The sequence below is a fragment of the Pristis pectinata genome, chromosome 22 (genome assembly GCF_009764475.1).
Source record: "Pristis pectinata isolate sPriPec2 chromosome 22, sPriPec2.1.pri, whole genome shotgun sequence".
Taxonomy (NCBI): domain Eukaryota; kingdom Metazoa; phylum Chordata; class Chondrichthyes; order Rhinopristiformes; family Pristidae; genus Pristis; species Pristis pectinata.
In genome coordinates this window covers 1,393,318-1,507,536 of record NC_067426.1, presented here as the reverse complement: position 1 = coordinate 1,507,536, position 114,219 = coordinate 1,393,318, and the positions used below count along the sequence as shown (strand labels likewise).

The 114,219-nt window shown below is 44.7% G+C and overlaps 1 protein-coding gene across 1 annotated transcript; it reads left to right on the top strand.

Moving 5' to 3' along the window:
• The first annotated feature begins 12,546 nt into the window (after window positions 1-12,546).
• LOC127581586 (proto-oncogene tyrosine-protein kinase LCK-like) lies at window positions 12,547-104,776 on the top strand. Its single transcript, XM_052036071.1, has 13 exons — window positions 12,547-12,708; window positions 49,183-49,295; window positions 52,365-52,434; window positions 54,912-55,005; window positions 59,423-59,521; window positions 60,837-60,940; window positions 64,625-64,774; window positions 67,142-67,294; window positions 71,663-71,842; window positions 82,238-82,314; window positions 89,709-89,862; window positions 100,545-100,676; window positions 102,473-104,776. Exons 2-13 carry the CDS (start codon window positions 49,188-49,190, stop codon window positions 102,673-102,675), a joined length of 1,524 nt encoding a protein of 507 aa, XP_051892031.1. The 5' UTR covers window positions 12,547-12,708; window positions 49,183-49,187; the 3' UTR covers window positions 102,676-104,776.
• Window positions 104,777-114,219: the final 9,443 nt, after the last annotated feature.

The window sequence follows — 114,219 nt, the reverse complement described above, 5'->3', positions numbered from 1 at the left end:
GGAGCAAGTTCCCACAAAGAGCAATGAGGTAAACAACCCAATTAATTCACTTCTAATGTTGGAGGTGGAACAATGACCAGTGATCACCCCCACCCCCACCCCCTCCTTGCTCTTTGTTACACAGTGCCAGTGGTTATGTGTCTGCAACCTCCAGAAGTATGTCAAACCTGAGTTGTGAATAGTCGATCACCTTTTCTATTCGGTCCCACAGGATCGAGGGTGACTTGTTTCCACTCCGGTTCTGTAGGTCAATGGATTTCACGACGCATTAACTGACCAGAAACTAACGTCTGTTCTCTGCAAAGAACAGTCTCTAACAGAGAGACTTCAGCACCATCCTATGTGATTGACAGCAGGTAATAATCCCAGCCTATCATTTGTCAACAGTCTCATAAACAATGGTCAAATTGAACAAGATCAGGTGTGGGGTTAATCCAGTAACTACACTCTGTTGTATGAACTGATGCATCTCAACAATACGAGGTTGGATTTGTAATCTGGGGGTTAACACACTGCGTTAGCTGGTACAGTGTAAAACATGCAGCCATAGGCAGTGACACCCATATCCATGTCATGGAGAAGGTGCAGAATGTACCCGACTGTATCGACACTACAACGCTCAGGATTCGATAATCATTCAGCAACACCAGCAAAAGGTCTTTGGATTGCTCTTAAGGTCTGTTTTAAAAGCAAATTGCCTCCAATAACCAGACTAAGTATAACATTAAATGATTATCTATAACTTTGAATATTTCCTATTGGCAAATTGTGTGACCAGTCAGCTGTGACCTACGCTGGAACATTTACCGGGGCAGTGTTTTGGCAGATATGTTGTTTGTCTTCACATGAAACTCAAATGACCTCAATCAGAAACCTTATCAAAATAACATAAAATCCAGTTCTGGTGAGAGAGTAAAGAGAACTGCAAACAGTACTCAGTGCTTAAAGGGATCTCTGCAAGTTGCTAGTTGCTCTTCAGTGGGACTTCTGTGTTTAATCCTGGTCACCACGCATGAGGAAGGATGCCAAGGCCAGAGAAGTGCGGAGGATAAACTGGACTGAGTTTCCTTCCAGGAGGAGGGTTTAAGGATGAGATTTCATTGAGTTGCTCAGGAATAGTTTTCAGAGTCACAGAGTCAAACAGCACAGGAGCAGGCCCTTTGGCCCACCACGTCCCTACCGAGGATCAAGCTCCCATCTGTACAATGCCACTTACTGGCATTGGCCTGTAGGCTTGGTGATTCAGTGCCTGTCTAGATACTTCTGAGACGTTATGAAAATCTCTACCTCCACCATCACCCTTGGTTGGAAAAAATTCTTGCTCCAACCCCCTCTAGACTTTTCCCTCCTTACTTTACATCTGTACTCTCTGGTTCTAGACACCTCTGCTCTGGGTAAAAGTTTTGTACTATCTATCCTATCTATGCCCCTCATCATTTTCTGCACCTCTTTCAGGTCCCCCTCAGCCTCCTTCACTCAGGAGAAAATAAGCCCACCCTGTCCAGTCTCTCCTCATAACTGAAGCGCTCCATCTCAGGCAATATCCTGGTGTATCTCCTCTGCACCCTCCCCTGTGCAGGCATGTGGTGACCAGAACTGCACACAGGATTCCAGCTGTGTCCTTACTAGTGTATTTCTGTGAAGGTCTTATCCTTGTTGGTCCTCCCAAAGAGCATCATCTCAGCTTACCAGGCCCAAACTCCATCTGCCGTTACTCCACCGGCAGTGTAAGACCACTCCTCACTGTTAACAGCACCACCAATTTCCATGTTATCTGTGAATTTACTATCCAACCCTCCTGCGTTCACATCCTCACTGTTGACTAGGTAACAAACAGTAAGGGTCCATCACCAGTCCCTGTGGGTCACCAATGGTCACAGGCTTCTGCTCACAGAAGCAATCGTCCAACATCACTTTCCGTCTCATGTCACCAAGCCGGAGCCGGAGCTGCATCAGTTCACACTCCTCTGTTTAGCACCTTGACCCAGAGGAAAGGGCAGCTCAGTGGCTTCCCAGCTTTTGAAAGTGCTTTGATATTTATTGCTATTGTATAATTGTCCTCATTTTGTTATGTTGAAAAATATAATTTAATGTTATAGAACTAAATCAACCTGAAAGGGTGGACCTCGTAACCCTGTCGCTTCTACATTTCCTGCCTGGAAGGAAATCTTTGTGACTCAACCTGATTCAAGTTACATATCCGAATCAGTCCTTGTTGATGCAAGATAAAGTGTTAGACCATTGGATCTCTCTCTCTCTCTCTCTCTCTCTCTCTTTCTCAGAGGAATAATAGATTCTACTTTCTACTTTTGAAAATCAAACATTTTGAAATTTTTAAGGCCCAGACTGTACAATCACACTTTGAAACACAATCAAAGCACAACAAATGAGATTTCACAGAATTAGAGCAAAGCTGAGAGATACCAGTGACGTGGATGCACTCTGAAAACTGAAGTCATTCTCCTCAAGGTAGAAAAATTCATGAGAAATTTAATTAAAATATTCAAAACGATAAGAGGCTTTAGTAAATGAGGTAAGACCGTTCCCAGTGACAGGTAGCCAGAGGGCACAGGGTTAAAGTGATGAGCAAAAGAACCAGAGTGGCGATGGGCGGGGATTTTGCAGGGTGAGTTGAAATGTGCTGTGAAATGTAGATTTAGGTCAGTTCATTGGGTTTATGCTTGGAAGGAAAGTATTTGCGAGATAATAGAACAAGACAGAGGGTTAAATTGGAGAGCTATTTCAAAGAGTAACAGATACATGATGGGTTGAATGGCCTCTTTGTATACCTCTGTGATTCTAGTCCCGCTTAATTAAACAAAGATGATTCCCCCATTAGGAAACAGTGTTCAATGCTCAATATTAAATGCATGTAGTAACTTGTACAAGAGTGAGGCAAAGAAAGAGACAATATCTAATCAGAGCAGCACATCAGAACGTGTAGCGAATGAAGTCATTCAGTAAATAGTACACTGTCTTACCTTGTGTGGAACATTTTAGATCATGTTTCCTTTGAAAATTGCTAAACATCTCACAAAAAAATTAGGTGACACCCCTGCTAAGCTCAGTTTTTTTTAAGACTGTGGATAACATTTGAACAAAGTAAAAACCTCAGCTGAAAAGCCCAAGACTGAAAGGGCATCTTTCTGCGATACTTCCTCTGGGCTGTGGTCTCCTCAGTGAACTTTCTGTATTTGGTCTCAGTTTAGCTCTTGTCTCTTTGCAGCAAACCTTGAATTTCAAGGGCTAGAGTTCCCATTCGATTGGATGGACTCTCTGCTCTACAACACAGTAAGTTCAAATATATCACATCCATCACAAATCTACTTTCCAAAATCACTTGCACTCTCTTAAAAAACATCATTCCGGAGACTGGACATATCTCCTCGGCAAGTTTCAGTTAATTTCACCTGCTCGGGAACCTTTAGCAAGTTCTTAAAAGTGAGTTAATTTTAGGTAGAATTCCAACATTCTGTCAATCAGCATCCTTCTAATTGCCACACCTTGAGATTTGGGGTATTTACTGACTGTACTCGTAGAGCTGTGACCTGCAGACTGGGAAACGAGTGCATGTTGGGTAACTCTTCCAAACAGCACAGACAACAAGATCTAAAGTTTTCCACACAAGGTAAGACAGTGTGCAGTTCACTGAATGGCTTCATTCACCACAAGTTCTGATGTTCTGCTCTGATTAGATGCTGTCTCATTTTATTCAGTAATGTGAAGATTAACGTGCCCAGTGTCTTCGTTCTGGGTGGTACATTTTCTATGAGTTTAACTCAATAACATACAAGAAATAAAACAGTATCTGATTAATAGCCAGGTTACTCAAGCTCTCATATTAGTTCCCATATATCCTTATAATACAGAAGGGGGCTATTTGGCCCATCAATCTATCCCAGCTTTAGAGCCCAGGCATCAGTTCCATTCCTTCCGGCAGCCCGTTTCTCTCATATGCCCAACTGCTCCCGACTCTTTGACCACCATCCTACAATACGGCCAATTATCCTACCAGCAGGTCATTGGGACGTAGGAGGAAACCGGAGCACCCGGGGGACCTACACGTCACACGGAGAACATGCAAACTCCACACAGACAGCACCCGAGGTCAGGATCGAACCCAGGTCTCTGGTGCTGTGAAGCAGCTGTCTTAACTGCCACAGTTGTATGAAAAAAACTGTACCAAATTATCAATATTAAAATATGTCAGGAAATATTGGAGGCACAGAGACTGCAGATGTTGGAATCTGAAGCAACAAGCAATCTGCTGGAGGAACTCAGCAGGTCGAGCAGCATCTGTGGAGGGAAAGGAATCGTCAGTGTTTTGGGTCGAAACCCTGCACCGGTCCTGACTCAGGGTTTTCACCGTCGACAATTCCTTTCCCCCCACAGATGCTGCTCCATCTGCTGAGTTCCTGCAGCAGACTGTTGGTTGCTCTCAGAAATTATAAACTTTTTTGAGGGTATAAATCAAATTTTTCCACTATGAAATGTTGCCCGCCTATACTAATTCACAAAAGATTCCATCTACGGTTATATAAATAAATTGAGGGGAAATTCAGTCAATGACTGTGCTTGGAAACCTTCATCAGTTTCTGCCCAATTGGCCACGGAGTTGAGCCTGTGTCCCGGCGTGAGTTGGACTGTCCACCTTCCTCAGGATGTTCAACCTGAGCCACTGTATAGATACCACAAAATACTTACCTGAGCACTGCCCACTGCTCATAGCAGATTGCTGCCTGTGCATTGGAAAGGATTACATTTATTTTAAACCTTTCAGAACATTTTTTTCCACAAGGGGGTTTTGGTATTTTGGTTTAGATCCACTGGTGATGAAAGTTACATTAACCTGTAACTTTAACTCTGTATCTCTGTCCCCACATACATTCCCTGCACCACAGGCACACCATGGCGGCAGTAGGTAGCTTCTCTTCCAACCCGTGACCTCTACCATCAAGAAAGACAAGGGCAGCAGGTTCATGGAAACGCCTCCACCTGCACTTCCCCTCCAAGTCACACACCATTCTGACTTGGAAATAAATTGCCATTCCTTCATCATTGTGGGGTCTAAATTCTGGAACTCCCTCCCCAGTAGCACTGTGGGAGCAAGGAGACAACGCATTCTCAAGTGAAGTTATAAATGCTCAATAAATGCTGGCCTTGTCAACTAAGTCCAGATTCCAAAAAAATGAATAAATAAAAAACGCTGAATGACCTGCTGAGTGTTTCCAGCAATATTGATTTTATTGGCGATGTTACAATTCCTGCTCTTGAAAATGTGCACAAAATTAAGCCAGCAAAAAAGTATTTGCGTATTTTTGGAAGGATTATAAGATCATATTCTCCAGGATGCTAGATACTTTCTGTTGTATTAGTTAATATTTTTCTAAAATATCTGATGATGTTTTAAACCTACACTGAACCTTCTCTGTAACGTAACACTATATTCTGCATTGTGTTTTTTTTACTACCTCAATGGAATGATCTGTCTGGACAGCATTCCATTCACTGTATCTCGGTATATGTGACAATAGTAAACCAATAATAACCCCTGGGTCTTTTGCTGCTTCGCCCATTAGATGGAGGTACTTTCAGACTGCATGAGGTGCTGCAGCAAAAGTTATGAAAGCTGATATCAGACGGGCTGGGCTACAGGAATAGAGTGGATGATTTAATGGTTCTTTCTCCAGTTGCTGAATCTAATGAGTGGTGTGGCTACAGGGGTCGGTGTGGGGACTCAGCTTTTTACAATTTATATAACTGCCTTGGATGAAAGCAACACAGGTATGGTGGCTAACAAGAGCTATGGTGCAATGGCACACAGAGAAGTGGAAAGGAAGTAGTGGAGAGGATATAAGAAGGTGAAATAGGAACATCGAGAGATAAAGAAAGTTGACAGAGATCTGAAATCGAGTATAACGTGGGAAATGTGAAATTGTCCATTTTGGGAGGAACAATCGTGAAGAAACCTATTGTGTAAACGGTGAAAGATTACCGAGCTGTGAGACACAGAGGGATCTGGGTGGCCTCATGCACCTACTGTGGGTAACCAGGAAAGCTCACAGAATGTTAGTGTTTCTTGCGAGGAAACTGCTGCTGCCACTCTCTGAGGAAGAGATTTCCAAAGATTTGCAACAGTCTGAGAGAAAACATTTTGCTCCATCTCTATTTTAAATGGTCATTCTCTTAATTTGAAGTAATGAACCTCAGATACTCCCACAAGAGGAATCATCCTCTTTACATCCAACCTCAGGAACTGAAGTTTCACTCATCTAAGTTCCAGCAGATACAAGCCTAGCCTGAATAATCTATGCTCATAAATCAGCCTGCCTATTCCAGAAAACAAACAAAAAAAATGCTGGAGGAACTCAGTGACTCAGCGGGTCAGGCAGCATCTGTGGAGGGAAATGGAGAGTCGACATTTCAGGTCAAGACCCTTCATCTGGACTGAAAGATAAGGGGGGGTACCAGTGTAAATGTGCAGGGAAGGGGTGGAACAGAGCTGGCAAGTGATAGGTGGATCCAGGTGAGGGCAGGGGGTGGGGGGAGGGGGGTGAGAGGCAGATGGGGGAGGGGAGCATGGAAGCTGGGAGGTGATAGTTGGAAGTGACAAAGGACTGTAGATAATGGAATCTGATAGGATAGGAAGGTGGAGCCTGGAATCGAGGGAGGGAGGTGGGGAGGGGAACCAGTGGGAGGAGTGTGTGGGTGATGGGCAGATTGAGTGGGTGGGGGTGGGGAAAGATACATGGTGATGGGGGCCGTGTGGATCAGGAGGAGGAGGAAAGGGACAGAGGGGGAGCAGTTACTGGAAGTTGGAGAATTCAATGTTCATGTCACCAGATTGTAGGCTGCCCAGGCAGAACGTGAGGGGCTGTTCCTCTAGATTGCACATAGTTTGCACATGTTCGGCACAACTTTGTGGGCTGAAGGGCCTGTATTGTGCTATAGGTTTTCTATGTTTCTCTAACTGTATTCTGATGTGGTCTAACCAATGCCCTCCAGAACTGAGGCTTCACCTTCCTACTTCTGTATTGAAATGTGTTTGCCTGCAGAAATACATTGCCTCCACAAGACCTTTGTTTTGCAGATGATAGGTCTTCTGGTATGCTCAGAAAATGAGTCGATGGTGAGTTGGAGCTTAGCCTCCCACCATGTGCATTCATACTGCAGGTCAATGACTAAAGTTGATTTTGGTGTGGAGGTATTGATGAATGGGTTGAATGGTTTCCCATTTGTCCTGTACCCTGACCTCATTGCAGCAGGAAGCTTGGAGATGAGGTGCAGCATTTCAGTGCGAAACATTGAGACAAGTGTTGGGACAGTGACACAGCCTTGTTTGGCACAGTATATTCTGAGAGTGGGTCTGTTGTGGGCCCATTGGTTAACATCACAGCTCTTGTGCCATCAAGAAGCAGTTATAAGATGGGGACAAAGCTCTGCAGGCAGACAACTTTGGGAAGGTGCTCCAAAGTCTCTCCCAACTGACAACCTCAAATGTTTTAGAACCATAGAACCATAGAAAACTACAGCACAGAAAACAGGCCATTTGGCCCTTCTAGTCTGTGCCGAAACATTATTCTGCTGGTCCCATTTACCTGCCCCCAGCCCATACCCCTTCAGACCTCTCTCGTCCATGTATCTATCCAATTTACTCTTAAAAGTTAAGAGCGAGCCCGCATTTACCACATCAGACGGCAGCCCGTTCCACACTCCCACCACTCTTTGAGTGAAGAAGTTCCCTCTAATGTTCCCCCAAACCTTTCCCCTTTCACCCTAAAGCCATGTCCTCTCCTACTTATCTCTCCTAATCTAGGTGGAAAGAGCCTACTTGCATTAACCCTGTCTATGCCCCTCATCATTTTATAAACCTCTATCATATCTCCCCTCATTCTTCTCCGCTCCAAGGAATAAAGTCCTAACATGCTCAATCTTTCCTTATAACTCAACTCCTGAAGACCCGGCAACATTCTTGTAAATCTCCTCTGCACTCTTTCAATCTTACTGACATCCTTCCTGTAGTTCGGCGACCAGAACTGCACACAATATTCTAAATTTGGTCTCACCAATGACTTATACAACCTCACCAAAACATTCCAACTCCTATACTCAATACTTTGATTTATGAATGCCAGGATGCCAAAAACCTTTTTTACAACCCTGTCTACCTGTGACTCTACTTTCAGGGAATGATGTATCTGAACTCCCGGATCCCTTTGTTCCTCCGCACTCCTCAGTGCCCTACCATTTACTGTGTATGTCCTACCTTGATTTGTCCTTCCAAAATGCAACACCTCACACTTGTCTGCATTAAATTCCATCTGTTATTTTCTGGCCCATTTTTCCATTTGGTCCAGATCCCTCTGCAAGCTTTGAAAGCCTTCCTCACTGTCCACAACGCCTCCAATCTTAGTGTCATCCGCTAATTTACTAATCCAATTTACCACATTATCTTCTAGATCATTGATATATACAACAAACAACAATGACCCCAACACAGATCCCTGAGGCACACCACTAGTCACAGGCCTCCAGTCTGAGAAACAACCATCCACAACCACTCTCTGTCTTCTCCCACTCAGCCAATTTGGAATCCAGTTTACAACCTTTCCATGGATACCCATTGACTGAACCTTCTGAACTAATCTCCCATGTGGTACCTTGTCAAAGGCCTTACTAAAGTCCATGTAGACAACATCCACAGCCTTACCTTCATCTACTTTCTTAGTGACCTCCTCAAAAAACTCCACAAGATTCGTTAAACACGATCTACCACGCACAAAGCCATGCTGACTATCCTTAATCAACCCTTGGCTGTCCAAATACTTATATGTCCTATCTCTCAGAACACCTTCCAATAATCTACCCACTACTGACGTCAGGCTCACTGGCCTGTAATTACCTGGTTTACTCTTCGAGCCTTTCTTAAACAATGGAACAACATGAGCTACCCTCCAGTCCTCTGGCACTACACCCGTGGCTAAGGACATTTTAAATATATCTGCCAGGGCCCCTGCAATTTCTACACTAGTCTCTCTCAAGGTCCGAGGAAATATCTTGTCAGGCCCTGGGGATTTATCTACCTTTATTCGCTGTAAAGTACCTCCTCCTTTTTAATCTCTATATGTTCCATGACACTAGTACTTGTTTCCCTTCCTTCCATTTCCATGATGCCAGTTTCCTGAGTAAATACTGATGCAAAAAAACTGTTTAAGACCTCCCCCATCTCCTGAAGTCAAAGAGGCTTTCTTGCTTTATTTTAGAAACAGTTTGTGTTTGACGATCACATTAACACTCTCCTGGACCTAAAACATTAACTCTGCTTCTCTTCCAACAGACACTGCCTGACCTGCTAAGTGTCTCCAGCATTTTCTGGTTTTATTTTTTATTTCTAGCATCTGCATTTCTTTTTCTAGTTTTCTTTGTTTTTCAGTTGACTTAAGGACTTTTTGACTTCTGGTTGGTCTGGGTAGCTCCAGATAATTTGCAGTGAGATCGCTTCCCTACAGCCTTGTTCCATGGGCCGGTTTTTCTGAGTGTAGTTCATGTGGTACTGCCCTTGAATAATTAAATATTGGAATGGGAATCTCAAACGAGTGAAAGGGCTTCTTGTTGGGAATGCAACAAGAGCCCCAGGAATGGTCAGCAGGTAACCCATGTTGGTCTTTTTCCATTGCATAGCAGCAGTTCCAATGGGAAATATGCTCATGGCCCAGTTTCTCAGCTCCCCCATTTTTGGGACCACTGCCTATTTTTTTAAACTAATTGTCAGCTTTTGCCTATGACCTAGTTCAACAATATGAACATCAATGTTTCATATTGTCTTAAAAAGGGGGTCTCTACAATCAGATTTAACAATGTAAACAACATTGAACCAGCCTCCTTATACTGATGTGCTGCTTTAAAGTGAATGATTGAGTCTGAAAAGAATTCCAAGTGTGAGACTGTGCACCAAACATCAGTACATATTCCAGTAACCAGAGGTGGTACACTTTCATTGTTTAAGCTTTGATACAGAAGCTTATCTTTTAGCTAAAAGCCTGAAGCCTGTTGCGTGGCTGTTGAAAGCTGGGTTGTGATACTGGCTGGGTGAGGTAGGCTGAGCTGTAACAGAGGATGAAAGATCAGCTGGTCGAAGAAAGTGCTTGAAAATAATGACAACATATGATAGCAGGGAAATGCTGCTGACCCTGTTGTCTGCCACACTGTTTAGCTTTTCTCCTCGGCAGTCATGTCAATTCCAACAGCACCTGTAATCTGTGAAGGTACTTGTCCTCCCAAAGGTTTCACAACTGCAGAAATGGCACTCTTGAAACATGGAGTAAATATCCTCCTCCTTACATCCTGTACCAGCTAAACCTCAACCATGCAAATGCACAATGTAACTGCAAAATTACTCAGAAAGAAACCACAAGAATTAAATTGTGGTCAAACATATACTCAAGCTAGCAGAGGAACAATTGAATTGTTACAGGCTATGAAGTGGGGACATGTGTTTCAGCACAGCTTCTAGGTGGAAATAAGGAAGGAACATTTGGAGGGCCAACTTCTCGAGTAAATGATTATTCTGAATTCTGTAAATCTGCTAAAATGCTCAGGATTTTGTCAGTGATCACTTTATACCAGTCCATGCCCTGAACACAGATGTCTTCTCAAGGTAAATGTTCCAGATGCATGCAAAGCAAGATCAATAATACTGCAGAATGTTCAAGAACAGCTATTTCACTTCAACCATTTGGTTCTTGAACCAACCTGAACATCCCTAATCAGTACTTCGGTATAGCAGCACTACGATCACTTTGCACTAAAATAGACTTTGTTTTTTTTGTTCTAATTGTGTTCTCCCTTGTGCAAACTGTGTATAATTTATATATAATTTATGCTTTTCTTGTCAATATTGCATGTATAATGCTATATGGCTATGATGTTGCTGCAAGTAAGTTTGTCATTGCACCTGTGCACACACGTACTTGTGCAGATGACAATGAACTCGACTTTGACTTTGACTTAATATTTTCTAGAGTGATCCATTGGTAATTTGCCCATTTTTATCAAAGTATCTTTGGACAACTGAGTTAATTGAAGAAAGGAAGTAAGTTTCTCTATCAACGCAAAACACTTGTTAACCTTTTGAAGGCTGGAATCTTTATTTTCCAAGAACCAAAAGCATATTAGAATCTTTGTTTTTCTGGTAAAGCCTACTGAGGCCACATGTAGGAGGCATTGGCAGTACCCTCCTGTAAGCATTCTACACCAACACTCTGCACTTTCTATTACCTTGAAAGCTGTGTCTCTGTATTCTTGAGAAAAGATAGCTGAGGGGTGATCAAGGGAGAATTTTGAAATTGCAAATGCTTTTGTGTTTAGTGGATACAGAAAGAAAGTCCTCTGCGGGAGGGAAAAGTATAACTAGAGACCATCAATACAAGATAGTCACCAAAATAATCCAATGGGAAGTTCTGAATAAAAATCCATATCCCAAATACTGATGAGAATGTGGAACTTGCTCCCAAAGGAAGTGATTGGGGCAAATAATGTAGATTAATTTAAGGGGAGGTTGGACGGCGGGGAGGGGGGGGCGGGGGGAGGTGGTGGTGGGGAGGGGAGAGAGGGTCACACTATTGGTTTAGATGATGAAGGAGAGGAAGCTGCTTGAGTGGAACGTAAACACTGGCATGGAGGATGGGCCATCTGGCCTGTTTCCATGCTGCTGCGTACCTTGAGTAAACTTACATAAAAATATGGTGTATGGACCACATAAACCACACGTTAGTTAATGTGATTTGTACATTTGTACTTCACCCAGGTTGATGCCAGGCTGCCCAGAACCTCCAGATGCTGAGATCAATAACAGGTAGGCTGGCACCTGGCCAAGACTGGGTCACCTGAAGCCCAAGGAGCAGGTTGAAAATGGAAGAGTTGGGTTGGATTTGTAGGCTTCCGAAACTGGGCCATGTGTTTCAGTAAATAATTTGTTACCAAGTCATTGTTCGATCTCTGAACCAGAAAATTTGGCAATTAGGGACAGGAACCTTTTCTATTTCAGGTGTTCATTTTCCACAGGAAAAGGCTCCCCTGCAGTTCTGAAATAGTTGGTGGCTGCCTCGGTCAATACACCTGGGCAGCACCCTCCATTACCCTTCTCACATTCTGAGTGGCAGTGCCACACCCAAACTTCCAAGGAGCTTTGCAATGTGGGCCGTTGGTGCCTGGATAGTGACTGAAAGTCTCACAGCCTCATGCATTCTTCTACAAGGAACTCACTGGTCCTCCCAAGTGTGAGTCATATATTTTTTGGTGCCCGTTCTATGATCTAGGCTTCCGTGGCCCTTTATTGTGGAGTTGAAACAAATGCACCTGCAAGAGGGACCCCACAGATTAGGCTTCACAGCCTTGTCTATCTTTCTGGTATTGTTCACTTCAACAGGAAGTGGTTGATTGCCACATGCTACTTGTGCAGATGAGTTAATCAGTAGGAGAAGACAAAGCATCTCCTTCTGAGGTAAACGCGACGCATGGTGAAATAGTGTCAAGCTGAGAGGCGGCTGCAGCTTGTGGGAAAGAGTGCGATGAATTCAATGGCGTTCCTTCAATGAGACTGTACTTGTTTAATTCCATAGCCCTCACTGGGGAAAGAGAACCGACACTTTTCCACCTCGTGTGAACAGTACAATGTAGAGGAGATATCGTTCACAAGGAAATAAAAAGGTACGTCGAATGTTCTTATGGACCTGTGGTGTATCCTACATTTGGCCTAGTGTCCACTGCTCTGAGGAATGTTACAACCAAAGTCGCCTTATTTAGGCAGGGTTCTTCTCTGTTTTTGAAATGCATAGAGTTAGTAGGATCATTTGAATTAAATTTGTATCTAGATGGATGGTGCCATTTATACCACTTCATTGAAGACAACTAATGTTGTTTTGGGAGGTAGTAACTTGTTCTGTCCCTCAGTGAAACTGGAAAATGTTTCTCCTCCATTAGTTTGCTTGATTCTAATTCCTTTGCTCTACCGAGTCTCTCCACCATGTTATCGAATGCACTCCCGTCAACAACACAAGTGACATGGGTGTATCCTGAAAGCCAAAACGTTGGCTTTTATTTTACTATCCATCCACTTAATCTCACCTATTTATATGTAAAACTCCCCTTCTGCTGGAATCCAGAGGTTTAAACTCTTTGAATTGGCCTGAATTGATTCAGGATATTTATTACACATTTTGAAGAATGTGGTGATCAGGGATGATGATAACATATTACCTGAAGATACTATAACCATATTTAATCATCCTGTGATTTTTAACAATGCTTCCTTTAATGACAATACTGTAAAATGACAATACTGTACATTGATATTTCAAGGACTGCAGATATTAAAATCTGAATGCTATCTATGTAATTCATACAATCATCAAGTAAAATGGGCCCCCAGAGAAAACATAAAGAATAATCTAAAGAGTACAGGAAATGAATGAGGGTAATTTAAATTAAATTTTAAATTAAATCTAAATTAAATTTAAATTTAAATTTTATTTACAACGTGGTAACAGGCCCTTCCGGCCCAACGAGTCCATGCCGTCCATTTTTTAAACCCATATTAACCTACCTGTACGTCTTTGGAATGTGGGAGGAAACCGGAGCACCCGGTGGAAACCCACGCAGACACGGGAGAACGTACAAACTCCTTACAGACAGCGACGGGAATCGAACCCTGATTGCTGGCGCTGTAATAGCGTCGCGCTAACTGCTACGCTACCATGCCGTTCCTCTCAATTCATGCTGATAATGTTAAAGTTCCCAAGTGGTTGACCATAAGAATCTATGATCAATATTTTGATGCTGGCGTCCAGTGCTTTAGTACAACCTTCACTCTATAACTGGGCAGCTACATATAACACAGGACATGGATATAAAATAAAATGTTTAGTTCTGATCCAAAAATGCAAGAGAAGGTTATTCTCGTAAAGCTATAGGTAACAACATGGTTAATTTGTTCCATTATGTCATTAATATTCTTGTTATTTGCAAAGATTCCAAATATGATATTTGTTTGCGATTCCACAGAACACAGCAGATCCAGGGTTCTCTGGCCTTTCCTGGCCCTGGTCCATTCCTGGTTCACACTATCTCCAGAGACTGTCTGGTGCAATCCAAAACTGAGTTTGGCTGTGTAGTGACCTTGACTCCTGAGGCACTTGTCCATTGCATTTATTCATACATTACAAAGTTCATTGAGGACTATTTTTTGCATTAAAAATGTATAACTACCTTCAATTGCAGTTTCAACAAACCGATTTGGTTTTAGAAGCTGTATCAGAATTTTAAATCAGGATTTTAAACTCCCACTTTAGAGGGTTTTTTTAGGACGGATTTTACTGTGTACTATCTGAACAATGTTCATTTACATAGTGCCAGGAATAGGCATCTCTTGGCCCTTTGCAAAAGACAAAAAAATTGACAAAGGACAAAAGGAAAATTGACTTCAAGCTTGGACAAGGCGTTGGTTCAGGAGAGAGAGGTTAAGGCAGAGAAAATGGTGGAGGGAGTCACAGAGCTTGGAACCCAGACACTTACCAAGCATGGGATGAAAGAACTGTATAAGGAAGAAGCACCCAGATTTGGAGGAAGACTGAGTTATTGGCATTGACCAGGTTAGAGAAGGAATGGATGGTACCATAGATGGATTAGAACAGGAGAAGGATCCTTTAAAGAGTGAGGTGTTAGTGGACTAGGAGGCAATGCAGGTCAGTGAATACAGTGGTGATCTGTGAGTGGGGCTTGGTGCTGTAAGTGGACAGAAAATGGATGACTATAGGAAGTTAATGCAGAAGATTTGAATCTACCCAGGAAAACCCTGGGACTGTTGAGTCAGGAGGTAGCCATGTCTGAATGAGGATTTCAGTGTCAATAAATGAGACTGAGGTAGAGGCAGCAAAATTCTATTAAGTGGCATATAGTGAAGTCTGTAAACTACACTGAACCGTAAATACATTGCTCCAGTCTTTGTAAACCAAGCGTCAGTAATTCAGAAAATGTTTAATCGTTACAAATCTTAAGATTATTTTAACCCAAGTTATATTATGGATATGTCATTGAAATGATTATACAATTTGACATTTTCAGCAATGAAGAGAGGAAGATTTTTTTCCTGTAAAACATGCAATAAAGTGTAACGATAATTTAGCACAAATATTTCTGAGGCACTAAGGTTCAACTTTCAGGGGCAGATGTGGGAGCCATGTAACCAGGGGTCACTGTCTCAAGGTGGGGCCAGTGGTCCGTGACAACATGAGAGGAAATGTCTTTACCCAGTGGGTGAACCTCTGGAATTCTCTGCCGTAGAGGGCTGCGGAGGATCGGGTGCTGAGTATAGTTAAGCCAGAAATTGATTTTTAAATATTAAGGGAGTCAATGCGTATGCAGGAGAGCGCCGCCAAGATAAAAGATCGGCCATGTTCTTATTGAATGGCAGTGCAGGCTTGAGGGCCAAGTGACCTCCTCAGAATCAGAACCAGGTTTATTATCACTGACATATGTCGTGAAATTTGTTGTTTTGTGGCAGCAGTGCAGTGCAGGACATAAATATTACTATAAGTTTAAAAATAAATAAATAATGCAAAAGAGGAATATCGAGGTAGTGTTCACGGGTTCATGAATCGTTCAGAAATCTGATGGCAGAGGGGAAGAAGTTGTTCCTGAATCGTTGAGTGTGGGTCTTCAGGCTCCTGTACCTCCTCCCCAGTGGTAGTAACGTGAAGGAGGCATGTCCTGGATGGTGAGGGTCCTTAATGGGTGCAGTCTTCTTGCGGAACCGCCTCTTGAAGATGTCCTCGATGGTGATGAGGGTTGTGCCCGTGATGGAACTGGCTGAGTCTACAACCCTCTGCAGCCTCTTGATCCTATGCATTGGAGCTTCCATGTCAGGTGGTGATGCAACCAGTCAGAATGCTCTCCACCGTACATCTGTAGAAATTTGTAAGAGCCTTTGGTGACATACTGAATCTCCTCTAACTCCTAATGAAGCAAAGCTGCTGGCGTGCCTTCTTCGTGATTGCGTCAATATGTTGGGCCCTGGATAGATCCTCTGAGATGTTGGTGCCCAGGAACTTGAAGCTGCTCACCCTTTCCACTGCTGCTCTTAATTCTTATCCTCTTATTTAAATATCCAACATTATTTTCACTGTGTTCTCAGCTCAGTTATAAAAGCAAAATTGTTTAACACTTAATTTACCCTCTCTGCTGTAACAATTGCAAATTATATGCATTTAACCAGAGCAATCATTGACTGCTTTAACCATACAGGCACTAATTTCAACATTGCAAGTTTGAAAGCTAAGGACAACCTACTGATCATTGCGATTTAGCGAATGCCAGAATACGATTGGCGTTATTCAACATTGCCTAAATTTCTTCTAAACTAAAATAATTAACCATCAGTTATCGTGTACAATCATACACATCATACAAGTGGATAATGACTCCATCCGGATAGGGGGACACAGTGGCACAGCAAGTGGAGCCACTGCCCCACAGCGCCAGAGACCCAGGTTCAATCCTGACCTTGGGTGCTGTCTGTGTGGAGTTTGCACATTCTCCCTGTGACTGTGTGGGTTTCCTCTGGGCGCTACAACTTCCTCCCATGTCTCAAAGACGTGCGGGTTGGTGAGTTAATTGTCTGCTGTACATGGCCCCTGGTGTGTGGGTGAAGGGTAGAATCTGGGGAAAGTTGATGGGAATGTGAGGAGAATAAAAAATGTAAGATTAGTGCAAATAGGTGGTTGATGGTTGGCATAGACTCAGTGGGCCGAAGGGCCTGTTTCCATGCTGTATCTGTCTATGACTCTCTGATTCATTCTGATGGCTGAGGCATGTTATGGAAACACAGTAGTGGATATCATGCTATAATTTTCATTTTAAAATGTAAGGTTTTGCCTGTGCCACTATATTCTATATCAGGTGAAGTTTATTAATGGCAAATGTTAATCAGAAAGCCATGGTGCAGAATGTAGATCTCCAGTGCAGAGAGGTGTGATGTCGGAATCTGGAGCTGATGGAAGCCAAGGCTTGCCAACCAAAGGATTTACACACATCAAAATGTGGACAGTCTTCCCTTTTCAATTACAACCAGAGATAAGATGGTGCGAAGTTTCTCCTTTGTTAATAGAGATGAGCATTTCTGTCTCATTAATCCTGACATTAATTGGAAAACATTCTATGACAATTGGAATATTCTAAGCTCATAGCCCTTTTGATAAATAACAGTGAAAACTATAGACTTTCTATGGCTTCTGAGCTCTTAGTATTTATTTACAGTGAGAAGGGTTGTTTCAAATGAATTCCACATTACAGAAACTAATTTGTTTGGAAAGATGAAGTTTAATTTGATTCTGATAAGAGTTGGACTGTTTTCAAAACATATTATATAGACTCTGGACATACGGCACCTATGCTGAATAGCTAGGGGTAATTTTACTGCTCAACACTGGCTGTCAGGTTATCAAAAATTCACAGTCACCTCAGTATGGTTAATGATGATCCCAGAGCATGAATTCTAAAATCATTTTGATACTGAAACCAAGAGGATTTCCCCAGTCGATGGCGAAACTAGAATTTTGTAAAGCACACCCTGCTCCGTTTAAAATGAGTAATGATTTCCCAAAGTGGCTTCTGACCAGTTTTAAATGCCCAAACCTTCCCAGCATACGGTAGTTTCAACTGTAAACTGGCTGAATTTACTTTACTTTAAGGATCAAAACAGAAAATAGTTTAAGAACATCAACAGTTGTTTTTATATTAGGCATTATTTTGGAATGTTATACTTCTGTTTTAATTTTTGATTTAATCACGTCGGTTTTCATTTGGTCATTTTTTCACAAAAATGCCAGTTTTAACTAACAGCAAAAATTCAGCTGTCGGCTTTTGTCCTAACTTGCATAGTCCAAGTTGGCAGCAAAGAATTGTTTTCATGAGAGACAGAAGAATCCCAGGGACTGTGAGTGTTCTCTAATGAAGCCTGAGACAGACCCAGGCAATGGCCAGAAAGGAATCACTACATTTAAAGCTTGCTCCATTGAACTGAGGGAAAGTACAACAAATCGTGACACAAATCTTGGTTGGTGAGACCTCTTCTGGAATACTGCATGCTGTAACTGGCCACCAAAGGAAGGATTTTATTGGGAGTAGTTCAGGGAAAGTTTTGTAGACTGCTACCTGGAACGGGCGTGTTGTCTTCTGAGGAAAAGTTGGACAGGCTGCATTTGTGTCTGCTGCAACAGAAGCGTGAGAGGAGACAACTGAAATGTGTAAAATCCAGAAGGGGTCTTCACAGGGTGGGTGTGAAAAGGGTGTTATTCTTGACTGGGAGAATCTAGAATTAGAGTCAGTAGTTAAAAATAAGGGGTCATCTCTTAACACAGGGATGAGATGATTTTTTTTCTCGGACAATCATGAGTCTTGGGAACCTTCTTCATCAAGCTGAGGTGGATCAATCCCCAGGGGAAAGGTTGCCATGTGTAGACTGGAACGCAGAATTGATGTTGTGATCTTAGAACCGAACATAGAACAGTACAGCCCAGTACAGGCCCTTCAGCCCACAATGTCTGTGCCAAACGTGATGCCAAATAAAACTCAACCTATCTGCCTCACATGATCCATATTCCTCCATTCCCTGCATGTTCACATGTCTGTCTAAATGCCTCTTAAGCGTCACTATCATACCACCACTCCTGGCAGCCCGTGCCAGGCACCTACCACCCTCTGTGTAAAAAACCCACTCCGTACATTTCCTTTAAACATTCCCCCTCTCACCTTAAAGCTATGTCTTCTAATATTTGACATTTCTACCCTGGATAAAAGACTCTATCTCCCTTATCTATGCCTCTCATAATTTTATAAACCTCTATCAGGTCTCCTCTCAGCCTCCGACGCGCCAGAGAAGACAATTTATGTTTCTTCATCCTCTCCTTAGAGCTAACATTTGTTAATCCAGTCACCATCATGATAAACCTCTTCTGCACCCTTTCTAAAGCTTCTGTATCCTTCCTGTAATGAGGTGACCAGAAATTGCCTAAAATACTCCAAATGCAGCCTAACCAAAGATTTAAACAGCTGCAACATAACTTTCAATGTCCTGACCGATGAAGGCCAGCAAGCCATACACCTTCTTTACCACCCTATCTACTGGTGAAGCCTCTTTCACAGACCTATGGACTTGGACCCCAAGGTCTTATTAAGTGGAGCAGACGTGAGGGTCTGAGTGACCTGATCCTAATTTCCATGTTCCTATCTTCTCTGTGTTGAGAAATGGGAGTGGTTCCATCTCTGCAATTTGAAAAGCCTGGACTTTTCCTCTGGATGCAACCTGATCATTTCTGAAATTGGGATTTGTTGATTGGAATTGAACAGCATTAAACTGTGTTCCCTAGAACTGGGCACATCAGCTCTGTTCAGTCTCATTATATGAGCAACATAGGTATCAATTATGGAAAACACAACAGGTTGGTACATGTACAGATAATGGACTTCTCCTCCTCCTCCTCCCAAAAATGTACTTATAAAGATATGCCTGAACCAGTTTAACAATATTTTTTAAAGAAAACAACCACTTTAATCAGAGGACACAACATCTGACAAGTTGAAAGATACCCCTTCTATAAAGTGTGCTCTTAAAGATGTACACTTAAAATGTTGACGGTTACCTGAGTTATACTCATCTATTGATTGAATTTCATTTTGTATTGGTTGTAACTGAATTCTCTTTGATGTTGTTTCACAAACCAGAGATCTACATGGAAGTAATTAGCCCCAAATAAGCAGAACTATAGAATGTAATTATCAGCAGACATTAAGTGGAATCCTGTTGAAATGTCAAAATGGCCATACTAGATCACCCCTCAAGTGATTGGTATAAATCAAAGACATTCTCCTTACTATTGAATTTAATTCCTGGGTCTGTTTAAAGCAATGATTTTAACCCATATTTAGATGCTGTGGTTCTTCGCCGTAGTGTGTTGTCAGCTAATGTGTAAAACAAAGTGGTCAAATCTCTGTGGATTCCAATAAACTGGGGATGATTTAAAATGCTAGGAATCCTAGGCACAGCGAGGTTGATGGCCCCACTACACCCAGGAACAACTACCCAAACAGAAACAAGATGCTTCCAAAATTAAGCATAAAATGTGTACACACTGCGATAACGTTATGAAGACCTCAATACAACATATTTAATTGAAATTGGCTGGGCACAATATTCAGTTGAGGTCCCTGATTAAGGGCATCCTTCTCCTAATCCCCTGTTCACAAACAGAGATGGATCCCTAATGTGCTAAGGCCACAGCAAGTGATCACTAAGAACGTTTTAACAACACAAGGGTATTGTTACTGAGCTATAAGGTCTGGCTCCATCCATTGGAGTGGCTTCCCTTTGATGCCTATTGGGATTCCTGATACCACAGTCAAATACTGCCTTGATGTTCATGGCAATCACTCTCACCTCGCCTCTGGAATTCATCTCTTTGGGCCATGTTCAGACCAAAGCTGGGATCAGTTCTGGACCCCAAACAGTCCTGGTGACACCCAAACTGAGCTTCAGTGAGCAGGTTAATTGCAAGTTAGTGCCACTTAACAATGATGGGGTCTAGTATTTTCTCTCTGCTCCATATTCCCACTGAATTTCTTCTTAAGAGAATAAAGTGTGTTACTTTTTACCAACTTGAATGTCACTTTCCAACACTTGCAATATGTCCTTGTGATTATCTACAGTATAACATGATAAGGTTGCACATATCCACATTTAACCATGTCTGTGTGAGGAAGTGCTGGACAACAGAGGAACTGAGCATTTGAACTATCCACAGATGGTTTTAATTTTGTCATTGTTTTCTTGATTATTTTAATGTGTGAATTAGTTATTTAATTAGTAATATCACTTATTATTCAAATGGATGAAAAAAACAAGTCAATGACTTGTTAATGGATCCAGAAATTCAGAGAAAATGACTGGCTTCCATAGAACCATACAGCACAAAACAGGCCCTTCGGCCCACCATGTTGTGCTGTCCATCAAACCACCCTCACACTACCTAACCTTTTCCTCCCGCATATCCCTCTATCTCACACTCCTCCATATGCCTATCCAACAAGCTCTTGAACCTGTCCAATGTATCTGCCTCCACCACCACCCCAGGCAGTGCATTCCATGCACCAACCACTCCCTGGGTGAAAAATCTCCCCTGACATCTCCCCTGAACCTCCCACCCATAACCTTAAAGCCATGCCCTCTCGTCTTGAGCATTGGTGCCCTGGGAAGGAGGCGCTGACTGCCTACTCTATCTATTCCTCTCAATATTTTATATACCTCTATCATGTCTCCTCTCATCCTCCTCCTTTCCAGTGAACAAAGCCCTAGCACCTTAAGCTTCTCTTTATATTCAATACGCTCTAATCCAGGCAGCATCCTGGTAAATCTCCTCTGCACCCTCTCCAACGCCTCCACATCCTTCCTATAATGAGGTGACCAGAACTGAACACAGTACTCCAAGTGTGGCCTAACTAGAGTTTTGCAAAGCTGCATCATCACTTCGCGGCTCTTAAACTCAATCCCACGATTTATGAAAGCCAACATCCCATTGGCCTTCTTAACTGCTCTTTCCACCTGTGAGGCAACTTTCAATGAACTGTGAATGTGAACCCCCAGATCCCTCTGCTCCTCCACACTGCCAAGTACCTTGCCATTCACCCAGTACTCTGCCCTGGAGTTTGTCCTTCCAAAGTGTACACCTCACACTTCTCCGGATTGAACTCCATCTGCCACTTGTCAGCCCAGCTCTGCATCCTATCAATATCCCTCTGTAAGCTCCGACAGCCCCCCACACTATCCACAACCACCGCCGATCTTAGTGTCATCCGCAAAACTTACTAACCCAGCCCTCCACCCCCTCATCTAAGTCATCTATAAATATCACAAAAAGTAGAGGTCCCAGAACCGATCCCTGCGGGACACCACTAGTCACTGCCTTCCAATCCGAGGGCACTCCTTCCACCACAACCCTCTGCTTTCTACATGCAAGCCAATTCCTAATCCATACAGCCAAGCTTCCCTGGATCCCTTGTCCTCTGACCTTCTGAAGAAGCCTACCATGAGGAACCTTTTCAAATGCCTTACTAAAATCCATGTAGACCACATCCACTGCACTACCCTCATCAATCTTCCTAGTCACCTCCTCAAAGAACTCCATCAGGCTTGTGAGGCAAGATCTTCCCTTCACAAAGCCATGCTGGCTGTCCCTAATCAGTCCATGATTCTCTAGGTGTTCATAAATCCTATCCCTTAGAATCCTTTCTAACAGCTTACCCACCACAGACGTAAGGCTCACCAGTCTATAATTCCCTCGACTGTTCCTATTACCTCTTTTGAACAAGGGGACAACATTCACCACCCTCCAATCCTCCGGCACCATCCCCGTGGACAACGAGGACTCAAAGATCCTTACCAGCGGCTCAACAATCTCCTCCCTAGCCTCTTGAAGCAGCCTGGGGAAAATCCCATCAGGCCCCGGAGACTTATCTGTCTTAATATTATTTAACAACTTCAACACATCCTCTCTCTTGATATTTACAACCTCGAGAACATTACCCCTACCAGCACTCCCTTCCGCGTCATCAAGACCCCTCTCCTCGGTGAATACCGAAGAGGTATTCATTGAGAACTTCTCCCACTTCCGCCGCCTCCAGGCACATTCTCCCACCTTTGTCTTTAATCGGACCTACCTTCACCCTAGCCATCCTCCTACCCTTCACGTACGTGAAAAAGGCCTTGGGATTTTTCTTAACCCTACTAGCCAATGCCTTTCATGTCCCCTTCTAGCTCTCCTCAGCCCTTTCTTAAGTTCCTTCCTCGCTACCCTATATTCCTCACGGGCCCCTGTCTGAACCTTGCTGCTTATACCTCACATATGCTACCTTCTTCTCCCTAACAAGTCGTTCCACCTCTCTCGTCACCCACGGTTCCTTCACCCTGCCATTCCTTCTCTGCCTCACCGGGACATATTTATCCCTAACATCCTGCATAAGATCCCTGAACATCGACCACATCTCCATGGTACATTTTCCTTCAAAAAGGATATCCCAATTTACACTCCCAAGTTCTCTCCTTATAGCCTCATAGTTCGCCCTTCCCCAATTAAAAAACCTCTTGTCCTCTCTGCACCTGCCCCTGTCCATGACAATTTTAAAGGTTATGGAGTTTATCTTTTCAATAATGAAAAGATAAAAACTGTGGCGAGTATTTTTTAACTGGCAGGTTTTGTGCTTTCCCTGAAATGTTAAAAACCTACAGGAGAATCATCTGATTTTGTACCATTATCTATGGGGTTAATCACAATCTAATGAATAATTGTGAGTGGCCACAGGTACCTTTCTGTGTTTATGACTTCCCGAAATGGTGATGTCTCAATTATATTCGGGGAACCACGAGTCCACTACTTATGACGAAGGCACTTCGAATGGCACAGTGGTGCAGCGAGTAGAGCTTTGGCCTCATAGCATCTGAGACCCAGGTTTGATTCTGACCTTTGATGCCGTCTGTGTGGAGGTTGCACATTCTCCTTGTGACTGCTCCAGTTTCCTCCCGTCCCAAAGGTGTGCTGGTTGGTGGGATAACTGGTTGCTGTAAATTTCTCGCAGTGTGTGGCTGAGGGGTAGAATCTGGGGGAGTTGATGGGAATGTGGGGAGAATAAAAAGTGGGATTGGTGTGAATGGGTGGTTGATGGTTGGTGCGGTCTCGGTGGACTGTATCTCTCCATGACTCTGTCTACCAGTGATGTCATTTCATTGTCTGATGTCATTCTGGTACACCACATGAAATGTGAGTCAACCAGCTGAATGTAATGTCACTTCTGGTGGGAAATTCCAGGAGTGGAGATCAAGGAGTCTGATGAATGATGCTTGAAGAACTTTCAACCAATGGGAGATGTTATGGTGCCGGGATCAGAAGGGTTGTGCCCCTCTTCATCAGGTATTTACAAAACTAAAAGCCCATGGGATTCAGGATAGAGAGGCACATTGGATCCAAATTTAGCCCAGTGGCAGGAAGCAAAGAGCACTGACTGCCATGTGTTTCTGTGACTGGAAGGCTGCCTCCTCTGGGGTTCACAGGGCTCCGCCTTTCATCGCCTGCCTTTTGTAATATTTATGAAACTTGCTGAATGACTGAAAAATTGGCCATGTGGTCAGCGGTGAGGATTCAAGCTTTCATATTGTCAGTGGAATCTGTGCCATCTCTCAGAGCACACGCATCCGTCCCACTCTCACAGCAGTCCAGATGCAGGGTCTCAATCCGAAACATTGATAGTCCATTTCTCTCCACAGATACTGCCTGAGCTGCTGAGTTCCTCCAGCACCTTGTGTGTTAGTCCCATTCCCCTGCTTATCTCCCTGCAGTCTCCTCCCTTTCACATACCAATCAACTCCCCTCAGTTCTCCTGACACCCACCTGCACTAGGGCTGGTTTACAACAGCCAATTCACCTCCCCACCTGCACGTTCTTGTGATATGGGGAGAAAACCAGAGCTCCCGCGGGAAACCCAAATGGTCACCCAAACAGAAACGGAGGTTGGGACTGAACCCAGGTCACCAGTGTTCTACCTTTAGACTGCAAGAAGGTAACGATGGTCATTGGGAGGAAAAGTGGCAAATGGAATTTAATCCAGAGAGGTGTGAGGTGATGCACTTGACGTGATGCCGCATGGCAAGATGTTATACAATTCATGGGAGGATACTGAGAGGCATGGAGGAACAGGGGGACCCTGGAGTGTATGTGCATGGAAGCGTAAGTGTAGCAGGACCAGTCAATAAGGTGACTAAATCGACAAATGGATTGCCTTCCTTCCTTAGCCGAGGCACAGAATATAAAAACATGGAGGTTGTGCTGGAAGTGTGCATGATAACAGGGAGGCCATGTACAGTCCTGTCCACCACCTTACAGCAAAGGTGTGACTTCACTGCAGAGGGTGCAGAGGAGACGTACAATGACGGGCCCAGGGCTGGAGAGCTCCAGCTCTGGAGAGGCTGAGGTTGTTTCCTTGGAAGAGAGGAATCTGAAGTGTAAACAATTATGAGAGTAAATCTCATATTGTAGTGCAGTGTTGACGGAGTAATAGTGGTAATGTGTTCCCTGTTACAGAGGGATCAAAAACCAGGAGGAACTGACATAGAGTAATTGGTATGAGGACTGGCGAAGTGGGGAGAGTATTTCCCCTGGGGGTCTGGGGTCTGGAGCTCACTGCCTGAGAGGATGGTGGAGGCAGAAACCCCCGTCACATTCAAACAGAACATGTACCTCTGGGGCTATAGAAGGTGGGATTAGGCCCTTTTTTGACTGGCACAGAGATGATGGACCGAATGGCCTCCTATGTCATAAATGTTCTATGATTCTACTTACGCTGAAGAACAACACTGTAGGGGCAACTCAACATCTCCTCCCTGAATCTGATCCCATCAACTCTTCTGACCACAATCTAACTAGCACCCTGTGCCCGCCATTCCCGTGCTCACAAGTTCACAGGGCTCCCAGTCTGGTGGTGTCTCCACTTTAAACTTCTGTCAACATTGCACTGCTCTGACCCTCTCACAATTTCTGTAGCTTCCTCCAGCATCCAAAATCTTTCCACTTCTGGCTTCCTGTACATCCCTGATATAATTGTCATAGAGTCATAGAGCAATACAGCATGGATACAGGCCCTTCGGCTCAACCAGTCCATGCCAACCATGGTGCCCATGCAGCTAGTCCCAATTTCCTGCGTTTGGGCCATAGTGTCTCTGTGCCCCGCCCCTCCATGTGTACCTATCCGAGTGCATCTTAAATGATATTATTGTATCTGCCTCAACCACTTCCTCTGGCAGCTCATTCCATATACTCACCGCCCTCTGTGTGAGAAAGTTGCCCTCATGTCCCCTTTAAATCGTTCCCCTCTCACCCTAAATCTATACCCCCTAATCCTGGACTCTCCTACTCTGGGGAACACACTGCTCCCATCCACCTTATCTATGCCCTATCTCTGGTACCTAGATTCTTAAAGGACTTGAGAGACTAGATACAGGTGAGATGTTTCACCAGTCACTGAGTTCATTCTAACAGACCAATGGATTTCTGGACCTGAGCGAATCGAGGGATATGTGGGTAGTGCGTGAAATGGTGCTAAGGTGGAAGATGGTGGGGCATGCTTGAAGGGTCAAATGATCGACACTTGCCCCTAGTTCTTGTGTCCTTATGTTAGACAGCCAGCTCTGGAATTCCTTTCCTCTTGTTCTACAAAGCACTCTTTAAGTCATGTACATAGGGATCTGGGCACCTGTCCTGCCCTTGTATCTCCTTCTGTGGCTGGGAATCAGGGTTTACTGATAGCACTAATACTAGAGAAACAAAGGACTGTAGATGCTGGAATCCAGATGAAAACCACAATGATGCTGGAGGAACTCAGCAGGCCAGGCAGCATCCGTGGAGAAAAGCAGGCTGTCAATGTTTCGGGTCAGGACACTTCAGGACTGAAGATAGGGAAAGGGGAAGCCCAATATATAGGAGGGAAAAGCAGAGCAGTAATAGGTGGACAAATGAGGGGAGGTGGGGTGGGCACAGGGTGGTGATAGGTAGATGCAGGTAAGAGATAGTGATGGGCAGGTGCGGGGAGGAGGGGAGAGCAGATCCACCGGGGGAGGGGTCACAGGTAAGGAGAAAAATAAAAGGGGGGTAGAAAAAAGAGAAAAAGTCTAGGAAAGGGAAGAAAAGAAGAAGCGTGGTGGGGGTGGGGACAGAGTGTGGCGTTACTTAAAGTGGGAAAATTCAATGTCTATGCTGAATGTTTACTAATACCACTCCTGTGAAGCACCCTGTAATGTTCACCACATGAAAGGGCTGTAAGAAATACAAACTGTGGGAGGAAATTGTTTGTTCTCCTAATGATTTACGTAAATATGACTTTGATTTCCAAAATTCGTGAACTTTCAATTACTGTGAACTGCAGGTATTTCCCTCATAGAATAAAGAACTGGCTGGTGAATTGTTTCCAGGGAGGAGCTGGTGTTTCACACAGACCTGGACTCAGGGCGTTCTGTTCTCACACACCTGCCCAAGTCTTTCAAATTCAAGTCAGTACAAGTTCTTCTGTCTCTGGCTCAAATATCAGCCTGTGATAAGAAGTGCCACGTGCAGTACGATTTTACTTTCACCCATGGTCATGAATCAATATCCTCTTCTTCAGAAATTCATCAGCCAATGGAAACAATCATTCACTTTAAACCACAAAACCTTTTGTCCTTACTCAGGGTCTGGGGGTTTGCTTTGAGGGGGTGTTCCCTGCTTCACCCATCACTCCCGTTTCTGGAACAGGACTGTTGTGTTTGCAACTCTCCAGCTCCTAGGCTGAATTCCCACTTCTCAAGAGTTTTGAAATCGGATCCTCTGCCAGTTCTGTGTGGAAGGGTAAAGCATTAATCCCTGCTGTGAGGTGCTCTGGACTGCCCTGTGATCCATCCACCCTGACTCCAAATCTGGTAACTTGGTCATTTGGTTTATTATTGTCACATATACCAAGATGCAGTGAAACACTTTTGTCTGCATGCCATCCAGACAGACCATTCCATACATGAGTACATCAAGGTAGTACCGAAGGAAAACAACGACAGAATGCAGAATGTTGTGTTCCAGCTACAGAGAAAGGGCAGTGCAGGTAGAGAAACAAAGTGCAAGGGCCATGATGAGGTAGATTGGGAGATCAAGAGTCCATCTTTAGCTTATATGAAGTCTGTTCAAGAGTTTTATAACAGCCGGATAGAAGCTGTCCTTGAGCATGGTGGTGCGTGCTCTCAGGGTTTTGTATCTTCCGTCCGATGGGAGAAGAGAGAAAGTCCAAGGTGGTAGGGTCTTTGATATTATGTTGACTGCTTTCCTGAGGCAGTGAGAAGTGTAGACAGAGCCTATGGAGGGGAGGTTGGTTTCCGTGATGTGCTGAGCTGTGTCCACAACTCTCTGCAGTTTCTTGCAGTCTCGGGCAGAGCAGTTGCTGTACCAAGCTGTGATGCATCCGGATAGGAAGCTTTCTATAGTGCATCTGTAAAAATTGGTGAGAGTCATCAAGGGCATGCTGAATTTTTTAGCCTTCTGAGGAAGTAAAGGTGCTGGTGTGCTTTATTGGCCATAGTGTCCAGGTGGTTAGGCCAGGACAAATTGTTGGTGATACTTACACCTAGGAACTTGAAGCTCTCAACCATCTCCACCTCAGTACCATTGATACAGACAGGGACTTATGCTCTGCCCGTTTCCTGAAGTCAATGATTCACTTTTTTGTTTTGCTGACATTGATGGAAAGGCTGTTGTCTTGATACCACGACACTAGGCTCTCTATTTCCTTCCTGTACTTCGTCTCATCGTTGTTTGTGATCTGGCCTACTACGGTGGTGTCATCTGCAAACTTGTAAAGGGAGTTAGACCAGAATTTAGTCACAGGAGTAAATTGGCCCATCCAGTCCATGCAAGCTCTATGTAAGAGTAATGTGGCTATACATACTTCTCTGCCCTCTGGCGCTGATTCCAGATTCCAATCTCCCAACCCCAGGTCACATGTGCTTCCTTCTGATCCCTGGTTCCAGATCTTTCTGCCGATGGGAACAGCTTCTGTCTGTCTACTCAGACAATTCTCTTCATTATTTTAAATCCTGTCTTGGATTCCCTACCCTGTTGCAAGCAGAACTATCCCACTCTCTCTACGGTGCTGAAGTTCCTCATCCCTGGAATCTTCCCAGTGAATCTCCGCTGTGTGCTCTCTCAGGTCTTCATCTCTTTCTGAAAATGTGGTGCCCAGAATGGGAGACCATCCTCCAGTTGTTGCCAGACCAGTTCTTTATGTTGGCCGGTTATGATTTCCTTGTTCATGTGATCCCCGCCTCTGTTTATGAAGCCTGGAATGCCTTGTGCCCTTCTAACTGCGTCATTGGCTGGCCTTCAATGAACCATGCACATATATCCCAGCACACTGTCCTTGGGCACCTTTTGGAATTGTTCCCTCCAGCTTAGTTCACTCTTCTCACACAGCAGTACTGTCCGCCTCACGGTTCACTGCTTCTCCAAGTATCGTGCCATCCGCAGATTTGAAAACGTTGCTTTGTGCACTCAAGGCTGAGTCATTTATTACAGCGAGCAATGATCCACACTTTTCCCCAATCTGTGAAAAAACCTCTCACTGCTACTGAGCCAGTTTTCACTGTATCTGCTACTGCCCCTTTCTCTTTGTGACTTTCAAACATAACGATGCCTGTTACAGACCATACTTAATACCATTTATGAATCCATGCCTACCACATCAACATTTGGAATTGGAACTGGAATTGGGATTGCTTTATTATTGTCACATGTACCGAGGTACAGTGAAAAACTTAGTTTTGCATGCCGTCCATACAGATGATTTCATCACATCAGTGCATTGAGGTCGTACAAGGAAGAACAGTAACGGAATGCAGCTACAGAGGAAGTGCAGTGCAGGCAGACAATAAAGTGCAAGGTCATGACGAGGCAGATTGTGAGGTCAAGAGTCCATCTTATCATACTAGGGGACCGTTCAATTAGTCTTATAACAGCGGGACAGAAGCTGTCCTTGAGCCTGGTGGTACTTGCTTTCAGGCTTTTGTATCTCCTGCCCAATGGCCTGTGTTACTTCATCAAAAAAACTGTCAAGTTAGTTAGACAGAAATTTCTTTAACGAACCAACTGGCTTTCTCCAATCAATCTGCATGTGTCTAATTGACTCCTAATTTCTGTGGCAGATTATCATTTTTAGTTTTATCACAAGCAGGGTTAAGTTGACTAGCCTGCAGTTGCTGGGTGTATCCTTGCATCCTTTTTTGAGTAAGGTTAGAACATTGTCAGTCCCCCAGTCCTCAGCCACCAGGATCGATAGATTTTTTGACATCTGTGGCCAATCCCTCCACAATCTGTATCAGTAATTCCTTCAGTGAACAAAGATCCACCTGTCTGGACCAGGTGAGTTATTCACTTTAAGTGCAGCCAACCTTTCAGGTACCTTCACTTTATCAATTTTTAGCTCACTGGGAATCTGTTACATCTGCCTTTGCTGAGAATCCAGCAGCAGTTTCTTCCATGATAAAGACCCACTGTACTTCAAAACATTTCTTGGACTTTATTCCTTGGAGTGTAGGAGACTGAGAGGTGACCTTATAGAGGTGTATAAAATTATGAGGGGCACAGGTAGGGTGAATGCACTCAGTCTTTTTCCCAGGGTTGGGGAATCAAGAACTAGAGGGCATGGGTTTAAGGTGAGAGGGGAGAGATTTAATAGGAACTTGAGGGGCAAGTTTTTTACACAAAGGGTGGTATGTATGTGGAACGAGCTGCCAGACGAAGTGGTTGAGGCAGGTACAATAACAACTTTTAAGAGACAGTTGGACAGGTACATGGACAGGAAAGGTTTAGAAGGTTATGGGCCAAACACTGGCAAATGGGACTAGCTAAAATGGGCATCTTGGTCGGCATGGACCAGTTGGGCCGAAGGGCCTGTTTCCATGCTATATGACTCTATGGTGTGTGTCAGAGTGAGTATGCTGTGACCATGAGAGTGTAACGTACCTGTGGACTGGACAGCCTAGATGTGGGATGTCCGGAGAGTCCAGCACCAGCAGGTATGGGGGAAACCATTCAGAACCACGATCGGGAGAAACTTCTTCACCAGTGGGTGGTGAACCTGTGGGATTCTCCACCAGTGAAAAGGGCTGGAGGCCAAGTCATCCAATATATCCAAGAAGGTAAATCTGTTGCTTAACACCAAAGGGATGATGGGAGATGGGGGGAAGCTGGGAAATGGGAGATCAGCCATGAACAGTGGAGCAGGACTGAGGGGCCGAGTGGCCTCTTCCTGCTCTGTTGACGACACTTCTGGTCTCATTGGGACTCACTCAGCACCAGTGGCTCCCCATCCCGGCCTGAGTGCAATAGTTCTGCTGAATATTCCCTCGAAATGGGATTCTTACCCTACTCCCTGTCCCCAGGATGCAGCCCAGCAGGAAGCACTTCACCACAACAGGTCTCCCAACCCCTTTGTCCATCACCCTTCCACCGAAGGGGCAGTTGGAACGAAGAATGCCGGGTGTAACAGGTACCTCCTGGCCTGCAATCTCAGGAGGTATGGGACCGGGGGCACGAAGCAGTCAGCTCTTGCCCAGCCCTGGCCCACTGGGTGTGGCAGCACTGAGGGTGGCCAGAACTGAGGCTGAGCTCAAAACAAGTCGTGGGCTCTCCAGAGAACTATCTGATCTGCACCCTGTGTGGGAGAAGATTTCAGCTCAGACACAATTGCTGATGGAGATGTTTCCACTGGTGGGGGCGGGACTTTCTGAGGCGGTAGGAGGAACCTGGGCCATTCTGCACGCAGTTTTTTCCTCTTGTGCTTCCTCTGTCTACTGGGGGTGTGTGTGGGGGGGGGGGTGATGTGTGTGGTACATGTGGCAACAGTAAACCAATTACAGATGGAAATAAGCGGCCTGGCGGGGATAACATGGGGGCAGCACGGAGCGTGGACCGAATGGCCACCTGCAGGAGGGCATCATCCAGAGATAAAGGCCGTTCGGCCCAGCGAATCTGTGCTATCATTCCCCCCCCCCCCTCCCGTTCGTGGTTTGCCGGCGGGAGGGGTTCCCTGTGAGCGGCGGGGTCACCCGGTGCCCCCGGTCGGCAGCTGGTGGGTGCGGTGGTTGGGTCTCACCCCCACCCGGGACAGAGGCACGGTGGGTGGGCTGGCCCGAGGGGGGAGAGGTCCAGTCGTGCGCCAATTCCCCGCACTGTCCCGGTACCGGAGAACGCAAACACCCGCACCGCACCTCCCCCTCCACCCCACCCCGCGGGACCGACCTCACCCCGCGGGTCCGCACCCGCTCCCACACAGGGCTCTCCTCTGCAGGAACCGCACCATCTCCCGCAGCCCAATGTCCTTGCGGAGACTCCCGCACCGCGCTATCCTCGGCCGGTCTCCCGCTCGGTGTGCAGGACCCGGGACCGAGACTCTCCCCGCACTCCGGGATCCCGCAGCAACCGCTTTCGGTCCAAAGTGCATTTATTGAACCGCCCCTGGATCTGCTGCCGGGGGAGCTCGGGGACGTGGCTCAGGCCGATCCCACCACAGTCAGCAGCTGAAGTGGTGATGTACAAGGCTGTCTCCGTCTCCACCTTCACACAGGGCGGGGTTTCCAATCGGGGATGCCATGGTTGCCTCTTACCGGGGCAGCTTGCAGTTCAGACACCAGAGGCTGCAGACGTTAGAATCTGGAGCACCGGAGCAACACACAACCTGCTGGAGGAACTCAGCGGGTCGAGCAGCGTCTGTGGGGGAAAGGAATAGTCCACGTTGCAGGTTCTGATGCAGGTCCCCCCCCCCCTCCCCCCCCCCCCCCACCACACACACACACAGATGCTGCTCACCCGGCTGGAGGCCAGGTGCGGGGTCCTAGAACCACATAATGTCTACCAGTTCTTCTGATGGTTCATTGGAACACATCGGAAGATGGGTCATTGTGAACTGAAGCCTTTTATGAGGGACTGCACCAATTTACGACTCTAATCAATACCCCCGGTGACTGACTGATCCGGACTGGGCATATAGTGAGATCTGTGGGTGACTTCCTCTTGTTTCCACTGTCCTTGTGGCTTCTGAAATGGCTGATGGGCCAAAGGTTGTGATTGGTTGACAGTTTGCCCCCTGCATTAGTGCCGCTTGCACTATTTTTGCAGTAAAGTGGTTTTTTCCAAATGACTGAACATCTTTGGGAAGATCAACAGAGAGTGCTTCCAGGTGAACACATTAAATGTGTTGTCCTTCCCTCTCTCCACCAGGAGTTTAAAATCTTACACTGGTGCCCAGAAGTTATCAAGGGGTGGCATGGTGGCTGTGAATAGGCTTTCAGATTAATTTGATATTAAAAAACTGGTGAATGAATTGCCTTAAACTGGATTAGATTCACTGAGCACTTCAATTTTGCAGCTTTGTGGCTTTGCTAAAAATGCCGAGTTGTTGTATCTGAAGAAAACAGATTCAAGCACTGTAACCAACGGAAGTGCCCGATACGTGGAATTAGAGTGAGGAGATGGTCACAAACCTGAACTAAAAGAACCCGGAACAGTATTTTGTTGGCCATGGGGATCGCAGAGTGGTACAGTGCAGAAACAGGCCCTTCGGCCCACCACATCCATCGACACCAGTCCCATCTGGACGTTATCCTCCTGTGCCTTGCCTATTAAGTGCCTGTCCAAATGTCTCCAAACACTGTGTTGTATCTGACTGCACTGTCCCCTCTGGCGGGGGGTTCCAGATAGAATTGCTCCATGACATGAAGGGCTGTGGCTCCTTCCAAGGTTTTCAAAGTGGAATCAGGAATAAGTTTAGTTGCAAAAATTGGCAAAGAAACAGTGAAACATTAGAAGGAATATTTCTCATGGTTTTAGACTATAACAAATGCTTATGCAGTTAAATTATATTTTTGATATTTCCAACTACCTTGAACTGCTCGACATTGCATTGCATCTGCTAACAAAGGCACAAACAGTAAAACTCAGGGTGTACGTTTAATCTGGGCAAGTGTAAGGTGATGCATTTTGGGAGGTCAAATGAAGGAGGAATGTGTACAGGACTCTTAGGAGCATTGATGTACGGAGGGACCTTGGGCCCCTGAAGTGGCAATACAAATGGATAGGGTGTTAAAGAAGGTGTACAACATACTTCATTGGCTGAGGCATTGAGTATAAAAGTTGGAGAGTCACGTTGCAGCTGTATAAAACTTTGGTTAGGCCACATTTGGAGTATTGTGTGCAGTTCTAGTCACCATACTCTGGGAAGGATGTGGTGGCTTTGAAGAGGGTGTAGAAGGGGTTCACCAGAATGTTGCCGGGATTGGATTGTACTAGCTGTAAGGAGAGGTTGGACAAACTTGGATGGTTTTCTCTGGAGCATTGGAAGCTGAGGGACAATCTGAAGTATATAAAGTTATGAGAAGCATAGATAGAGTAGATAGTCAGAGTCTTTCCCAGGGTGGAGATGTTAAATACAAGAGGCCATGTGGGCAGAGAAATGGCAGATGGAGTTTAACCCGGATAAATGTGAGGTGTTGCACCTTGGTAAGACTAATGTCAAGAGGCAGTACACTCTGAAGGGCAAGACCCTTAACAGTGTTGAAGAGCAGAGAGACCTTGGGGTGCAAGTCCATGCCTCATTGAAAGTGGCTACACAGGTAGACAGGGTGGTTAAGAAGGCTTATGGAATGCTTGCTTTCTTTAATCGAGGTATTGAGTACAGAAGTCAAGAAATTATGATGCATCTCTATAGAGCTATGGTTAGGTCGCATTTAGAGTATTGCATGCAGTTCTGGTCACCTCACTATAAGAAGGATGTCGAGGCTTTAGAGAGGGTGCAGAGGAGGTGTACTAGGATGCTGCCTGGATTAGAGGGCATGTGCTATCAGGAAAGGCTGGACAAACTTGGGCTCTTCTCTCTGGAGCGGCGGAGGCTGAGGGGTGATCTGTTGGAAGTGTATAAAATTATGAGGGGCATAGATAGGGTGGACAAACAATATCTTTTTCCCATTATTGAGCGATCCAATACCAGAGGGCATGCATTTAAGGTGAGAGTGGGTAGGTTCAGAACAGACGTGAGGGGTACTTTTTTTTCACTGAGAGAGTGGTGGATGCCTGGAATGTGTTGCCTGATAGGGTGGTGGAGGCAAATTCACTGGGGGCTTTTAAGAGGGGCTTGGATGGGCACATGAATGAGAGGAAGATGGAGGGATAGGGGCATTCTGTAGGTAGGAGGGATTAGCTATGTCGGTACAACATTGTGGGCCGAAGGGTCTGTTCTGTGCTGTACTGTTCTATGTTCTATAACTTTAAGGTGAAAGGGGGAAAGTTTAAAGGAGATTTGTGTGCCAGGATTTTTACACAGAGTGTGGTGGGTGCCTGGAACATGCTGCCTGGGGAGGTGGTGGGAGCAGATACAACAGCAATGTTTAAGGGGCATTTAGACAGGCACATGAACAGGCAGGGAATGGAGGGATACAGACATTGTGCAGACAGATGGGACTAGTTTACGTTGTTATTACAGTCGGTGTAGATATGGTGGGCTGAAGGGCCTGTTCCTGTGCTGTACTGCTGAATTGTTCTATATTGTTTATCTGTAGAGACATTCCCACTTTCTGCTCATAATATCTCATCCCCTTGCCCATAGTAATACCTCCCACAAAGCAGAAATATCCCTTTGTAACAGGTTGTCTGATTTAATCAGATAGAATCTCTTTGTAGAAATCGTAGTCATGAAATGTGCAATACCTTGACATCCTCAAGATACTGGACAGTTGAAGTACCTGCTGTGTTTAAATGGCATTACTTTTTTTTGCTTAAGATCACCTGCAAGACACATCACACAATCAAACCTTCCTGCCTCTGGGAATTTGACATTGGAATAATAAGTTTTGAATTGGCATCTATAAGTCCAAAATAAGATTCAGGTGTTCACCATCTTTTTCTTTATAACTCCACTGTCGGGCTTTGGGGGCCTTTTTGCAGAACTTTTAGTTAATGAGACGATTGCTTTCAGCTTCTGGACGGGCTGGTCTGATAACAAGCCTACAGGAAGTAGCTCACCCACCGTGCTGCAGTTGTTTAGGTGATGGGACAGTTCGACGCTCTGGAGATCCACACACGTTCAGTGCTGTTGTAGCGTGGACTTGTTCAGGTTTGATGTTGGAACAAAGACCTGCCTGCTCTGAATGCCCACATCACTAACCCCGCTCTATGCTTCACCTACAAATGCTTTCAACATCTAAGTGTTCAGCCCTGAGTCCAGAAGCATGCTTAGAAATTTAAACCTGACCTTTTTGGACAGAAGCAAATTATGCCTGAATGTGTATGCATGTTGTTGATGTGCTGCAGTTTATGGGAGGGTGCGGGGGGTGTAGGTGGTGGTGTGGGGCAGAAGCTGTGGTCCTACCCCTCCTCCCTACTGCATACACACTGCTGACACCACCCCACCCTGCTGAGAGCACATGTACTGCCCATCGAATTGTTCACTCTCCCTTGTAGGTCTGTCATTTGTCTGAGTAAACATGGGCGAAGAAGGCTGGAAATTGAATGAATTTTCCTTTTCAATTCAAACTGTGTCAATTTATTTTTGTGTGTTGTGTTATTAGTCCCTAATTTCAAACTCTGATGGAAGGATTCTAAAAGCAAACATTTCAGTCCGAATGCTTGAGCAATGGCTGTGTTGGCTTCAGATGTACAAGGTCACAGCTTTACCGACTGTGCTGCCGAGCTCTATCCACATCTCCATTTGTGCCCTTTCTTGTCCAGTGTGGCGGTGGATAAACCGTCTGGCACAGTGACATGGCCAGTAGAGCCACTGCCTCACAACACCAGAGACCTGGGTTCGATCCTGACCCCTGGTGCTGTGCGAGTGGAGTCTGCACGCTCCCCTGTGACTGCGTAGGATTCCCCCGGGTGCTCCGTTTCCCCCCCCCCATCCCAAAGGTGTGAGAGGTGGGAAGTTAATTGGAAGGTCACTCCCCCTCTCCTCCTCACACCGGCCATCTCCCCTCTGCACTCTCAGTCCTGACACAGGGTTCTGACCCGCAGTGTCGACAGTTCCTCTCCCCCCACAGCTGCTGCTCGACCCGCTGATCTCCTCCAGCAGATCGTTGGTTGGAAGGTTAATTAGCCGCTGTAAATCGCCCTCATTATGTAGGTGAGGGGTAGAATCTGAGGGAATTGATGAGAATGTGGGGAGAATAAAATGGGACGAGTGTAGAGTTGGTGTAAATATCTGGTTGATGGTCAGTGCGGACTGGGCGGGCCAAAGGGCCTGTTACCCTGCTGTACCTCACTCGGAGTTATGAAATCGGTATTTTAAAGGGTCCAGGAGCGAAGTCGTCTCTGCTGATTGTGTGAATGAACTCCAGCACCACCAGCTTCCAATTGAATACTGACAGAGCCGGGATCCCTGTCCAGGTAGAGAATACATGAATGAAAGTGCCCCTCCCTATCAGCCACAATACGTCGGCTTATGTCATCATCCAGAGTGCTAACGTGGGGGTTTGGAGGCCTACGTTGCTGCATGGATCAAGCACCGCATGGAAGTTAAAAAACTACAGATGCTAGATACCTGAGAAAAATGGAAATGCTGGAAACTCTCAGCAGCTCAAGCAGAGAAGAGAGAGAAACCGATTTAAAGCTTCCGATCAAAGAGCCTTCATCAGATAGAGGAACACACTGATCTTATTCATGAGCTACATGTTTTTCTTTACCCTGTCTTTACAAGTTCTTTATGATTGGGATACAAGTTACATAGATTCCATGTCAATAAGCACGATAAAAGTTAAGGGGTCTTGCTTAGGACTGTAGTCAACAAGAAAAGAATTGTCTCTGGAAGGGTGTAGAGGCAGCAGTTGATCCACAGTGGTCAAGGTACATGACCAGAGTGTTAAATCACTATATTAACATTCAGATGGGTTAGTTCTCAGCCAACCACAGCATCTGAGAGATTCAACATCAAGTAAACAAATCCATGTAGAATCAAGATTGCACCTGTCAGTTATTCCAATAGTGCATTAAATCACAGTATTGTTGTAGTAAAATCACTAATTTAGCCCTTGGAAATTAAATTATCAAGTAATGTCAAGTAACAGTTTTGGATTAAATAATGAGAATATTTCAGCAAAAGTGTTGGGCATGGGTGGATTTTTCAAAATTATAGACTCCTCTGATTTGAATTGTCCTCCATGCCAAAGGCAAATAACAAAACTGCTCCAGTTACATCACAATGGAAAATCTTTACGTAACAGCAAGAAACATCGAATAAAAAGTCCAGGATCATTGCTGCCATTCACCCTTGGGGCATCTTGAAGTGTATCTTTATTTAGAAATAAAGGAGATGGTGGCTTCACAGGTTAGATCTCATCACCTCTTCAACAATCAGATCAGACATGGTGATCCAAGAAAATTCTTATGATTGGCTTCAATGTTGAACAATACTGGAGTTAGGTCTTATTAACTGTACCAGCAGGAGGTCTGTGGGAGTCTTCCTTTGCGTGGAATCTAGGGGAAGTGGTGGATTCACTTCCACCTGATTCTGGGGGAGTTTCGGGTAACCCAGTGGAAATTCTAACCTGCTCTGAATGCAGGCTGTGGTCACCTGTTCTTCAGTGAACACAGCAAGTGGAGCCCGCAGCAAAAATTAATGTGCAGATCTGAAAGTAAAACACCAGTTAACTTGTTTTAAATTAGTGCATTCCTTACAACACAAATCACATATGCTCCTTAAAATGTGTTTTCCTTGCAAACACAACACTTTGGTAACTACTGTGTCCTTCAACAACCCACAGCTGCCCAATAACACAAGGCCCAGTAAAATATTGTCACCTTCAAAAAAACAAGCAAACAATATGAATTTTAAAGGGTCAATGTATTTGTTTTCTATTGTTTTCAGTGTAAGGAGGCTGTCTGTGCATTACAACTGAGAACAGAATCAGTTCAGATACGGTGACAGTGTGAGGCCACTTTGTGGAAGCCTCCCATCTGCATCAGCAGTCATCCGACACAAGCAAACTCTTTTAAATTCAGGGTGGTCTCAGACTATCTCCTTCGCCTTCTCAATGTTAAAACATTTGGCAGCCTTTATGTGTTGGTTAGCTGTGGACTTCATAGATCTGCAATCTAGGTAGAGCGATAATGGTAAACCAGTTCTTGCATTGCAAAGCTTTCACAACCATCAACATTGTGGTGAAGCATTTGTGAACAGTTTTATGCAATACTTTCTGGAGCTATAAAAAGCTCAGAGAATGGACAAGTATGGAAAATTTTTCAATGCATACTGACCACACCTGCAAGACATAAACCAAGCTGCACGCTGCTTACGAAACGTTTTCTTTACTCATAACTTGCCAGCTCTGCATCTTACGTATAACAACACAAGAGGCCTTTGGGTCCAACAGAACAGTCCCATCAGTCCCATCCCCTCTCCTTATTTCCCTGTAGCCCAGCAACTTTCTCTCACACATGCCTATCAACCTGACACCTTTTTCACCTACCTGCACTAAGGGGAAATCTACAGCAACTGTTTAACCGATCTGCACGATGGAGACACAAGCGATTCTGCAGATGTTGGAATCTGGAGCAACACACACAAAATGCTGGAGGAACTCAGCAGGTCAGGCAGCATCTATCGAGGGAAATAAACTGTTGACGTTTCGGGTCAAGAGTCCTGATGAAGGGTGTCAACCCGAAACGTCAACTGTTTATTTCCCTCCATAGATGCTGCCTGACCTGCTGAGTTCCTCCAGCATTTTGCATGTGTTGTAACCCATCAGCACATCTTGGGGATGTGGGAAGAAACTGGAGTAGCCAGGGAAACACATGCGGTCATAGGGAGAACATGCAAACTCCACACAGACAGCACCGGAGGTCAGGATTGAACCTGTGAGGCAGTAGTTCCATTTTGCCATCCAGCTCTGCTCACTTCTGAGCAGAATTCAAATTCATAAAAAATACTGAACAAAATTACCGAGGAGATTGTGCTGTTGTTTAAATAGCCCATGACAGCCATCCAGTCACCATGTGGGCATGGACATTGTCCACTTACGTTTCCAGTAGATTTGGAAAATTCTGGAAGTTAATGTCAGTCAGCTCCACTGAGCACATTCCCAACATCAGACCCCCAAAGTGGGCACTGGTCCAGTTCAGCGAGACGAGGTTTCCAGCAGACTGAGAAATGGATTCAGGATGTGTCGAAAGCTTCCCTTGAAGAAATGCACCATCCTCACCAGGTCCTGGGAATCCCAGTGGAGAAGCAGCACTCAGGTTGGCATTGAGAACTGTGGTCCGTGTACTGGGAGCACACTGAAGCTCGGTGTGAAAGGTGGAAGGATACACACCAACCCACCCCGAAGGTGGAAGGATACACACCAACCCACCCCGATAGCTACCTCCTGCCCCATCTGTGGAGGGGTCTGTAGTTCCACAATGGCCTCAGTAGCCACAAAACCAGAGTGGAAACAAGTCATCCTTGATCCTACGGGACTGCTTAAGGAGAAGTAAATACCAACATCATTACGTTCACATGACCATGGTATTGTACACTCTGCAAAAGGCATTTTCCATAGCTGATATTTATACTTTTCTTCTTGATATGCTTATTACACATATACCTAAAGCTGGTGAAATGTGGCCAATGTTACCAGTGGCTGGACTACGATGGAGTGGATGTTGGTTCTGTAGATCCAGTGGAGAGCCCATTGAGGACACTGAGTACCCACCTATCACTGCATCCCAGGCTAGATATGTTGGCTTTGAGGGAGTGCAAAATAGTTTCATCTAAGCAGTTAATGTTTGGTATGAACACAGGTCACATGGACCAGTTTCATGTTCTCAGGATTACAGAAGATTAAAGAGGCTCTAATTGAAGTGTTTTAAAATGATTGAACAAGTTGACAGGGTTGAAAGAGAGACATGTTCCTCTGCCGTGGAGTCCAGATGGGGAGCAGACCTATGTAATTATGTTTCTACATTTCACACTGACAAACTTTCAAAAAAATAGACTTTAATGGGATAATCTGATGTTGGAAAGGTGCTGTAGAAATGAAAGTCCTTTTTCAAATCAGAGGCTTGTTTATTTGGGAGCAGTTTCCAAAGCACCTCCTCATTCTAAGGACCAATGCACACCTACACTTCTGTCTCCCAGAGAGCCGTTGGCTGGGGGCACTTAAACAGCTCAAAATAAGGCTGATAATATTTTTGTTGGGCAGTAACTTGGCTTGGTTTATAAGTCATGATCACCAAGTCATAATGCTCAGGAAACAGAGAATCAAGAGACTGCAGATGCTGGAATCTGGAGCACACACAAAACGTTGGAGGAACTCAGCAGGTCAGGCAGCATCTGTGGAGGGAAATAGGAGAGTCGACGTTTCAGACTGAAGTAACCCACTGAGTTCCTCCAAGCTCAGAAAGGAGGCCTTTTGGCCCACCATGTCTATGCTTATATATACCAATCCCATTTTACCAGCCCTTAGTCCATAGTCTTCTATCCCTTAGTGATTCAAGTGCGTTCCAGATTCCAACCCCCCTCTGGGGGAATAAAAATTCTTCCACATATGTCCTCTAAACCTCTTACTCCGCACCTTATATCTCTACCTTCTGGTCTTGACAGCTCTGTCCTGGGGACAAGTTTCTTACTATCTCCCGTGGTAAATTGAGTTAAAATGGCAGATCAGCCATGGTGGAACAGATTGGAGGGGCAGAGTGGCCTTCTCCTATCCTCCTCCATTCCCACACCTTAGTTTTAGTACCTGGAGTTCACTGTGTTCCAGAACAGCACAGTCCTCTTGGCCATAATTGTTCCACTACAGTTCGAGAGGATGTTTCCTCCTGTGGAGAATCTGGAACTAGGTGCCTCTGTTTCAAATAAAGGGCCACTGAAGGTGGAGCTGAAGCAATTATCTTTCTCTCCGAGGGTTGTCAGTGTTTGGGAATCTCTTCCTCAATGGACTGCAGAATATTTGCAAGGCAGAGGAAGATAGATTCTTGATAGGATTTCAGAGAGTAAAGCTTTGAATTACAACCATATCAGCCATGATCCTATGGCAGTGCAGGTTCGAGGGACTGCGTGGCCGATTCCTGCTCCTAATTCATACATTCACAAGGAAACAATTGAAAGCATTTTCAATTCAATCGCATTCATTTAAAGTTTATCGGCAAAGGGGCTGTTGCTTTCCTCTTCAAAACATCAAACCATGCATCCTTTCTCTTTATAACTGCTCGTCCATCAAGGTCAAGCCACAAGAGGAGCACTATGCAGGTTCAGGTGAAGACAAGTGGTATCGTTACACACCCGAATCTCCTGCATGCTTTGTGTAAACAGCAAGTTCTGTAACTATGGCACAATGCAGATGGTGCACTGCTACACAAACCTACCTACACAAGCCACGCATCTGCGATGAATTCTAACTGCGTGGTCTATGTCCTGTGTTTTGAAATGCCTCTCTAGGTAACAGGAGGAAAGTTCTGGAACATCCACTGGTATTTATTAAGATCACAATCTTTCACAGATTGCCAATATACAGGTCTGCCAATCAAACTTCCTGCCAGTTATTTAAATCCTTGCATTAAGCAATATAAAATACAGGCAAGTGTATTTTATAACATAAAGTTTTATTTAATAGAATTAATCTGATATGTTGCTATTTAATTATGTTTCAAGAGTGATTAGAAGAGGACAGTATTTTTTAGGGAGTGTTGTACCACAAATATCGCTTCCTCTTCCCTTTGAACAAACATGCTGGGGGGGAGAGTTTCCAGGATCTCGTTGGTGGAAACTGAAGGGCTGCATCACGAGCAGCTGAGACATCGAAGCAAAAGTAACCCTCAGGTTCGTTGTTTCTTCTCCCTCCTTAAGAAATAATCAAAAGCTTCTCCAAAAGAGAAACATTGAACCGTTAGTAATTTAACAGGAAAACTGATGTTAATTTCCAATATTTGAACTGAGACACAGACAGCACTTACACAGCTGGTGTTCCTCTCAGTTAACTAGAACCAGGTTTCCTTTGCAGTGTCGAATGGAAGAGGACAGTTTTACTTTGAGCATTCTGGTGTCAGAAATAAATGTTGATATTATTGTCCGAAGCCTCTTTATTCACAGGGCATTTGACCAAACTGTTCTTACCTCTGGCCAGTGGTCAAGGGGAGAATTACTGTAATGTCCTTCCTGGCAGTCAGCTGGTTTCTGACTTCAGCTGTACACCTGGAGGTGTGGGAAGAGATCAAGGTCAGAACCCAGTGCACCTGAATCCCTGCCCCACCACTGGGTCTATGGTGAGACACAAACATACTGAGCTGGGGTGATGAAGAAAGTTTGATGAAGAAAGTACATGTGGGTAAGAAATGTGTTTATTGTTCTTCAGTTTCCTGTGGTCAGGATCTCAGAATCCACCCTTGGGGTCTGGTCACTGCTCACTCCAACCTTGTGTTACACACCATGGTATTCAGGTCAATCAACTCACAAAGTACGTAATTGAGGGAGTGGGTGACTGTGGGAAATGGGCTGTATCAAACTTATGTATTGTCTTGTTATTCAGTAAATCCAGTTAACAAGGAAACCTTATCTGTGTTTGAAATACCTTCCTACATTAGTATAACACATTACCCCCTCTGCTACTTCAGTTGGGCATAAAATCCTCCCAACATCTGGGAAGATCTGCTGCGGATGTAACTTCATGATGTGAACCATGGGCTTTCATCAGAATTAAAGTTGTTCACTAAGTGTTCATATTAAGATGTAACACTTCACTGTGTCACAATAGACAAGACTTGGCCGAACTACTTCAGTCGCCACTGAAGTCAACTGAGCAAACCTAATGAAACTGTACGACATTCTCTACATGATCAGGAATAAAAGTGAACACTGGAAATAGAGCAAGGTTAGAGCAATAGGTTAGGATGAGGACAGTAGTTGTGTGTAGCACGCTTGATTAAAGGGAACAGGAATAAGTCAATACACATCAAAGTCCTGCAGATGCTGGAAATCTGAAATAAAATTTCTGGAAATTCTCAGCAGGTCAGGCAGCATCTGCAGAGAGAAAAACAGCTAATATTTTAGGGCATAACACTTTATCAGTACTTTCATCAGAAGAGAGCAAGAACTAAATTTTGGAAGGCTGTGTAATTCAAATCACGCTAGGGCCATCAGTGGTTTACTGGTTTATTTGTCACTTGTACTGAGGTACAGTGAAAAACTTGTCTTACACACCAATCATACAGGTCAATTCATTACACAGTGCAGTTACATTGAGTAGTACAGAGTGCATTGAGGTATTACAGGTAAAACAATAACAGTACAGAGTAAAGTGTCACAGCTACAGAGAAAGTGCAGTGCAATAAGGCGCAAGGGTCACAACAAGGCAGATTGTGAGGTTGTAGTCATCTCATGGTATAGGGACCGTTTCAATAGTCTTATCACAGTGGTGTAGAAGCTGGTCCTTAAGTCTTGTGGTACGTGCCCTCAAGCTCCTGTATCTTTTACCCAATGGAAGAGGCGAGAAGAGAGAATGTCCTGGGTGGGTGGGGTCTTGATTATGCTGGCTGCTACACCAAGACAACGAGAGGTAAAGACAGAGTCCAAGGAGGGGGAGGCTGTGTCCCTGATGCAACTGGGCTGTGTCCACAACTCTCTGCAGCTTCGTGCGGTCCCGGGTAGAGCAGTTGCCGTACCAAACCCGTGATGCATCCAGATAGCGATTGCTTTCTATGGTGCATCGGTAAAGTTGGTGAGAGTCAAAGGGGACAAACCAAATTTCTTTAGCCTCCTGAGCAAGTAGAGGTGCTGGTGAGCTTTCTTGGCTGTGGCATCTACGTGATTTGACCAGGACAGGCTGTTGGTGATGTTCACGTCCCAGGAACTTGAAGCTCTCACCCTCTCGACCCTCAGCCATTGATGCAGACAGGTGCATGTACACAGCCCCCTGTTCTGTTGGATCCATGATGAAGTCAGCACATTGAACTCTTCCGCTCCCTACAGCCCCTGCTGTCTGGCAGGCACTGGAACACCAATGTGAATGGACAATCAGTGATATTACATCCCCACTTACACTGACAGGTCACAGCTGAAATCAGCCTACACCTATAGTTCACCAGTTGTTCAAACCATAATCCAAGCTTAAGGAAGGAGTTGCATTGCTGTAGTGTCTCCATTGGTTGAATAATTTCTGCCTTTTACTATCCAGGGTCATTTCCCAAGACTGGTCTGTTTGAAGCCAGTGATGACCTCACTGAAAACTTCTCATCTCTCAGTCAGAACTGTTTTGGGTTCGAGCTGGCCCCTTTAAAAACCTGAGCACAACATCCAGGACGGGACTTGGACACAGTAATGAGGGAGTGCTACACTGTAGGTGATGCAGGCACAACATTAAGCCAAAGCCATGCCTGGCCTCCTGTGTGGAGTTCATCATGAGCAAAAGGGCCTGAGTACTGCGAGGGCTGTGTAATGGTGATGACTGACCAAGATAAACTTCTCCTAGTCTGACTCTTCACTGTTGGAAAAGGGGACTTTTCTTTGGTAGCCAGGAACACCACTTGGCTCTCCGACAGATTGTGACGCTGTTTCTAATCATACAGTATGGATATTAGTCAATGCTTCCAATCTCAGGGAAAGGAGGACACAAGCAACTAATAAATTTCATTTCCATGTAGTATCAACAGGAAATGGGTAGGAAACACTAACCACTGACCAGTATACTTTGGCTCTGAAATAAACATATTTCAGAAAATCAAAAGTTAAAAATATAGGAAGGATTTTGTTCTGGAAGAACAGTTTAAAAAATATTCATGATTTCATTATACAAAATAGCTGGAGGAAATTTTCTGACTTTGTGGCTTTTGAGTTCATCTCACTTCGTTAAGGAGCTTTTGTGTTGTGAAGGGTATTCTCGGGTTGGCCGCACACCTTCTGATGGCCTCGCTTTCTGCTGTACCTTTTTTGTGACTTTGTTTTTAAAACAATGAGTGAAAGTCAGGCTCTTTTTAATTAGGTTAGCGACACGAACTAGCTTGCAGAATGGTAAGACAGCAAAGCAATCCAAACCCTACTGTAATGAATTAGGTTACGATTAAAATTCAATTTACAGCATCATGAGGGTTTGTTCAGTTTTTAAACAGCTGGCTTTGTACTAAAAAAAACAAGCTTCTAATTCTGTTAGAAGCTTGACAGAGCATTAATTTCAAAAATGTTGCATTCAGATAAATAGAAAATAGTTGTTAAGCTAAAATATATATCCATCTTTTTATCACGGTAGCAGTAGCAGTTAGCGTGACACTATTACAGCGCCAGTGATCGGGATTCGATTCCCGTCGCTTGTCTGTAAGGAGTTTGTACGATTCTCCCGTGTCTGCGTTGGGTTTCCTCCGGGTGCTCCGGTTTTCTCCCACATATCCAAAGACGTACGGGTATGGTTAATTTTGGTTTAAAATGGGCAGCGCGGACTTGTTGGGCCGGAAGGGCCTGTTACCACGCTGTAAATAAAATTTTAAATAAATTCTGTTACTTTATCGTAAAAGCATTATTTGTAGTTTGAAAGCTCAACAATAAGGTTGGACTCAAAGTCACGAGCCAGGAAGAAGTGTTTCTGTTGTGTCAGGTATTGGCTTTCAAGTGTACCAGCCCCAAACGTGGAGAGTGGCTGACATTTTGTGACAGGACTTTACACTGGCGCTGTGCAAAATGTAAAGCTACAACTTTGTTCAAGATAAACTAAATCACAAAAAATTGTAGCATGGAAAATGAGAGTGAGCTTGTGAACTGGTACAGGAGTGTGTAATGATTTTAAACAGGATCATACATTTACCATAACGAAGGGAGCACAAAACCCATCATCATCTATGAGTAAGTTGGAAAGTACACAGATACTTGGCACAGTTCCTGAATCCACCTTCACTCTGTTGTTTAGGCCAACGCTCTTGATGATCACAGACCTCACTGTAAAATCCTCTCCCCTCACCTCCAAACTTAACATGCTCACTTCTAAATCATGCAGATGATAGTTATGATAGGAAGCCACTGAAATTTCAAAGCACTTCAGCTGTTAAGCTCACCATCTGTGCCTGCTCCTGCTGATGACTGTAGGATTGTAAGTAATTTCTTTTCTGTCTTCTCAATGCTGCTTGTCAATCTGTGTGTCCTTTACTGAGAAGTTATTAACGGTCTTAAACTTTTGGATGTGGCTAGCAAAGGCAGCTCAAAGGATTTAAATGTTAAGATTTACTGGAAATGTGTTTCAAATGGAAAAACATTTTTAACTGTGAGCTTTAACTTTCTCTAATTATATCAGCTTTGGCAGATGTAGCCTTGCAGCCTTGTAGAGCAAGAAGGGAAGGGAAGGGAAGATTTGTGATGGGAAGATCTTTCTCACTAGCTTAATAGGGTTCTTTGGGAGGTGACCAGAAGATTGATGAGGGTGGTGCAGGTGGACGTGGTCTACATGGATTTTAGTATAGGCATTTGACAAGGTTCCGCATGGTAGGGCTTCTTCAGAAGGTCATAGGCCAAGGGATCCAGGGAGGCTCGGCTGTGTGGATTCAGAATTGGCTTGCCTGTAGAAAGCAGAGGGTTGCGGTGCAGGGAGTGCATTCGGATTAGAGGGCTGTGACTAGTGGTGTCCCACAGGAATCGGTTCTGGGACCTTTACCTTTTGTGATATTTATTAATGACTTAGATGAGGGGGTGGAAGGGTGGGTTAGCAAGTTTGCAGATGACACAAAGATCGGTGGTATTGTGGATAGTGTGGAGAGCTGTCGAAGTTTACAGAGGGATATTGATAGGATGTAGAGCTGGGCTGACAAGTGGCAGATGGAGTTCAATCGGAGAAGTATGAGGTGGTACACTTTAGAAGGACAAACTCCAAGGTGAAGTACAAGGTAAATGGCAGGATTCTGGGCAGTGTAGAGGAGCAGAGGGATCTGGGGCTTCATATCCGCAGATCACTGAAAGTTGCCTCACAGGTGGATAGGGTAGTTAAGAAAGTTTATGGGATGTTAACTTTCATAAGTCGTGGGATCAAGTTTAAGAGCCGCAAGGTGATGATGCAGCTTTACAAAACTCTGGTTAGACCACATTTAGAGTATAGTGTCCAGTTCTGGTCGCCTCATTATAGGAAGGATGTGGAGGCGTTGGAGAGGGTGCAGAGGAGATTTACCAGGATGCTGCCTGGATTAGAGAGTATGGATTATGAGGAGAGACTAAAGGAGCTAGGGCTTTACTCATTGGAAAGAAGGAGGATGAGGGGAGACATGATAGAGGTGTACAAAATATTAAGAGGAATAGATAGAGTGGACAGCCAGCCCCTCTTTCCCAGGGCACCAATGCTCATGGCTTTAAGGTAATGGGTGGGAAGTTCAAGGGAGACGTCAGAGGGAGGTTTTTCACCCAGAAAGTGGTTGGTGCATGGAATGCGCTGCCTGGGGTGGTGGTGGAGGCTGATACATTGGTCAAGTTCAAGAGATTGCTAGATAAGCATATGGAGGAATTTAAGATGGGGGATATGTGAGAGGAAGGGGTTAGATAGTCTTAGGAGTGGTTTGTAGGTCGGCACAACATGGTGGGCCGAAGGGCCTGTATTGTGCTGTATTGTTCTATGGTTCTATGGTTCTATATTCATCTTGGCTTCTGTAATGGAATATCTCACTGAAATTCATCAAGTGGTATTATCTGAAAAGATTATGAGTTGAATTGTGGACAGGATGAATGGCCCTGTTGATATAATGGAGTATCCTGTTCTGATTTTTGTAAAGGTGTTTGTGAATGTACCTTTAGTTCTCTAAATTACTTGTCTTTTAAAATGTCTTAAGATTTATATTGCTCACCACGCAATTCATGAAATATCACACAGTCGTTAAACACAAAAGCAAAAGGCAAGTGCAGCTGAGAGAAGAGGTGACTGCTATCTGCACTGCAGACTGATCACAGCTGAGGAGTTTGTGAGAGGTTAACTACCACACCAGGATCAGAGACATATACTTAACGTGCACTTCACAGGAACAGGCACATTTGAACCACGTCTCGTTATTCTTAAATGTTTCGGCTTTAGTTGACCAAAGGTGTAATTTCAAATGAGTAAAGTAGCTTATCTATTAAATTCTTTCCATCAACAAACTTGTTTTTACATTTGTACATTGTACAACTTGCTTGTTTCAGTTTTGAGTTTATAAATGGACCACACAGTGTCTTATTTGCCTATCCAACTATATCTGCACACAGGGTGCACCAGGTTATTTGTAAATGCTAATGTAATAATCCTTAAAATAAAAATCATTTAACCCTCAGAGCAAATGGTACCTGTTCTGAATGAAGAACTGTGAGTAATGGCTAGAACCTGATGTCTTCAGTTCCTGACAAGGCAAAGTTCCTAGCCTGGAAAAGGAAGATGCCAAATGAGAGGCAATGATAATCGTTCAACGCTGAGAGGTGGAACTAAGGGGTGGATGTAAATTATTGTTTTTAAATGTAGCAAGAAGTGGGTGAAAAGAATACTTGGTGCACACCTGCTTGAGTGCATAACCCCAAAGAAGACGTTACTCTCTGTGGTTTAAGGTGAATGCTGTGTTTGTTTTCCAGTAACAATGGGCTGTAACTGCAGCACAGACTATGATGACGACAACTGGATCGAAGACATGTGTGAGCAATGCAAACTGGAATATGAACGAGAGCAGAAGCAGTATCAGCAACAAGTGAGTCGTTTTATCAGTTAATGTGCAAGGTGTTGCTCTGGAGAATTGAATTGAAATCAAGATTTATTATTTTAAAATAAATGACCAATTAACAAAGAGGTCATTAATGGGAGGAAGAATCGAGCTTCAAATCAAGCATCAAGGAACTAGGGAAGATTGTCCAAGTGAGACTATTTGAGGATCTATTGTAGCATCACGGTCTGAAAACCTAGTGAAGAGTTCCATTCCTTTTGTTGATCAAAGTACCTTGCACAATAGCCTCACGAGCGTCCCCCACCCCCTCTGCTCCCCCAAACTTGTGCTTTCCAAACACAAAACACTTTCTTCTTAGAGGCTGCAGGTCACTGGATCCTAGAACCAGGTACCTCAGCAACAGCCAACCAGGGTTATACGTGGTGCTGCTCACACGGGGAAGAGGACAGGAAGCACTTTACAACAAAATGGCCCATTGAGTGCTGAGCTCACTGAAAGGAGAAGGGGACGTTGAAATGGGAAACCAGCAGCAAAATGTGTGGCAAAGCTGGTGGGTAGAAGGAGCTTGCTGGAGAAAGTGTGCACCAACTCACCCTTGTTTGGGGCTGGCATGAATTTAGCCACACAGCAAGAGTTTCTGATTTCCACACTCAGTTCAGTAATAATCTCCTAACAAAATGGGGCCTCTCATTCAGCCCAGGGATGCATGATGTGGTCACTGTGGGTGATGGAGGTGGACCACTCCAATTGTCCTTGAGCCTTCAGGCAGAGTCTAGGACTGAGAGAAGAAAATTGGCCGCAAGAGGAGTAATTGGTCTTCAGGTCCATCAGGAAGCCATCAACTCCTGCTTAATATAGAAGGCCAAAGCTCATATTTTTCAAACGGTCCCCATTGTACCAATGAATCTGTAATCAATACCAGTAAATTATTAAATTAGTTATTAGCTCCACAAAATGTCTGGTACTGAGAATAAAAGTCTAATATTACCTTTGATAAGCTATCAGGGGAACTAAGTAATGGTCACACTCATGCAGTGATCCGTGAGTGAGGGGCGATAACCACCTGGACCTGATGTGTACATCTGTCGAACCTGTGCTGTCTTCAGTTAACCTTTAACTTCCTTTTTATCATACCCAAAGGGACAATATTTACTCGAGCTAAACCTCTGTTTATTGAAGCCAAACTCTCTAAAAGTATTACACAAGTGTATTACCCAGTATTACACAGTGTCTAACAGTATTACACAAGCATATAACACAGTATCTAACAGTATATAACAGTATTACACAAGCGTATTACACAGTATCTATCAGTATATAACAGTTTTACACAAGCGTATTACACAGTATCTAACAGTACTACACAAGTGTATTACACAGTATTACACAGAATCTAACAGTATTATACATGTGTATTACACAGTATTACACAGTGTCTAACAGTATATAACAGTATTACATAAGCGTATTACACAGTATCTAACAGTACTACACAAGTGTATTACACAGTATTACGCAGTGTCTAACAGTAATACCTCTCGCTGCCTTGGTGAAGCAGCCAGCATAATCAAAGACCCCACCCACCCAGGTCATTCTCTCTTCTCTCCTCTCCCATCAGGCAGGAGCCTGAGGGCACGTACCAACAGGCTCAATGACAGCTTCTATCCCACGGTGATAAGACTATTGAATGGTTCCCTTATATGATGAGATGGACTCTTGACCTCACAATCTACCTTTTTATGACCTTGCACCTTATTGTCTACCTGCAATGCACTTCCCTGTAGCTGTGACATTTTACTCTGTGTTCTGTTATTGTTTTACCCTGTACTATCTCAATGCACTGTGTAATGAATTGATCTGTATGAACGGTATGCAAGACAGGTTTTTCACTATACGTTGGTACAAATGACAATAATAAACCAATCCCCATACATAAGTGTATTACACAACATTAGCCAGTGTCTAAAGGTATTACATAAGTGCTTGACTGAGTACTTGAAAAACGGTGACCTACAGCGCTGTGCAACTGATGCTCAGAGCTGGGATAAAGGTTGGCTCATTGTCTTCTAGACAGTACAAAAACAATGGACCGAATGGTTACCTTCTGCAATATTAATTTCCTACAATAAGTGAGCCTCATGTATAAAGTGCAACAGCAAAACATGATGGACAGTTAACATCATAGAACTGATGTCAGGTTTGGACTTTGAATCATTTTAACGTGATTAAAAATGAAATAAAGATTGGTTTTGCAATGCTTATGTGGTTTCAGTTTTGACACCTACTGTCACTGAAACCAACCTCAAGGTGACCTCACTGCAGGTCTTCAATGTCGTGAAGACAATCCTATAAACTGAGCCAAACTGTTGGCTCGAAGGAAAGGTTGTAATACAAGGGCAATTAACGAATATTACCATGGCCAACTGCTAGAGTCAGGAATAAAACTGGTCATCAGGCTGATGAAAATAAAGCCCTGAATTGTCAGCGGGAAGAGCCTGTGAATCAGACATCATCACAAGGCATGAAATAAGAAGTACCATTTCAAACTATGAATAGGGCACAGATCGGAAGGTGTAAACAATACAAGTGGTCCGTGACAAAGTATAGGAAAACATCAGTGAACAGGAGAAAAGTTGATTGATCAATGAGGTTCAGTTTGAAACAATCACAGGGGCTGCATTTGGGTCGGAAGGTCACAGTGTTGGGACAATGAGTCAGGTAAGGTAGAAGAACAAATGGTAGAACCGAAATTTAGTACGTTCACTTAGAAGATTGTGCAGTTCTTGGCACCATTGGAAAAGCTCTACAGGCACTGGAGAGGTTAAGAATAAGTTGTGAAGGTAAAACCAGCGCTGGAAGATTACACCATCAGGAAAGACTCAAAAAGACCTGGCCTTTTCTTTAGAATGGCAGATCTGTGTGCGTTCAATGGAAGGGCTTGGAAGAGTGGAGATTAAAGGATGTTTCCACTCACTGGGGGAACCAAAGCTGGAGGCTGGAAAATCTACCACACCTCCGCTTGTTTCCTTCGGCAGCTCCTGGTTTAGGACAACTTAACACCACTGACATTACCATTGTCTTCCATTTGCACTGTAGAACTACCCAGAGATACGAGATCCCTTGGTGTCCTATGATCAACGATCTCCACCATCTTCTCCCTTTCCGGGTAAGTTACCACCAATACAAGGCTGTTTGTTGTTATTAATCAGGACAGCCATGGATATCTGCTGTGAATGGTTTACCTTGGTGTGTGATGTCAGAATCTTCCTTCCACTCAACCTCCAGAGTATTACCGCCCATTGCAACACAGAAATAAGGATAAGGGAATCTCGACTCCAAATACCTTCAATTCCTGAGGGGACAGAAACATTTGTATTTTAATTTACAGTATATGTGCAGTGGACATGGACTGACTTCAAATCTGCAAAACATGTTTTTAACATGTTAATTAAGACAATGAACCTACAAATTATCTGAGAAGCAGATTGTTCACCTACCTTCATCTTCCTTGAAAAGCCCTAAAATCTCCACATCTCCACAACTGGTCTTAATTTAAACCTCTCTGGGTCTTCACCTTCATCACTCTATCCAGAAGCCCATCCTAGACTCCTGATGAAGAAGAATGATTTGCCATTTGATTACCTTATTCATGTTTGTTTGTTGAAATGCACGTTCATTAAGTAGTACTCTGCATGAAACCTATTGCATGCAATTGCCAGCTTGCATATTGTACAAGACTCCCCCCCCACAAATCCCTCCTTCCCCAGTTGAACAGCTCCTCCTCCTCTCATCCTTCCTTCAAACTCTGATCCCTGACACCTGAGATGAGCCTTTTTCATCACTTGCTTCTCAGTGACCAGTGCACGTTGGACCCACCCAACGCAATGTACAGTTTAATCACTTCTTCCAGGATATTCTACTTTTTGATGATGTCCAGTGTTCTATTGGCCTTGTTAGTTGTTGCTGTGCATTGGTTGAATATGCCTACATCGAGCTCTCTCAGTATTCCCCCCTTTTCATCATTGCCCTTCCGATGTTTTTCACAGAGTGTGAGTCATTTGGTGTTACTGAGATTCATCGGAATCTTGAATTACAGAATTCAGCCAGGCTCCTAGCAGAACAATCCCATCAGTCCTGTTCCCTCACTGCTCCCCACTGCCCTCAAGTGCATATCCAGCTCCCCTCTGAAGGCCAGGTTGCTTCCCTCCTCCTTACAGCAGTGAGTTCCAGATCCCAACAACTGGCTGAGAATATTTACATCCCCTTTGTATCTTTTGCACAAAACTTTAACTATTGCCCTCCACCCCTGGCCTTTGGTGAACCATCCACTAATGGGAACAGTTTTCCTCTGTCGAACCACCCTGTCATCTCTATCAAACCTCCTCCCAAGGACCTCTGCCCCAAGGAAACAACCCCAGGTTCCCAGTCCCAGCAACCCTGCATCCGAAACCTCCCACCCCAAGCTCATGCCAACCAATCTGTTCTGCACCCTCCAGAATCTTCACATCCTTCCAAAAGTGAAGTGCCACAATTTGAGGCGACAGTCCTGTTGGGGCCAGATCTGTGTTTTACAAAGGTCCAGCACACCTTCCTGACTTTTATATTTTACTCCTATGTTTGTAAAGCTCAAGATCACAGAAGTTTAGTTTAAATAGATACTTTGCTGTACTGTTCGATAATTCTCCCAAACTGCATGTCTTGTTTTCCCCACCACGTGTTCACACATTCTATTAGCACATCCAGATTGCACTGCACTCTGCCACAATCTCCCTCCCTGTTCACCACACTTCCAAACTTTCTGTCATCTGCAGACTTTGAAACAGTGTTGTGCCCTCCCAAGTCCCAATCAGCAAAGTTCAGAAAACGCTCCCTTTGTATAGGCTGGGCAGGATAAAATGACCAAATTGTATGGGAGGCATGTGCTCTTGGTGCAGGCTGTATGCACACACCTCCATCTGTCTAAGATTGTAGGTGGAGACACAAATATGGCCTAGCAGCCACCTTGGATCAGCCAATGGAAGGGGCCTCGATATTGGAGTGTGCTCCAGGCCCAAAGCACAGTGTGGAGTAGGAACGGGCCCTTCCTGCCTGATCTCCAGCCACTGCACAGCTCATGCAGAAAGTGAGCTGGGGAAAGCCAGGGGTGTGTTGGAGGGTCAGACAGGGGGATCAGGGTCAGGCAGATGATGGTGGGACTAATCCATTGAGAGTGAGGTTCTGAGAGTAGCAGTGAGGCCTCATCTGGCCCTCCAGGCACAAATCTGTTGGTGAGTGAGTAATAGTGCTGTCCTGATCTCAACCACTGCCTGTCCTTTCTCTGTCAAAACACCTCGCCCAATTGTTGGGTTGGATCACCCAACCAACTGACTGACAACAACTCCCGGATCCCATCTCCCTTTCAGTTATCGCCCCCCCTCCCCCACCACTCAGTCTCTCCGTACCAAACTCTCACTTTGTTTTGCAACTTAAGGTTCTTTCTGTAATTTAACATTTGTATTGTTTTAGAGCACTAAGCGTCTTTGGTTCTCAAGAACAAGCTGTACAGACAGGCAGTGAATGCCTGGAAAGTATATTGCAATAAATGAACAACCTTGTTCATGATCCAAGATGATTGTTAAAAACAAATGATCTGATCCTTTTCAGCTGATGATATATTTGTTGCCTTGTACAACTATGAGCGAACTCATCATGATGACCTGGAGTTCAAGAAAGGCGACCAGATAAAGGTGATTCAACGGTGAGTGGAGTGAGAGACAGGTTACCGAGCAGCTGACGAATTGATAAAGAGGGAGAAGGTGGATTATGTGAATAAGTTAGGAAGAAATAAAAGAGGAGGTTTTAAACACTTCTATAGTATTGTAAAACAGAAGAGAAGAGCAAAAATAACAGATTTACATGCAACGAACACACAAACCGGGAGCAGGTTCTCTCAGAATCTTCTCTCCTGTTCCACCATTTCATAAAACCACGGCTCATCCGATTGTAAACTCAACTCCACATTCCCACCTACCCCCAGTAATCTTTCACTCTTTGTTTATCAAGAGTCTTCAAATATTAAAAATGTTCAAAGACTCTGCTTCCACTGCCCTTTGAGGAAGAGACTCCAAAGAAACTCACCACCCCCTTGTGAGAAAATAATTGTTCCGTCTACGCTATGCCGTAGTGGATGACCTCTCATTTCTAAACCGTGGGCTCCTCGGTGACAACGGCAAGAGAAATTCTAATGAGGAATAAAGGAATGGATGAGATATTAAACAACTATTTTGCATCTGTTCTTGCTGCGGCAGAGGTGGGAGAGATACAGTAAAGGTGGGAGAGGTGTGTAGTCAGGAGGCAAGTGACAGCGAGGAACATAAGGTCCGTAAAGAGGCACCACTGGAAAATTAAAGGGATTGACACCGGACAGCTGCCCTGGATCTTGGAATCAGAGAAAGGAAAGGGAGTTGACTGAAGGCATTTTGACAGGACGGATGTGGAGAGATATTTCTTCTTGTGGGAGAATTTGGAACTAGGTCGCTGTTTAAAAATAAAGGGTTGTCATTTTAGACAGAGAGGAGACAGTTTTTTTATCTCACATGGGGATAGAAATCTGCCTCAAAGAGCAGTGGAAGTAGATGGATTCTTGGTAGGTGAGGGGTGAGAGGTTACTGGGGTGGGCAGGGACATGGAGCTGAGAGTACAATTACTCTGGCCAGTGGCCTACTCCTGCTCTTAATCCATATTTACTTGTGACCTGACAATCTGCATCCCAGGGTTCTGAGAAAGGCAACTACAAAGATTTATTTGTGGTGATCCTCAAATCTCCGGACTTGAAGTACTGCGGCAGATCGGAAGGTAGCAGAGGTACGTGTTCTTTAAGAAGGGAGGGGAGAAGGAATAGGGAACTCTGCTTCAGTCAGTGTGGCATCAATCGTCAGCAAAGGACGTGGTAACATGGCAGCTAGACATCCAATGGATACAATGCATAGAAACCACTGTAAACAATGGATAGAAGACTGGCTGACTGGCAGAAGGCAGAGAGTGCGAATAAAGGGGGCCTTTGCTGGTTGGCTGCCCGTGACTAGTGGTGTTCCGCAGGGGTCAGTGCTGGGTCCGCTACTTTTCACGCTATGTGTTAATGATCTGGATGACGGAATTGATGGCTTTGTGGCCAGATTTGTGGATGATACAAAAATAGGTGGAGGGGCAGGTAGTGTTGAGGAAGCAGGGAGTCTGCAGAAGGACTTGGACAGGTTGGGGGAATGGATAAAGAAGTGACAGATGGAATACAGCGTAGGGAAGTGTACGGTCATGCACTTTGGTAGAAGGAACAAAAGTGTAGACTATTTTCAAAACGGGGAGTGAATTCAGAAATCAGGGGGGCAAAGGGACTTGGGAGTCCCAGTGCAGGATTCCCTAAAGGTTAACTTGCAGGTTGAGTCAGTAGTAAGGAAGGCAAATACAATGTTAGCATTCATTTCGAGAGAACCAGAATATAAAAGCTAGGATGTAATGCTGAGGCTTTACAAGGTGTTGGTCAGACCACATTTGGAGTATTGTGAACAGTTTTGGCCCCATATATAAGGAAGGATGTGCTGACATTGGAGAGGATCCAGAGGAGGTTTACAAGAATGATCCCTGGAATGAAAGGGTTAATGTATGAGGAGCGTTTGATGGCTCTGGGCCTGTACTTGCTGGAGGTTAGAAGGATGAGGGGGGATCTCATTGAAACCTACCGAATATTGAAAGGCCTGGATAAAGTGGACGTGGAGAGGATGTTTCCAGTAGTGGGAGAGTCTAGGACACAGCCTCAGAATAAAAGGACGTCCCTTTAGAACAGAGATGAGGAGGAATTTCTTTAGCCAGAGGGTGGTGAATCTGTGGAATTCATTGCCACAGGTGGCTGTGGAAGCCAAGTCATTGAGTCTATTTAAAGTGGAGATTGATAGGCTTTTGATTAGTAAGAGGGTCAAAGGTTACAGGGAGAAGGCAGGAGAACGGGGTTGAGAGGGAAAAATAAATCAGCCATGATCGAATGGCACAGCAGACTCGATGAGCCAAGTGGTCTAATTCTGCTCCTATGTCATAGTCTTACGGACAATTATACCACGAATGATGCAATAGGCAAACAGGCCCTTCAGACCATTGAGCCCTTGAGGACCATCAACACCCACTTCCTCCAATCCTACAGTAAACCCAGTTTATTCTCCCCATGTTCCCATCAACTTCCCCCCCAGATTCAACCCATCTATACACGGGGGGCAATTTACTGTGGCAGTGACAGGGAGAATGTACAAACTCCACACAGACAGCACCTGAGGTCAGGCAGTGGCTCTACCCACTGTGCTGCCTGGGCAGAGTCAGCTTCATAACGTGAAGGGAAAATCAGAATATCAAATTTAATCGAGTTTTTGAGGGTGTAAATAGCAGGGTAGATAAGGGGAAACCAGTGGCGGAGAATATCTGGATTTGATAAGATAAAAAATTGCTATATAAAATACAGACCCATGGGGTTTGGGTAAAACACCAACACTGAAAATTCTTAGGTTAAAGGACAGTAAATACATAGCAGGAATAAAAGATATTTCTCTGGACTGGTGCTGGGGGGTTGCAACTGGGATCCGTACTGGGACTTCTGTTGTTCACAACTTACACTATTGCCTTATTCAAGTTTGCTTCTGATACAAAACAAGGTGTGGAAGTGAAGTAGTGATGGGGTTCAGTATCTACAAAGGGTACATGAGTGGGCAAGTAGGTGGCAGACAGAGTTTCATGTGGGAAAATGTCATGTTGTGATTCTGGTAGGAGGGACAGAGAGGAGAAGATTTTCTTAAGTTAAGAACATGGTAAATGTTGGTGTACAGAGGGATCTGGGAGCTGGTTCAGGAGATGCAGAACATTATCATGGAGCTACAGCAAAGGGTTTTGGGTACCAGAGTAAGGAACCTTGCTGGGACTGTTCAAGGCTTTGTGTGGCTACAGCTGGAGCACTGGTTGTTTGGTCTCTGTACCCGGCCTTGAAATTGGTGGATTCACTGGCAACAGAAGGTTGTCCAATACAGAGTGGCTGGGAAGCTTGGCCGACAATGGAGTTTAGAAGAATGAGAGGTGACCTCAGTGAGACAGGGATTTAAAGAGAAGATGCTGAGAGATTGTTTCATCTTGGTGGAGAGACCCTAACCTGGTGCACATTATTGGAATAAAGGGTTGGCCATTTGGGTCTGAGATGTGGTGACACATCCTTATACAAGAGAGGCGTAGCTCATTGGAACTCTGGGTTGCACATTCAAGGCTGGGGAAGGAGATTTTTGGACACCGAGAGGATCAGGGGATATGGCAGGCAGGAAAGTGAAAGGATCAGCAATGACTTCAGTGAAGAGAGGAGCAGACTCAGGAGGCCACCTGCTCTGTGGCTGCTTCTAGTTCTTATTCTCATGAGATAAGTTGTGAGGGTGAGCCATTTGTAATCAAAAAGAACACATTTTAGAACATGAACCCAGGCTAGAAGAAGGCAGCAGTACCTGTGTTTACTACTGAGCACTGTACTATGCCTAGAATCACCCTGCAAGATGTACATGTAACAACAATACTTTGCGATGTGAATTTTGTATTTTTATTGTCAGAAACGCTAAACACTATTATAACTTATTAATAGAATTTATCAGTAAACCTTTTATTCTAAACTCACTGCTAGAAAACCAAAATGTTTTGACTAATATTTACCTGAAAAAGCATTCCAAACTCATGGATTTTTCCACCTTTCTGACAGGAGGTGAGTTATTGGTTCACATGGTTTCAGAGGCTGATGGCCACTCTGAGGATATTCCAGGAGGGCCTTGTGAGACCTCAGCTCCACAGCCCGCTGACCAGACCTCTGACATCAGGGGCACTGGGCCGGCAGGTGGAGATCCGGAGAATGGAGACCTCACAACCCCTGCTGCTCTTGGTCCCCATCCTGTGCCTTACACCCACTGACAGGAGGGGGCAGAAGGCGAGGTTTGTTGGGGTGTTTTGTTTGATTTCCTTTGGAGATGAACAGTCTTGTACAGAGATTGTTCTGAGGGAATTATGTGTTTGGGGATAGTATCAGGTTGATGAGTGGAGTAACCTCTTATGTTATCATTTCACTGTCTGATCCAAGGTAAAGTAACTGACTTCACTCTCGTCCTTTGCAGGGAGGGGGAATGGTGGAAAGCCCAGTCTCTGGTTACTGGACAGGAAGGATACATCCCGTACAACTTTGTGGCTCAAGCACACACACTGGAGGTTGAATCGTAAGGCTCCCACTCTGTTCCTCTTTATTTAATGAGGTAATCTGTCCCTGCGCGTGTTTCCCAGCGGTCGACTGATGAAACTGGAATCTTTCCCTGGATCAGACAGCCGTCCACAATGTGCTGCTGGTCCAGGGACCTCGGTGCCCAAGGGGCGCTCTGACTGGATACATTCCGTCCGCTCATGATGCTGAATCACGTTCTGCTGTGTTCCCATCCAATGATCATTGGATAATTCAACCCCCTTGCATCAACTTCAATACAATCTCAAAGAGCTCCTTCATTTCTCAATGCTTGGCTCACACACTGCTCTCTGCATGGCCTATATCCTCCTCTCCCATCCCACTGGTGAGCTCTTTCTTATTATTTCATCTTTTTCTTTCATATTTCAACATCCTTACAATATAGAAGGGGGCCATTTGGACCATCAAATCCATGCTAACTCTCAGAGCAATCCCATTCCCCCTCTTATTTCCCAGTAATCTATTCCCTGTCACATGTCCATCAACTCCCCCTGGAGTTTCCCATCACCCACCCACACTCGGGACAGTTTACAGCGGCCAATTAACCCACTGACCCGTGTGTCTTTGGGATGTGGGAGGAAACCGGAGCACCAGGTGGAAATCCACAGGGACACAGGGAGAACATGCAAACCCCACACAGGCGGCACCCGAGGTCAGGATCAAACCTGGGTCACTGGAGCTGTGAAACAGCAGAACCTGCAGCACCACTGTGCTGGGCTCTACAACACGCCGAACACGGTGGTGTTTCGTGTTCTGTGTGTTAGTTGCAATCTCCATTAACTGGTATTCTGCTGAAAATTCCTTGACATTTTAAAATGCATAAAGCCAATGAATCGACGTAAACTGCTCCAATACCAGGGTTATCAGGGTGCAGACAACACTGGAGACACAAGAGGATCCTGATGCAGGGTTTTAACCCAAAATGTTGACAGTTCCTTTCCCCCCACAGATGCTGGCTAACCTGCTGAGTTCCTCCAGCAGATTGCTGCATTATACTGCATGGGTCCCTGTGATGGGTAATCACGTGCTTTACTCTCAGAACAACCTTGTTCCTGAAGCCACTGAATGAATGAAATCCACAGAACGCCAATCACGTTCCCTGTACATTTCTGACTTTTGGTAACGTCCAGTCCCCTCCCTGTGTTATAACGTGTACTTCTTGTGTCATGTGTGTGTTCCCATGTGCTGATTTACATGCCAGAGCTGACTCCTCCCACCAGGAGTTCAGCGTGTCAGGGGTGGATCTGCCCACTGCCACACCTCACCTCTAACAGCCACTATTCTCCTTCTTCCAGATGGTTCTTCCAGGGTCTGGGCCGGAAGGAGGCTGAACGACAGCTTCTGGCCGTTGGCAACACACAAGGCTCCTATCTGATCAGAGAGAGTGAAACCACAAAGGGTATGTCCCATACTGACTAGGAGATGACCAGTCAAGCCTGAGAGTTGTGCTCACTGCTGGATTACACCTTCGGCAGCCTGACCGTGGAGCACTGCAGAGGATGCAAACAAAGTGACGCAGTGAGCTTGGGTCTGCCTCAGGCATTAACTGATGCCCATATAACATCAAATGCCCCTGCCATAGAATCATAGCAGAGAGAGAGGCCTTTTACCCACCGACCTTGCTGGCCAAAGCTATGTAATCCATTCTAATCCCACTCCATGGTTCATTATGACATCTGTGTGGTGAGACACAGGTGTCCAGGTTTGTGACAAGAAGGAATAACTCTGTCTTAACTTGTTTTCAAATTCCACTGTCATTGATGTGACTGACGCTCCAATGAGCGTTGTTAACTAATGTTGTACATTGTCGGATACACGCTGGAAAATGCCGAGGAAGCAATAGTGGGACGGTAAGACAATTGAACAAAGACAACATGAAAGGAAAATTAAGTTTGACAAATTTATCAGAGCTTCTTGAAGATGTGATAAACATGGTAGATAAGGGGAACTGGAGCACCCAGGGGAAACCCACGTGGTCACAGGGAGAACATGCAAACCCCACACAGACAGCAGCCGAGCTCAGGATCAAACCTGGGTCACTGGAGCTGTGAAACAGCAGAACCTGCAGCACCACTGTGCCGGGCTCTACACCACAGGGAACACGGTGGTGTTTCGTGTTCTGTGTGTTAGTTGCAATCTCTGTTTACTGGTATTCTGCTGAAAATTCCTCAACATTTTAAAATCCATCAAGTAGACATAAACCGCTCCAGCACCATGGTTTACCAGCATGCAGCCGACATTGGATTGCTCTGGTTCCTCTGATGGGTCAGCACACGACTTACAGTGAGGACAACTCTGCTCCCAAGGCTACTGAACAACCTCTTTATTTGGACTTCAAGAAACGGGCAGTAAGGCAGCACAGAAAGACTTCCAGCACATGACAAGTGTGCGTGATATATCAGCACAGATAACGGACTGACTGACTAACAGAATGCAGTGCACCGGGTAAATGGGTTACTTTCAGATCAGCAATTAGTGGGGTGCCATCGGCTAACAATCTGTCTTAATGACCTGGATGAAGGGACTGAGTGCACTGCAGACAATTTTGCTGATGATACAAAGACAAGTGGGTCGTGAGGAGAATGCACAGATCCTGTGAAGGGATATAGATAGGTGAAGGGAGCAGACAAGGAGGTGCCGGGTGGTGCCGTGTGTGGGAAATGTGAGATTACCTGCTTTGGAATGAAGAATGAAAAAGCAAAGTATGATTTAAATGGAGTAAGAGTGAGGAATGTTGAGTAGAAGGCATCTGGGGGTCCCAGTATGTGAAGCACAAAATGTCAGCATGCAGGTACAACAAGTAATGGGAAAGCTGAAGGACCGCTGGCCTTTACTGCAAGGGATGCAGAGTGTCAGAGTAGGGAGGTTTGGATGCAAACTTGCAGGGTGCTGGTGAAACTCCACAAGGCCATACTTAAGGTATGATACACTTACATTGGAGGCAGAGCAGACAAGGTCTGCTGTTTTAATTCCTGGGATGAAGAAGTTGAGTAGGTTTGGCCTGTACTCACTGGAGTTTAGAAACATGGGAGGTGATCCTATTGAAACAAGATTCTGAGGGGGATGGACAGGGTTAATCCTGAGATGTTTCCCCTGGTGGAGGTATTTAGACCAAGGTGTATTGTTTCAGAATAAGGTTTCAGGCAGCATTGACGAGGAATTTCTTCTCTCAGAAGGTCATGAATCTCTGGAATTCTCTCTGCCAGAGAACTGTGGAGAGTCAGTGAATAGATTCAGGGATGACAGACATTTAAACTGCAAGAGAGTCAAGGAGATTAATGAGAGGGGGAGAAAATGGTGTTGAAGCCAAAGTTGGATCAGACGTGATGTTATCGAATGGCGGAGCAGAGTGGGAGGGTTAGGGACTCCTGCTCCTCTTCGGTACTTTTCAATGCAGATTAACTAAGTGCAGTAACAGAAACGAAAGCATTTCTTCTAACTTTTTTTTACATTTAACGAACATCTTCAGTTGACTATTTTTTATTGAATGTAATTAAACAAACAGTTTGGGGACAGTTTTCAAGTCAAGATCTTGTGACTGATGGGCACAGGATGGCCCCGGTACGTTGTGCAGGGTTGCTGGGGCTTCCTCTGGGCAGCAGACCCTCCCTGGTCTTAGACCAGCTGGGAGGCACAAGTCAGGAGTGTGGTAGAACATCTCCCACTTGCCTGGATGAGTGCAGCTTCAGGAACCGTGAAGAAGCTCAGTACTGTCCAGGACAAAGTAGCTCGATTGATTGGTACTCCATCCACCCTCAACATTCATTCCCCCCACTGCCAGCGCACACTGGCTACTGCATGTACCATCAGAAAAATGCACTGGCTTGGGTACTCTGAGCCCCTCCCAACCCACATTCTCCACCCCCAAGAAGGACAAGGGCAGAAGGCGCTTGGGAACAAACTGCCTCAAGTCACACACCATCCTGATCCGGAAATATATTACTGAACCTTCATCGTGACTGCAGCCAAGTCCTGGAACAGTGGGAACACCTTCAGCAGAAGAACGGCAGTGATCGATGAGGCAGCCCACAGTGAGGGATGGGCAATAAATGCTCTCGCCAGCAGAGCACAGGTTGGGGAGATATGCCAACAGTATGTGCATCAACTGCACAACAGAGAAACAAGTGCAAATTGTATTCTGCTTCTGAAATTCAGATCTATCAACTTCAATAGAACCAAATTTCAGAAGAAAAGTACAAAGAGCATTTGCTGTGATATGTGTGTGTATCACAGGCGACTGTGGACAAAAGGAAAGATCTCTCTGCCCAAGAACATACCTTCCCTCTGATTTTTGTGAATCCTTTCCACTTAACAAGTAACCATAGTCTCCACCGTCACTTCCTCCCTCAAGAAAAATTGTCATTTAACAGATTGAAGACCATTTTGTGCTGAGGCTTATACTCACCAAACACTGAGCTGAATCTATCCAAAAGCATGCAGGACCCTAACAGGGAGACATCACAGGGGTACATGGAACATAGAACAGTACAGTGCAGAAAAAGGCCCTTCGGCCCACCACGTCTGTACCAAACATGATGTTAAATTAAACTAAATCCTTTCTGCTTATACGTGATCCATATCCCTCCATTCTCTGCAAACTCATGCACCTGTCTAAAGCCTTATAAACACCACTATCATATCTGCTTCCACCTCCATCCCATTCCAGGAACCCCCCACTCTGTGTAGAAAACACTTGCCCCGCACATCTTCAAACTTTTCCCCTCTCTCCTTAAATGCATGACTTCTGGTGTTTGACATTTCTACCCTGGGAAAAAGACTCCGATTGCCCACCCTATCAATGCCCCTCATAACTTTATAAACCTCTATCAGGTATCCCCTCAGCCTCTGCCGCTCCAGAGAAAACAACTCAAGTTTGTCCACCCTCTCCTCATTGTACATGCCCTCTGATCCAGGCAGCATCCTGGTGAACCTCTTCTGCACCCTCTCCAAAGCATCTACTTTTTTCCTGTAATGGGGTGACCAGAACTGCACACAATACTATTATAACTGATACTGTTATATTATTAATATTTAAGCTGTAGTAAGAAAACCAATTTCACACATTGTACCTTAAAATACACAGGTTCTTATTCGCTGTCTGTGAGGGACTTGGACCCACAGCAAGGAGATGTGGTGAAGCACTACAAGATCCGCTCTTTGGATAATGGAGGATATTACATCTCCCCTCGGATAACCTTCAATACCCTGCACGAGCTGGTCGATCATTACTCCTGTAAGTCTATCCTTACTCCAAGCACCTCTATTATCAATAATCATTCTCAGAAGCATTACTGTTCAAAAGATACCTCTTAATGCATTCAGATTGGAGGGCTGTGACTAGCGGTTTCCCACAAGGATTGGTTCTGGGACCTCTACTTTTCGTGATTTTTATTACTGACCCAGATGAGGGGGTAGAAGGGTGGGTTGGCAAGTTTGCAGACGACACAAAGGTTGGTGGTGTTGTGGATAGTGTGGAGGACTGTAGAAGATTGCAGAGGGATATTGATAGGATGCAGAGCTGGGCTGAGAAGTGGCAGATGGAGTTCAACCCGGAGTAGTGTGAGGTGGTACACTTTGGAAGGACAAACTCCAAGGCGGAGTACAAAGTTAATGGCAGGATTCTGGGCAATGTGGAGGAGCAGAGGGATCTGGGGGTTCATATCCACAGATCACTGAAAGTTGCCTCACAGGTGGATAGGGTAGTTAAGTAAGCTAATGAATTCATAAGTCATAGGATTGAGTTTAAGAGCTGCGAGGTAATGATGCAGTTCTACAAAACTCTGGTTAGACCACACTTGGAGTACTGTGCCCAGTTCTGGTCGCCTCATTAGAGGAAGGATGTGGAGGCGTTGGAGAGGGTGCAGAGGAGATGTATCAGGATGCTGCCTGGTTTAGAGAGTATGCATTATGAGGAGAGACTAAGGGAGCTAGGGTTTTACTCTTTGGAGAGAAGGAGGATGAGAGGAGCCATGATAGAGGTATACAAAATATTAAGAGGAATAGATAGAGTAGACAGCCAGCGCCTCTTTCCCAGGGCACCAATGCATGGATTTAAGGTAATGGGTGGGAAGTTCAAGGGGACATCAGAGGGAGGTTTTTCACCCAAAGAGTGGTTGGTGCATGGAATGCGCTGCCTGGGGTGGTGGTGGAGGCTGATACGTTGGTCAAGTCCAAGAGATTGTTAGATAAGCATATGGAGGAATTTAAGATAGAAGGATATGTGGGAGGAAGGGGTTAGATAGTCTTAGGAGTGGTTTGAAGGTCGGCACAACATGGTGGGCCGAAGGGCCTGTATTGTGCTGTATTGTTCTATGGTTCTATGGTTCTATGGAGATATCAGAGGGAGGTTTTTTACCCAGAGAGTGGTTGGGGCATGGAATGCGCTGCCTGGGGTCATGGTGGAGGCAGGTACATTGGTCAAATTCAAGAGATTATTAGATAAGCATATTGAGGAATTTAAAATAGAGGGATATGTGGGAGGAAGGGGTTAGATAGTTTTTAGACAAAGTTTAAAGGTTGGCACAACATTGTGGGCCGAAGGGCCTGTATTGTGCTGTACTTTCTATGATTCTATGATTTTAAAGTTTTCCTGTTTGTTGTGATGGGGTCACTGATGGTCTCAAGCACATGGCAAAGGTGTTCCCTGGTTATTCCTCTCCTCACAAGAGATGGGAAAGTTGATAAGAGGAATAATCCTCGAGAAAACCCAGGAATAGCGATCCACTAAATCTGGGTCAACCCAACCCCCTTTCCACCCCGATCCGGTGAGTGGCTGCAATATTCCAGCTCACCTCGGGGACTCTGGCAGCACTATTCAGTATCTTTAATCTTCATCAGCCTGGCACTGGACAATGTTTGTGGTATTGCATCCACTCTAAGAGCACTGTGTAAATGTTGTAAACATCTGCACAGAGAGGGCAACGGAATAAAGAAGTAAGTGTGATCTTTCAATTTACTGAGCAGCAATGTGGATGCTTCTCTTTGGAGCTAAATGATTGGACATTGCAGACTGGGCATAGTCTGTAGGGAGAAGGGAGTACAATTTGAAACTAAAATTCAGGTCCCAGTCCCCTCATTGGGAGCACGACACCGGGCAGACTCAGGAGGCTTGCAGGGGTCAATCCCAGCTGCTCTGGGGTGTGGTAACTTCAGCTAATCCTTTGACATGGAATCCTTGCCACCATATCCTAGTGTCCCCCTTCCATAACTGGCAACAACTCTGCCCCCTCCTCTCCAACCCAGCCCAGCACAGCCCAGCCCAGCCCTGCACAGCACTGCCCAGGCCAGCACAGCTTAGCACAGCCCAGCCCAGCACAGCTCAACGCAGCCCCGCCCAGCACAGCCCAGCCCACACAAACCACATGGCTGGGGCCACTCACTCAGCTTACCCTGATATCCTCCCTAGGTCCTGCTCACTCTGCTGCCATGGCCACCAGACTCCAGCCTGAGACAGACGTAAAGGATTGAGAGGCTGTTGATATTGTGTGAGGTTATCCCACTACCAGTGTCACCTGAAGCAGGGATCACCCAGCAGTGTGGTGGTGGGACTGTCCGCGCATGGACTGCTTGTCAGCTGACTGAGCTCCCTCTGTCTCTGCAGATAACATTGATGGTCTATGCCAGCTCCTGAAGAAACCCTGTCAGACTCACAAACCACAGAAGCCGTGGTGGCAGGATGAATGGGAGGTTTCCCGGGAGTCTCTGAAGCTGGTGCAGAAGCTGGGAGCAGGGCAGTTCGGAGAGGTATGGATGGGTAAGTGAAGCCCCAGTGGCAGATTACTCCACTTCCTGAAGCTGTGCTGATCACTCTTGCTCCTCTGCTGACAATTGAAGATATAAGCCAGAGTGTGTCGTTAGCATGGAGTCAAGGCAGGCAGCTTATGGACGGACGCAGTTGCAGTGTTACAGTTCTGGGTGGAGATAGGATGTGAATACCATGCAATGTATGCATTACTGCTCCCCCAATGCAGACTGCAGTGGTTCAGGAAGGCAGCTCACCCTCACCATACCAATGCACCATAGAAAGCATCCTATCTGAATGCATCACAGCTTGGTATGGCAACTGCTCTGCCCAGGACCGCAAGAAGCTGCAGAGAGTTGTGGACACAGCCCAGTGCATCACGGACACCAGTCTCCCCTCCTTGGACTCTGTCTTTACCTCTCGTTGTCTTGGTGAAGCAGCCAACATAATCAAAGACCCCACCCACCAGGGACATTCTCTCTTCTCTCCTCTTCCATCGGGTAGAAGATACAGGAGCCTGAGGTCACATACCACCAGACTTAAGGACAGCTTCTACCCCACTGTGATAAGACTATTGAACGGTTGCTTTATACAATGAGATGGACTATGACCACACGATCTGCCTTGTTGTGACCTTGCACCTTATTACATTGCACTTTCTCTGTAGCTGTGACACTTTACTCTGTACTGTTATTGTTTACCTGTACTACCTCAATGCTCTCTGTACTGACTCAACGTAACTGCGCTGTGTAATGAATTGACCTGTACGATCGGTTTGTAAGACAAGCTTTTCACTGTACCTCGGTACAAGTGACAATAATAAACCAATACTAATACCAATAGCAATACCTTCCCAAGGGCAAACAGTGATGGAAATAAATGCTGGTCTTGCCAGTGATACCCACACCCCCTGTAAAGGAATTAGAACCACTGGACAAGTTCTGTTGGGTGCTGCTGACCATTGAATGTCACCTGGGTGAAGGGACCCTCTGTCAGACTGCCTGTGGGCACAACTTGATGTCTTCCATCAACATCAACATTTCTCTGTTTTGGTGTGAAGTTGCTTGAAATGCAGAACAAAAACCAAGGTCCCATGAAATGCAGACACTATGTAAAACCTGAATAACAGGAGTCTGACGTCTGATCTACCTGCTGGTCATAGAATCACACACAGCACAAAACCAGGCCCTTCGGCCCAACTCATCCATGCTGTCACAGGTGCTTACCTGAGCTTGTCCATTTGCCCATGTTTTGCTATATTCCTCTCAACCTTTCCTGTTCATGTCCCTGTCTAAATTTCTTTTTAGCATTATAATGGTACCTGCCTCTACCACTTCCTCTGGCAGCTCGTTCCATACACCCACCACCCTCTGTGTGAAAAACTTGCCCCTCATGTCCCCTTTAAATCTTTCCTCTCTTACCTTAAGCCTGTGCCCCCTAGACTCCCCTACGCTGGGAAAATGACTGTGACCATTCACCTTATCTCTGCTCCTCATGATTTTATAAACCTCAATCAGATCACCTCTCAGCCTCCTTCGCTCGAGGGAAAACAGTCCCAGCCAGTCCAGTCTCTCTTTATAACTCAAGCCCTCCAGTCCCAGCAACATCCTTGTGAATTTTTTCTGCACCCTCTCTAGCTTAATCACATCCTTCCCATAGCATGGTGACCAGAACTGCACGCAGTGCTCCAAGTGCAGTCTCACCAATGTCTTGTACAGCTGTCACATGACATCCCAACTCTTGTGCTCAGTGACGTGACTGGTGAAGGCCAGCGTGCCAAACGCCTTCTTCACCACCCTGTCTACCTGTGTCACCACTTTAAGGAACTGTGTACCTGTACCCCTCGGTCTCGCTGTTCTACAACACTCCCCAGGGCCCTGCCGTTCACCGTGTAAGTTCTGCCCTGATTTAACTTCCCAAAATGCCTCACTTTGTGCTGGTCCAGGTTAATTTCCACCCAATTCCTCGCCCACTTTCCCAGTTGATCCAGATCCTGTTGTAACCTTCGACAACTTTCTTCACTGCCTACCACACCACCAATTGTGGCGCCTCCACAAACTTACTAATCGCGCCACCTACATTCTCATCCAAATCATTAATATATATATGACAAACAAAGATGGTAAATTAGGGTAATGTGTTGCAGTATGATGAACTAGAAGAAGTAAAACCACCTGGCTGCAATGCAGATGCACTTTTCATTGTGGTAACAGATGTCTGATTTTTATCTCTACATCCTGCTTCATTCCTTCACACCTTGAAACTGGAAAAGGTGGTGAGAAGTAAAGATGGTGATTCCTCTCTTCTCTGCTTTCTCCTCTGAGGATATTGGCCAGGAATCATTAACTTCTGATTGCTCTCATGGATGCAATCATCAATTAACTCCAAATAGGATGATGCTTTGATCTAATATTACTACTCTAATACTCACACTGTGTAATCTCAAGGTTCTTTTCTCTTTCTGTCCCTGTCTGCCACCTACCTGTGGGCTCTGCCAATGTTCTGCGCTGCTTTTCCCAAGTGAAAGAAGATGTTGGAGACAATTCTCGGGATTGGATATCCTGACATTCATAACAGAAGTAAAAGGTGCCTTTTAAAGTCAGGTTGTAGGGGAATCCCAGAACATATCATACATGTCAGCCTTGGCGGTCTGCAAGTGGGAGCGGTGGGTGTTGTGTTGTTGAAAGCAGCCGATGTACTAAATGTGATGGATTTGGAAAGCTTTAAAGGAACTGATGGGATGATGGCCATTCCCATCCCGTTCCACATGGTGGGAAGTTAACGACACACACGACTTTTGATTTCCCTGATTCTACAATGATGGAATATTTACAAACATTCTGCCATCATCCAGGTGCCAACAGGTCAACTAAAATTCATGAAGTAGTTTGGTATTTGATCTCTTTAGGAGTGGAGTGAACATGCAGATGGCGTCATTGAAGAGTGACTTTGTCAAACTCACTTCCTTCGGCATCGAAGAATAGCTCAGGCACTAAAGGTCAAAACTGCGGCTAATGTTATAAGGTAGAAAGTCTGCTGTAGTTAGACTTCATTCTCAAACTGTGAGAAGTGGGTGTCAGTCTTGCCTGAAGTGACCCTATAAAGTTGAGGTGAGGGGCGTTGGTCAGCTGGCAGAGCACAATACTGGCGGAATTCACAATCTGTTTATGGTTGAAATTTAAAACAGACCCAGTTAATGATTAACAGTGCCAGGGATTAATTTGTCACTGGCAATGCCAGCATTTATTGTTTATCCATAATTGCTTCCATGGAGGTAATGAAGAATCAACCACATTACCAGGCCTGGAGTCACATAGAGGACAAACCAGGTTAGGATGGTTCACTTCCTTCTCTGAACGACATTTGTGAACAGATTTTTATGACAATATGACTGTTTCATGATTACATTTCCAGACTGAGTTCCCGATTTATTTAAATACTTGACTTAAGTTCTCTGAACTCATGGTTTAGTTGCTTAGCCAAGTGCTATCAGAGACTTGCAGAAAAAGCCTTAATGCATTTGGAGCCATTGGTTGTCCCTATCCCTAACCACACGAAAAAGGAACAGTGTTATGAAAAAACTGTTAAAAATTAAAATGAAAGCAAGCCCAATGTGCACTCTTATATCTCCACACAGAACCAGAGGTCACAGCCTCAAAATAAGGAAAAAAAGCAGACATGAGAAGAAATTTCTTCACCCAGAGGGAGGTGAATCTGTGGAATTCTCTCCCTGGGACGGCTGTGGAGGCTGGGTCACTGAGCATAGTCAAGTGTTGTGGGTGTGGAGAGAACCCCACAAGGAGGGGAACAGGTTCAAGGGGCTGAAGATCCCAATCGTGCTGCTGTTTCTAACATGTTTATGCTCTGGTACTCTGCTGTTGATGTCACTGAGGAACGGTGCCTGTGGTGAGGACCACTATCGTCTCCCACCCTCAGCCTGTGTAACAGAGGCTGGACTGAAGCTTGGCGGGTTTAAAGCACTGACTGGTGGCTCTGTCACCCACTGCATCAATCCTATACTACGTGTTTGTGTAGCCGGACTTGGTGTAGGTGCCGCACCTGTACGGTTGGCTCTGTCTGGGTGAAGCTCATGGTCTCATATCTTACAGTTTGCTGGGATTTCCAGTTACAGCATTTGTTGAGCCTTGAAGAACCAAGGGCTAATGAAATGATTGTTAAGTCTGGGAGAGAGAAGAGGTAACAGTTCCCATGAGACCCAGCTGCTGTTTCATGGTTCCGGTGATCTGTGTTAATTTAATGAAACTCTGCACTACCAAGTTACTTCAATTTTATAGCACACCTCATTTGTCCTACGCAAAAAAAGTGTAGTGGAAGTTACACAGATGACATATTTATTGATCCCTCTGCCTTTATTGACAGGTTATTATAATGACTACACCAAAGTTGCCATTAAATGTCTGAAGACTGGCAGCATGTCACCTGAATCCTTCCTTGCGGAAGCCAATCTGATGAAGACTTTGCAACATCATAAACTGGTGAAGCTCAACGCAGTGGTCACTGAGGAACCAATTTACATCATCACAGAGTACATGGCAAATGGTAAAGTGTCAACTCATGGATAAGTGACCAGCTCCTTTAATCCTTTTGGTTGAATTATTGCAGTGCACTCATTAAATACAGCATGGTATCTTCCTTTATGCACACTATACAGTGCCTTCTAAACAGTATCTTGGGACCAATTGTTCATTTTCCTTTGCCCTGTTCATAATTTTGGAATATTTTGTTCCCTCTTCTATGCCCCTTATTGCTTTCCCATTTCTCTTCCATGTTCATGGATTTCACAAACTGCTTGATTCGTTGTTGAAAAGCCTCGCAGTGAACATGCCTCCAGGTTTGAATTAGCTTTGAGGAGATGCAAAAACGCCTTTATGGGTTGTCTCACCTCCCCAGGAAGCCCATTTAAGATTGATAACTTATTTTATTATATTTTTTAAAAGTTTTCAGCTCCCAACACCACTACGCTCTATCCTGTCACCATGGCATCAGCAAGTATCCCAGAGAAAGAACTGGAGATTGGGATCTCAAGGTAAAGCCTAACTGCAATTCGCAGCCAGGGGAGGCAGGTCAGCCCCTGCAGGCTCCCTGTGAGCCATGGCTGATCACAGCAACCCCTCTCAATGGGCTTCAACACCAAACCCCTGCACTCCCACAGGGTTCCAGTGGATGAAACACTTTGGAAGTTGCTTCTAAATCTACAATATGTTGCACCTTGATTAACAAAGCTAGCAGACCAATCTACCAGGGTCCCACCGTTGCTCTCATTTGAAATGTGTGTGATATAGGGATTGCACCCCAAATGTTCAATTTCTGCAAAATGAGAACCGATGAGAAAATGATATCTTATTGAAGTGTGAGCACGTCTGGGCTGTGGCTGCAGTAAATTAGGTCATTTAGTTGCTGTATTTCTGGGTTCCTACTTCACTAAGTGAAGCTGTACCTTAATGCACTAAACCAAGAGCAAATCAAACTGCAAAACTCCAGAACGTCACTGTTCGTAACTCTGGATACAACGGCTTTGAGTGATCGGGCACTCAGTGTTGTTCCCGCTGCACAACTGCCAGATTAGTTCATGGCTCTGCACTCAGATTTTCTTTGAGAAACATGGCTGACATTTCTTTTCCATGGGAAATAAAAATCCCTGGAGAAATGTATTTGTGTTAGAACTTTTCTGGCACAAACAACGACCTTTATATAAATGAGTTGGACTGAAACAATTGCCAAAGGAAAACATAATTTTCCTTTTACTTAATTAATGATTTTATCAACATTCAGGTAGATTACAGCTTAAAGACTCAAGATGAAGTCTTAGTAGTGAAATTTCCATTTTGTAAATACAGTCTAATGAGATATTCATAATTGGTAATTGATAATTGGTAATTGGTTTATTATTGTCACATGTGCCAAGGTACAGTGAAAAAGTTTGTTTTGTATGCCATCCATACAGATCATTTCAAAACATCAGTACATCGAGATAATACAAGGGAAAAGAATAACAGAATGAAGAATTTGGTGTCACAGCTACAGTGAAAGTGCAGTGCAGGCAGACAGTAAGCGCGAGGGCCATGACAAGGTAGATTGTGAGGTCAAGAGTCCATCTTTATCATACAAGAGGTCCATTCAACACTCTTATAACAGCAGGATAGTAGCCGTCCTTGTGCTCGATGGGACGTGTTTTTAAGCTTTTGTATCTCATACATAGAATATAGAGCACAGAACACAGAACATAGAACAGTACAGCACAGGAACAGACCCTTCGGCCCACCATGTCTGTGCCGACCATGATGCCAATCTAAACTACTCCCATCTCCCTGTACAAGGTCTGTATCCCTCCAGTTTCTGCCTGTTCATGTGCCTGTCTAAATGCCCTTAAACCTTGCTATCGTATCAGCTTCCACCATCTCTCTTAGCAGTGCATTCCAGGCATCCACCTCTCGCTTGTAAAAAACCTACCATGCAAATCTCCTTTAAGTTCTCCCTCTCTCATCATAAAGCTATACCCTCTAGTATTTGACACTTGCACATTGGGAAAAAGATCCGAGCTACCCTATCTATGTCTCTCATAATTTTATACACTTCTATCAGGTCTCCCCTCAGCCCCCGACGCTCCAGAGAAAACAACCCAAGTCTGTCCAACCTCCCCTTACACTCCAATCCAGGCAACATTCTGGTAAATCTGCTCTGCACTCTCTCCAAATTCACCATATTCTTCCTACAGTGCAGCGACCAGAACTGCACACAATACTCCAAATGTGGCCTGACCAAAGTTTTACACAGCTGCAACGTGACTTCCCGACTTTTATACTCAGTGCCCTGACCATTGAAGACAAGCGTGCCGCAGGCATGTCTTTGAGAACACAAAATAGTTTGTGCAAACTTGAGAAGAGAACACATACATGAATAAAGCTTTAACCAATTTGCTTGTCATGTACTTTGGTAAATGTGACTCGTGTAAAGTTTCAAGACACGAGGCTCTGATGAAGGCATTCTCGGCATGTTATTTCCAGTACTTACCCTACCACACTGAAAAGCAACAAACAAGTGCTTATAGTGGTAGATTAAGAAAACAATCAATTACTGTTATTTTTGTTGGGATGAAGTTGTGAGATTGGAAAACATTCCTTTTTCTTTTGCATTTGAGATATTAAGAGGAGGTATTTTCAGGCACGCCGTTTGTAAGTGTCAGATCCAGTACCCTCTCACGTCTTGCATTAATTAGAACAAGAGTACGTTGGTGTGACATTTTCATTTCCTGTGAAGGCTTGTGTTATTAGACTAGGGCCTATCAGACACAATTCATTGGCTGTGTGAGAAGAGTTGAATCTTCCTGGGCTGACCACTGAACTCAATCCTGGAGTTAAAAAATAGAATGCTGCAGGCTTTTCTGTATAGCCGCAAACCCAGTTATGCTAATGACTTGGGGGAGCAAAGCTTTAATAGAAGCAAATATCAGAAAATGTTGCCCATTGTCAACTCCCATGGATAAGTAATAGTGAGCAGAGTTTATTATTAGCACAGCTCTACACATTCAGTGCAACAGTCACTCATTTCAGCTCCAGTTAAATAGTTTAAAGTTATTAATTTTTTGACTACTCAAGATATAAGACTCCCTTGCAAATGTAGCTATTGAATTCTATTTATTCCTGAATAAAGGAAGGACACAGGGAACAGTACAAAGGAATGATAAGGGAGCCAACTCACATCAGGAAGTTCCACCCAGTTGGTCATGTACAGTCAGTGGTTGTTTTCCAAGCTGGAACCTTTGTGCATATCCAACACATGCCACAGAAGATCAGATGCATCTTCAGTAACAAGACTTGTTTGTTAAATGACTGAAAATACTAAAAGTCATTGCAAACTATTTTTAAATATGAGAGCACAGACATTAACACGATTCAATGAACTCTCAGACAAAAAAGTACTTCAAGTTTCAGACAATAGCCAGACTCAGCTGGATTTTTATAAATAATAATGTTATATAGTCGATTTGATGATTGAAGAGAGCCTTGTGGTTTCCGTTGTCATTGTGGGGAGATGTGAGCATATGATCTAACTTCACCTGTTGTAAATCACCTGAGCTCAGAATGTCTGCGAGTCTAAACACGGCTCCAAGGCATCTGAGGAATTTAAGTAATTAAATAAATCTAGAATAAAGAGCTGGTGTCAATAACAGTGACCATGAAACCACCAGCCTGTCATAGAAACCTGTCCAGTTCACTAATACCCCTGAGGGGATGACATCTGATGACTCAGCCTGGTCTGTCTGCGGCTACAGACCCACTGGAATGTGGTTGAAACTTCAATGCCCACAACGTGCTTCAGCAAATCCATTCAGTTCAGGTACAATTGGGTAGGTAATGAATGTTCGCCAAGCACACATGTATACATTAACCACAGTCCCAGTGTGGTTCGATTCATTCCTTGTGCCTTTATTGGTGAAATACAGGTCATTGTACCGTGTCCCCTGTTTGAGCAGATCTCAGTTTGTTCCCTTCACTGACCGAATGACCCTTTGACTAATTTGTAGGATGTATCTCCACTACAGGTCAGTGAATGACTGAGAGTCAATCAGGAGAAGGATGGTTCCTGTGAACCTTTGACTCACACAATGGTGGGTTCAATATTGAATAGATGTTAGGAATGAAGTACAATACTACACTTGGAGTATTGTGTTCAGTTCTGGTCGCCTCATTATAGGAAGGATGTGGAAGCTCTAGAGATGTTGCAGAGGAGATTTACCAGGATGCTGCCTGGATTGGAGAGCGTGTCTTATGAGGAGAGGTTGAGCGAGCTAGGGCTTTTCTCTTTGGAGAGAAGGAGGATGAGAGGTGACTTGATAGAGGTGTACAAGATGATAAGAGGCATAGATTGAGCGAACAGTCAGAGACTTTTTTCCAGGGTGAAAATGGCTAACACGAGGGGGCATTATTTTAAGGTGATTGGAGGAAGGTATAAGGGGGATGTCAGGGGTAAGTTTTTTACTCAGAGTGGTGGGTGGGTGGAACACACTGCCGGCAGAGGTTGTGGGGGCAGATACATTAGGGACATTTAAGTGAATCTTAGATAGACACATGAATGATGGAAAGATGGAAGGTTATGTGGGGGGGAAGGGTTAGATAGATCTTAGAGCAGGATAAAATGTCAGCACAACATCATGGGCCGAATGGCCTGGACTGTGCTGTAGTGTTCTATGCTCTAAGTGGATTTCAGAAGCAGTAAATATTAGGAAAATATTTGACCCATTGTAAATGTTCATTAGTTTTGAAGAGAAGTTAGAATTACTGTTTGTGTAACACCAGTTTAGTCCTTCAATGGTTACATCACATTTTGCATTAACACTGAAACAATAAGGTCTCCATTTGGTTCCACAACTTCAATCATAGAGTCAGGGCCACATAAACTGGAAACAGGCCCTTCAGCCCAACTATGTCTGTGCTGACTCCTATCCAGAGTTAATGTATCAGGTCAGAAACCCTTCATCAGAGACAGGTTGTGAGCGCAGATCACAGGTTGTTGGGTGGGTCATGGTGAACGGAAGTCCAGGGGTAGGTGGGGCATGGTGTGGGGGTGTAGGATGGGCTGGTCAAGCTTGAGGTGTGGTAGGGGTGCGGCCACAGGTTGTGATCATAAGGAGAGTTTTAAATTGGCGCTAGCTCCGGGGTCCGATATCCAGGTTCCAGGGTCCAGGGTCCGGGTTCCAGGTTCCAGGGTCCAGGCTCCGGGGTCTGGGCTCCAGGGTCCGGGGTCCAGAGTCCGGGGTCCAGGCTCCGGGGTCTGGGGTCCAGGGTCCGGGGTCCAGAGTCCGGGGTCCAGGATCCAGGGTCCAGGGTCCAGGGTCTGGGTTGCGGGGTTCGGGGTCCAGGGTCCAGGATCTGGGGTCCAGGCTCCAGGGTCTGGGGTCCAGGGCCCAGGGTCCAGGTTCCAGGGTCTGGGATCTGGGGTCCGGGGTCCGGGGTACAGGGTCCAGTCTGGGGTCCAGGGTCTGGGGTCCGGGGTCCAGGGTCTGGTGTCCAGGGTTTTGGTTCTGCATAGCTCTCCTCTGTGGATCACGCATCACCATGTCGTACAGTGCAGAAACAGGCCCTTCGGCCCAATACCTCCATGCCGACCATTTTGCCCATCTGCACCAATCCCATGCGCCCACATTAGGACTGTATCCTTCTCTGCTTTGCCTATGTAAGTGTCTGTATAACTGCCTCTTGAATGTAGTGACTGTATCGGATTCCACCACCTCCTCCAGCAGTGAGTTCCAGATACCAACCACTCTCTGTGTAAAAACTAACCCCTCAAATCGCCTTTCCTCTCACTTTAAACCTGTGCTCTTGCTCTTGGTACCCCTACCAAGGGAAAAAGATACTGACTATCTAACCTTATAATTTTATATAACTTTACTCACCTCCCTCAGGTCTCCCCTCAGCCTCCTTCACTCCAGGGAAATCAAGCCCAGTCTATTCACTCTCCCTCCATAACCAAAGTCCTCCAGTCCAGGCAACATCCTGGTGAATCTCCTCTGCACTCTCTCCAGCACGACCACGACCTTAGAACCACTGGGTTCCATGGAGGGGACGCCCAGGTCTGTGTTCTGTCTTACTGTGACATGAAAAGCAAACACAAGTGTGATGGATGCAGCAAAGTATCGATGATGAGCTTCCATTGTCTGGCCCACAACAACCATGTGGCACAGGATGGATTCCTTGAGGCCATGCTCTTCAATTCTCCCTTGGCCGAGCTTCTCCTCATGTTTCCCTCTGTTCCCCTCATCCCCTCCCAGGTTCAGCCTGACCCCAGAGTCACCTCCTCCTGACTCCCTTTCCATTTAGCTCCTAACTTCCCAGCTTCACTGCCAGTTCTCTGCGAGAACCAACACTGTGAACGTTTCCCTCATCTCGAACTCTGCAGCCCACTTCGCACTCCCCAAGCTCCCTCCTCTGACTCCTCCGTCGCTGCCAACTATTGGGCCTTCCCCGGTCTTGCTTCCCTTTCAAACTGGTTTTGTTAAAAATGTTGAAATGGTTTGGTGGATTCACATGAAAATTGTAGCCTCAGAATGTTGCTGGAATCATTAAAACTCCATGCCTTGCTCTCCTCCTCAATGGTCCCTTGCTTCATCTGCCAATGGGTATAAAAATCAAAGTCACCCTCGACAAACGATCTCGACCTCATTCATGAACATTCTGTTACCTTTCAGTTTTTTACAGGAAAGTTGGGGGCTGAGTTGCTTAATGGTGTCGAAATGTTCTTTGTGGATTGGTTTGTACTGTGGCTTTTTATCTACCTGTTGCTCTGTTGCAGCTAAACATGAGATCAAAGAATTTTTCACTAATTGCAAAAATCCTAACTGGATTTAAGTTGGGCTGTTTTGCCCAGCTCCTGCTGTGTTCTCAATGTACTGCTTGGAACGGCCACATTTTGACACTAATTTGTGTTAATTGGTAACCTCGTGTCAAGAAGCCATGTTGTTGATTGAAGTGTTTTTGAAGCAAATTAGATTCACTCTGAATCTGGCCCATGATGGTGTCTAATGCCAAATTAAAACTTGAAAGGTCTGGAGCTGAGTTCGGGGAGAGGTCATGATGTACTATGCTCTCTCCGGTGAGAGTTGATCTAAAATTACATGTATTTCAGCTGTACAAATTCAGATCCCTGTGGACATGTGTTCCAGAGAATAAAACTGACCTTGAATTTGCTAAACAACTGCATTTTGGCACCAGCACTGACAAAGGACAATTTCAGAGTATTGTTGAGGAAGATTGTGTGGTTAATGGAGAAAGGGTGAATCTGAGGTTTGGATCTGAAATCATTGTCAGGGCCGTACTCGAGCACACTGCCAGCACACACTCGCTGATGTTGTTGGGTGGAGTTCAACATGAAAGATGACCCATTTCCCACTATTATATTTTACATTGCAAAGCAGAGATAATGGTTAAGCTGCTGCTTCTATTTAATTGAACAAGGTTCCAGTAAATCTGAATGAATAAATGGCAGGGCCATGCATTGGGGGAAGAGCCCACCAGAAGCATTGGACGAACTAACCCCTACCTGCCATGGTAACTAGTCACAACATTTGCGTCCCTTGTGTGCAATACCACTCTTCACAGTGACAGTTTGTCACATCCCAACACAAGGGCCACATGCCTCTTCATTGCTTTAGATTCAGCTGCAGCTGGCAGGCTCCTGGCTGGTTTTATTACAATTACTTCTTGTATTCAATCATTAACTTCGCTTGCAGGAAGGGATTGCTCCAAACCAGATTGCTTTATGGAATTCAAAATATTAAGATTTGTGAATGGAACAAAGGTGAATCTCTCCTTGCCCTTTTCAACCCATCACAACCTTTGACAACATGTCCACACCATCCTTCCCCACGGTGTCACTGGGCAGGGTCACTGTTTCTGACCGTGCCAACTCAGTCATGGCCAGAGGGTGAGTGGCAGCGGATTCCCTCACCCTGCCCACTCCCTTTGGTGACCCATGGATCTACCTCTCCTATCTCTCACCCACAAGATGACCCTCAGCAACACCAGCTGAGGAAATGCTGACCACATCCATCTCTAGTTTGCCATTTCTCTGGATCCCTCCACTAACTTTAATTGTCAGGCTGAAACTTGACGTGCAGGACTGGATGGTCAGAACTTTCTTCAAATAATAATTGGGAAGACCAGTGCAATTTTCTTGGAATAGGTCATTCAGTTCCTCGAGTCTGCTCCACCAGTCAATAACTTCACAGACGATCCAACCTTAGTATCAACATCTGGTCCTGTTCTCTCCCTCACCATACCCTTTGACTCCACTGTAGTTGAAATGTCCACCCATCCCTACCATGGATGACTCTGCCTCCATTGCTCTCTAAGGCAGAGACTTCCAGATTCATGATCCCTGAGAGAAGGAAGTTCTCTTCATCTCCCTGTTCAATGTGTGATCCCTGACTCAGTCACAATCAATACTCACCACCCTGGACTCTACCCACCCCCCTCCCACTTCCCAACATCTATCTGAAACTGAACCAGACTGTTCACAATCCTGGTGCCGATGTGACCCAGAGTGGAGCATCAGTTATATCCAGTGAGACAACCAGTTTCCACCCGTGTTACATTATCTGACTCAGTCCCTCACCATAGCTTATCCCTGCGCTTGTCACCTCCAGACATGACTATCCCTCTGGTCTCTGCCCTGTTTCTCTCCCCATAAACTCAGATTCATCCTGAAACATAAGAAACAATATCAGGAGGAAGTGAGTCAGCTCTGGGAACCTATCCTACTATCAGTGGGAGCGTGCTGTCCCTGCCCTGCCTCGCCCCACCCACTTTCCCAACCAATCCACATATCTCTTAATTCCCAATTCTATTAAGCTCAAAAAAATTCAAAAACGGCAGATGCAGTGAGTCTAAAGTAACTGTAGATAGCTGTGGAGATATTCAGGTGGAGACTTGTCTCATCCCTGAGATCACTCAGTGAGCAATCCACATGTGGAGGTGATTGAGAAGCAGGTATTTTCATCAGAAACGTAGTGTCATTGAGTCATGGAGTCATACCGTCTGGGAACAGGCCATTCGGCCCACCTTGTCCACCCTGAACATGGGCATCCATCGGATTAGTCCCATCTTCCAGGACTTGGCCCAGGGCCTGGGTGATTCAACTGTTCATCCAAACACCCCTTGAATGTTTCCGCCACTGTCTCCGGCAGTGTGTTCCAGGTACTCACCGCTCTCTGGGTGAGAAAGGTCCCCCAGTGAGTGGACAACAGTCATATGTGAGTTACATACTTCAAGTCAATCTTAGTCACTTCCAGCAAAACAGTCATGAGATTTGGGAAAGAATGGAGTTACCCATTCCTGTCCATTCCGTCTTGGAATTGCATTGTCATTATGTGTAGATTTACATTAAAGCAACTGTGGATGAAACGTCTCCCTGTTAGTACTTCTGTGGGTTTTATAAATTCCCCAGGAAATGACTGGATGGAAGTTTTATGACACACTTTAGTAAAACAAGGTCATGTTGTTGTACAAATTAGCCCCCCAAAACTGGGTGCACTCCATTGTCATTAACAGTCACAAATGATCTAATTTCTGTCTTTGCTGTTTTAACAGAAGTATTAGTTAAATGTGGAGACAGTTTAAAGCACATCAATTATTCGGGCTTGTAGCCATGTCCTTCTAAAATGGTGGTGTGTTCACAGAGTTCATCACTCAGTTATGATCTTACTGAAATGCAGAGCGAGGCAGAGGGGCTGAATGGCCTCCCAGAATGCCTTTGGTCTGATAGTTCAGAACCATGTGCCTTCCACTGCCAACTATGACACATGAGCCAGTTCCGGGAGGCAATTCAGACCCTCTGCCCTGCCCTGCCTCTCAGTCAGACCATTGCTGGTCCTTTGGCTTGTCCACATTGCCCATCTGCCCCCCACAATACTTGATTCCTTTACTGCCAGACATGTACCAACCTCAGGATATAACCAACATCTGGGCATCCACATTTTCTGGGGTAGAGAAGTCCAACGATCCACAACTGTTTGAGTGATGAACTTGCTCCTCATCTCAGTCCTAAATGGGTGACTACTTACCCTGACATGCTGCCCACAAACCCTTGACTCTCAATCTGGGGAACGGGCTCTCAGCATCTCTTCTGCACATATTGATTTTGTCTGGACATTGAGAAAATGAATATCACCATCAGCAATTGTGTCCACTGGGCAAAAGGAGGCTCCTTGCCCACACCACAGGAGATTAGGTATTGCACCTTCCCATTAAATATGGATAGACTCACCTTAGCAATTGTATTTAAAATAATAATGCAATACAGTTGATGACTTCATCAATCAGATGTGTTTTGCAGGCTGTTGTGGTACTTATCTTCCTGTTGTTCACTATGCAAAAGATTCATTTCACTGTGTATTTCAATGTACATGTGACTAATAAAGATATCTTATCTTATCTTTAGGTAGTTTAGTTGATTTTCTGAAGACATCTTTAGGATCAAGGCTCAACATATATAAGCTGATCGACATGGCGGCACAGGTGAGTTACTGTACCTGGGGTAGCGATGGAGTCAAAACAGGAAATGCTGGAATTGGATGGTGGTTCGGCAAGTGCCTGAAATGTTCTGGGTGAAACATTTCATCAAAAACAGCTCAGTTGAATATTCCAAGTCAAAATGGTCATCAGGAAGTGTGGATGGGAAACTGAGCTGAAACATCAGCTCTTCTTCTCTCCGTACAGACACTGCCTGACCTGCTGAGGATTTCCAGAACTTTCTGTTTCATACTTCCAGCATCTGTAATTTTCTGCTTCTGTCATCATCATTCCTGCCAGATGTTGAAGCAGCTGCTGTGTGTTTCTGACACTTTTTTGTTCTGATTCAGTCTGAAAGTTTCAGCTTTTCCCTCTCTCTCTATAAAAGCACATTTAGAATCACCACTAGGAATGCCAAGCATTTCATTCTATGGTATCAAATAGATTTGTTTAACACTGTTAAAGAGACTTGGGCAGTGGCAAAATATGTATAAAATCAGAAGGAGTATAGAAAGGTGAATGCACTAAGTCTTTTTCCCAGGGAAGGCATCTAAAAACTGGAGGGCACAGGTTTAAGGCGAGGGGCAAAAGATTTAAAAGGGACCTGAGGGGCAATGTCTTCACACAGAGGGTGGTGGGTGTGTGGAACGAGCTGCCAGAGGAAGTGGTTGAGGCAGGTACAATAACAGCATTTAAAAGACATTTGGATAAGTCCATGGACAGGAAAGGTTTAAAAGGAAATGGGCCAAACATGGGCAAATGGGACTAGCTTGGTGAGCACCATGGTCAGCATGGAGGAGATGGGCTGAAAGGCATCTCTCTGTGCTATATTACTCTATGGCTCTATGCTATCAATAAAAACCTAAACAATTGCATGGTGTGCCATCAAGCACCTCAACCACATCCCGTTGCTACATAAATGCTAACAAAAGCTAGGCAGAGATAACAATGCTTACCACACCTCTACACTGCACAAGCTTTTTTGCAAAGAAGCATGCAGCATATTCGAGGCAAGGAGTCTTTATGTGGTGTGCTAGAGTTCAAGGAGGAACCAAATGTGTGCAAAAAAGCACAAGCATAAAATGAGTGCAAAAATACACAGCTGAGCTCAGAGCCAAGTTCAGGGTGATTGACACTTTATTTACAGTGAAGAGGGAGGGGCTAGCTCTGAGGTCACGGTGCACAAACATCTCGGCCTTTGATGTGGCACAGGAAAGGGCAAAGTAGATAAAAATACAGTCCAGAAGTAATAGCTAGGTCAACTGAGATCGATCACAATGAAATGCAGAAATACCATTCCATTTCCTGGCTAGTGAACACTATGTCCAACAGGGACATTTAAGGAAAGGGATGGAACACGCAGCCAACTGTTAATGTCTGCACTGGGGGAATGTATGATCTGTGTTCTGAAGTAGGATTTATGACTGAATAAAACCCTTTAGCAATGGCCTCACACTTATTTCGTAACCCACTCACACAACCTCAGAACACTGAGACAGCAGCTGACCGTATTCTGCAGGGGCAAGAATTATTCATTAGGTGATGCATTTTGGGAAGCTAAATAGGGGTAGGACATGAACAGCAAATGGTGGGGCACTAAGGAATGTAGATGAACAGAGGGACCTTGGGGTTCAAGTCTATAGTTCCCTGAAAATGGCAACACAGATAGATAGGTTGGTGAAGAAGGCATGTGGTATTCTTGCCTTCATAGGTCGGGGCATAGAGTATAAAAGGTGGGACATTATGTTGCAATTTTACAAAACCCAGGTTAGACCACACTTGGAGCACTGTGTGCAGTTCTGGTCACCACGCAATAGGAAGGATGTGGCTGTGCTGGAGAGAGTGCAGAGGAGATTCACCAGCATGTTGTCTGGATTGGAGGACTTTAGTTATGGGAAGAAATTGATAAGCTGGGCTTGTTTTCCCTGGGGTGAAGGATGCTGAGGGATGACCTCATGGAGGTTTGTACTCTGATAGGTAGGATAAGTCAGCAGAATCTGTTTCCCATGGTTGTAGTTTCCAAACCAAGTGGGAATGGAGAACGATTGACCTCTGGAACTTGCTGCCAGTGCAGGTGGTGAAATTAGATACAACCAATATGTTCAAGAGACACTTAGACAGACATTTAAATAGGTAAGGCATAAAAGGATATGTACCTAATGTGGACAAGTGGGATTAGTGGAGATGGGCAAAAAGTTGGCATGGACATGGTGGGCCTGTTTCTGTGCCTTACCACTCTATGACTCTGTGATATATTGGCCAAGAAATTCTAGTACCCCTGAATGGGCACATGAGTTGTATGTGGCAGTGCTGTACCAATAACTACATCACAAGTAACTGATCAGGGCCTAAGATTGGGTTGGTGACCAGCTAAGTGTCTGAGGGACATTGACAAAATCCGGGCCCCTTTCATGGGTGTTGTGGGACTGGGAGGCTCCTGGGGGACCGGAGGGTCAGAGAGAAAGATCTGAAAGTTGGAGACGATCAGATGGTGGGGGTGACATTGGTGGGTGGGTGTGATGGAGTGGTCACTACTGCAGGACTGGGAGAGACCTAGAATGTAAAGTAAGTAAAAGCCTTGCCTTTGTGGAGTCCCAGAACATGAAGGCCCACGTTTCCTGGGAGTGCCTGACAACAGCCGTTCCCACAAGAACCTTTCTAATTTTCCCACAATGTTGCGAATCAGGCATTGCATGAGGAATGGCATTTTCCCAGACAGGGCTGATGCAGAATCCCACCAGAAGGTTCCAGCTGAATTCTGGAATGGGTCACAATGGCTTCCCACTCTGGAAACATAGTAACAAAAATCACACTGCTCCGTGTCCAGGTCTCTAGGCCATTGCAATGTTGTCTTCAGGATTTTTTAAATAACAGGGAGTATACAAAGGGAAAGGAAGTAAATGGACTGAATCAGGAACTTTAGGTGGAAAAATAATTTTAGAATTAAATATCCATGAGTTAAAGCTAAAAGAAAATCCAGAAAATCCTGGGAACATTGAGCAGGTCTGGCAGAGGGAAACGACAGTCTCATTTAACCAACATTATATATTAATAAATAAACTTTCCTCTTGAGTTGATTGGATCATGAAAGATGTTCTCCTGATGCGGGAACACTGACTGAGCAGAGTCCTTACAGAAAGTGTTCCAGGAAAGGTCCAGTACAAGAATAATAGAGGGTTGGAATCCATGACTTCAACCAGATGAAGTTATATAAGAGGGAGATATTGTGTGAAGAGTTAGTGAATACAGGTGGATGAGGACTACGGGCAATATTGATCCATTTGCTGTCATGTCAAACTATGTAAGTTCATCCTATTTGTAGAAAATGTCTTCTGTCAAAGTTTCAAAATCTTCTCACTTCCATGGCAGATATCAGCCTGGAGATTGCTGAGCTCTCCAACAGGTGTGTTGTAGGGTGGACCACCGTCTTCCATTGAGATTGAGGGGAAGAGGGGACCTGCTCAGAGCCTGGGGAGAGGACTGGTGCATTGAGGATTTGGGTGATAGTGACCTTGGTGAGTCAAGGATTGGGTGGGGAGAGGCGTTCAGGGATCTGGGAATTGAGCTGGGGAATCAAGAGACTGAGTTGAGTTAATTAGGGCAATTGGGTGTGAGCTCTGGGAAGCTGGGAGATGAGGGTAATTGGGGTGCTGGTTGATATCAAGGGAAGGGGGCTGAAAGACTGGGTCTTAGTGTCATAGAATCAAAACAACATGGAAAAACAGGCCGTTTGGCCCAACTCATCCATGCCAAACAAAATGTCTATCTGAGCTAGTCCCACATGCCTGCATTTGGCCCATATCCCTTTAAGCCTATCCATGTACCTGTCCAAATGCCTTTTAAACTTTTCAATTGTACCTGCCTCTATCACTTTCTCTGGCAGCTCGTTCCACATACCCACCACCCTCTGTGTGAGGAAGTTGCCCCTTGGGTCCCTTTTAAATATCACCTTAAATCTATGCCCTCTAGTTTTAGACTTCCCAACCGTGGGAAAAAGATTGTGACCATCTACGCCCCTCACGATCTCATATATCTCTATAAAGTCACCCCTCAGCCTCCTACACTCAAGGAAAAACAGTCCCAGCCTATTCAGTCTCTCCTTATAAGTCAAGCCCTCCAGTCCCAGTAACATCCTCGTGAATCTTTTTGCACCTTTTCAGCTTAATGCCATCCTTCCTATAGCTGGGCAACCAGAACTGAGTACAATACTATAAGTGTGGTCTCCCCAACAACTTGCACAGCAATATGACATCCCAGCTCCTGTACTCAGTGACCTGACTGATAAAGGCAAGTGTGCCAAACTCCTTCTTTACCAGCCTGTCTACCTGTGTCACCACTTTCAGGGAACCATGTACTTGTACCCCTAGGTCTCTGTTCTACATCACATGCGGGGTCCAACCATTTACTGTGTAAGCCCTGCCCTGGTTTAACTGAACAAAGTGCAACACCTCGCACTTGCCCAAGTTAAATTCCATCTGCCAGTCCTTGGCCCACTTCCCCAGTTCATCGAGATCCTGCTGTAATCTTAGAAAACCTTCTTCACTGTCCAATACACCACTACTTTTGGTGTCATCCGGATACTTACTAACCACATTAAAAACATTGTCGTCCAAACCGTTAACATAGATAACAAAACAACAGTGCTCCCAGCAGCACTGCCTGCAGCACACCACTGGTCACAGGCCTCCAATCTGAATAACACCCCTCCACTACCACCACCTGACTCCTTCCACTGTCAAGTTTGTATCTAATTGGCTAGCTCACTCTGATCCCTTATAATCTAACCTTCCAGACCAGCCTACCACGTGGGACCTTGTCAAAGGCCTTACTAAAGTCCATGTAGACAACATCTACTACCCTGCCCTCATCAATCCTCTTTGTTACCTCACAACTTTCCATTCACAAAACCACGTTGACTATCCTTAATCAGTCCTTGCCTTTCCAAATGCATGTGGATTCTGTCCCTCAAAATCCTCTCCAGTACCCTTCTCACCACTGATGTTAGGCTCATTGGCCTGTAGTTCTCTGGCCTGTCCTAGTGGCCTTTCTTAATTAAAGGCAGAACATTGGCTATCCTCCAGTTTTCTGGTACCCCACCCCTGGCTAAAGACAATACAAATATCTCTACCAGAGCCCCTGCGATTTCTTCCCTGGTTTCCCACAATGTCCTGGGATATATTTGACCAGGCCCCGGGGATTTATCTACTTTTATATGCTTTAAGATCACCAGCACCTCCTCTTTTGTAATGTGATATGTTCCAATACATCACTATTCATTTCCCTTAATCCCTTGGCTTTCATGACCTTCTCCACGGAGAGTACCTGGGTTTTTCTAGCCCAGAGTGCAGGAAGTGACATCATTTGCTGTGCATCTGATGGGGTGAATTAGCTCTGTGGGTTTAAGAGATTTTCTAACAGACATTGCTTCCAGCTTTTGATGAGCTTTAGTTTTGCTGCAATGTCCAAGGTGACATTGAGCTCTGCCAGTGAGTGCAGACACTTCCATACGGCAAGTTACATGATCATTCTTAGTATTTACAATACTTCATAGTATGACAAACAAACCTTTAATTACGAGGAAATGTTAGTCATGGAACAAATCAGCTTGGATAACAGGCCCTTTGGCCCAACTCGTCCTTGCCAATCAAGTTGCTCACCTGAGCTTGTCCCATTTGCCCACATTTGGTCCATATCCCTCTGAACCTTTCCTGTCCATGAACCTGTCCAAACGTCTTTTAAACATTATAATTATACCAGCCTCTACCACTTCCTCTGGCAGCTCGTTCCACATACCCACCACGCTCTGTGTGGAAAACTTGTCCTTCAGATTCCCTTTAAATCTTTCCCCTCTCACATTAAACCCGTGCCCTCTGGTTTTAGACTCCCCTCCCCTGGGAAAGAGACTGTGACCATCCACCTTATCTATGCCCCTCAAGATTTTATAAACTTCAGCCTCCTTCATTGCAGGGGAAACAGTCATAGTCTATCCAGTCTCTCCTTATAACTCATGCCCTGCAGTCCCGGCAACATCCTTGTGAATCTGAGAAGTATCTTCTGAGAAGATTTCCCTGAGTTTCTCATGTAAGGATGTGAGAGCAGTCAGGTTGTATTACTGGACTAAATCACACACACACATTTCATGGCATTCTGCTGCACCAGTTGAAGGATTTTAATTCACTTTAAAGATATCAAAATTAGAAGTTACTATCAGATTCACTTCTAAAATATAATCCATGAAATGACTGGATTTTCATAAAAGCCCAACCAATTGTTAATTGGGCATCCTTAAAGCTATGGAAGCGTTGGAGAGCGTGTTGCGGATTGTCTAGTTGGAGGACAGCTCAGGAGGGCAATCGCTACCTGCCCTTCCCAGGTACACCCACATCCCCAGACTATAGTTCCAAGGAAAGATCAATGCCCAACATGGAAATGAAAGAAAGGCTTTGAGCAGAAGACCGAGTGTGTGGGAAGCAGGCCTACATTCCCAATCAGCCAAAAGATGCAGTTAGTGCAAAATTTCTGTGGAATACGGTTTTAGTAGACAGTCACAAACAGCAACAATCAAAGTTATTCTGGAAACACTTCAGATTTCACAGTCGATAAAGTCTTGACGTTTGTAGCTTGTTGTTAAATAGGCAGCATAATTCACAGTTAACTTGTTCTATTTTAAAGTGAGGTCATTGTAAGGATAATGTGAATTCAAACTACATCTTGCATCACATTATCACCTCAGAGTGGAGGGTGGAAATCTGAAAACCTTGGATATCTTCAGCAGTTGAGGTGGAGAGAGAGATATCTCCGCCACCAACGCTGAGCACTTCCAGTACTTTTTGTTTTCATTATGAGGATAATTTACAGTTAATTAGTGCCTAGTTTTTAGAGATTATAAAAGGGTCTGATTGCATTGCGTTCATTAAGAGGAAGTAGCAGAATAATGCTCTGGCTTGGCTCCTGGCCTATGAATGGGGCTTGTCTCAGCTTTATTGATTGAAGTGAGCTAGAGTCACTGTAGAGCATGAGGAGGCACAGAATGAAGGGAGCAGAACCACAACACACACGTCAAGCTGGAGTAGGCCAATCAGAATGCTAGGAGCAAGCAAACTGATTGTTACTGGTGGCAGTGAGACCTTAACGTCTTTTGACGTAGGATCAACAAAGATCTGGCTGAGAAAATGTTCATTTTTTTCATCAAATTTCCTTTCTGCAAGAGTAACTTGCAAAGTTGTTTAAAATGTGATTTAAACCCTGCAATGGATTTAAAACATTTAAAAACTTCTTGCCCTTAAGAATCATTTCAAATAAACAAAATAAAGTTCACACTGAGAACCAAATCAATATTGTCATTTTAAGACCGAGTTGCTGAATGTGATTCCCAGTTGAACCATGACTCTTGTTCACAGATTGCTGAGGGAATGGCTTTTATTGAACAAAAGAACTACATCCACCGGGATCTTCGTGCAGCCAATATCCTGGTTTCTGAGGACCTTTGCTGCAAGATTGCAGACTTTGGACTTGCGCGACTCATCGAGGACAATGAGTACACAGCAAGAGAGGGTAAGGCTGCACCTCTGCACTCTTGCTTCTTCAGTGCTGTATTGGTGAGAGTGACTACTTACTTACAATGAAGAATGCAACATTGAGAATGAAATATCACAATGTTATAATTCACAGCAAGTGGGCACACGGGAAGGACACAGAGGCAGGTGACACCACCTCTTCACCTGCAATTGTGGCCACATTTGCAAGTGGAAACCATTGGGTACCATGGTCACCTTAGACAATGCCAGGGGGTATCAGGGCACAGGGAAAGGACTGCGTGTCACTCCTCATCCCAACTCTTGGTCAGTTTTGACAGTCATTCATGGAAAGCCAATCTTCATACTTTGGCTGATTTATTGAAGTATCAGTGTTATCTGTAGCTTGATAGGTCCCAGGTTCACCTCTTGAGTCAAGGCTTTATGGGTTCAAGTCCCTTTTCAGAGACTTGAATATTATCAGCATCACTAGATAATTAGTATTAGATAAACCAATGGGGCTATAGACTGTTTAGTTCCCTGGGTCTGATCCCTGTCATCATCCCTGTTCCCAGTTCCCTGTCATCATCCAAAGACCTTTAGATTCTGGAGAAGGAGTTTACAGAACTGCCAGTGAGATACCTTTACTCAAAATGGGAGGGTGGCAAAAGGCAGGTAACTATCACATTTTTGTTCCCAAAGTGATTCCCATCAAAAATATGACTGAATATTATAAGCAAGACCGAGCTCCATCCAGGACATGCCTTTGTTTTGTATTTACAGAACTGAAGGAAACTGAAAAATCTGAAAACGAATTTTATTTTGCAGTCTAGTACAAAAATGCTGCTCCAGGTTTGCGTTGATGACACATTGGATCATGACAGGAGTATAACCGGAGAATACTGAGGAATCATTTGTAACCAACTGTCGCACTTTACTCAGGAACTGCTTTATACCCTTTATCCTTTCTTTCATTTTAGGGCTCAGGGAATTCCACTGCACCACCAATGGTGCAGTCCCCGGCCTGCTCCTGTAAACATCTCACACACGGGATTTGAAAGCTCTCTCTAACCCGTCCAAAACAAATTAGGTTATCAATGTTGTGAGAGAAACGTGCAGAACAATGCCACAGAAGTGTCAACTGATGCACTAAAAATAGACTTTGCAGAACTTCATCCCTGAAGAGTAATTGTACAGGACACTTTGTCTCTTATCCCCAGCCTTTAATGATTCATACTTTAATGGTTGTCAGGGCGCATTGTTTAAGTGCTGCAGTGAGTGACAGATGTTTCTGTCAGACAATGAACAGGAAATCAGTCATTGTGGGAAAGCATGCTGACCCCATGCCGGAAGCCACAGAACATGGCTTTCTGATCCAACATTACTATTCTGGTAAAGGTCTTAACCTACTGCTGCCACTCTGGCCAACAGCTATGTGTGCAAGTACGGTGTACACAACAAAGACACATAATTTAGCACAGGACATCATTATTGTGAGCTGCTGCTTCTTATATCAAACAAACTTTACACATAAGCATCAGCTATTCTGCTGGCCTACACGAGGAAGAATCTAACCCTCTCCTTGTCAAGGGGAATATCTGGGCAAGTTTCACTTCTGTTTGGTTGATGCCATTGGCGTGTGTGGTCTAACTTACTTTACGAGGAGGAACTAGGTGAGGCTCTCACTCAAAGATGCAAAAGGTGGAAGAGAAGACAAGATAACTGAGCATTAGTGGGTAGATGCTGAGGCACTGCCAATGTTTTACAGTAAGTGGCTAAGGCTTGGAGTTTGAATTCTCCTCTATGTTGGTGGCCAAGCAGCTATGGGCTACTACACTTAGTGAAGGGAAGTGTGGCCAGGATTCCTGCTCCTCATCATTTCCCACCAGCCTTGGTCTGCATGCTGTGGAGACAGAATTGAACCTGGTTGTGGTGAATCAACTCTCCTGTAAATGAGTCAGCTGCAGATTGAGCTAAAAGCAAGAATAATGTTCCATGGGCAATGAGGCAGAGCACAACTGGACCCTTTAAGCTCAATTCCAGCAGCTTAGGCTGGAAATAACTTACAGAAAAACAAATTTCCCCTTTGTTTAGCTGCATAACAAAATCTTAATATTTTATGGTTTCCATTTACCAGCTCTTCACCATGAGCTTGTCTTTCCTTATCTGGACTCCTGCTGTCCAAATGTCAGATGAAAGTGTTTCAGATAAAGAACTGAACCTGTGATTAATGCACAGCCTGAATATGTTTCCGAATTAGTTGCAGATGATTTGTGAACACAAAATTCAGGAAACAGTTAATTTATTTACTTCTCATTTTGCATATCTTCAATGCAAAGTGAAGAGGCTTACAGTTCTTGGCACTTTTCATGACCTCAGCCAGGTTCTTTCTGAAGTGCAGTCACTTTTCTAGTTTAATAAATACAGAAGAAAACTTAAGCCATAAGGAGCAGTGAGAAACATGAGCATTGTTTTAGCTTGTTGGTTGAGGGATAAACGTTAGCTGAAACAGTGGCAAGAACTCCCTATTCTACTTCAGATAAGCCCACAGCAGCTTCGAAGTGAAGTTAAGAATGCAGACAGCACATCAGTTTGAAGTCTGAGGCAAGAGGCAGCTAACTCTTCAACAGAGTATCAGTCAGGGCATTCGTGCTCAAACCTCTGGAGTGGGACTTGACCTGAGGTTCAGAGTCGAGAATCTTACCCACTGAGCTGCCCCTGGATTGCATTGTGTCTTCTTTCATTGTCATCAAATATTTTCAATAAGTGTTTCCAACACTCCTAATAATAAATGAGAATTTTAGGATGTGGTCATTCTGTGCCACAACTAGCAACCACTCCTAGGCGAGGCAAACATTCATTCACCATCCCTAATTGTCCCTGAGAAGGTGGTGGTGACCCACCTCATTGGATTGCTCCAGTCCTTCTGGTGAAGGTGCTCCCACAATACTGTGGGGGAGAGAATCCCAGAACTTAGACCCAGTGACAATGAAGCACCCTGGTAGAGGTTGGGAGGTGCTGTCAGAGTGGTGTGCGTCAGTAACTGCCATGGACAGGGCTACCAAGCGCTGAACCCCAGGGGGGAGGTGAGAGTGACTGGTCCTGACATCTAGGCAGTGTTTGACCCAGTGTGGCATCCAGGAGCTCTGGTAAAACTGAAGTTGATGAGCACAAGAGGAAAGCACTCCAATAGATGGAGGGAGAACTGGCGTAAAGGAGTCTGATTGTTGCTGTCGGAGATCAATCAGCTCAGCCCCAGGAGTTCCTAGAGCAGTGTTCTAGCCCACCCATCTTCACATGGTGTGTTACTGACCTTCCTTTCATCATGGATGATTGCACAATGTTCAGTTCCACTGCAACTCTTCAGCACTTTAAACTTCTGGGTCTGTGTAATGAGTAGTTGGAATCAGAGACATTTGCTATGAGGTATGGTTGTGGAAGTGGGTCTTACTGAAACTAGAAGGGAAAGAGAAACCAGTGAGGGTGAGGAAGGTGAAAGGACAGCTGGGTTGGTACACAGACCCAGAAGTTTAAAGTGCTGGTAACCATGGCCATTAAACCATTTTGATTCATCCTGCCACAGATATTCCCTTTGTTCAGCACATCCCTCCCCCACTCTCCTACTGAAAACTAACTTGTATCTCTCTCTACCCCAGTTTTAATGAAGGGTCATAACCCAAAATGTTAACCACTTCTCTTTCCCTAGATGCTGCCTGACCTGCTGAGTTTTTCCAGTATTTTCTGTGTTTTATCTCATCTTAATTAGCTAGTTTGCTCATGAATAATGGAGTTTTTTGAAAGGAGGAAGACTGGTAACCAGGATACAGACAATTTGAAGATCCTTGCTGGATTGTTCAGAAGGGAGATGAGGAAAATTTTCCTTTCTGTAGTGAATTGCTGTGATTGAGGCAAACTGCCTGTAAGGCGGTGAAACAGGTTCAACAGGAGCTTTCAAAAGGGATCAGGATACAACAAAGGAAAATGCTGCAGGCCATGGGGAAAGAGTGCATTGACTGGAGAGCTGTATACAAGAAAGGCCACAGTGAATCTTTGTCTTTGCTGTATCATTCTATATTTTTGTTGTTCATTTATTGGGATCTTGTCACTGATGACAGGAGCAGCATTTATTGCCCCTCCCTAAATGCCTTGAGAAGGGAGTGGTGAGCTGCTTCCTTGAACCACAGCTGTCTGTTGAAGGTGCTCCCATGATGATTTTGGAGAGGGAGTTCTAGGATACCCTGTGTCGATGAAGGAGCAACGATGTATTTCCAAGTCAGGATGTTGGATGTTGTGACTTGGACGGGAACCTGTAGGTGGTGGTGTTCCCCTGTCCCTTCTGTCATGGTCATATCACAGCACAGCAATGGTCCATGCCAACCAAGGTGCCCATCCAAGCTAGTCCCAGTTGCCTGCGTTTGACCCATATCCTTCTAAACCTTTCCTATCCATGTACCTGTCCAACTGTCTGTTAAAAGTTGTTAACGTCCCTACCTCAACCACTTGCTGGCAGCTCATTCCATATATGGACCACCTTCTGGGTGAAAAAGTTGCCCCTCAGGTTCCTATTAAATCTCTCCTCCCTCACTTTAAACCTATGTCCTCTAGTTCTTGGTTTCCAAACCCTGGGAAAAAGACTGCGTGCATTCAGCCTATCTATGCCCCTCATGATTTTTTATACATCTCTCTCTATAAGGTCAGCCCTCAGTCTCCTACACTCCAAGGAATAAAGTCCTAGCCTGCCCAACCTCTCCCTATAACCCAGTCCCTCGAGTCCTGGTAACATCCTCATAAATCTTTTCTACATTCTTTCCAGTTTAATCCTTTTTGATGGGTTTGGGAGGTACCGAGGTGTGTGACTGCAGTGCATTTTGTGTGACTGCAGTGCATTTTGTGGAACACTCAGCTGCCACTCTGTGACACGGTGAAGGGAATGAACACTCAGAGTGATTGATGGGCTGCCAATCAAACAGGATCCATTATCCTGCTGGTGCCAAGCTGCTTGAGATTTTCCGGAGTTGCTCTTATCTGTTCAAGATGAGAGAATTCCATCACATTCCTGACTTGTTAATGGTGGAAAGGTGTCATGAGGTGAGTCAGTCACCGTGGGATCCCCCGCCTCTGACCTGCTCTTGTAGCCACAGTGTTTATGTGGCTGGTCCAGCTGAATTTTTAGTCAATGGTGACCCTGGTTTACTGTCATTAGTGATGCCAGGGAATGTCAAGCTAAACATGTAAAAAAGAAACTATTAGCAAATAATGATATTGGTCCCTTCAGATTGAGACAGGAGAAATTATTCTGAGTAATAAGGAAACAGCTGAGAAATTTTTAAAATATTATCTTCACAGCAGAAAATATAAAAAACTCCCAGAAATGGTGGGGGACAAGCATGAGTGAGGAATTGAAGGAAATTAGCATTTGAGAAAGAAGGATATTGGAGAAATGGATGGAAGTGAAAGGCAGTAAATCTCCAGGACAAGGTTAGAAGTGGTTACGGAGATGGTGGATACACTGGCTGTCAACTTTCAGAATTCCATAGATTGTAGAATGGTTCCCACAGACAGTGGATAACACGCAAGAGGAAAATATCAAAGATAATGGTGGAAAAGTCAATTGTCCCTCCAGCTTTGCATGTTTATATACCTTTTCTATGTTTTCCTATTTGAAATCTTCACATCAGGGTGCCTCAATCACACTCCTTGTATCTGGTCTGAGGGTATATTTTGGTGCTGGTGGAGCTGAATAGGTTGCATTCTACTGTCTGAGGTACATATACATGGAGCCACAATGAGGAGATGGGTGGCAATGGAAGTGACAGGATTGTTCAACAAGGGGCTGAATGGTCTCCTTCTGAGTAACCACTACTACTGTGTTCTACCTCAGCAATGTTACTAAACAGTCAGTACATAGTAGTGCACTGAGTGCCATCTTGTGGTAGAGCTTAAAATGCTGTAAGAGGTCCTGCCTACAAGACAACCTGGACCCATTGCAATTCGCCTATCAGTGAAACAGGTCTACAGTGGATGCCATCTCCCTGGCCCTACTCTCAGCTCTGGAGCATCTGGACAGTAAAGACACATATGTTAGACTAGTGTTTATTGACTACAGCTCTGCCTTCAATACAATAATCCCAAGCAAGCTTGTCACCAAACTCCAAGACCTAGGACTCAACACCTCCCTCTGTAACTGGATCCTTGACTTTCTAACAAACAGACCACAATCAGTGGGGATAGGCAGCAACACCTCTGGCACGATTATTCTCAACACTGGTGCCCCACAAGGCTGCGTCCTCAGCCCTCTACTCTACTCCCTATACACTCACAACTGTGTGGCCAGATTCTGCTCTAACTCCATCTACAAGTTTGCAGATGATACCACAGTTGTAAGCCATATCTCAAACAGTGATGAGTCGGTGTACAGGAAGGAGATAGAGAGCTAGGTGGAATGATGTCATGACAACAACCTTTCCCTTAATGTCAACAAAACAAAAGAGCTGGTCATTGACTTCAGGAAAGGGGGCAGTGTACATGCACCTGTCTACATCAATGGTGCTGAGGTCGAGAGGGTTGAGATCTTCAAGTTCCTGGGTGTGGACATCACCAACAGCCTGTCCTGGTCAAATCACGTAGATGCCACAACCAACACCTCTACTTCCTCAGGAGGTTAAAGAAATTTGGTTTGTCCCCTTTGACTCTCACCAACTTTTACCAATGCACCATAGAAAGCATCCTATCTGGATGTATCATGGCTTGGTACAGCAACTGCTCTGCCCAGGACTGCAAGAAGCTGCAGAGAGTTGTAGACACAGCCCAGCGCATCATGGACACCAGCCTCCCCTCCTTGGACTCTACCTCTTGCTGTCTTGGTGTAGCAGCCAGCATAATCAAAGACCCCACCCACCCAGGACATTCTCTCTTCTCTCCTCTGCCATCGGGTAGAAGATACAGGAGCCTGAGGACACGTACCACCAGACTTAAGGACAGCTTCTACCCCACTGTGATAAGACCATTGAACAGTTCCCTTATACAATGAGATGGACTATGACCTCATGATGTACCTTGTTGTGACCTTGCACCTTACTGCACTGCACTTTCTCTGTAGCTGTGACACTTTACTCTGTACTGTTACTGTTTTTACCTGTACTACATCAATGGACTCTGTACTAACTCAATGTAACTGCACTGTGTAATGAATTGACCTGTACGATCGGGTTGTAAGACAAGCTTTTCACTGTACCTCAGTACAAGTGACAATAATAAACCAATACCAATACCAATACCAAGAGGCAGAGATGTCTCTTGGTTGCTGGAGCAACTCGCAACCCTGGAGAACTGGCAGCTCGTTGTGCTGCCTCCTGATAGTCAGTTCCATCAAAGGAAAAGGATCTTGGGATGTAAATACAACACACAGCCAATCGTCTCATGCCACCAATGTCCCAGATACCGAAGAGGAATTTAAAGTAGATGCCTGGAAAATAACAACAGAATGGGATTGTAGAAGAGCTACAATATGTTATCATTATACCATAGCATTTAACAATGTCATCTTGGTGATATACTTTTAACAGCAGAAATATACAAAGTGTTGAGTTTAATGCTTTTGCATAGAGCAACTTGGTCTTAGTTGGGTAGTGTTGCAAAAGTTTTGGGACACCTGAAGATCAAACGTTATGTCAAAGTTGATATTTTCCTGACTCGTTATCTTCTAAATAATACTCCATGATGGAGAGTTGAATTTCTACTTCACTGCTGACCAACTGAGATCGCAACTTTTTTGAAACTACTTGCATTAAACACAATTGGCAATTGATTCCCCTACTCTAAACTAAAGCAACAACAGGGAGATTTCCATCAGCACACACTTTTTATTTGGAATGAACATTTCCTGTGGAAACCAGAATGTGCAGCTAATACACACCATGGTCCCTGCTGGCCTTTCTATTTGGAAGTATACCAAGGGAGCCCCAGTGTTCTTAACTCCAATACATCCCAACCTTGAAAACACTGAGGCAAATGAGGTGGAATTTGACATAAATACTCAACCAAAGACTGAATCAGGTGCAGATCAATCAAATGACTTAATTGGCAAAGATCTGATTGCTCCATTTCTTAAATTATGTATTAATCAATGCCTTGATATTTATATGTTTTACATCGGAGGTGTCACTTTGTCCAATTAAACAAGTCGACCTGAGTTTAAACAATGTCTGTATAAGATCAATAAATATTTGTGCTAGATCTTTCATCCTGTTTATAAAGCCTCCCTTCATGCACCAAACACTATAAACACAAGTAGCTATGAAGTGAGAGTTACAAAGTTAGGGCTCTTCAGTGGAGCCTAGAGTGAACTGATGATTATGTTGGAACAAATATGCTGGGATTGTTTTGTTAGTCACTGGGTCAATAGTGTTAGGCTACAAATCAGAATTATCTGAAAAGAAACTCAGTAGGACTTTAGGAAAAGTTTCTTTCCAGATTAAGCTGTTTTGTTCTTGAAAGTACTTTGAAACAGGAATAATTTAATTGTTTGAGAAGAAGATCAGGTAGGAGAAGGAGCGAGGATGGGAAGGTAGCTGCAGTATGGAGGCATTTGCAGGGATATCTGATGACCCAAGGGCTAGTTCTATATTGTAAGGGTTTAATAACCCTGTGATGTTCAGGCCTGCACGATTATCGTGTGAGTGTGGTTTGTAGTAATCACAGCCTCTCACAAACTTCTACAAACTTCGGGGCAATAAGTGGGTTCATCTCCCCAGTTCGTCTCGTCCACTGCCTTTTTCTTTCACATTTTTATGGAACCAAATATTTTCCAAAATTTCTTTGAAAAGATTTACTGGATTATAAGACCTTCAGACCATCAGACATAGGGGCAGGATTTGGCCATTCGGCCCATCAAGTCTGCTCTGTCATTTGACCACGGTTTATTTATTTTTCCCTCTCAACCCCATTCTCCTGCCTTCTCCCCGTGACCTTTGAGCCCTTACTAATCAAGAACCTATCAACCTCCACTTTAAATATAGCCAATGACTTGGCCTCCACAGCCATCTGTGGCAACGAATTCCACAGATTCACCACCCTCTGGCTAAAGAAATTCCTCCTCATCTCTGTTCTAAAGGGTCGTCCTCCTATTCTGAGGCTGTGTCCTCTGGTCCTAGACTCTCCCACTACTGGAAACATCCTCTCCACATCCACTCTATCCAGGCCTTTCAATATTCAGTAGGTTTCAATAAGATTGCTATTGGGATTGGTTTATTATTGTCACTTGTACCGAGGTACAGTGAAAAACTTGTCTTACAAACCAATCGTACTGGTCAATTCATTACACAGTGCAGTTACATTGAGGTAGTACAGGGTGCATTGTGCAGGTAAAAACAGTAACAATACAGAGTAAAGTGTCACAGCTACGGAGAAAGTGCAGTGCAATAAGGTGCAAGGTCACAACAAGGTAGATCGTGAGATCATAGTCCATCTCATTGTATAAAGAACTATTCAATAGTCTTATCACAGTGGGGTAGAGGCTGTCCTTAATTCTGGTGGTACGTGAATCAGGAGCATGTACACCGCCCCCTTTCCTGAAGCCAATGACCAGCTCTTTTGTTTCGTTGACACTGAGGGAAAGGTTGTTGTCATGACACCATTCCACTAAGCTCTCTATCTCCTTCCTGTACTCCGGCTCATCACTGTTTGAGATACGGCCTACAACGGTGGTATTATCTGCAAACTTGTAGATGGATTTAGAGCAGAATCTGGCCACACAGTCGTGAGTGTATAGGGAGTAGAGTAGAGGGCTGAGGATGCAGCCTTGTGGGGCACCAGTGTTGAGAATAATCGTGCCGGAGGTATTGCTGCCTATCCTCACTGATTGCAGTCTGTTTGTTAGAAAGTCAAGGATCCAGTTACAGAGGCAGGTGTTGAGTCCCAGGTCTCGGAGTTTGGTGACAATCTTGCTTGGGATTATTGTATTGAAGGCAGAGCTGTAGTCAATAAACAATAGTCTAATGTATCATCCTTCTAAACTCCAGTGAGTACAGGCCCAGAGCCATCAAGTGCTTTAGCCCTTTCATTCCCGGGATCATTCTTGTAAACCTCCTCTGGATCCTCTCCAATGCCAGCACATCCTTCCTCAGATATGGGGCCCAAAACTACTCACAATGAATTGTGAGTTTCTGGTACGGAATTTCAGTCCAGCAACCCCATCTGTAAAGAGTTTTCAAACATATTCCTTTGTGGTGGTGGTCTTAAAATTATGCTGGGAGTTATTGATCAGTGTAAATACTTCAACTTAATGAATCTAATCAAACTCCATTGTACGTTTGAACCTTTCTTTCAGATCTCACCTTAGCCCTCACTGTTGCTGTGAAAGTAACCTAAAGACTCCACAGCAAACTCTGACTGATGAGCCAGCTTTAGCATGGTATTTCCAAAGCATGGATTTCAAAGCAGTGCTATCATCACTAAATTCCAAGTAAACCCAAGTTGGTAATATATTTTACAACTCGGGTTATGTGTAGAAAACGTGAAACGGAAGTATTAATAACTTTTAGAGAAGAGGTTTTAAAAGATTTCAACGTTCATCTTGACCAAGTGACATTGGGGTAATCCAGCAACAATTAACCATTGCCGAGCAAATTCCCAAAACAATGTTCCAAGTTACATCGTCCTTTTTCATCTGCATCACCACTTCCTGCAAGTGAGCATTTAACATTTAATCCTCTTTTTGTACAGGTGCTAAATTCCCCATCAAATGGACAGCGCCAGAAGCCATCAACTATGGCACATTCACCATCAAGTCTGATGTCTGGAGCTTTGGAATTCTCCTTACGGAGATTGTAACATACGGGCGGATACCGTATCCAGGTACCTGCTGAATACTGACTGACATTTAAACCCTTATCTTGTATTTAGATCAACCCCACCATAATAATTAACCACAGCCTATCAAACCCCCCAGTCAATGATCATGGTTAGTGATATGATAGTGTATCTGTACACTGACAAACTTTTATTCATTATTCATAATGGTTGTGATTTTCCAAGCAGTTTATTCATAATTTACAAAAGTGGTACACACTTTTTTTGTGGGGAGGCCCAGAGTGAAAATCTGAATCACTTCTGAGGGTCACATGATAATGCAGACGTCCAAAGGTTTCTCAGAGGTCCTCACTGTTGTCCTTCTGATTGCATTCCAACACTGGGGTCCAGATGTTGTACCTTCCCATTGTTACTCTGGGAGACCTGTCCACGGAACCTGCACTGGGTTGGACCTGGCACACATTCACTCCACTCACTTCAATGAGAAGGAACAACTCCAAGGGAGCTAGATAAGGTTCAGATATTTCACATCCTTTGCGTTAATTTAGTCCTCTATTTATTTAATTGTTAAGTGTTTTCTAAGAATTTAATTATTTTTAATTTCTTTAAAAATGTTTAACTTATATTTTGTCATTTTTAATAGTCCATTTCTTTGAATAGTGTTTGAGTATTTTTCAAAATTCTCTCTGGACAACTTTGGCAGCAATAGCTAAGGATTTGGCTTCACCGCTGTCAGAGCATTTCTGTTGTGGGGTGTGCATTGTCTGTGAGGAGGAACTTTGCACAGAGCCCTGAACCCATTGGGACCCACAGGTCCTCCTCAGTCTATCCAGGGACAGTGCACCTTTGCAATATCCACCCAGGGATGTCCTTGCACCGCAGCTGGGCTGCCATTGGTTGAGCTATAAACCTAAATACAGGGCTCTGGTGATTTCCTTGGCATGGCTTTTGGTGGAAGGGCTGCCCACAGGACTTTGACAACTGGCTGGTGAGGGAGCAGTGGCAGCGAGCTCAGGCTGGTCATGTGCACTAAGGCAGGCAGAAGCAAACCTGAGAGCTGGGTGTTTTGTACCCACTTACAACTTCTCACGTAGTACATCTTCAGGGTTGGAAATTCACCACCACCCTCCGTTGGTTGGAGACCAACGAGCTGTAGTAAACACCTGAACTAGGAGATCAGCCTGGCTCTGAACTGGCCTTAGGCCTCTTCATGTTAGGTGGGGAGCTGCTAGTGCAGCCTGTACCTCATAGAACGTACATTGGGCTGTTGGCCACCATTTGGTTTCCATCTGCAGCTGTGGATTTGAGGCTGGGGGTTCCAAGCTGGGCTTCTGTGGAATGTGGGCAGCACTCTTGTTCCTAGAGCACTTCAGCAACGTTTAGTTTTAGGATCTCATCCCTGTTGTTGGTGGGAACAACAGCCACAACACAATCAAAGTGAATCTAGGTGAACATCATTCTCCTCCCTTTGGAAACTAACCTTCTGGTTGAGACAATAAACTGGCTGCCCATTGATGTCTACAAGGGGCCTTTATGTTAAGAAACTAAGATTTGAGTTTTATTTCCCTTTTTATATCCTTATTGCTCGATTTCAGTGGGTTAAGTGTTCTGATTTTAGCTGTAATGCAGTGTAATTTACTGGTGTAATTTCTCCTCTGCTTGCTAGTTCTTTGGGGGTCTCGTGCCCGTGGTATTTCGATGGTTATATTAAACAAGTGCAGCTTTTCCATGAGTCAATGGGCTCTTCCTTACATTTCAAAGCTAGCTCTCTTACTCCAGCTCTCTCTCCAGTGCAATCACTTGTTTTCTTTTCCTTCACCTCTCTTTATCATTGCACACAGGAATGACCAATCAGGATGTAATTCAGAATTTGGAACGGGGCTATCGAATGCCGGCGCCTGAAAACTGTACTGAAGAACTCTATGAAGTTATGATGCGATGCTGGAGAGAAAAGCCCGAGGATCGGCCAACATTTGAATATCTCCAAAGCGTACTGGAGGACTTCTTTACTGCCACTGAAGCTCAGTACCAGCAACAACCTTAACAAGGAGCACGCATTCCAATAGTGAAACGGAGGACTTGGATTTTTGTGATGCCTTCCGCACACTTTACAAATATCTCAAAGTGCTGTACAACCAAGTAAATACTTTTGAAATGTTGCAAAATAGGAAGTGTGGCAGCTAATTAGTGCACAGCAAGCTCCCACAAACAACAATGTGATAATGACCAGATAATCTGTTTAGTGATGTTGAACAATGTATAAGTATTGGCCAAGACATTGTGGAGAACTCTGCTCTTCAAAATAATGTCCTGGGCACATCCCATGTGTCAGCCTAGGTCCTTCCGCTTATGCCTCTGGGAATTCTTCAGGATGCTCTGGTTCACTTCTCAATCACCCCCCTCCCCTCCCAGATACTCCTCCCCCCTCCCCACGCACCAGAGGAGATGCAACACCTGTCTTCTTGTCTCCTCTCACTGAGTGACCCACAAGAAGCAGGGATATATTCACAATCCCAGTTCTGCAGACTGTATTCAGTGTTTGCAACTTTAGTTTGGGGAGACAAAACGCAGGATGGGTGACCACTTCGCAGAACATCTCTGGAAAATGTTTTGCTTTTGCATTACTATGGCGTGAGGATCTGTTGCTATTCCTTTCAATTTCCCACATACACTTGGAACAGATGAATGTTTCTCCCACTAAGATACAAGCCAGAAATTTCCATGGAAAAATCTTCTACTTCAACAGATAACCCCTGGGAGGTTTAGTGGATTTCTGCCACAGTGCTTGCAAGATGTGCTCTGTAGAAAATCCTGGCCATGATCAGATTGAATCACACCAACTTTGACCTTTTTCTTTTTGTTTTCTTGGGGTTCCATTGCAATTTTTAATATCTCAATATCCATTGCAAAATTCAAACTCCTTCATAAGTGGATGAAACATCCATGTTTACAGTGCACACTGGTGAACATGAATCTCTTCCTAAAGATTATCCTGGGAGTTAATGGTTTGTTCCTAGATATCTGGCACCAAATGTTTGACTTGTGTTCCAACATGATGTAGTATTCACCATAGTGGAATAGTTTAGGGGTTCATCTACTCCTCTTTTGCTGCGGGCTGTTTTACTCATCGTATCGTCGGAGGGAGGTTTTTCACCCAGGGAGTGGTTGGTGCATGGAATGCGCTGCCTGGGGTGGTGGTGGAGGCTGATACTTTAGTCAAGTTCAAGAGATTGTTTGATGAGCATATGGAGGAATTTAAGATAGAGGGATATGTGGGAGGAATGGGGTTAGATAGTCTTAGGAGTGGTTTGAAGGTTGGCACAAGATGGTGGGCTGAAGGGCCTGTATTGTGCTGTATTGTTCTATGGTTCTATGGTATCCGCAGCAAATAAAGACAGCGATTTGCGGTTCTTCCCATTTCCCAACTCTTGGGCAGGGTCTCTTTGAACTACATCAAATCCGGGTGCTTTTTTCAATATAAAGAAGAATTCTACTTCAACTACACTTTCAGGTAGTGAGATCCAAATCTCAACATTCAAGGGGAGAATATATTCTCTCTCCATTTCCCCTCTAATTCTTCCTGCTGTAGATCATTGAAAGTTAACATGTAGATATGGTGAGCAAATGTGCAGGCAAATGGTATGTTGGCCTTTACTGCAAGAGGACTTGAGCACAACAGCCGAGACATCTTGCTACACCTTTATAGGGCCATGGTGAGACTGCATCTGGAATATTGTGTACAAGTTGCAGTGTTGACTTAAGAGTAGGTTATGTTTCCACTGGATCGGCTGTATGGAACCAGGGGTCACAGTTTCAAAATCAAGGTCAGACATTCAGGGCTGAAGTGAGAAGAACATTCTTCACCCAGAGAGCAGTTAAACTTTAAAATTCTCTACCCAGGAGGATTTTGGTGGCCCAGTCACTGAGTGTGTTCAAGGCAATGGGTTTTTAGATATCAAGAGAATCAAGGGATATGGGGTTAATGCAGACATGTGGCACTGATTAACCACGATCTTATTGAATGGTGAAGCAGCACAAAGGGCCAAATATTCTACTCCTGCTACTTTTTCTTACGGTCAGAAGTTAAAAATAGATCTTTCCTCCTCTTGATCTCAATTAATTCTCCCCTTCGTCTTCAACCTTCTAAAGAGTAAAATCCTAACTTTTCCAATTTCTTCTCCTGAGAAAGGAAGGCCGGTGGGGGGGGGGGGGGGGGGGGGGGGGGGGGGGGGGGAGGTGGTGGTGACTGAATAGAAGTTCATAAAGATGAGAAGAGTTTTGAGGAAGTGGGTGCAGAGAGGATGTTTCTACTTGTGGGGAAGAGCACAGCTAGAGATTATCAGTATAAGCTAGTCACCAGGGATATTGAGGGATATACTGATAGCCTGCTTTGAGTCATTATTCCATCTTCACAGATTTTCTGAAACAAATTAGTAAGGTGGGAATGTGGAGCTTACTCCCACGGGGAGTGACTGACGATGAATGGTACAGATACAGCTAAGGGGAGGCTGGACAAGCATAGGAGGGATTAGGAAATGAGAGGGTCATGCTGATGGATTTAGATGAGGAAAGACAGGAAGTCTCAAGTGAAGCATTAATGCTGATATGAACCAGCTGGGCCAAATGGCCTGTTTTATGTCATATAGCATATATAATCACTCATCAGAACTAAATTTCTTCAGACTTGATGATATTTTTCAAAATCTTGTCTGCACCTTCTCCTGTGTTACTATTGTGTGCAGTTTGGAGAGCGGAAAGGTATGCTGTCTTCATCTCAAGTAGTATCTCAGGATCCAAGATGATATACTTCTACTCTGCTTTTGTGGGTTCTGTTGATGCCAATATTGGGAACCATAGACTCTTCCACAGAGAGGGCAGAAGATGGCTGATGAGCTGGGCGGTTTGTGAGGCGGTGTGCTATTTCTGCTGCCTCTAAGTACACCGCATGCTTGGCCTCCAAGTTCTCAAAACCATCCCAAATGTTCCTTCTCCACTTTGAGTGGTCATGGGCAGGGATTCCCAAGAGTCAGTGGGGATGTTGCATTTCTTCAAGGAAACTTTGAGCACAGTCATAAATCTTTCCCATTGTTCACTTGGTAATCGCTTCCCATCACCGAACTTGGGATAGAGTGTCTACTTCAGGAGTCTTGTGCTGGGCCTGCCCATTGTATCTGACTGGGGCCTTGATGTTGGGGATGTGGCCCTGGGGAAGGACACTGTTGTGCGCTGTATACCAACTGTGGCTAGATGAACATTTGTCTTCCAACTGCTTTGACTCATTGTTCCATCTTCACAGATTTTCTGATACAACTTAGTAAATAATGAAATGAAAAGGCAACATATGCAACTTTTTTTTATGGTCCTGAGCCAACATTATCTGAGCCTATAATTAAATGTGGCATTTCTTAAAACTTAGACCTTTACATAATCAATCAGAAATATTTATGCTACATTTTCTAATCTCTTTCAAAGGTCTACATTATTTTCAAGAGAGAGCTGAGTTTACATGATTTTATTTAAAGCAGATTTAAAGTTAGTGATGTTCTCTCGGCTTTACAACCACATTCTGGCTTCATATCAAAACTCACACATTGGAGTTCAAGTACAGCCTGACGCATAACTCTGCTTCTGCCTCCACAGCTGCTAGCTGACCTGTTGAATATTTGTTTTTGTACCTGTTTTTATACCTATAAACAGATCTCCTCTAGATTATCAGTTAGCTCATTTTACAATATCATTACTGTTGGGAATTAGAGACTAGACCAGACAGGAACATCATCCTTTAGCAAAACTATTATTGTTCCCCACCTCCACACTGGAATCATACATTTCTGCAGTGTTTCACTTTTTGTTCTTTAGTGTGTAACTTTGTCTTCACTTTCCACAAATACTGACTTCTCGTGTGCTGGTTCGAACACACCATACAGCACATTAAGCCCAAGGGTGTCACAATATTTTATAGCTAATCATCTTTCTAAAATATGAATATCCACATGTTGTATTTCATGAGAAACAAATCCATTGTTTCTGTTCTGCGTGAATAGATGGAAATAATCTGATCAGTAGGAGGATCCATTTGCTTGTTGGCAGAAAAGTTTCCATACTTTTGTGAGAGTTGATACTGAGCAGTCTTTCCATCCTGCAAAAGCCTCCTGTACTGCCAATTAACAAAATGCCTCTGTGATTAATGTCAATGCATCCAGACTCATCACTGTTACTTGATAGATTACATATTTTAGGTTTTTTTTCTCTTGTGTAGATTCTTATTAAACAGAATAAAATATTTGATTTCTGAATACATCAAATTCAGTGAAATTTCTGCTAAAACAACAATTTTCTTTTTAATCTCACACCATATACATTTTGTACAGATATAGATGCTAAATAGTAATTAGAGATTTTGTGGACCTTTAAATCTTTTGCAGTTTTGAGTTTTATTTTTAAAATGAATAAAGGAAATAAAGAAAAATTTGTATTTTGCATTTAGTTATTCATATTGCAATAGCATTAAAAAGAATCCTGCAAACATAGGTCAACATTCTCAGCACTCTGAATTTCTCCTGAGTTCCTCAGATACCTTGGTGACTGTCTTGAACTTACAGTCCCTGATTTTGGAAACACCTTCCAGCTTTTCAAACATCTTCAGGAGTTTAAGCACATCCAATAGGCACCAGGCGCATGGGGACACTACCATCTCAGTTTCTCTCCGAGTCACATGCCATCCTGACTTGTTACTGGGTCTAAGTTTTGGAACTTTTCTCCAACAGTATTTTGGGATATTTTCATCACAAGAACTGCAGTGATTCAAACTGCGGCTCATTACTAACTTGTCAAAGGCAATTAGGGATGGGGTATAAATACTGTCCTTGCCAACGAGACCCACATTCCATGATTAAAAAATGTTTCATCCATGTCTTTATTTTTGATGAAATGGCAATCCACTTTGTTTCTCTGTGAGCTTCAGGCAAGCGAGGAATTTCTTTGCACCCTGGTGCATATGACAATAAACTCATCTGAATCTGAATCAGAATTTTTAAAAGTTGAAGCCTTTCAGTTCTGTTCATACCCTGTGTTAAACACCACTTGGATGAAGTACTGAGAGCACCAAAGACTCAGGATGTTTTCCACTTGAGGACTTCATTGCCCATTGTGTAGGGTATCTTTAGTAGCTTCCTTGATTAAGAAGGCTGAGTCCAAAGGTTACAGCTGCCAAACTGGGTGTACAGCAGAAGTTAGATAGCAACAAGGAGAAAGAAAACTACGAGATCTTAGCCCCACCAATCTACCTCTTGCAGATCTTTCTGTTCTTGATGGTATTGTTGGGAATAACCACTATATAATTCTTAGAGAGACCCATCTTCACTCTCTGTTGACCAGATATGATGTGGAGACCTGACCGCTAACAACCAAACAGAAATCTTAAATTGGTTTAACCAGGGGAACCACGTATATATTTCTTACATTTACCTTTGTACTGAAGGCCAAGTCCTGTCTTTTTTTTAAACTTTATTTGCCTTTATTCTGCTCTCTTTTATCAAGACCCCTCTCACCTTAGAACATAGAACACCACAGCACAGTACAGGACTTTTGGCCCACAATGTTATGCCAACATTTTATCCTGCTCTAAGATCTATCTAACTCTTCCCTCCCACATAGCTCCCTATTTTTCTATCATTCATGTGTTCCTTCTAAGAACTTCTGTATTTCCTCCCTCCATGGACTCTGTCTACACTTCTCACTGCCTCAGTAAAGCAGCCAGCATAAAAAAACATCCCACCCACCCATCGGGCAAAAGATACAAAAGCCTGAAAGCGCATACCAGCAGGCTCAAGGACAGCTTCTATCTGGCTCTTATAAGACTATTGAACAGTCCCCTAGTATGATAAGATCGAGTCTTGACTAATCTTTTCCTCTTTACATATCAAGACAATAATTTTGCCTGTTTTTAGGTTTTTATAGTTCACTTGATTGATACAGAGTACATCATTGTTGTGGGGTCTAAACGTTGGAACAAAATTCTGCACCACAATAGTTCAAGAATCTGGTTTACCACCACAAGGGTAATTTAGGATAGGTGGTAAGTGCTGGCCTTACCAGCAACATCTGCATTGAACATAGAACAGTACAGAACAGGCCCTTCGGCCCACAATGTTGTGCTGACATAGCTAATCCCTCCTACCTACAGATTGCCCATATCCCTCCATTTTCCTCTCATTCATGTGCCCATCCAATCCCCTCTTAAAAGCTCCCAATGAATTTGCCTCCACCACCCTATCAGGGAACACATTCCAGGCATCCACAACTCTCTGAGTAAAAAACTTACCCCTCATGTCTGTTCTGAACCTACCCCCCTCACCTTAAATTCATGCCTCTGGTATTGGATCACTCAATAATGGGAAAAAGATTTTGCTTGTCCACCCTATCTATGCCCCTCATAATTTTATACACTTCCAACAGATCACCCCTCAGCCTCCGCCGCTCCAGCGAAAACAGCCCAAGTTTGTCCAGCCTCTCCTGATAGCACAATCCAGGCAGCATCCCAGTAAACTTCTTCTGCACCCTCTCTAAAGCCTTGACATCCTTCCTATAGTGAGGTGACCAGAATTGCATGCAATACTCTAAATGCAGCCTAACCAGAGCTCTATAGAGATGCATCATAACTTCTTGACTCCTGTACTCAATACCTCGATTAATGAAAGCAAGCTTTCCATAAGCCTTCTTAACCACCCAATCTATCTGTGCAGCCACTTTCAATGAGCCATGGACTTGCACCCCAAGGTCTCCCTGCTCTTCAACACTGTTAAGGGTCTTGCCCTTAAGACTGTACTGCCTCTTGACATTAGTCCTACCAAGGTGCAACACCTCACATTTATCCGGGTTAAACTCCATCCGCCATTTCTCTGCCCACATCTGTAGCTGATCTATATCACACTGTATCCATCGCCAGTCTTCTACACTATTCACAACTCCACCAATCTTGGTATCGTCTGCAAACTTACCAACCCATCCATCAACATACTCACCCAGGTATTTATGTACATCACAAACAGTAGAGGTCCCAGCACAGATCCCTGTGGAACATCACTACTCACAGGCCTCCAGCCCAAATAAGTCCTTTCAACCACCACCCTCTGTCTTCTATTGGCAAGCCAGTTTTGCATCCAGAAAGCCAATTCTCCACTGACCCCATACATCCGAACCTTCTTGATTAACCTATTATGTGGGATCTTGTCAAATACCTTACTGAAGTCCATATAGATGACATCCACAGCTCTACCTTCATCAATCTCTCTCGTCATCTTGTCAAAAAACTCAACCAGGTTAGTAAGACACGACTTGCCCCGCACAAAGACATGCCGGCTTTCTCTAATCAAGCCATTGGATTACAGATGCTTGTATATCCTATCTCTAAGAATTTTCTCCAGTACAACTGATGTGAGATTCACTGGTCTATAGTTCCCCAGATTTTCCCTTGTTCCTTTCTTAAATAGAGGAACAACATTTGCCACTCGCCAGTCATCCTGGACCTCACCCGTGGTCAAAAAGGACACAAAGATACTGGTCAAGACCCCAGCAATTTCCTCTCTCACCTCCCTTAGTAACCTAGGGTATATCCCATCGGGCCCCAGGGACTTATCCACCTCAATACTGTTTAGAAGACCACCTCCTTGACCTCTAAATGCCCTAACACGTTTCCGCCCTCAGTTCCAATTTCTGCATCCTGCATGTCCTTATCCTGGGTAAATACTGAAGAGAAATACTCACTCAGAACCTCACCCACACTCTCTGCATCCAAACATAGATTCCCTTCTTTATCCTTAAGTAGTTCTACCCTTTCCCTCATTATCCTCTTATTGCTTACGTAGGTATAGAATACTTTTGGATTCTCCTTAATCCTACTTGCTAAGGACTTTTCATGGCCCCTCCTGGCTTTCCCAATTCCTTTCGAGTTCATTTCTAGCTTCTTTATGGTCCTCACATGCTCTATCTGATCCTAACTTCTGAAGATCTACATACGTGTCCTTTTTCTTCTTGACTAAGTTCATCACTTCTCTGGACATTCAAGGTTCCTTTATTTTGCCATTCACGTCCTTCCTTCTTATCGGGACATACCTATCCTGTACCTTATGCATTTGATCCTTAAACACTTTCCACATGTTCGATGTGAACTTGCTGGAAAAAAGGCTTTTCCAGTTTACTCTACCTAGTTCCTGCCTTATGCCTTCATAATTAGCCCTGCTCCAGTTTAAAACCCTCCTGCTAGCCCCATACCTACCCTTATCTATAGCTAATGAGCTGTGGTCACTGTTCCCCAATTGCTCACCCACAGATAGATGAGTCACCTGGCCAGGCTCATTACCCAACACCAGGTCCAGAATAGCCTCTTCCCTTGTTGGACTGTCAACATATTGATTTAAGAACCCCTTCTTGATACATCTAACAAATTCTGCCCCATCTAACCCCCTTGCACTAAAAAGGTCCCAATTTATATTTGGGAAGTTGAAGTCTCCCATGAGCACAACCCTGTAATTTTTACACATTTCCCTAATCTGTTTGCATATCCATTCCTCAATGTCCTGGTGGCTATTGGGAGGTCTATAGTACACCCCCAAGAGAGTGATTGCACCCTTCCTATTCCTGAGTTCTACCCATATAGACTCTGTATCCAAGCCCTCAATTATGTCTCCCCGGAGTGCAGCTGATATATTATCTCTAATTAGCATTGCAACTCCTCCCCCTCTTTTACCCCCACCTCTATTCTTCCTGAAACTTCGAAACCCTGGTACATTGATCACCCATTCCTGTCCCTCCCTCAACCAAGTGTCTATAATGGCCACAACATCATAGTTCCACGTACTGATCCATGCTCTAAGTTCATCACTCTTGTCCATAATACTCCGAGCATTAAAGTACAAACACTTCAAACCATTCGTCCCATCACATCTGTTATCAGGAATCTGCCTAATACTACATTCCCTGACATCAGCCCTCCTGCCCGTTCCCTCACTGACTGACCTGTTGTTCCGGTTCCCATCCCCTGTGAAGCGAGTTTAAACCTTCCCCAGTAGCATTAACAAACCTCCCTGCCAGGATATTGGTTCCCCTCCAGTTCAGGTGCAACCCCTCCCTCTTGCATAGGTCACCCCTTCCCCAGAAAAGGTTCCAATGATCTAAGAACTTGAAACCCTGCCCCCTGCACCATCTCCCCAGCCACTCATTTGTCTGTGCTATCATCCTGTCCTTTCCTTCACTAGCTCGTGGCACCGGGAGTAACCTGGAGATTACTACCTTGGAGGTCCTGCATCTTCAGCTTCCTTCCTAACTCCCTATACTCACTGCGCAGGACCTCTACCCCTCTCCTGCCTATGTCATTGGTACCAATATGCACGATAATCTCTGGCTGCTCATCCTTCCCCTTAAGAATATTCTGCAACCGCTCCAAGACATCCAGGACCCAAGCACAGTGCTACTGGCCTGGCTGCTGCTGCCTTGCCCAAATGGGTCCTCCCCCTCAGCAGTATTCAAAGGGGTATAGTTGTTGCTGAGAGGAATGGCCACAGGGGGACCCTGCACCGACTTCTTTTTCCCCCTACCTCTCTCGGTGCTCACCCATCCGCTACCTGAATCCTGCACTCTGGGTGTAACCACCTGCTCAAAAGTCCTATCTATGTTTCGCTCAGCCTCCCGGATGATCCTCAGTTCATCCAGCTCCAGCTCGTTAATCCAATCTTTCAGGAGCTGAAGTTGGTTGCACTTCCCGCAGGTATAGTCATCAGGGAGACCATCAAGTTTCATGAATTCCCACATCCCACAGGAGGAGCATTCCACTGCCGTATCTGCCGTGCTGCCGACACTGTATCTGGAAAAATGAATGAAGGAAATGTCCCCTCCCTCTCATCCTATTTCCCTCTCCTTTTCTGCTGCATTTTGACCTGCATTCTCTCACATTATAACTTCAGTAACATTGGTGCCATTAGAGTTAGCAAAGGACATTCATCATGTTAATTCCTGGGATGAGACGGTTGTCCTATCAAGAGAGTCTGGACAGTTTGGGTTGGTATTCCTTGCAGCTTAGAAGAATGAGGGGTGACCTTGTAAGAATATATAAGATCCTAAGTAAGCTTGACAGAGTATACATTGAGAAGTTTTCACTAATGGGAGAGTCATGAACAAGGGACAGAGCTACAGAATAAGGGGCCGGTCATTTAAAATGAAGGAGTGCGGAAATTTTATTTACAGAGGGTATCGAATCTCCAAAATTCTCTGCCCCCCACCAATCCCCAGATCACTTGATATATTTAAGGTGCAGAGAGATAAATATTTGAAAATCAAGGAATAGAGGACTGGCGCAGAAGTTGAGGCCAGCGTAGATCATATTGAATGGTGGGGCAGGCCTGAGGGTCCTGGTGGTCTACTCCTGCTCCTATTTTCTTGTGTTCTGCTATATTCTCCCTGTATTGCCCCATTCTGCCTCACTTCATTACCAAGGCACTCTCACTGAATTAACCCCCCCATGATCCCATTACCACCCAGTTCTCCCTGTTGTTTCCATTACCCCATTAACCCCCACTCACCACCTCCTCCTCTCTGTCTTCCCCACAACACCGTCAGCAAGACCAAGGAATTGATTGTGCACTTCAGGAAGGGGAAGTCAGGAGAACACGCACCAGGAGGGCAGGCATACCAGGGATTTGGGGGTGGGGATGGGGGTTGAGTGATGGGGGAGATCCATCACTCACTCACGCACCCTCCCATCCCCACCCCCAAATCCTGGGTCCTCCTGCCCCCCCCATAACCAATCACCAACCCCCAACCCCAGATCTCTTCCCACATCACTCCCCTTCGGGTCTTCCTCCCCCACCCCCCCATACTTCCCTCTCCTCACTCCCCCCCCATCTTCCTTCCCCAACATTTCTAACCCCCAACACTCCGCCCACCCCTCCACCACTTCCCCCACACATCCCTCCCCAACACTTCCCCCACACATCCCTCCCCAACAATTCCCCCCTTCCCACTCCCCACAATCCCAACACTTCCCACCATCCCTCCAACACCCCACACACACCCCTCCCAACACCCCCATTTCCCCCACATTTCCCCAACACTCCTCCCATATCCCATTCCCCAACACCCACCTCATACCCCTCCCAACACCCCCATTTCCCCCACATTTCCCCAACACTCCCCCACTTCCCCCACACACCCCTCCCCCTCCCCAACACCCCCCACACCCCCCTCCCCAACACCCCCCACACCCCCCTCCCCCTCCCCAACACCCCCCACACCCCCCTCCCCCTCCCCAACACCCCCCTCCCCCAACACCCCCCACACCCCCCTCCCCCTCCCCAACACCCCCCTCCCCCTCCCCAACACCCCCCTCCCCCTCCCCAACACCCCCCTCCCCCTCCCCCTCCCCAACACCCCCCTCCCCCTCCCCCTCCCCAACACCCCCCTCCCCCAACACCCCCCTCCCCCTCCCCAACACCCCCCACACCCCCCTCCCCCAACACCCCCCTCCCCCTCCCCAACACCCCCCACACCCCCCTCCCCCTCCCCAACACCCCCCACACCCCCTCCCCAACACCCC

Excerpts from the sequence above, each read along its gene's own strand:
- LOC127581586 (XM_052036071.1), top strand. The coding sequence starts at position 49,188 with ATGGGCTGTAACTGCAGCACAGACTATGATGACGACAACTGGATCGAA. Across the intron at positions 60,941-64,624 it reads AGAGAGTGAAACCACAAAGG|GTTCTTATTCGCTGTCTGTG; the intron begins GTATGTCCCATA and ends TAAAATACACAG. Across the intron at positions 71,843-82,237 it reads CACAGAGTACATGGCAAATG|GTAGTTTAGTTGATTTTCTG; the intron begins GTAAAGTGTCAA and ends TCTTATCTTTAG.